At 41.7% G+C, this 115376-nt stretch overlaps 8 protein-coding genes and 1 non-coding gene across 10 annotated transcripts in view; 6 read left to right on the top strand and 3 right to left on the bottom strand.

Annotated features, from left to right (window-relative positions):
* zswim7 (zinc finger, SWIM-type containing 7) overlaps window positions 1–1821 on the bottom strand; it is a 9580-nt gene extending 7759 nt beyond the window's left edge. Inside the window, exon 1 of the mRNA XM_070982446.1 lies at window positions 1692–1821. Within this exon, the coding sequence (XP_070838547.1) occupies window positions 1692–1767 (76 nt within the window). The 5' untranslated portion in view covers window positions 1768–1821. The remainder of the gene's footprint in view (window positions 1–1691) is intronic.
* Window positions 1822–38337: 36516 nt separating this feature from the next.
* b3gat1b (beta-1,3-glucuronyltransferase 1 (glucuronosyltransferase P) b) lies at window positions 38338–62583 on the top strand. Its single transcript, XM_070982848.1, has 8 exons — window positions 38338–38812; window positions 51821–52084; window positions 56001–56105; window positions 57159–57301; window positions 57511–58022; window positions 58202–58498; window positions 58844–58949; window positions 59536–62583. The coding sequence occupies exons 4-7, from the start codon at window positions 57190–57192 to the stop codon at window positions 58928–58930; spliced, it is 1008 nt and encodes a 335-aa protein (XP_070838949.1). The 5' UTR covers window positions 38338–38812; window positions 51821–52084; window positions 56001–56105; window positions 57159–57189; the 3' UTR covers window positions 58931–58949; window positions 59536–62583.
* Window positions 61000–67937, bottom strand: LOC139344562 (beta-galactosidase-1-like protein 2). Its single transcript, XM_070982847.1, has 19 exons — window positions 67846–67937; window positions 67158–67343; window positions 66988–67056; window positions 66414–66509; window positions 66006–66114; window positions 65830–65922; window positions 65606–65687; window positions 65191–65255; window positions 65018–65102; window positions 64335–64472; window positions 64048–64128; window positions 63847–63956; window positions 63572–63718; window positions 62711–62782; window positions 62498–62576; window positions 62308–62395; window positions 62111–62222; window positions 61883–61999; window positions 61000–61288 (listed from the first exon to the last, which is right to left on the bottom strand). The coding sequence occupies exons 1-19, from the start codon at window positions 67935–67937 to the stop codon at window positions 61202–61204; spliced, it is 1908 nt and encodes a 635-aa protein (XP_070838948.1). The 3' UTR covers window positions 61000–61201.
* Window positions 67938–68298: 361 nt separating this feature from the next.
* On the top strand, window positions 68299–78149 carry ei24 (EI24 autophagy associated transmembrane protein). Its single transcript, XM_070983530.1, has 11 exons — window positions 68299–68417; window positions 69725–69861; window positions 71801–71946; window positions 72521–72581; window positions 72907–72973; window positions 73054–73178; window positions 73761–73880; window positions 75833–75944; window positions 76029–76140; window positions 76558–76632; window positions 76724–78149. The coding sequence occupies exons 2-11, from the start codon at window positions 69820–69822 to the stop codon at window positions 76884–76886; spliced, it is 1023 nt and encodes a 340-aa protein (XP_070839631.1). The 5' UTR covers window positions 68299–68417; window positions 69725–69819; the 3' UTR covers window positions 76887–78149.
* Window positions 78150–78707: 558 nt separating this feature from the next.
* stt3a (STT3 oligosaccharyltransferase complex catalytic subunit A) lies at window positions 78708–86585 on the top strand. Its single transcript, XM_070982441.1, has 18 exons — window positions 78708–78764; window positions 79581–79701; window positions 79801–79861; window positions 79958–80079; window positions 80306–80451; window positions 81108–81198; window positions 81287–81393; window positions 81478–81642; window positions 81856–82036; window positions 82142–82297; window positions 82440–82531; window positions 82755–82910; window positions 84444–84632; window positions 84785–84901; window positions 84977–85079; window positions 85607–85795; window positions 85906–86021; window positions 86200–86585. Exons 2-18 carry the CDS (start codon window positions 79614–79616, stop codon window positions 86236–86238), a joined length of 2118 nt encoding a protein of 705 aa, XP_070838542.1. The 5' UTR covers window positions 78708–78764; window positions 79581–79613; the 3' UTR covers window positions 86239–86585.
* Window positions 86586–86714: 129 nt separating this feature from the next.
* LOC139344347 (cytoskeleton-associated protein 2) lies at window positions 86715–90416 on the bottom strand. The gene is made up of 7 exons (XM_070982442.1): window positions 89692–90416; window positions 89104–89175; window positions 88409–88986; window positions 87989–88313; window positions 87835–87895; window positions 87363–87645; window positions 86715–87223 (listed from the first exon to the last, which is right to left on the bottom strand). Exons 2-7 carry the CDS (start codon window positions 89137–89139, stop codon window positions 86959–86961), a joined length of 1548 nt encoding a protein of 515 aa, XP_070838543.1. The 5' UTR covers window positions 89140–89175; window positions 89692–90416; the 3' UTR covers window positions 86715–86958.
* Window positions 90417–90815: 399 nt separating this feature from the next.
* thap12a (THAP domain containing 12a) lies at window positions 90816–95316 on the top strand. 2 transcript variants are annotated; one of them, XM_070983756.1, is made up of 5 exons: window positions 90816–91003; window positions 91913–92030; window positions 92305–92394; window positions 92843–92879; window positions 93021–95316. In XM_070983756.1, exons 1-5 carry the CDS (start codon window positions 90918–90920, stop codon window positions 94859–94861), a joined length of 2172 nt encoding a protein of 723 aa, XP_070839857.1. In that variant the 5' UTR covers window positions 90816–90917; the 3' UTR covers window positions 94862–95316. The 2 variants fall into 2 exon arrangements, with proteins under 2 accessions (XP_070839857.1, XP_070839858.1); XM_070983757.1 differs by lacking the exon at window positions 92305–92394 and having other exon boundaries at window positions 90846–91003; window positions 93021–95310.
* A 1176-nt stretch (window positions 95317–96492) lies between these two features.
* LOC139344536 (uncharacterized) lies at window positions 96493–109982 on the top strand. The gene is made up of 11 exons (XM_070982803.1): window positions 96493–96861; window positions 98591–98711; window positions 101013–101120; window positions 101224–101260; window positions 101402–103206; window positions 103313–103343; window positions 103775–105540; window positions 105659–105707; window positions 105836–107628; window positions 107729–107765; window positions 107871–109982. The coding sequence occupies exons 1-11, from the start codon at window positions 96767–96769 to the stop codon at window positions 109385–109387; spliced, it is 7359 nt and encodes a 2452-aa protein (XP_070838904.1). The 5' UTR covers window positions 96493–96766; the 3' UTR covers window positions 109388–109982.
* Window positions 99204–99285, top strand: trnal-uag (transfer RNA leucine (anticodon UAG)). The gene has a single exon. It is a non-coding gene; the product is annotated as a tRNA-Leu (tRNA).
* Window positions 109983–115376: the final 5394 nt, after the last annotated feature.

Raw genomic sequence — 115376 nt, forward strand, 5'->3', positions numbered from 1 at the left:
CTTTAAAACCGTCAAAACCAGACACTTCATTTCTCGTATACGTGTTTTGCTTGACTTTGTTTCTTAAAAGTTGCACATTTGTATGGTTTCATAGAAATTACTTGCACTACCTGCACCTACCTCATACTGTTTATACTGTCTGTACTTCATGCCACTTGTACTACTTACATGTATTTATATTTTTTGGATATCATGACTATTTGCACTCCTGGTTAGATGCTAAACTGCATTTTGTTGTCTCTGTGTTGCACTCTGACTGACGATGACAATAAAGTTGAATCTAATCTAAAAATGTGTATGGAGAACTGTGCCCAGACATGTGTGCCTGGTGTTTTCATTTAGTGGCGCATCATACCAATGTTACACTGCATTTTAATAGAAGCACAGTTATCTTGTGGGTGTAATTAATTGCTTCAGATACTATTAAGGTTTTATACAGACACACACGCACAAAAAAACTACTAGTAATATTTGCGAGCATAACAACAGCAGTCTAATGACTGATTCAAATAGAAAAAGAGAGTAACTGCTGAGGCGGCCTGGGGCAAGGTGCTGACCTGGTGTGTCGACTATTCAGACCTGCAGTACTGTGTGGTCCCTAAATGTGACTTCAATAGACAAATAAAGCAGCTTTTCCTGAAGCCAAAGCTAAAAACAGAAGTGTGTTCTTCAGCTTGGCAGATGAATCACAATCACTGACTGAGCAATGTTAGGATGTAGGCTTATTGGGAGGTAATCCTTTAAGGAAGCAATACACAAAATTCTGTTGTAGTTCTATTTTTTGGCATAACGCTCCTATATTTTATGTCCTGTCAGACAAAATCTGATCAGGGACAACTGTGTTATATATAACTAACATTATACACGTGTAATGTTATCTGTTGATTTGAGAGCCTGGTGATGAAGATGGATTAGAAGGTGAACTGTCAGTCTCATCATGTTGGACGTCCATAAAACTACCCATGAGCCTTTGTCACCAGCATCTAATAACATAAAGGGGGCTCAGTTCCATTTGAATGTCCCAGGTAGCCATTCCTGTTTGCCAGCATGCACAATAGTCTTCTGGAGCACAAGTGCCAGACATAAAAAAAATAATATGATGGATGAAATCCATTTAGCTGCTTCTGCTTTGGGGTCAGGGCTTACTGGGACACATGAACAGAACACAGCCACTGGTAATATTATCAGTACCTGAATTTTTTCAACCATGACAAGTCAAAATGTCTTATACCAGAACCCTAGAAAGGAACACCGAAATGGAAGAGCCATTATTGATGTGCTTCATGGCACCTATAGTTTCCCTGCAAAGTGACCACTGTGAAAAGGATTCATCTTTTCGGATGTGTCGGCCAATAGCAGTGCTGTCTACAGACTAATGTTAAAGTGTGTGACAGCAGCGCCTCCTACAGCCCACATTATAAACTACATTGTGAAACACTGGGACAACATTAAGTCAAAATGTACCAAACACTACATTAATGCTGCCGTGCAGCACAGTAACGACAGCTGCGTTTTAATTCACGGGAGAGAAAGGTTAACTAACCGTTCCAGACAAGTCTGCTCTGAAAGCCACTTTGTAACATTAACATGACGTTAACAACCGTTAGCTAGTAATGCTACAGCTAGTATTAACATTAAAACTGTCCAGGGACGATTATCACATGTATCTCCCTCTACCACTCTTATCTTACTTTGAGACGTTTCCTGGTATGTTTTTTGAATATCTCGGAAAAGTTGTTCGGCCACTGGAGGTAAGAATGACCGCATTTCTCAGACCGTTTTGATTCAGGAAGCCATCGATTCCGTGAGCCAATAAGGTACGACTAAAATTTATGACTTCCGGCTCGAGCGTTCGCGTCCTTCAAAACAAAAGTCCTGACAGAACTGAAGTCGTTGGGTTTGTTGTGAGACCAGCAAGTCCTAGAGAGATACGTGTATTCATAGCAACTTCGGAAAATGATGTCACTGCTCCTCCAGACATGGACATTTGAGCGGAACAGAGCCATAATTCATTTTATTAGCAACAACTGTGCTTTTACTCAAAATATCTGCTGTAAACAAACCTATAGCAGGCCTGACACTGGCACACCTAAATGGAAAGCAGCAAAGCCATGCTGTACACCTCAACAGCTCATTTTTCATATGGTTCTTGTTTAAATGTATAACTTGTTTAAATGTATAATGGAGATGTAGCAAAACCTGTATTTTACAATAATCATTTTTCTGCACGACAAAGGGCTCCAATGTGATTAGTTGCTTTCAATATGAATATGAATTTTGTGGCAGTTTAATGGTATTTCAGTTAACATCTCTGCTTTATTGAACCGCATTCATTTGAAGTTGCAGTTCCTGACACCATGATGTTATCACTATATATTGCATTAATTCAAAAATGAAAATGAACCTGTAGAGTTTTGGTACACCTGAAAGAGTGTAATGACCAAACACAGGTGATTGGGGATAATGTCAGTAATGGTTCTGCTGCACTAGCCAGCTTGCAGGAGCAATATGCAGCATTACAACTAAGTTTCCAGACCTCTACAAGGAAAACTGAGGAGGAATTGATAAATCAATGTCCAGACAGAGGAGTCAGAGAGACAAGCTGTCTTACTCTAACCTGATGCACCAGATTAATATAGGACTAAAAAGAAACCACAGTGAGGCAGAGATTATTGAAGCAGAGGTTTAAGCCCAGGCATAAACCTTTGTGACATGCTCAAGAAAGACCCCCCTCTTTCACAACTGTGCACCAGCTGCTAAATGCCACACAAGACAGTAATAAGTCTTCATAAAATTTCCTATTCAGGGAAATAGGGCTGAAAGAGAGACTGAATTTCATCGAGGGAGCCTGGCACAGATGAACAATACAGCCCTGAATTGTTCCAGAGGAAATTTCTATGAGCTGTTGGGACAGGACTTATTATTCAGGAGTGCAACAAGAGCTCATCAAAATTGTCAGATCCAGTCCTTCTATTTGTCCTTCCCTAAAGGAAGGGCAGAGTACCATCCTACTGAAAGAACAATCAATGAGATCTCAAACTCTTTATCTCTCCCTCTGGCGGCTTCTTGCTGTCAATGAGCTATGAACACTGCCCATTTCCTCTACACCTGAGTCAGAGAGGCATCAGATGATGTGTCTCTCTGGATTTCTTCCCTTTTCTATCACTAAATCCAGTTGGTGATTTGTTCATTGTTAACAGCAGGGATGGCACAGTGTGATCAGTGTAAGTTAATTTCTTCAGTCACATCACATGTTCCACTCCCAAGTTACACCAAACACCTAAAAGTAAAAAAAAAAAAAAAAAAAAAAAGTGTCTGAGTGCCTGAAATACTTTGTTCCAGAGGTGGTTTGGTCTGGGGGTGTATTTTCAGATCCACAGATGCCTCTGACTGATAAGAAAAATATAGAAATATTATTGGAATACTACAGGCAGCAGTGTGTGTCTATGATCCTCTCTCTTACATGACAGCATGTTGCTACTTGTCACTTTGATCATGAAGGTGACACTCTCAGTGTAGTAGAGCTTTTCTAGTATTTTGTTCAGAGGATATTATATATCGAAAGTAAAAATCGACAGAAGGGTGAGGCTGAGAGAAAACAACGTAATCACAAATCAGTTTACTGTTTCAGCACCACAGACAGCACCATGGATTTCTGAATCCACAGCACAGTTAGGCTACTGATATTTCAGAACCACAGGCGGTGCCTTACATTTTAACAAGCACAAATTGCAGCCATTGTGAATGGTAGTGTGGACAGGAGGTCCAGCACCGGAGTTCAGAGGAGCTGGTGGAGTAATGACACCAGATACCATTTCTCGGAAAGGTATGGTGTCCTGGCTGCACGGTGGCGCAGCAGATAGTGCGTGTGCTTCACAGCAAGAAGGTCGCCGGTTTGATTCCCGGGTCGGGCCTTTCTGTGTGAAGTTTGCATGTTCTTCCTCCCACAGACCAAAAACATGCTCATTGATAATTAGGTTGATTGGTGACTCTAAATTGCCCCTAGGTGAGTGTGAATGGTTGTGTGTATGTGCCCTGTGATTGGCTGGCAACCGGTCCAGGGTGTACCCCGCCTCCTGCCCGTTGACAGCCGAGATAGGCTCCGGCCCCCCCGTGACCCCAAAAGGGATAAGCGGCAGAGAAGATGGATGGATGGTATGGTGTCCTCTGGGGAGCTGAGCAGCCTTCTAAGGCTTCAAACTCAACATCCCTCATCTTCATGCTGGTGTTCACCTCCCACACCTGAAACAAAGAGGGAAATAAGAATCATAGATTTAACATATTTCCAGAAAAAATCAACAGTTGACCAAGTTTGCGTCTTTTCAGGACTGTGGTCTCAACCGTTTGAGAAAAGGTTTGACATCAGTGTCGTCAAAGTCCTTCGGTTCATACTCCCAGAGCCTTCAGACAGAAAGAAAACAAAAGCATCATCTTCAGTGTTGCCCTCTTCTTCATTACAGACAGGTTGGTGTAATGCTGGACTCTGTGTGTGTGTGTGTGTGTGTGTGTGTGTGTGTGTGTGTGTGTGTGTGTGTGTGTGTGTGTGTGTGTGTGTGAGAGAGAGTTGTGGGGACAAAAATCTGTTTACACAGTCACATTGTGGGGACTCATCTGCCTTATGGGGACAAAATGCAGGTCCTCCTTCAATAAACTCCATGATATTTTGTTGCTGTATATCAAACACACAACAGGTTTAACAATGAATTTTCCAAACATCTTTCAATACAACGAACAACTTGAGAGTACTCGAGCACAGTTGATCCTCCAGACACAAGTGAACAGAGTGTGTTCAGGTTGAAGAGCGTGTGGAGTCTGCAGAGAGTCCCATTGTTGAGTCTCAGGTATCAGCCTTCTAGAACTCTTCTCTATATGACCCACACACAGCAGGGAGTCAGTGTTCTATCTCCATGCAGATTCAGTCAAATGAACATGTTAGTCGCTTAGCAACAGCCAAAAGTATTATTCAATAGTCTCACTAAGATTAAGATCTATTTTACAGCTGACCTTTTCATACACCTCACAGTGATGGATGTGATAACTGAGGTCAATGCAGTCCACAGGCAGAGCATTCATAATCCACTGCAGGACATACTATAAATGAGAGAGAGTGAGAAAACTTAATGCTTTCCTTTAAAACGAAGCCCCAGAAAATTCCACAACATCTTAATAACATCTACTAAACCAATAGTAAATGTTCTCAGTTGCCTGAGACTGAAGCAGCTAAATGGAAATCAACTATCATTTGTTTTATTATTTACACCTGTACTTTTCTTACAGTGACAAGATGTCTGCTGTGAAAAACAACAATCACTTGCTTCATCTTTAGTTTTCTGCATCATTCTCTAAAGCGATAGTTGACATTTGTAGCCTATTATAAAGTCTCTATGGTGTACATTTTCTTTTGTTCGTTCTTTTTTCTTTTTTCTACAATGATGAGGATGTAGTTTGTGTTCCTACATTGTTGGTATGTCTTAGTGAAAACTGCCTGCCACTGTATAAAATATGTTTTTATCCATGATGGAGTCATGACGAGTAAGTACAGTGAGTAAACTAAAGAGTTGAGCAAAGTTTTTGTAAAATAAGATGCCTTCAGTTCAATAATCACATCAAATCAGTTATGTTAATGATTCCAGATGTGTTGTGTCCCAAAGTCCTTTCAGTCTTCATGTAACACAGCTATAACTAATATAGTTAATGATCAATTCATGTGTACTCTCAATCTGTGCCAAATATAGCAACAATATAGAGAGCAGGATAAAGCCTGTGGGCTGCACGGTGGCGCAGCAGGTAGTGCGCGCGCCTCACAGCAAGAAGGTCACAGGTTCGATTCCCGGGTCGGGCCTTTCTGTGTGAAGCTTGCATGTTCTTCCCGTGCATGCGGTTCTCTCCGGGCACAGACCAAAAACATGCTCATTAGGTTGATTGGTGACTCTAAATTGCCCCTAGGTGTGAGTGTGAGTGTGTGAATGGTGTGTGTATGTGCCCTGCGATCGGCTGGCGCCTCTCGCCCGTTGACAGCCGAGATAGGCTCCGGCTACACTTTTACTGAATGTTTTGTTTCTTCCTTTTTATTTGTCACTTATGTGCACTTAGGCTTCTTGCCAACAGATGGAGCTAAAGTAATGTGTTACTTGCTGTGGACGCATTAAACAATGAAAGGAAGTGGCGATCTGGATTTCTTTGTTGTGTATAATGAACAAAACAACGTGTGTCTATTTTCTGTTGTCATGGTTGCAGTTCTTTTTTATCAGTGTGATACTTCATAGCAAGTTTGGTCCCCTATGTTACAACAATAAGCATGAAATGGACTTTGTAGAACCTGATGTCCAGCTCAATTTGATATTAATAAGCCACTGCTGCTAAGGGCAGAGATTCAGCATGGATGACTTGTGAATTCAGTTGTGCATATTCAAAGTGTGAAATCTTCTCAGCACCTGCTGAAACAAATACCAGGCCCACTGGTGATGATCAAGTACTCTCTAATTTTATTTTTTAGAAATAATCATTAAAATCAGGACTATTTGAAAATGAGGATTTATTTGAAGTGAATAGTCGCATTTAGAATGAATTTTTGTATGCATGTAGAATTTAGGTCATTGAAAAAATTGCTACAAAATGTGTTTTGTTTGAACTGTGAAGCTGCCAAATATGAGAGCTCATTAATCACACCAATAATCAGTACAATCTGTGAGGTCTGCAACCAACCATGAGCTTACACAGCCTCATCACTAATAAATAAAAATGTTCAAATGTGCTCAAATGTTCCTTGAATCGCTGTAACAACACACAAAGAGAGGTTACAACCAAGAGTCCTTTCCTTCTCTCCACACATCCCATATTCGTGTCCAGTCAGTGACACATATCACTGTCTTCCATACAAACACACATGCACACATTCACAACCAATAAAAATGAAATGAAAGCAGTGAGCTGGACACTGGTGTTCTGCTGGGCTGTTAGGATCTAAGGATGTATCATCATATGCCACCAAAAGGTCTAGATCTGCATATCAGCTACATCTCAGGAGACACACGGAGCAATGATTAATAAGATTTAACCCTTTAGTCAGCATGATGAATTATTCAACATACTTCACCAAGTGCAGGATATTAGCTCAGTTTTCAGAATATTATTATTATATTAATGTTATTAGCCTGAGTTGGTTGCTCCCAAACCTGGTCTGCTGAATTAACAAACATAACTGGAGCATTGTTAGGTAATAAAAAAAAAAAACAACAACTGATAAATGAACAGTACAGTGAAGCTCACTGTACTCATTCACCCATTCACACACTGACATCAGGAGCAACTTGAAGTCAGTGTCTTCCTCATGGCCATGATCCTACATTTTCCCCTCACAGTCTGGTTTGCGCAACACAATTTCAGGTATTTCCTCCTGCTGTAATAAAGCCAACAATCCCAGTATGCAAAGCTGCATTGTCCTATGTCAACACTGAAATATAGACAGCACCATCATGACACTGGGAAATCCCTTTTCCCCTTTGTTTCCACTCTGTAACCTGCAGACTGGGAGCATTGATTACTGGCAAGAGTGGCAGCCTGCAGTACCCAGAGGGAGAGGGAGTTTACAGCACTGCCACACAAAGGTTGTTCTTTGGGATACGGTACATACACAACTTATATGCCCGTTAAAAGGGAGGCAACAGTGTCTGAACACTATTGCAAAGATGCAACCTACATATCTGAACCTGGTTTTAAATTATTCAAAGCAATGTCTCATAACTGTGTTGTGAAATGAATTAAAGATTAATTTACTCCCAAATGACAGAGAAAGTGCTTGTATTTAAATGCCTGCTCCAGTTTTGTGTGTTTGTGTGGTTCAAATCACGTCTCTCTGGTAGAGTTCAGACTGTTCTTGTTGCCAGTGGTTTCAAATCAAGTTCCCAGATGGTGGGAAAAGGTGTCCTGATTGGCCATCTTAGACATTTCATTGTCCACTTTTAGGCTACTGATACCACCTTTTTGATTAATTCAACCCTTAACTGCACACCTCTGGTATTTGAATTACCTTCAGTACTATTCAATTCATTCAGTTTGTGAAGTTTTTACAAGAATACAGACCCAGAGGCTAAAACTCAGACACAGAGGCAAGAGTGGATGAGAATTTAAGAAGTTTAATAGTTCTTTCCAGTAAAGTTAAGCAGACTGATTTGAGTGGTCCAATCATAAAAACAGATGACCGGGCCAAAGTGAGCAGCTCCGAGAGCAATCCAGATCCAGAAACTCAGGAGGCAGACAGACAGGGCACAGGGAGCAAAAGTCAGGCAGGCAGGCAGGCAGGCAGGCAGGCAGGCAGGCAGGCAGGCAGGCAGGCAGGCAGGCAGGCAGGCAGGCAGGCAGGCAGGCAGGCAGATAGATAGAGAAGGAGAAGGGACGCACAGGAGCACACTAGGCAGAAGGAAGGGGAAAAGGCAGATCCCAACACAATTAAACTCAGAATATTTATTTCTAACGATATTCTGGTGTCAAAATGTGGAAAATAAAAAACCATTGTTCCTCCAATGTTTTTCTCTAAAAAGCTTATTTGGTCCCTAGAAACATTTTTTACTCGTTGTGTGCATGTCTGATTCAAGAGATATCGAGAGATGTTGTGTTTTATATTCATATTGGTTTATATTAGCTTACTGTCACAGTAATGTGATGGTGCAGAAACTGAGTTCTAGGTCTAGTGCCAAGCAGTATTTACTTTCTTTACTTGCCTCTTATGAATCAGATAATTTAAAAGGAGTACAGGGTACTGGGGCTGTTGCTACAAGCCATCTGCTTCTTGCATAACCAAAGTGAGAGCTGTGTCTATATTCTTGGCAGAAAAAGCACTTTCAGTGGGTGCTGGCAGGGTTGCCCCTTAAGATCCTGTTCGTGACATTCATGGACAGGATCTCAAGGCACAGCCGGGGTGCAAAGAGTGTCCAGTTTGGGATCCTCAGAACTGTGTCTCTGCTTTCTGCAGATGACCAGCAGACCTTGGCTTCAACAGACTGTGATCTTCAGAATGCACTTTGGCAGTTTTCAGCCATGTTTGAAGTAGCCAGGATGAGAGTCAGCATCTCCAAGTCTGAGGCCATGGTTTAAGTCAGGGAGTTTAAGTATCTCGGTATGTTGTTCACAAGTAACTTTAAAAAGGATTGTGAGATGAACAGGCAGGCTGGTGTGACTTGTTGTACCGGACTGCTGTGGTGAAGAGGGAGCAGAGCCAGAAGGCAAAGCATTTGATTTACCAGTCGATCTACATTCCCACCCTCAACTATGGTCATGAGATGTGGGTACTGACAAAAGTATGAGATCACAGACACAGGTGGCCCAAAGGAAAAATCCTCCATAGGTGGGCTCAGCCTTAGAGATGAAGAAGAGTGTGGAGAAGAGCCACTGGTCCTCCACAGGAGCCAGCTGAGGTGGTTTGAGCATCTGATTAGAATGCTGCAACCCTTCCTTTGGATATTTTCTGGACATGTCCAACTGGGAAGAGACCCCTGAGTAGATCCAGATACAGTTTCTCATCTGGCCTGGGAGGTCTTCATGATCCCTGAGCTGGAAGATGCTGCAGGGGAGAGGGATGTCTGGGATACCCTGCTTACCCTGCTGCCACCGTGACCCGACACTGGACAAGAGGAAGAAAATGGATGTGTGAGAGAGAGAGAGAGACCTGGTATTTATCACACTGTGGGGACAAACATCTGTTTACACAGTCACATTGTGGGGACTCACCTGCCTTATGGGGACAAAATGCAGGTCCCCTTAATGTAAATCAATAAATTGTAGGGTGCAGACTGAGGTTAGAGTTACAGGTTAGGTAAGTATTAGGTACAGGGTTAGGAATAGGGGAATAGTGGTTATGGTTAGGGTTAGGGTAAGGCTCCAGGAAATGAATGTAAGTCTATGTAATGTCCCCACAAGTGATAAAAACACAACGTGTGTGTGTGTGTGTGTGTGTGTGTGTGTGTGTGTGTGTGTGTGTGTGTGTGTGTGTGTGTGTGTGTGTGTGTGTGTGTGTGTGTGTGTGTGTGTGTGATGAAGTATATAGTGTAAAGGGCTTAGTTAAATCTTAACTAACAGACTACGTTACTGTCTATGTTTTGTATCTATCTAAACTCCCTCAACAGCACTAACACTTCAAATAACACAGCATAAGAAAAGAGAAATAATGAGTCTGCGATCATTGCACCTGTCCAGATGAGACAGAAAGAGAAAAAGAAAAGTTACCCAGCTTGTTCAGTCAACGGTCAACTCTTACCAACAGCAATCATGCTTTCGCTGCAGGAGAGACAGGCCACAGCACAGAAATTACCTTCACAAGCCAATTAATGCATCAAACTCAGCCCCTGCTGCTGGAGACTTGGCAGGGCCATTACGGCTCCCCGTCCTTCCCCTTTTCTCATCTCCCTGTTTTGGATGAGGAACTGCCCCCTGGGCTTACATGTATTTCCTGCAGATCCAATTTCACCTGAGTGCAGCACTGTGTCAGTCACGCTGTCAAGGAAATGTCCTTCCCTCTCACTTCTTTTCTCTTATAATGAATCCATTCAATTTAGTCATGTTCTGGAGACTTGGGAGTAATGCGGTCCTTACAAGGTAAAATTAAAATATAGATTTGCATAAGGGGACAATACACAATGCTTTCCTACATGCAAAAATTAGAATGTGAGGAGATATGTGTTCAAGGGTGGTTATATGCAAATGTGAGGTTGGGAGCACTTTTATTGTAAAAAATAATAATAGTAAAATAAAAAAAATATATATTCATGTTATTCATGAAAAAGTCTTTTCTTCTTCTGCATCAAAGGCAGATTAACTCACTAGGCAATTGACACTCTGTATGATGTTTATCTATCTAAGGCAGCTCCTACACTTTACCACCTAAAGCTGTGGCAGGTGATAACGCAGATCACAGGTGCAAAGGCAAAAATACACAAGTGAGGATGGAAATTTAATAAAAATGTAAATTTCTCTCAAGAGTTGTAAGAAGCAATTTGAAGATCTGCAGAGCAACATTTGGATGATTAGATGGTATAAGGACACTGATTGGCTGCGTTGATTGTTTATTGAATGGAGGCAGCAGGTCTTAATATTGGGTTCATGAGCCATTAAACCCTGGTGTGTTCATTATGAGCATGTAATTGCATACCAACAGAGGCCCTGATAACATGGAGATGGATGGTTACACCAGTACAGCACTGACTTATATTACTGTAAGACAGTACAGCCATGCACTCAGAGAGACACTGTATTAGTTATACCAGCCCGTCAGAATCAAAGCCTGTGTTTATTAGACATGTGCTGGATTGTCGATAAGCTCTTTCATTCAATGCAAACTGTAATCCAAGATAAACAAGACACACAGTTTTGATTAGACCACAAACACAAGATAGCTGCACCATCATAAATGAGCAGCCATTGTTAAATTATGTAGAAACATCACACACTGGCACAAGCATTATGCAAATGTTAACAGAATAAATTAATGAGACAATTAATCAGAGTGGACTGGCATAGAAGTGAATGATATCACGAAATAACAATGCTTGAGAGTGGTAGCGCACGATTGCTTTCTCTCATTTTGTATTCATCTCAAGACACATACGGACCCACTTTTTCACACACTCAAAAGCATAATTCATAATCATCTCTCATACAAGTTCAGGCTGCCAAAATCATACTCTGTAGTTCACCATTTATGAAGCAATCAATTGCAGAGAAGTGTATATATTCAGGAGTTTGTTACCAGTAAAAATATAACAAAGTACTGAATCACTGGGTGGAGAGAGAAATTATGCTGTCATATAATTACCTTGTAAAGTCAGTGTCCCCATTACACTGATCAAACAAAAAGGTTAGATTTAAATGTCAGCTGAGAGGGCAGGGTGACACGCCATGCAGGGCTTGACACTGTTGCATATAGACAGTACAGTGAGTGTGTTAGCAGTGCTGAGGGTGAACGTTAGACAAACTCCTTTCTTGTTAAACTAACAAATTAAACCTGTCGCTCTCCATCCAGCTGCAGTGAACTGACATTTATAGAAGCTGTTACACCAGAGGACAAGATTTTCCCTCCTACAGTGTCACACTTTGAAAAATGTGTCTGAAAAGTAGGTTAGATTTGAAATTTGTATTCAAACCTAAGATGGTGCCTCTCTGAAAAAGAGTCCACAACCACGCTGGTGGTTTTGTGAGGCTGCAGGCACAGCGGTGCTTTGAGCTGAATGCTAACGTGCTCATAATACAATGCTGCCGTGCATGTTTAACAAGAATAATGTTTAACATGTTCACCATCTTAGTTTAGTGAATTAGCATACTAATCTGCTAATTAGCACCAAATGCAAAGCAATTCATTTTGCAGGTATTTAAACCAAAATTCAATACAAATCTAAGTTCAAATCTAGACAAAAGGTCAGAGGATTAGTAGGATCTGTTTTCTTGGTGGCATCAATGTTTGTACAAAATGTCATGGCAATAATTTTCAATAATTGTTGAAGTATTTCAGTCTGATTGACTGACACAGAGATATTGCCATCCCTGGAGGTACACCACCAGACATTGACGGAACAGTTCAACAGAGAGGAAGAAAAAAAAAAAAAAAATCCTACTGGAGCCTAAAGCTCATTCATTTAATTTGTTTAATTCTTACAAAAACTAAAGAGTAAAGACCACAAGTTATGGTTTTACATGGAGTTATCTGCATTTGAGGGACCGCTTGTCATTATTGTGAGGTTGCCAGACAACCAGTAAAGGCAACAATTACATTCAATTCATGAATTCATTGATGAGCTTTAAAGGTGCCGGTAGCCTGATATTTTTTACCTTTGGACAGAGCTAAACTAGACTGCTTCCAGGCTTCATGCTAGGCTACAATAACAGTCTCCTGACTCCAGCCTGATATTGAACAGATGAAAGTGGAATCAAGCTTATTAGCTAAGTCTCAGTAGGAACACGATTAAGTATGTTTTCCAAAATGACAAATTTTTCCTTTAAGATTATTAAAGCTCAGCTCTACACAGTCTATGTATGTTAGAACCGTCATGTGTTTAAAAGACATAAATAAAGAGCCTCTCCCCTAATGAGATGTTCTTTTGCTTTCCTTCTTATAAACAGAATACACAATTTAAGTAAAATACGTTTTCAATTATTCTAATTCTATCAAAATAATGAACTGATCCAGGTTAAGACAATCTCAGCTAATCTCACAAAGTAGATTGTAATGTAATTGTATTGAATATTAAGGGTGCTCTTACGTATTGTCCTTTGGGTATTACAGTCTGTCCATATAATGGTGACCTAATGAAGAACACCCATTTAATGCTGTTTGGAAGACAGTATTGCCTCCCAGGCCATTGGTAAAAGGTCAAATTACAGAGTCAAGCTTAGTATGGGTCTAAGGAAGAGAAAGAAAGAAATGTGATCAATTTGAAAGACCAACAAGGAATAACTACTTTAACAGTTTTACCGTTAGGCACAATGTGCAAATTGTAAATGAAGTCAATCATTCATTTTCCTCCCTCTTATTTATTAGTAGTCTTGTGTCGAGGGAGTGCTGGAACAGCTGTTCACATGCCATCTGGGAAAAGGAAGACTGGCTGGCGTACCATGACACATAATCACTCGCTGAGGTAAATGTAATTGACAAAGGGAGAGTGACAATTATTAACAGTCTCTGATTAATATATACATATACACACACATATGCATAAATGTATCAATGTGCTAAACACCATAATGGGTCACTTGGCTCTTTTCTGTTTACTACAACTGAATGCCAGCGTTGGTGCTGCGGACTCTGCTGTTACAGGTCCCAGTGAATCAAATATGAAAATGAGGAAATGTGTCCTTTCACTGTATGATTGAGCTGTCCTTCCTTGTCATGCAAGTGAGAAGTTGAGAGCCAATAATAATGTGACACCCACTCAGATGACTGCTTGCTGAATATGTATGAGATGCAAATTCAATGGGTAAGTTAAAAGAGGTTGAAATGTGTGTGTATTTCATGGCTGGACAAAGACCACTTTCAGCATTGTTTGGATATTCATGAGTCACATTAAAGTGCGCTGATTATTTATTTACATGATGGCATGTTGACTTTCAAGAGAGGCTGTGGGTGACTGTGGCGCAGGGGTCATCCACTGATTACATGCTGGACTGTTCACTTCCCACATATCCACATGTTGAAGTGTCCTTAGGTGAGACATTAGACCCCACCTACAAATGGTACAGTCTTGCAACCTGGAATGATAACACACTGCCATTCAGATGCGAGTGTGTGTATGGATAGGTGAAAGAGAGGCAAACTGTAAAATGTTTTGGTCCAGTATGTGTACCGTCTAAAACTTTCCACAATGAAGGAACATACATTTGTAAATGATGACTGTGGTGACAATGATTGAATTCGTTAATCTAAGTGTATGTAGACATGTATGTAGACTGGAAACACCAGTTTGAGACCAACTTGAGAGGCAATGCATGCATATACAATTTGTCAGCATCCAATGGTAGATAATGATGATTTTAACAACCACTTTATATTTGTTTCTTAAAGTTTGAATCTAAAACAACTCCAAAATATTTAGAATTGTCGGCAAGGTTGACAGCAGTCTTTTTTTTTTTTTAGAAAAGACATGACAAGTTTTACCAATGTTTAGGGGCAATGAGAAATATATTTGGCATCTATAAAAGTAGCAGACACTTCCTGTTTCTTAGCTCTACAAACATACAAAACAGCATCATCTGCATACCATTGTGTTCTGTGGATGATGTAACTCTTCCACCTTCACACTGACAGCATTAAATTTTGATTGTGGACTCACAATCAATTTCAAAAGTGGTTTTCAGCGTGGTTTTAATGATCTAATTGATTCTATAACCACTTTTATTTTGTCTGTATCTAGTTCTTATGCTTGTCATGCTTCAGTGCTTTTATCATCTTTTCCTTTCTAGTGATTCCCAATAGACGTTCCCTACTCCACTGCTTAAGACACTTACTACATGCAACTATTAGAACTGATTTTAAAGTTCCTTAATTTGTTCATAAAACTTTAAATGACCTTGCTCCTCCCTACATCAGATATTTTATTTCAATTTTATACTCCAGACAGATCACTAAGGTCATCCACCGCTTTTCTTTTAAATGTTCCGTATGTGTCCCATAAAAGTACCAGTGAGAAGAAAGGGACCATATGGCTTGTTATCAGCGCACAGTTCAAAAGCCAGCATTGGTAATGGTATGGGGGTGCATTAGTGCACATGGCATGGCCAACTTGCACATTTGTGAAGGCCCCATTAATGCCGAACCATATATACAGGTTTTGAAGCAGCATATGCTGCCAAGTAGACAACATCTACAGCATTGCTTGAAAATAAAAGAGACATTATGGAACATAAAATGCGACAAAGGAGACCTCAAACTGTTGAGCAGCTGAAACCAAACATCAAACAACAATGGGAAAACATTTCAAAATGACAGCAGTTGGTCTCCTCCACTCACAGAGCATTGTGAAAAGAAGAGGTGATGCAACAGAGGCTAAACATGACCCCATTCCATCCATCCATTTTCTATACCGCCTATCCCTTTCAGGGTTGTGGGGGGGCTGGAGCCTATCCCAGCTTCAACAGCCGAGAGGTGGGGTACACCCTGAACCAGTCGCCAGCCAATTGCAGGGCAACATGCAAAGACAGACAACCATTCACATTCACACCTAGGGGCAATTTAGAGTCACCAATCAACCTAATGAGCATGTTTTTGGTCTGTGGGAGGAAGCTGGAGTACCCGGAGAGAACCCACGCATGCACGGGAAGAACATGCAAACTTCACACAGAAAGGCCCCACCCGGGGATCGAGCCAGCAATCTTCATGCTGTGATCCATGCGGACTATCTGCTTGCGCCATCGTGCCGCCTGACCCCATTCCAGTCTTTTTAAAACATTTTGCTGGCATTAAATTCTAAATGAGGATATCATTTTCAAAAACAATGAAATTTCTCAGTTTCAACATTTGATATGTTGCAATTGTGCTATTTTCAATTAAATATGGGATTTCAATGTAGCAAATCACCACATTCATTTTCTATTTTACACAGTGTCCTGTCAGGCCCGAACTCAAAACAGGACTCAGGAGCAGAGAATGACAGTGAGCAGACTTTTATTGAGTCAAGACAACCTCTATGCAGAGCAAACAAAGGGGCTATGAAACCTGATCTATGAAAATACTCAACAACTCTAGAGAAAACAAAAAACACTCCAAAGGAGGAAAATATCTCAATCACGGATCTATAAAAATTATCAAACTCAAAATCACTCACAGAGAGGAAAATCAAAAGGCTACAAAACTTTAAACTAAAGTCTCTCCGAATGGAGAAAGAGCTAACAAAGAAACAGAAAGAACAGGACAGAAACAAAAAACTCTCCTAAAAGATGGAGGCTAGACTCACTACAACTATGAACTATATGAACTGAAAATCACTCCAAAGGGAGGCAAACCAAGAAAGCAAATTACTCAAAAGACTATAAATGCTAAACTAAACTACAGAAGTTACAACAAAAAATCACTCTGACGAGGAAACAAGACTTACAAATACAGACTGTGGCTGTGAGCTATGATGCAGGCTTTGGTGATCGGACATAAGACGAAACACTTCGGCACAGGACAAAGGGAGACGCAGACTATTTAAACACATGAGGGTAATGGGGAACAGGTGGACACAATCAGGAATCAGGGATGACGAACAGGTGACACAAGAGGAAGGGCAAGTGATCTGAAACGAGAGGAGAGTTAGACTTTCAAAATAAAACAGGAAATGACAAGACAATAACCCAAGACAGGACGACCTCACCGCAGTGTGACAGTACCCCCCCCCTAAGGGCCGACTCCTGACGGCCCAGGAAGTTCAGGATGGTCCCTGACAAAGTCGTCTATGAGGGACCGGTCCAGTATGAAGCGGGACGGGACCCACTGACGCTCCTCTGGGCCATAACCCTCCCAGTCAACCAGGTACTGCTTGCCCCGACCCCGGGTGCGCACTGCCAGCAACCTCTTGACCTTGTAGACAGGACCCCCGTCTATAACTTCCGGAGGAGGAGGGGGCGGGAGGGCCGGGACCATGGAACTGTCCTTGACTGGTTTGACCTGGCTTACGTGGAACGTGGGGTGGACACGGAGAGACCGGGGCAGACGCAGGCGAACTGCTGCAGGACCAATAACCTTAGTGATGGGGAATGGCCCCACGAAGCGTGGTGCCAATTTCCTCGAGGTGGTTCGGAGGTGAAGGTTCTTGGCTGAGAGCCACACTCTCTGGCCTGGCTGGTATGCAGGAGCGGGCCGTCTTCTCCGGTCCGCGGCCTTTTTGACCCGGTCTCCCTGGCGGATAAGGAGCTGCCGGGCGGCCGCCCAGATTCGTCGGCAACGGCGGATCATGGCATGGGCGGAGGGCACCGACACTTCAGGTTCCTGGTCCGCGAAGACAGGAGGCTCGTAACCATACGCACATTTGAAGGGTGAAAAACCTGTGGCTGAGGTGGGCAGGGAGTTGTGGGCATACTCGACCCAGACCAGGTGTTTGCTCCATGTTGAGGGGTTCTGGGACACCAAACATCGGAGGCCGGTTTCCAACTGCTGGTTGATGCGTTCGGTCTGGCCGTTGGCCTCCGGGTGATAGCCTGAGGTGAGACTAGCCGTGGCCCCGATGAGACGACAAAACTCCTTCCAGAAACGTGACAAACTGGGGCCCCCGGTCAGAAACAATGTCCCTAGGAAATCCGTGGACTCTGAAGACATGGTTAATCATAATCTCAGCCGTTTCTTTGGCTGTGGGCAATTTGGGCAAGGCTATGAATCTAGTCATTTTGGAAAATCTGTCTACCACCGTAAGAACCGTGGTGTTACCTTGGGAGACCGGGAGCCCCGTGACGAAGTCCATGGAGATTTCGGCCCATGGTCTGGAGGGGATGGGCAGCGGCTGAAGAAGTCCCATACGTGGCCTGGAGGACGTCTTATTCCTGGCACAGACCGAACAAGCCTCGACGTACTCCCGGACCTCCCGTTCCATGGATGACCACCAGAACCTCCGGGAGATGGCATACATGGTGCGCCGTACCCCCGGATGACAGGAAAGCAGCGAGGTGTGAGCCCAGTGGATCACCTGTGGGCGCAGCTCAGCCGGGACAAACAATCGATTCTCGGGACACCCACTAGGTGGCAGGCTCTCACCGTTTGCATGCTTAACCTCATTTTCTATCTGCCAAGTCACCGCTCCAACCACACAGGTCCGTGGAAGGATTGGCTCTGGTTCTTTGGCAACAGGCTCGGGGTCGTAGATTCGTGACAGGGCATCGGGCTTGACATTCTGGGACCCCGGCCTGTAAGAAAGAGAGAAGGAGAAGCGGTTAAAAAAGAGTCCCCACCTGGCCTGGCGAGAATTCAGTCTCTTGGCTTTACGTATGTATTCCAAGTTCTTATGGTCGGTCCAGACAATAAACGGATGTTCCGCCCCCTCAAGCCAGTGTCTCCACTCTTCCAAGGCCAGCTTGACCGCCAGCAGCTCCCGGTCGCCGACGTCATAGTTCCGCTCCGCCCTGGACAGGCGCCGTGAAAAGAAGGCGCAGGGATGCACCTTCCCGTCCTGTTCCGACCGCTGGGACAGGACTGCCCCAACCCCTTCATTGGAGGCGTCCACCTCGACCACAAACTGCCGCAGAGGATCAGGCATCGTGAGAATGGGAGCCGTGGTGAAGCGGGTCTTGAGGTGCTGAAAGGCTGCCTCTGCCTCCGGAGTCCAGAGGAATGGCTGCTTCGTGGAGGTGAGTGCATGGAGCGGAGCCGCTATAGCACTGAAGTGTCTGATAAACCGCCTGTAAAAGTTAGCAAAGCCGAGGAACTGCTGGACTTTTTTGCGGCTATCAGGCGTGGGCCACTTGGCCACAGCGCTCACTTTAGCCGGATCCATCTGCACCCTTCCAGGGGCTACAATGAAGCCCAGGAAGGAGACGGTGTCGGCATGAAACTCACTTTTTTCTGCTTTCACATAGAGCTTATTCTCCAACAACCGTTGGAGGACCTGGGATACATGGTTTCTGTGAGTTTCTAGATCTGGTGAGTAAATGAGAATGTCATCCAAATACACATACACAAACCGGTCTAAAAAATCCCGGAGCACCTCATTTATCATAGTCTGGAATACAGCTGGGGCATTAGTGAGACCGAAAGGCATGACTAAGTACTCGTAGTGGCCGCTAGGAGTATTAAATCCTGTTTTCCATTCATCCCCCTCTCTGATCCTGATTAAATGATAGGCATTGCGTAAATCTAGCTTGGTAAATACCTTAGCCTGCTGCAGCTGGTCGAAAACAGACGTCATCAGGGGCAGGGGATAGCGATTTTTGACGGTGATGGCGTTTAGGGGGCTGTAGTCGATGCAGGGCCTGAGAGATCCGTCCTTTTTCCCCACAAAAAAGAATCCGGCCCCAGCTGCTGACGAGGAAGGACGAATAAGCCCCGCCCTCAATGATGACTCTATGTAATCTTTCATGGCTGCTTTCTCTGGCCCGGAGATGGAGTACAACCGGCCCTTGGGTATGGGGGAGCCAGGAATCAAGTCTATGGCGCAGTCGTAGGGCCGGTGTGGAGGAAGTGACAAGGCCTTGCTTTTGTTAAAAACCTCTCGGAGGTGGTGGTAGCAGGAAGGCACGGAGCTCAGGTCGGAGGTTTCAGAGTCTGTGGCAGAGGTGACAGAGAAGTGATTAATAGCAGTCATGTTATTCCCCTGGACCGGAACCGGTTTGCGGTGGTCCACACAATCCTCCCCCCATCCCATAATAGCCCCTGTTATCCAGTTCACGTGGGGGTTGTGTTGACATAACCAAGGGTAGCCTAAAACCAGAGACTGAGAGGGTGAAGTAACCAAGTAAAAGGTCAGGAGTTCCCAATGCCCCTGGATCTGCAGATCCAGTGGTTCCGTGGCGTGAGTGATCAAAAACAGTTTTTTTCCGTTGAGAGCCCTGGCTTTGATGGGGCTGGCCAGGGGGTTCGATCTTAACCCCAATGTCTCCGCCAGCCCCCAGTCAATTAAGCTCTCATCAGCCCCAGAGTCTATGAGTGCCTCAATGTTCATAGTGATGGCATGGTGCGTTACCTTAACAGGCGTCAGGCTGCGCGGAGCGCGGTCCGTGGCTGGGGGTTGACTCACCTCCTGGATCTTTTTGGCCGGACAGGTAGCGACGAGGTGATTAGATTTGCCGCAGTAAAAGCAGCTGCCTTCCTGCTGGCGTCGTCGTCGCTCCTCCGGTGTCAGCCGTGTCCTGCCAAGCTGCATGGGCTCCTCTTCCCTGGTGGGGAAGGAGGGAAAACGGTGCTCAGGCGGTGAATCACGGAGAACTTGCCCCCCCGGGGCAGGAAAACACGGAGCCCTCTCCGACCTCGAACCACTGCTCCGCGGATGCCGGAGCTCACGAACCCGGTTGTCAGTCCGGATGGCAAGCGAGATGAGTGAATCCAGGTCCGCAGGCAAATCCAGGGGCAACAGCAGCTCCTGGATATGAGTCGCCAGCCCCTTCAGGAAGACATCGTACAGGGCGGTGTTATTCCACCCACTCTCCGCCGCCAGGGTGCGAAAGCGAATAGCATAGTCGCACACCGAGTCCCGGCCCTGTGTCACTCTGCTCAACTCCCTGGCCTTTTCCCTGTCAGTCGACACAGGATCGAAAGTCATCATGAGAGCAGTTTTGAAGTCTGTAAAAGAGGAGCAAAGCGGAGAGTCTCGAGCCCACTCAGCGGCGGCCCAAGCTTTGGCTCTCCCTGTCAGGTAGGAAATCATGAATGCAATTTTAGACTTGTCTGTGATGAATGCGTGCGGGAGCTGTTCAAAATGTATGGAACAATCAATAAGGAAAGCCCTGCATTGTCCTGGTTCCCCCGAGTATCGCTCCGGGGAAGCCAACTTGATTCCCATCCCGGCCACGCCCTGGGACGCGGCCGCAGCAGGAGCTGGGGGTTCCGGCGCCGCTGATGGTGGGGCTGTCTGCCGCAGGTGGTCCGTCAGCTCCCTCACCTGGGCCGAAAGCTGGCCAAGCTGACCCACCATCGCCGTCTGGAACTCCTCCTGACGAGAGATGCGGGCTTCCTGAGCCTGTAACGTGGCCGCCCACCGGCCAGCCTCTGCTGAGTCCATACTGGCCGAAGTGTACTGTCAGGCCCGAACTCAAAACAGGACTCAGGAGCAGAGAATGACAGTGAGCAGACTTTTATTGAGTCAAGACAACCTCTATGCAGAGCAAACAAAGGGGCTATGAAACCTGATCTATGAAAATACTCAACAACTCTAGAGAAAACAAAAAACACTCCAAAGGAGGAAAATATCTCAATCACGGATCTATAAAAATTATCAAACTCAAAATCACTCACAGAGAGGAAAATCAAAAGGCTACAAAACTTTAAACTAAAGTCTCTCCGAATGGAGAAAGAGCTAACAAAGAAACAGAAAGAACAGGACAGAAACAAAAAACTCTCCTAAAAGATGGAGGCTAGACTCACTACAACTATGAACTATATGAACTGAAAATCACTCCAAAGGGAGGCAAACCAAGAAAGCAAATTACTCAAAAGACTATAAATGCTAAACTAAACTACAGAAGTTACAACAAAAAATCACTCTGACGAGGAAACAAGACTTACAAATACAGACTGTGGCTGTGAGCTATGATGCAGGCTTTGGTGATCGGACATAAGACGAAACACTTCGGCACAGGACAAAGGGAGACGCAGACTATTTAAACACATGAGGGTAATGGGGAACAGGTGGACACAATCAGGAATCAGGGATGACGAACAGGTGACACAAGAGGAAGGGCAAGTGATCTGAAACGAGAGGAGAGTTAGACTTTCAAAATAAAACAGGAAATGACAAGACAATAACCCAAGACAGGACGACCTCACCGCAGTGTGACATGTCCCAACTATTTTGCAAGCATGGTTGTATTATAAATCTACATTCTATCAAATTTTGCCTTGATTGACTTTCTTGCCAAGAACTTAGTTGGCACAGTGGAAGAAAAACATGGGGCGTAATAGTGAGAAAAGTCACCAGTTTCTTATGTTTCAAAAACCTCCAATGGAAAAATTAAGTCAAACCAAAAGTCTTCACAAACACATGAACTGAAAGGTGCAGTGACATTAGATAGAGTGGATTATGCAGATTTTCTTGAGGAAATGTGAGAGTGCCTGCAGGTGCTTCGTGTGCAATGTGCAGGTGTTCACAGCACTTAATGACATTAACCACTCATCAACATTTCATCATTACGGTTTGTGGTTAAATAAAGCACTAAAATCCAAATTCTCAAAGCATGACAAAAGTTCATTGCAATAGACCTCATACATTTGATGGAGCTGCCTGATTAATTCAGCTGTTCAGCTCAGATGCTGTGTGCTGGGCTGTTTATTTATAGTAGAGGGTGACACTGGAGTGGATTGTCATTCCTGTCCCATCCCACACCCACAAAATACTCCTGTCCCCTCCCAATCCCATAAGAATGACTCCTGTTCCATTCTGTTTTTATGCTGTGCGTCATCAATCCACAGTCCACTCACATCATGCACTGGTCAGCAACCAGACACCATAAGACACAGGAGAGAACAAAAAATAATGGAAAAAAGACACCAGAATGAGTCGCATTGTGTTCAAAATACAGAAAATAGCATATATTGGTATTGTTCAAAAAAATTGACCTACTGTTAGCATTCCTGTTCTGCTCGCTTACACTGACTTTTTGTCCTGTCCTGTCCCAGTCACATCATGAACTGCGAAATTGACTCCCATCCTGTGGGAACCCTACAAGAATCCTGTGACCCATGTCAGCCTCTAATGGAAAGCGGGTCTAATGAATCTCCGGCTGTAATATGATAATGGATGTTATTGTGACTTTTTTCATTTTTGTTCTTTCTAATATGACATAAATGTATGAAGTACATTCCTTGACAAAAACAATAAATGTGCTAAAGAGACTCACAGCCACAGAGGGGAAATGTTTACATTTTGGGTGCAGGTGTAAATCTTAAAGGTCCAACTGAAATTAAATTGCATGTTTTTTAAACTGCTACACCAAAAATCTGCTCAACCACATGTCCTCTGTTCCCCCTGTCTTTGTTCATGTGTTGGAACACCAACCAAGTCTCCATCTATGTATACAGAGAACCTGTTTCCATACAGCCAGTAGATGCCTCATTTTAAAACATATTTGCATTCCAGTATAAGCAGACTCTGACTAACAGCCAGACTGCAGCCTGCTGCACAACAGCCATAGACAATTAACAACTACCCACATTAGCTTTCCTGCTGCCTTACTCTAACTTATAACCATGAACACAAGACTTGTCCTGCATCTTAGCTTGTTGACCAAGCTACCAAACATTCACTGGTGAAAAATGCAGTTAACACCAGTTTGCATGATAGATAGCTAATTTCCTGCTCAGCTGCAGCATGTTAAACAACATGGAAACTTTACAAAATGCTATTCACTGAAAACATTATTTAAGTCTTGGACACAGGACTGGTGCGGTCTTTACTCTTCAGTACCGAAGCTATCAACATAACCTGACCATAACTTGGCTACAGGGCAAGTTTGTTTAATGTGCCTTTCATTGTCCCTACAGTTAATTTCCCTGTTCATAACAACTTTACTGGGGGTGAATTTTTATTTAAGTCACTCTTAGAGCTTACAAGTTATGCATAATTATGGGCATGACCACTTTGAGTGACAGCATGGCGCTAGTTTTCAGCAACCAGGTTTCATTTGACGTGCCTTAGCTCCACCCACACCCCACCTCTTTGCAATAGTTTGGTAGGAGTTTGGTAGAGTTCTTCTGAAGCCACTGTCACTGAGCTTCACAATGGCTCTTCAGAAACCGACAGGTGATGTCACTGAGACTACGTCCATGCTTTATGCAGGCTACAGCTATATGGTCTTCTCCTTTCATGACATAAATGTATTTTGAACATGCTCCATGTCAGAATCGAAAAAAAAAAAAGATTGAGTCAGCACTTAAGACGTACAAGTCCATATGTGCTGTCACGACCCCGCCCCATTAGGTTGCTAGGCTGCCTGCTGTCTCTTTCCTTTTCTGCTACAGGTGCCCGGTAGGCAGGGTCATCATGAATGTTATTGGGAGCACCTGGGCCCGGTGTTCCCACTACTTAAGCCCACGCCTGACTGACTCCGGGGGGAGAAAGGAGAGAGGAGAAGGAGGCTCTACTCCCCAGAGCGGCGCTCCCCATGTTTTGCACTGTTGACTTTAGTTTGTTGCCTTAGTTGGTCATGTTAAGTTAAATAGTGATCATTTTGCTGTAACGTTTGTCACCCTTTGATTTATTTGTCGTGGCTTGGAGCCGGTCATGACAGTGCACACACACATTTGAACAATTCATTCATGTCCACATAGACAGTAGGACACAAATAATGGCTGTGCAGTAGAGTACATTTTCAAGATCACTGGCATAGGCCTCACAATACAAGACATAGAACAGTTCAACAACAGGGGTATAAGTAGTAGTCATATGACAGCTACCAATGAGAGCAGCACAGCGTTTTTGATGAATGTATAATTTTTGAGGGGTTTAATGCATGACTGGACTGGATCTGGGACTTTTATCATAAGTCATTCTTATTTTTGTGTGTGTGTGTGTGTGTGTGTGTGTGTGTGTGTGTGTGTGTGTGTGTGTGTGTGTGTGTGTGTGTGTGTGTGTGTGTGTGTGTGTTTTGCTCTCTCTGCCCTTGTTACAGGTTGCAGGACGGGAGGTGTGATTGGCTGGTGCTGCTCCTTAAGGGTGAGGTCAGTGGACCATCTCCCTCTCCTGCTTCTCCTTCCGCTTCCAAGAGAGGGCTGTGTCAGATGGTGTTGCTCTCGGTGGCCGAGATTGTGTGTTATTGTTCTTATTGTAAATACTATTAATATTATCCTAACGAGGTGAGTCGTATAGTAGCTGTAGGGGAGGGAAGCTGTTTAAGTTTACTTGATTTTTCTCCTGCTTTGGTTAGGGAGGATTAGAGTTTTGTAATTTATTTTATTTTACTTTGGACAGGTACGATTCAACAAAATAGAAGTCTTTTGTTTGTTATTTTGGCCATGCCCTCCCCGACGCCATTGCTACTAATAAATAAACCTTGTTAGACTGCAGAAAGTTGTGACCGGCCTTTCTTGGGAGCTGGGAGGAAGAGGGGAGCCCTTTTGTGTTGTGTCCTGGTTCCCCTAGTCTGGGGCATAACAATATATATACACCCCATTCCTCCTGTGAATGAATGACTTGAATCATTCACTCACTGAGTGTATCCCTGCGCAGTACCTATTTTATTTTGTTGTCAACAGCATTTCCAAAGTAAAATGTCACCACCTCGACACCCGTACTGGGTCTCTGTACTGTGTTCTGCTCTGAAATTCCTTGCTGTGACAGTCTTTAAATTACTATGACTGATCTCAAAAACGTCTTCTCCTGATCATATACAGGACCTGCCTTCTGAAACAATTCTCCCACCATAAACAAACAGAAAATTCATTTCCCACTGCTGTGCAGTGTAAGGTCAGTGGGATGGTACCAACCATACTTTGCTCCCTTAAGAAAAGCAAAATGGCATTGAAACACAGGCATGTTTTGCAAAATATTCTTTCTCTGAATAATGCATTGACATGCTGGGCCACAACACTACTGTTCAGCAAGGCCGCTTCCCCTGAATTGTGTACTTCTAAGGCATCATGTAACAACACCTGAACTCCCTCATTCAGGTTTATGCTCCCTCCTGTTCACTACACTCTGCCCAGGAACGGCACCTGGTGCTGCTGCCTCCAAAAACCCCTAAGTCTTGAGCTAGACTCCTTTCTTCTGTGGTTCCCAGGTGGTGGAACGAGTTACCAAACTCCATTCGTTCTGCAGAGTCTCTTGCGATCTTTAGAAAAAGACTAAAGACCAAGCTCTTTAAGCACCTTGTTCTTTGAAAAACAAACAAAAACAAAAAAAACTCTATCGACTCTATGCACTTTTTGCACTACTTCGTAGCATTGTCTTGTAGCACCTACTGTATGTCCAGTTGGACCAGAAAGTTGCGTTAGGGCACTTATTCTTGTTGCTCTCTCCTGTCTAGAACCTTACTTGTGTTGTATGAAAATCTCATATGTACGTCGCTTTGGATAAAAGCGTCTGCCAAATGACAAATTGTAATTGTAAATTGTAATTGTAAACATTCCGGCTATGCATGGAAAAAAAGAACTAGCCTGATGTCACTCAAGAACCTGAGGCAGGCAAGAAACACAAAGAGTCAGGCAGACAAGTCAGCAGCTGTACAGTCAAGCAAAACACAGAGACGTGAGACAACTGTTACCACTGTCCACGACAGACGATTCTGGGTTCAGAGCCGGGTTTAAATGCTGGAAAGCAGGTGGAAAATTGGCTGATTGGTCTCAGATGTGCTCAGGTGATGAGGAGGTGTGCGCAGATGGAGCCAATCCTGTCGTGGCATGGTTGAGGCAGATGAGGTTGAGGCAATTGTTGTGGTCTCTGTAGATAAAAGAGCTCAGCCTGTACCAGTTCTATATGGAAAGTGTCCTGAAACAACTTTTGTTGTGATTTGGCGCTATACAAATAAAATTGAATTGAATTGAAATTGTTGTGACTTGTGCGACCCACCCACATACAGGGAGAGACAGACAACACACATTGAGAAAAATGAGACAGAAACACAAGGAAAAGGGGAGGCATGCTGCTGATCAGTACAAGACTCTTGTCAATAACAGGTGTCCATCTGCTTTAAATGTAGGCAGTTTTTGTTGCAGCTAAGCAGTCAAGTGTTCCATCATGTAAACGTGTTTGACTTTTTATAACTGTAGAACAGAAATGACCACTTTTGTGGTGTGGGATAAATTGAACATTTTGAGGATGGAGGTAATGACACACACATTCAGACAGTCTCTCCTGGAAGGCATTCACTGTGCTGCATTGCAAACAGGAAAAGTGACAGAAAATGTTGTGTGGAAGGACTGAAAAAGAGAGCTTGAGAGAAAAGTTCAAAGTGCTTTCTTTCTCCTCTGCACACACACAGCCAATCACTGTATAAAGTTTGATTGATTGATAAAGATTGTCAGTTTCTCACTCCTTCTTCACTACATTTCAAAAGTTGTACTTTTCCTCTCTTTCATTTATTTGACGGCTTTAATTGCAAGTTACTTACTGCAGATTCAGATCAATAATACAAAATACAGTCAACACGTAAATGACAGGTTTTTACAGCTCACTGATAACAAGTAAACAGTAGAAATATTAATTAATATACAAAGTATTTGATTGTGGATGACATCACACTGAACGCTTGAGCCAGATCCAACATTTTTGCCTGACGAGCATGACATTTTTTGCTGGAGCCCTCTATATTCGCATCAATGGACTTGTCTCATTCAAATGAATGAGGGGCCTGTGTTTTTTCATGCAGTACTGATGTCAGTATGAATGTGGCCTTACAAAAATTGTTGGACACAGCCCCCCGATTTTGCCATCAAAAAGCATGTGAAGGGGATTTCAGACGCCGATCGACCATGTGACACAAAGTTCTTTCTGGTTCTTTTCTGTGCCAATGTGCACACATAGAGTTCACTTGTGCACTCATCATGTTATTAACACTGCCACAAGGAATTAACAGGATAATGTGCTGCTACTGCAGAACTTTCACCTCTTGTTAATGAACAGAAAATGACTTTCTGTGAAACATTTGAAAGTCCAGGCGTGATTTCTACCACAGTCAGGACTCGGATGAATCATTTTGACAGTGAGGCAGCATCACTGCCACATAGAAATGAGTCCCACACACCTAAACGCTTTTCCTCAGAGCCCAGCGCTCCCCCAGTTTGCTCCAAATGACAAAGTTATTTGTCAAGCGGACATGGCTGACAGTCCAATGGAGATGAATGGATCACATATGTGAAGCTTGCAAATAATCTGTTGCTCCCATACACGTGGAGATATGAGCTATGTTTTATTTGAAAGAAGGCAGTTCAGGAGACAGAGATTGGCTTTGTTTGAGCTCATATATTCTAAAGAACCTATAAGTCCCAATAGCAGAAGAAATTCAGTCTTCTGTTTATTTGACCATAGTCTAAGTAATAACTGTCATTTTCCACCTGTGTGATATCCTGAGGAGAAAAAAGGGGTAAAAATCATATCTGACACCTTCTATTTCTGTCTGTTGTCAAGCTAGTGATGTGAGGGTTGTCAGGAGAGCTTGTCCAGCACACATCTTCTTTCCCATTTGACTGATTATACTTCAGTTACAGCACGAAACAAGTCTGAGTGAGGACTGATATACGACATTTGAGATGTGTGTGTGTTTGTGGGATATATTTTACTCATGTTAAAAGAGGCTTAATGCATATGCCAACAGCATGAGAGCTGCAGTAAAAATATGATTGTTACGACATCAGAGCTCATAACAAAAATACTACAGATTGAATGATGCTGAGGAGTGTTACTGGATGACAATTACAGTGCAAGTTGCTAGGCTCAACAGCCTCAACCATTTCTAAGAAGCCCAATAAGAGACAGTCAGGGTGATGACTACCTGCTCCAGCAGGACGAAAACATCAACTTGATTTCTGAACCTCTTTTCACCATTGACAGCTGAGCCATTTACGAAACAGCAGGGGCTGGTAGGCCTGTCAGAAATAACCTGCTCCTCAGTGGCTGATTTCAAACCAACCTTCAAGTAAAATTGCCAGGAGCCTCTGAGGTTTCTAGAGTCTGTTTTGTGAATTTGGCCGATTAAGATTTATCTCAATTTCAGGTTGTGTTAAGTTTCTATTTATATTTTGTAATTTTGTGTAAGAAAATATAATGAATATTATCTCATTTCATGATGATGTGAAGGCTGAAAGTAGAAAACTGCAATCTTATCCTCCTTATTGAAATGCCCTGCAGCTGTGCACCACAATTTGTCATGGAAAAGGGTCTAGATGAAGGTGTTAACCTGGCTGATCTAATATACAGAATGCGCTGTGCTTAGAAGCTGTGCGAGCTGTCAAAGCATAATGATCACACCTCCCTTTTTGCTCGTATTCATAAATTATCAAGGCATAGTGATTTATTGCAGCCTGCCACAGTAGCACAAAGTGTGCTGCAGCACCCCCTGGAACAAATACTCTTCATGCAGATTAACATCTCACACAGTTACAGCACTAAGTGAACGTTTATGTGTAAACTGATGATTCCACAGTGATGACTGATTCGTCTCCTCTCGTGCCTGCAGAGTGATTAAAATGATCATACCGTGAAAATAAATTCAGTTTTTCTCTGTGAGTGACTTCCTGGACTGGCTCTGTATTGGATATTTAGACATATATTGAAGTGAATAAAAATGGCTTGAAAGAAAATATTGACATTCAGCTCTCATACTGACACAGGACTGCGTTAAAAGCAGTACAGTCCTAGCTCTTGGCAATAAAATGCTTTTTCTGTTCACGGCTTTGAACACAGGCACTGTTGTGAGCAAGCATGTCAACTAGACAACAGTGTCAATTTAGGCAGAGGAGGAGGTGGCACAGCGAGGGCTGGAATGACTGTGGGGGTTCTCAGGAGGTCGGGATGAGGAGTAACGCTCAGTTAATTACTGCCATTATTTCCCCGGTCGCCTCCTGAGATAAAGGTCTTCTTGCTCAGGCTCTCATTATTAAACACAAGGTTGTTTGTCTCCTTATGTTGTGGGAGGACGTGGAAATAAAGGCTGAGGGCTCTGATTTTAATGTGGCGCTTCTTCATTTTGGGCATGTGCATAAGTTTAGACAGTCAAGGAGCCAGATGACTTTAGAGAAACATTGCCAGGGTTTGTATGTTTTTGTTGTCTGGTAATAAACGGTGGCATGAGGCTTTTAAAGATGCTCTGCAAGCAGTTTTAAACCTCAGTGCACTGCTGACAAATTAATTGCAGTTTGTTAGAGTGAGTACTGTAAACAAATGAGACTACGACGAAGATAACTAACGCTACTTCGTTCTGTCCCTGCCACCATCCCTCCATCTGCTCCCTTGTGTTTGCTTTAAGGCCCAGCGTAAAGGATAAAATCAGCTTTTGATAGGAGCCAATCAACACCTGCGGTTCAAAGTAAGATTATATAACTTGAAATGCTGAAATTAGAGGGGTTGCGAAGGGATGTATTTCTCACTTACAAAGCAAAAATAAATCTGATTTGGTACATTAGAGCTCTCTCCCTAAATCCCTAAGCAATTCATATTGCATATGCATAATATGCCTCTTAAAATTTCTATGACAAAATTTTGCGGATGCCACCGTGTATCAGCAATTATATAATTGATCGTGTTTAGGATTTATTATTATTAAAATGCAATGTGTAGTATAATCTTTAAACATATATTTTCCTTTTCAAAAAGTATATGGACAACTGAACATGGACAGCAAGTTATGTAAGATCAGTTAAAGTAAACCACTGTTTCTTAAGGTGGATCTGTATGTTCTGTGTCGTAGCAGATTTAAGTATCATCCATCCTGTGGAGAGGGAATTGTTGGGCCTGATTTGAGTTTGAGGTTCATGCAGGTACCCTCACTCTAATCTGGAAAAGGTGGGATGAGAAATGTGAGGGATTGATGCAGGTCAATGTTTTATATAACCCAGAATCACAAATTCTAAATTTGCTCCTCAGGGATCTACTTTCTCTACATCGTACTGCATCCTCTATTGTTGCAGCTGTCATTGGAATAAAGAAAAATCTTAACAGGGATAAAAAGGAAGAAACAACAGAGGAGGGACCCCTCTATCAGGACAGCCAGACATGCAGTAGATGTCACATGTAAACATATATGAAGAATGCAGATCAGAGAGGGTGTCACATATCACTGCAATTCATATACATGCAGACTGACTCTAAATGCAGCCTGCTGACATTTGTTGCTGTCTCTCCTTTCTTCCAGTTTGTGCAGTTTTTCTCATTGCTGCTCCCTCTCACCCACAGTCTTTTCTTTTCATCTCTCCTATTTCGAACAATGGCCGCAGTTGCATTAATTTCCATTGTTGAATACTGACGAGTGAACTTAAATTATTTCCTCATCCATTTGCTATTTAAGCTGCTTAATCTTCTTCTTTTAAAATCTGCCCCGCTCCATTTGATTGCTGTAATACAGTGCAGAGTCTTCTTCAGCACAATTAGCGGTGAAATCCTTGAGCTAAGCATTTACTCCTCTTTCTGACAGTGTTTGTGATAAATGCCATTATGGGTTATGCATACTTTGTTAGCCTTCATACTCTGAACTTTCCAACACATTCATGCAGAATTTGGTCAACAGCAGATTTCATACACAAATGCTATATATTTGTTTGTACATAAGGAGTGTCCATTGGAAATAAGAATGCACCAAGTACCAACAAACAGTTTTTTCATCTCCAACTGCAAGATAGCTTCTGTCTTGTTTACCTGAGAAATGCAACTCTTTAATCCATGAAGCTGTGTGTAATTATGTGAAATGAAACTGTTATCCGTTTAATATATTACCATGTTTTATTGATTAATATGTCATCCTCTATAATCCAGCTATGAACATTAACAACATTAACACAGCATTAACAATTCTGCTTAGAGGCTTTGTTTGCTCATGTATGAGATTATGTTTCCTGAATCCAGTGTTACACAAGAACCATTATGATGGTTTATTCATGAGTGTATGAAAGGTAAACGCACTATATATCACAGTTCCACATTAAAGTGTCTAAAAAACACTGGAACTGTGTTATATCCTTTATTGAGTTGTGTAGTTACATATGTACATATACTATGTTCAAACCCTGAGGAATCCATAATTTGCTCAAGGTAACAGTGTGTTTTATTTGGTCGACTCCACTGACGACGCAGTAACTCCAGAGAGCAAGAAAGGAAGTCAGCAAATGTGGCTAAACGTAATATGAATAAAACATTCCATGAACATGGTTTCTGCATGTGTCACATCAGATACGTTTTCAGTGGCAACGATGGCTGTTTAACAGTGAAGACAACAACTCCTGTGATCCCACACTACTTGCGACATCATCAACTTTTTGTTTTCATTGTTTTGATTGAGGGACTCATACTGTATGTTTAAATGCATGCAAAGTTCCTCTGTCTACAGTAAAAAGGAAATTAAATTTGTGTTTACAGTGGTCCTCTATTACATTTCAGAGCACACATCAACTGACAGAAAGTAATATCAATGTGTGAAAACTTGTGCTATGCTTTATCCAAATGAATTATTAAAAGGCATATAAATGCATCCCATAGATGCTGTTTGCTGGGTCACTCGTTTTTAAGGACAGTATTATCCAATTTAGAGCTACAGTATGGTGTAATAGCAGTAGCAGCTTTATTAACCAAGCATCTATCATCCATCATCATTTTCCACGACAATAGTGCTGCTGAATTGCAGGTTATATTTATTTTAGAGCACCTCTGCATTTTGTTGAAACGGCAATCACTGTGAGGTTGATGTAACGGTTCATTTTCGGAAGTGTGACCAACACTTAGGATGGGATGTTAAAGGGAAAATAGTGTTGCAACAGTGAAAAACATCAAGTATCTCTGACCTTCAGGCAAGGGAGGGGCAAAACTCCTCTTGATAATTCTTCTTTTATGATCCCAATCAGTTCAACAGTGGTGCTATAATTCCAAAAACTTGAAATTTGATACACATACAACTCAATTTTCTTTACAAAGAAAAAAAAAAAACAAAACTCAGCTACCAGCAATGTGAGATGTAGAAAAAGGCCAACTGTGGAGAGAGTACATCTCTCAAATTTCCCTGTGCCTAAACATGAATACATAATATGATATAATATAAATACATAATATGTATTTGTTATGTTAGGATCTTAGCTAAGGATAGCTTGTAAATGCAGGTATACATGCACATACATTATCGTTTTTGTTATTTAACCTTCTCCTTACATTAACTCTGTGGCCAAATTGCAGTGAAGAGTTGCGAACACAGTCGCATAAAAGAGCTTAGCATGAGTATCTTTGAATAGAACTATATATATATATATATGAGTCTTCCTTTGTATTTTCACTACATTTTATCACACATATAAAATATAGTAAAAAAAAAAAAATCTAAATCACAGATTTAGAGTTTGTGATCCAGCATTTGAGAATAAAAGGCAGAGATGAATAGTAGGATGTCACCATGTCACCAGGAATCTGACTGACTAATTCTCGCGTGACACCTTGAGGGTTTTGTGTCAGAGGTCTTAACAGCTATTGGACTGATCACCATGATCTTTGAAATCACATCAAAATTTCAGCTTGGCCACTGTTTTGGTTTGTGAGTAAATACCTGTAATATCGGCATATTCATCAGTCTCAGCTGTACTTTGAAACAATTGAAGCACAGACACAATTGAAGCACTGTCCAGAGCATGCCAAACCAACAAGCCATGATATCGATCTTACCCTGAAGTTATGTTGGCCTTACAAAATGTCTGTATTACAGGTAGTCTACGGGCAACTGGAGATCTGATCTGGTGCTGTCCAAAAGCAGCCACGTTGGTGGTAAGGTCTGTGTTGTGGGAGAGTTATACTATGAAGCAGTGACCTCTGCAGCCTGCCTCCTCTGTTGCTCTGTATAGTGAAAGGGTAAATGTACATTTATGTGTGAAAATGTAAAAAGTCTAGAAAGGTCAGCACTATTCTGGTCACATCTGCCTTTGCACAAAATTGCCTCATGTAAGCAAAGGAAATAATGGTGCATACTCTGATGTTAAAGGTGTGTAAGACATGGCCAGAAGTTTAGTTTAAAGCATTTAAAAATGAAGTAACATTACCAACAGAATGTGAAAAAAGTCACAGTTCTGACGGCATGTCAAAGACGTATTGTGAAGTTAGCATGCTGCCCAGCTAGCTGTATAGCTGCGTAGATTCACCTTTTGACTTCTAGAACAATGGCAGATTTCAAAACTGTTTTGCTGATGGGCTATGGGGTAGATTAAAATATAATGTAACTATGCTAATATAAATAAGTTACAAATAGAAGAGGAAGGAAAGGGCAACCGCATACCACATACACTCAAATAAAATGCACTCATCACTTTGTTAAAGATCACACATTGTTTATGGAGCTGGGTCTATTTTTCTTCAATCAAATATTCATAATCGTCCCCAGTGAGGGCTTTGACAGGATTCTTACAAGACCCAAACACCATGACACGTCAATGTGGGCAAGACAGCCCTGCTGTTTGTTATTGAATAATGAAGCAGGGCCATTTGGTTCATTAATAATTCATAATATGATATAAAATAACCTTGGGCCAAGCCATGGCTTGTAACATAGAAGTACAGGAACCTCTGACTGTCAGCTGGAATGCCGGCTTGCTGTAGTGAACACACAGTAAAAGGCACATCTAATTGATACTGCCTATAGTTTGATTCACTTGAGTTTCCATTTATTAATGACAGTACCTTTTGTATGTGTATAATTACTCATCCAATTTAGTTTTCATCACTTTTTCATTTCTTCTTTAATTGAAGCATGTTTCCCGCAGAGGAACATTAAGAGTGCCAAGAAATGGCTTCAAGCACAATACCCACTTCACATCCTGTTTGTTTGAACACTTGGAGAGGTGTACTTTCTAACAGTACTTAATGTCTAACTCTAGTTAGCTCCAGGTAATTGCAAGATAGATTCTAGTATATGTATTGTGTGTTTTGTTATGTTTTCGCAGTGTCCCAGTTATCTATTGTCTATCACATGGAAATCTTACAGTATATCAGAAGCCTGGATATGCAACCTGGAGCATTCCAATGGAAACCATCATATTGCAGCATGTAAACACCTTATCCTGGTTTCTGAACACTCTTTGTTGGTACAGAACACAGTGGCTGAGATGGTGAGAAAAGACACACTGGCATGCATACAATCAGAAAACTGCATACTGTTATCATGTGAGCAGGTATATGAATGACCAGGTTTTTCATGTTCCATGTAAACGCCATGTCCTAAGTGTGATCAAAAACAGCACAAGATTAAAACACAGGATACTCATGTACATGTTAATGCACATTCAAGGTGAATTTAGCTCAGCCTCATCTGCCGTTACATACTCCTAAATAAATGTGTTTAATCAAATTACCACACAGTTAACCTGGGGTGAGGTAGCGATCCAGCAAAGACAGCAGTGTACAATGCACAGAGGGTTAGGGTTGGGGGTTAGTTGCTCATTTTTGCTCCCAGGCCCTCAATCAGGTTATCAGGCAACCATTAGCATAGCTAAACAGCAAGTGGAAAAAAGCTGCAAACCCAACATTATATTATCACCTTTATGGCGATACTGCCAACATGCAAGCATGCACCTACCTACAGATCCATCAAATACTGAGCAAGATTGGCCAACATTTGCTGGAAAACCAAGCTGCAAGACGAGAGTCAGGTGACAATGTTGGTTCATTGTGCATTCATCACTATGAGCAACGCCTGTCACATACATGGTTGTGTGATCTGTTGTTAATATGAAAATACTTATTGTAGCCATTTAATGTAGCCAAAGGTGATCAAGAATGTTGCTTTAATAAAACATGCCATAACCTCACACAGCCAGGCTAACGGCTAGCTTTGTTAGCAATAAATAACAGCTTATTTAACACCTCTTGAATACAAACTCACAATACAACAGAAGAAATAGCATGGTAGCTATAACATAATGCATGCAGAGACAATGCTTAAATACAAGCATGTAAAAAGTGGATTAAAGTCACTTGTCTATATTTGTCTATACACGTCAGTTGAGCAGCAACAGTTAAGGAGCTGTAGGTTTTCACAAACTGCTCTGTTGACAGTAAATCATTATCTGTGGTGTATGTAGGTAAAACAAATGTAGCAGGCGAAAAACACGGAAGGATACTTGTGTGCATGAAGAGTTTCTGTCAAAGTCACCTCTGTAAGTGAACCACACCTATAACTTGGATCTGTTTGTTATTCCACTGTTCATTTCACAACACAAAGACTGGAGAATCAGCCACAGAATACCAAGTGAGCTAGTTTGCTGGTTTGGGAAAGCCTTGCTTCAAGGTTCTTTGTGAAGGATGAATTAACACACATTGTTGGCTGCCCATTGAGACACCCAGAGACAAAATACCCGGTCATTCAGCTTCACTGAGCTTTTCTTTAAGCAACTTCCTTTGCCTTGTTCTCTCTCTGCAACTTTTACCATCATTGCTACAGTTTGTGTAAGCTGTTGTCTGGTAACAGCAGCAGTGACAAAGATGCTTTCCCATAAGGGACTTGTATCAGCAATGCAATAACTCGACTGTACTTAAAATAACCTATAAGCCAAACAGTGCATATTGAAAACACAATCATCTCTCAACAACAGCATTGCAGCTGACTGCCTGAATCATGGATCCATCTATCTGTGTGTCTTGCCTTCATCAAGCTTCCCAAGCTTCATCATATTTATGTACCTCTGTTTTTTGTTTTTTTTTTTATTTCTTTCCTTTGTTCCCAGTTCTCTGATGCACTAGCTGCAGGAAGGAGATTACTGTGCAGGGCTTTGCCCTAAATATTGCCTTCACCCTCTGGAGACCAACTTCCAGGAGATCTGGAAGTCTGTCAGAATGCTTACAGGGTCCCCAGGCGCTTTGACCTACTTGTTCCTCTCGCAAGGCAAACTGTGGAGACATACAGACGCAGAAAATAGTTCACAATTATAAAGCATCCAATCATCACCGCCAGCACTCGCATCAAAAAGAGCAAGTTCACTAAAATCGAGTTAAGACTACATTGGTGTACAACATGGTGCAGTTACCAAACCAACCCCTATAACCACAACTCCTGTTCTGCCTTCTTTTCAGGAATGAGTTAAAGGATTGTCTGACTCAAGTCCACAGCATTCTGGTCACATTTTGATAAAAAAATAACACCAAGACAACAAGATCTTCAACATCAGACCAGAGAGGGCTTTGTTGCTGTTTTGGCCAGGCAGTTAGTTAAAGTTTAAATCAAACATTTAGCCGATTCACATCACTGAAAAATAAATCAATGCCAATTAGAGTTTGAGCTGGGACATGATGCATTCAAGGCACTTGGAAAAACATGAAAATGCCTGCAGTTTCACTGTCTTTTTTCTCCACTGAAGTTTGCTGACTGCCATCCAGCCTTACTTACAAATTGCTGTGATTGGGGACAAAATTTAAAGGTCAAATTTCAAACTTTGAAAGGCCACAGCTGCTGCACCCTCAGGTCTAAATTTGATAAAGCTCGGAGGGATAATGCATCTTGTTACAGACTGGCTTGAGGGAGGCTTGCATTATAAAGAAAAAACATTATTTATTTACAGCACAACTGTGACCATACATAAAGTAAAGTAAGCACAATATTTGTATTCACTGATGTGCAATCTGCTAAATGACAGCATGTCATGACTTATCAACCTTTTCATTAGCAAGAATACAGAAACATAGCAACTATGGTGTTCCACTATAATGGACAAAGTGCTTAAGACATTCACTTAAAGAGAGGGTTCGAAATACTTGTAACCAGTGAATATACATCATTTCTTGATGTGCAGTAGAATAGTTCCACAGCAGTGAAGCGGAAAGATTTCAAAATATGATTGATGGCTTCAGGGGGGTTATTTCACTTCATCTCTTCTTGGCTGAGGTGCACAGTCTTATTTCAACCAACACTGTTTTACAACATTACAACATTAATAAATGCAGTGCCTCATAGAGTCTCCTAATGTGCACTACAGTGGTTTTACAGCTGTACAGTGAGGCACTTGGATTTTAACATTGTTTTTCAATTACGGAGGTGTCACATGATGCATAGCCACAAACCATTATTTAGTAAAGGTTAGGCGCAAGTTTGGTGGATTACCCTCAGTAGCTTAGCATTTCTTCTAAATGTCACACCTTTCAAAGAGGAAAAGTAGCACTTAATGGTTCCTCAGCGGTGATTTTTCACTGTCAAAAAATTTAATTGCATGCCACGTTTTGAAGGTGATTTTGTGCTTGTTTAAATCAATGTCTGTTCATTGTGCATGTTACATGCAGGCTATTGGGTATTCAGTCTCTTTCCACAACCTGCTTATCTTTCTTAGACGCACACCAGTAGTACACAACTGATGAAATGATGCTGCCTTTCCATGTCTTTCCTTGTCACCCTCTTGTACTCGTGTAGGCTGCTGAACCACTCTTGTAAATGCCAGTAACTTGTGTCAGAGAGGATGGGGGTTGGTCCTGCCCTCAAAGCAGAGACTCCCCCAGTCCCATATAAATACACTCACAGATGTCTTGCTTCAAGCTGTGTCTGCCTCTCTCTTTCTCCCTCTCTCACACTCCTACCGGAATCAGACAATCATTGGCATTAATACAAGCAGCAAGAAAGAGGAAGCCAAGGGTATTCATTTGGTGCAATGGGAAAGGGTCGGAGCTAAACAGAGGCAGCAAGGTAAAGTGGAATGAGACGAGAGACAGAGTGACAGTGAAAGGAGAGGAGAGAGACGGGAGGAGATAGAATAGAGGGAGGGAGGGTTTAAGTGCCAAATAAGCTGCCCTCTCTTCTCCCACATCTCAGTCTGTGAGCACTGGAGCACAGCGTGAGCTCTGGAGTGCATTCTCAACATGCACACCTGTAAGCCCTATTCATTCATTCACGAATGCAGCGTTCATCTATGAATGACAGCGACACCGTTGAGACGTTAACAGCAGCAAAGAGTGTTTTAAATCTGTCTTGATGAGATCATTTGAGCTCGGAGGCAGAGGCAGCGGAGGAGAAGGCGACATGCAGAGAAGTGGATGCTGAGCGGTTCCGGTCTACAGTTAAGGTCTGAACCTTTTCCCTCCTTTGATCTGTCAGCCTTTTAAAATTTGCAGTGTGGACAGACAGGACATGCTTTCTGACTGTTTATGGATGTTTTCTCTCCTGCTTTGCTGGGTCTACTAGCATAGTGTTGTTGAATAAGACAAGCAACAATAGAGATGAGTTTATCAAACCCTCTGCCATCATCTGGCTGAATCACACAGAACTTTCATGTTGATAGAAATTTTCACAACACTGTTGAGTATAATGGTTGCTTCAGATTAGCGTGCAGCTTTGCTCAGGATCTTTATTTATGTCTTTGTTCTTCTGCTGTTTCACATCTACTCGCAGCATGAAATCTCATCTAATTGGTGTAATACTGTCATTACAGTAACATCGAACATCTGTAAAGACTGATACCTTAATATGGTCTGTGTTTTATGAAGTCACTGTCAAACTTTAGTTTGCTGAGAGGAAACTTGTCATCATTGGCTCTGCTCAGCACTAATAAAATGTAAATCTTTTAATTAGACTTTGGATGATCTTCAAGAGGTCAGCAAGCTGCCAAAGTGTCTGGCGTGAACTGCACATTATCTAACACGTCTTTCTCAAAACACTGGCACTTATGGAGACACAGATCAGTACACATATATATAATTCTATAATTATGAATGATATATATTCACTTCTTAGCATCAATTATTGCTACAAAAGTCTAGATTTTATACAGAAGCAGTGATTAAGAAAGAGCAGAATAGAATAGAATGTTATTGTCTCAGCATTAAAGCAAGTTGCACATTAAAAACAATAAACATTAAAAAAGAAAGAAACTACAGATCACAGACCGTCAACAGTAAACCAATTATACACAAGCAAATGAGATGAGATCTCCCAAGATTAGCTATTCTAGTGATGTTGCTTCAACCCTGCACAAATGTAAATTAGAGTATTTTTGCTTACAAATGAACTGCAAATCAACTCTTATCAAGAATACTAGTGAAATAGAAGCTATACAAAATGTGGCCAGAGTGATGTATTACTCACTTTGCACTTTTGTAAATTGAGTTTTACATCCTCAAAGTTTATTCAGACCTAAACAGCAGTATGAATTGCTACTTTAACTGCTTCCCTGGTTTGCAGTTTAATTTAGTGTAAAGCTGTGTTGGTCTGAATGATCAGCATAGCCAAATCCTGTGGTTTAATGTTTAACTCTTTACTGCTATCTAAATACTCCTTGAATCTCACTGTTCACTTACACAGTCACACATGAGTTAGAAATGTGGACCAAAACAAAAAACAAAAAACAAAAAAACAAACATACCCAAACTACTCCCAGACTGGACCAGAGTCCCTGTAAGTTGCTTTTTTTTCTCTTCAAAATGTCTTAATTACAAGTGTGACACACACTGTGCAGATGCTTTTCACACTTTATGAAACTACAAGCAATTTAGAAAGGGAGAAATCCTGAGCATCTTTCTCGTGCAGAGTGGCACACATAAATGAGAAAACAGACTGCTGTCTGTTCCTTGTATAAAATATGATCGTGTGCTGCAGTCATCTCAGTGTTCATCAGTGGATTAGCAGCAAGTCTAATAATTTAACTTTCAAATGTGCTTTTCACTTGCTGTTCAATTTAAAAAAAAATGCTCATAAATGGTTCATTGAAATAGTTTGATCTAGCATTAAGATGTGTTTGGAAACTCATCAGAGCGCTATTTCAGGGAGCATTTGATATCCTTCCCAACAGTTTTGATTCTGCATCAGTTCCTGTGTAAGCTATAGCGAACACATCTCAGCAGAATTAAGAGTAGCTTAGAAGGCTATTCAAGAGAAAATCATTACTGGCTTTGAACTAGCTCTGCAGGCTTGCCATTTTTTTATCTGCATACTCCACTGTGCTCTTGATGTACATTACAGAAAAGTGCCTTTGAGTCAGATTGTTTGAGGTTGTTTTTGCCCACTTGAAAGCTGGTTCAGATCAGAGGCAAATTCTCACTTCAAGCAGGGGGAATGCTGCATGAGCAGATCAATACACAGAACAGGTCCTTGCAAAACCAGCACTATCATCCTACGAAGCACGATGCAGACTCCTCTTAAGTTCCCACTGAACTGGAATCTTTCATGCTCGATGAAGGCTACAATCAGGGATGTGCAGACTATAGTCTAACAGGAACAGTATCATCAGTGCTAACTGTGGAAGTACTCTCTGTGTAATAACTGACAGACAGATAGATTTTCTATGTAACTGAGTATTCAGTCGACAGAGAAGCAAGGATTTGGCTATCAAGTAGTTGGGGATGTACTGCAATGATGTGCTGTGCTGTGCTGTCAGGCAAAGTACTCAAACTGTTTGATTCCTGTTAATGGCAAGCTAACAGTCTCAACAACTATTGCTATACTAGAGGTGGATTGCCATGAATGTCATTCATATGTCCCTCCTGCCATCATCAAGTCAAAATTCAATTTGTACAATATTTTGATTAAGGACCAGATACACACAAAACTAAAGGCGTTCTCATGCTGTTTAGTGCTAATTAGTGAATGTTGCCATACTAACACGCTAAACTAAGATGGTGAACGTACCTGTTAAGAGTGTTAGCATACAAATGCTAGTATTTACACTGTTAGCAGGTGTTCAAGTTGAAAACAGTGCAATTCAGTGAGTCTGGTTTGTGTAACAGATCCAGAAGTTTGAAGGCTCATCATATTTTACAAAATATTTTGCAGATTGAAGCCAATCGAGGCCACTGAAGTGGCTTAAACTAATTTTCTTAACATTTCTTTGTAACGTGTCTTGCTGTCAGTCACAGAAACTGTTTGCCAGCATAACTGGTATGTGCAACATAAAATCAGTCTACTGTGCAGCTTGAACCATATGATTATCAGACGCTCATCCATCCATATTAGTTGCTCTTAGCTTACTTGTATAATGTCCTGTTAAAAGTGAATGTCACTCATAGAGCAGAAAGTATAAGTTTAGCTAAATCTGTCAGATCTATACAAGCAGCCAGAAGATGGTATAATTCACTGAGCATGAAGGTACTTTATATGTTAGCAGCTTCTGTGCTCTCATCATATGACTCCTATCTTGTCAGTTACTCTAATGGTACACTAGAATTCGTGCTGCATTTTCCACCTGCAAGGGAAATAAAAATGTCCTGCCTGGCTGTGACTCAGCCTCACCAAATACCGAGGAGATGAAGATACAGTATGTCCCACAGCAGATTCTTGATGAGGTTCACACTCTTCTCAAAGTGAGACAGACATTGGACCTCTGGCTGAATGCGAGAGAATGTTGTGTCTACAGCAAACAGCATGAGTGAGGATTACGTTTTGGCATTTGAGGAAGGAGCTTGCACTATTACTTCATTGCCCCAAGAGCACACAGCAGGTGCAGTCATAGAACAGCAACCGTTCATTGACGCCAGCAAAAGTCCTGAGAGAAGCAAAATCAGCAGCCAGGCACTAAAGCTGTGAGATCTTAATGTAAAAAAAAAAAAATAAATAAAAAAAATCAGCTTAATAATAAATTAAAATTTTAGTCTAATTGGCAGAAATGACATTGTAGTGTGAGCTTACACTCTTGATCGCCTACAGGACGTGTTCAGGCAGTTGACTAAGTTGGTGTCTTGGTATAAGGTTTAATACAGATAACTGATCATATAAAGTCCAGAGGCATCACACTTTTCTCGTGTTTTGCATCGGTTTACTCGTTCACTCTGCAGACTCCCACACAACCTTCCAAAAAAACTTTTGCTGTGCTTGTTTGATTAACTTCATCATGTCCAAAGGGAAAGTGATTTGCAGTGTAGGCACCAAAAAATACATACAAAAATGAATACCAAAAGTTACATCAGAGACAGTCTGTACTGTACATGACAGCCACAGCAGTGGGAACATCACAAAACAGAGCAAAGGAACGAAGAGCAGGAAAGATTTCAGATTTAATAGCGACCTCCTCACCAAACAGAAACAATAGAAGCATTTTTGAGCCAAATTCAGCCATACAGGCTTATTTTCAGCTACACTCCCTTTTATTTATAACCAATTTATTAATTACATATATATATACACACACACACACACACACACACACACACACACACACACACACACACACACACCTGAATACCAGATTTCCCGCTGCAACAAATTAACACAGAACATGGAATTAATGTCAATAGGTCTTTTGTCTTGTTTCAAATAATTTTTAGACACACATCAGCACCCACATTGAGTGGGATTCTGCCTCCAGCAGCTGTGGACATCTGCCACGTCAATCTGTTTGAGAGGAATGAACAAGCAAAAACAAAAAAGCATCCTCCATCAGTATTGTGGACGACGGAAAGAGAAAGAGCAGCTGTGTGTGTTTCTTTGGCTTAATGGCTGGACTATTTAAAACTTACTGCACTACTTTCAAAGTTTCTCCCCCTGAGACAAACATTTTCAACCACTGGGAAACTATTTAACATGTCGTGTGTGTGTGGGTTTCGATGTGAGTGTTTATGTAATCAGGATTGGTGGTGCAGGTTGTATATAATGGAAGCTGCTCTGCTCGCTTGTATTATAATTGAATTGAATGCACTTTTTGATTGTGGTTGTGATTGCATATGATGTTGCTTTATGGGATGGTGTTGAATGAAGTTTTATTTGTGTGGGGCAGCACAAAACCTTCAATCAGTGAAATGTGATTGAAATCTAATTTATTCACATTTAACAAGGAGGTTGTGTGCAGATGAACGTATGCATTTCACCTATTTCTTTTCACTTTTCCAATCACTGTAAAGCCTGCAAATCTATGTATAACACTAGTCCTTTAACTAAGTTAATGCAAAGTCAAAACACAAAACTTACAATCCTGATTCAAAAAAAAAGTTGGGAGGCTGTGAAAACAGCACAGAGACGATATATTTAATGTTTGACCTCATCAGCTTCATTGATTTTTGTTAATACCTGCTGATTCTGTATTTGATGCAGCAACACATTTCAAAGAAATTGGGACAGGAGCAACTAAAGACTGGGAAAGATGTGGAATGCTCCAAAAACACCTGTTTGGGACATTCCACAGGTAAACAGGTTCGTTGGTAACAGGTGATAGCATGATGATTGGGTATGAAAGGAGCATCCTGAAAAGGCTCAGACGTTCACCACGTTGTGAATGCATGATTGGATATTACTACATGGTTTTGGGAACATTTTACTACAGTCAGTATACACTTCATTGGCAAATAATTGGATTCTGTTTTTATTTCATGTTGCAGTGTCCAAACTTTTTTTAATTGGGGTTGTACAAAAAAAATTATATAAGTTAAGTATAAGTTTTCATACCACCACTGCATTGATCTCCTGCTCGTGATTATGACCACATTTCTTTCAAATGTAGAAACACAATATTCTGATGTTACTTCAAGGCAAAAGATTAACTGTGACAACTTACACAGAATTGTTGTTTCTCACTTTGCTCAAGATAATAATTGGATTAAGCTAATTACATGCCCAGCAGAATATTACACTTGCTGTGCTCAGCAATAGTGTGAACACTGTGATTTTTGATGGCGCTGATTGTCATTTGCCTCTGGCTGCTGATTTGAATTCTATTACAGGAACACTGCAACCACAACATGGTCATATAAGCGTCTTCACATAATTATTAGTTTGATTATGGTCATATTTATTGAACTGATATGAATTTTGATGAATGTTGATTGCCTCAAGGGAAACAAACACATCATTATTTACTCCATCAACAAATGTAGTATGCAAAATAGCAAGAAAATGGGAATATTAACTGAGGGAACAGTTTCATTAAATTATTCTCAAACTCCTAGTGCATGCAGTAATTAGATTATAGTGTGCGCATAACCAAAGCCAGATAATGATGATGGGTGCAGACAGTATCCATGGTGATTTTGGAGAGTATATTGGCTCACTTTTTGTTTCTGAACAGTTACTAAAATTTGAAATCAGAGATGTGAGTTTGACAAAAAGACTTTTACATTTATTGAACTAATCTCCAGTGCAGCAGTGTTAGAAAATGTTTATGGACGTCACTATTACAGCACGATTCTCATCTGAGAGCATGATGTGAAAAGCTTGCAAAGTGCAAATTTTACCATGAAATAGCTTTGGCAAGGAAAGTGGATTTTATTATTGTAAGATGGGAGTCCTCATGCATGAAGAGAGTCATGCAGTTCGCTGTGACACATCTTTTTATTCCTCACCTGCTTATTATGAATGTCAGTGAGCTGAATTTGATTTGTTCTCATGATTGTACTGGCCGGGGTAACGAGGCTGTTCAGGTTCTTTCTCTGAGCAAAGGGGAAGTTTCAAAACCAGACCACAATCTAAACAAACATTTCACTCAAATCATTGTATGAATCACTGTCAGATATCGTGTTTTATTGAGACGAGACTGTACTTCCAGGCTGCCACAGTATGCAAGGATGTGAGAATATAATTAGTGAAAGTGTTACATTGTCATCTTTCATCATTTTCTCTCTCTTCGACTCTGAGGTGTAACATGCAAACCTGTCCTGGTTGTGTTCAGAAAGCAAAACCAAGACACAAAGTAAATCCATTACCAACCACCAATCTGTCCCCACAAGTCACATTTGAATATTATTCAAATGAGACTTTCTCCATCAGTATCAGTGGGCTGGAGCTTTGGATTGAGGAGGAGCAGCAGTGTGTGTTTCTTCAACTAAATGAGCCATTCTGATGATGACTAGACTACTTAAAACTTACTGCACTACTTTCAAAGTTTCTCCCCTCTGGGACAAACATTCTCAACAACTGAAAAATGAGTAAACATGTTAATGTGTGTGTGTGTTTTGAATGTGTGTGTTTTTGTAATCAGGATTGGCGGTGTGCAATAGAATAGGGCTGTGTATAATGGAAGCTGTTCCGCTGTGCGCATTATAGTTGAGTCAAGGCCACGCATTCACTTCAACTGTATATGTGGCTGGATCTATATGAGATTGCTTTGAAGGTTTTCTTACTTGTGTGAGGGTGCACAATATTTTCAATCAGTGAAATGCGATTGAAAGCTCATTTATTCAAATTTAAAACAGGTGCAAACAGGAATATATACATTTTACCTGTAGTTTCCCTTCTCCAATTGCTTTCAAGTCTGTATTTCTGTCTGTACCTTAGGATGATGTAAGGGATAATGCCCAATGAGGTGCCCATTAACTGAATTAATGGGCTATCTGGAGAAGAAGAAGAAGAAGAAGAAGAAGAAGAAGAAGAAGAAGAAGAAGAAGAAGAAGAAGAAGAAGAAGAATCGGAGGGACAAGCCCCTTTATTGGTCACACAACACATCTACATGCACACACACGCACTGGTGAAATTTTTCCTCCGCCTTTAACCCATCCTGGTCGTCCTTCCTCTGCGGGAGACCAGGAGCGGTGGGCTGCCATCCGACGGGCACCCGGGGACCCAGTTCTCTTTCATCACCATTGGTCAGGTGCTGATCTTCTTGCATGTTTTTAGTGGGAGTATTTTTATGGAGGATACCCCAGGTGAGCACGGGGAGAACATGCAAACTCCACACAGAAAGGCCCTTTTTCCTCCAGCAGCATGCACCGAAGGCATGGTGGAGGACACGCCACCAGCGCCCACAGCGGGATTCAAACCGGGACCTTCTAGCTGTGAGGCGACAGTGTTACCACTTGTGACACCGTATCACCAGAGGCTGGAATCATCACACATGCAGTGGAAGATATTTCAAGGCTGTTCAGCTCGGGCTGGCTGTATCAATGCATGCTGTTCACGGTCAAGAGTACTTTTAACCTTAACCCTGACAACTTGCACAAAATTGATGTTTCTCACTTTGATCATGAGAACAAAAAATTACAGTTAGAGTACAAGAAGACCTTAATTGCAAATTCAAACTGTGCTCTAAGTGGAAACATTTTCCCTGTCTGAGCTGTGAAATGCATTGTTGGCACAGTGCTAACCGGTGCTCATTTACACTTTGACTGAAACGTTAGACTTCACACCGTCTGTACTTGTAAACATCTTCACAGTAGAAAGCTGTAATTACGTACACCCACGTATCAAATGATTTAACTGTTTCTCCCTCACTTTACTTGATAACTCAGTTTCTATGAAAGACATTCTTTTAAATCTATTTCTCACTTATTATGGCAGTTTGACTGTGCTTTACCTATATTTTGTACATAAGCAATAGTGTTAACACCAAATATCCCATTTCCTGACATCTTAATTTTTAAGTTTAATTTTTTTAATAAATTTAGTAAATTTATGTTTACATGTCACTGCTGAGTGCATGATGACAGCTGATAATGAATTAAAATAGATGCATACTGGAGTATACTCTTGACAAATGAGAACATGCTGGGAATACAAGCTTATCTTATTATTTGTGTGTGTGTGTGTGTGTGTGTGTGTGTGTGTGTGTGTGTGTGTGTGTGTGTGTGTGTGTGTGTGTGTGTGTGTGTGTGTGTGTCAGGGGGTACAGAGAGGAGGGGCCTGTAGCACAAGTCTATAAAATGAATTCATCATCATAGTCGAACTGAAATCAGCTTGATGTCGCTGCACCAGATTAGTTAAAGATGGATTGTGTAAGATTTCTAAGTATCTTTATGTTTGGTGTTAATGTCAGTCATCAGATTGCCTTGATGCCATCAATAGGTCATTAACTCCACAGTGCTTGTGCTTCCTTGTTGTTCCTTTACCTTAACATCATTATTCCTTATGGGAAAGAGAGGATGCTGTGCAGTCTGACAAAGCTGCCTCAGAACAGGGAAGGCTTCCAAATATGGATCCCTCTCCCTCTGTGAGCATTTAATCGACAAGTTAATTCAATAATTATTATTATTCATTATTACATGAGAAAATGGCCAACATATTTGTACTGTTGAGTGATATGTGAGAGGAATATTGCGTTCTGCTGGAAGCCAGACAACAATATAGAGCGCTTACTGTACTCACAGGATGCAGTTCTTACCCTCAACACTAAGAGCAGAAACGTGGTCCACGCAAGTACAGGAAATCTAATGACAACGCCAAGGTCCGCTCGATTGTGGGTTTGGGTTAGCTGTCAATTAGCATCAAATGATTTTTTTTTGTTTTGCTCATGCACTAACATGGAGGGGGTGGGATTTATGACCTATACTGCCCCCAGGGGGTGATCGAGATGTGAGATGAGATCATGTTATCTTTATCTCTTTATATGCAGCTATTGACATGGACTGTGCTTCTGTCCTAAATATCCATGTAAAACCATTTTAGCAGCTTGGCTTGCTCAGCAACTACTGGATGGACTGCCATGGGATTTGATACAAACATTCATGGTCCCCGGAGGATGAAGCCTACTCACTCTGGTGATCCTCTTACTTTACCATCAGATTGAAGATTCTCTAACTTTTGGTATTGTACCATCATCTTTGATTTCTGATCAAATTCCTGCTCCACCCAACCTCCCAAATAACACTGATAACAAGTTCCAAAAGCAGCACTTATTATAGCATGTTGTATCAAGCGAGATGTGTATCTATACAATACTATGCCAGTGTGAGAGATAACACTGCAGAGATAGAGCTGTTGCAGTGAAAAGGCACTAATTATCACCCAGATGATTTTCAAAGGGCCCACCACACTGGAAAATACAAGAGTTATGCTTCACAGTGTTTTCATTATATACATCAATATTGCCACTGCCAGCTTGGGAAGCTATTAATTTAATGTGAATTTTAATGATTTGCATTTTAATAGCACACCTACACTTCTTTCTGAATGTGACACCTTTGAAACTGCATCAGCATCTCATTAATCACCCATCTGTCAAACACTAAATGGCATTTCTCTGAGCCTCAGCACATAAACCGATGCTGGCAGAATATTGATGGAAGTGATTGAATAACAGAAAAGTAAAAGCACGAAGAGAACTATCAGGAGATAATTCTTTCATTGGTAAAATGATAATATAGATATCCCACTTTTTTCATTTTGAGTCCAAACATCTGGATTCTTTCTTTTAAAATTTGTCCTTATCAACAAATATATTGCTATATTTTTTCCTCTGTAGTGTCGTGCGTGGACAAGGCAGCATAACGACTATTAGAACTGATTCCCGTCAGGTCTATTGCAGGTGTTGGGTTTCTGGTGGATACAAAGACACCAGTCGGAGAGGAGGTGTTGAGCTGAGAGCAGTGATTCTATTACAATGAACCTGTTTACATGCACACATTATTTCAATAACGCTGCAGATCATAATGCCTCTAATACTCGTGGTCATAAAAGGCTGTTTATATACACCATCTTATTCTGCTCCCTCAGAACATATGCATGAATAAACAGCACATTTCTTGAGGAAAATAAGTTTGACTCATACAGTGAAAACCTGAACAAAGTGATCAGGTTCATACATATTCAAAAAGTCTTGGACTTGAAAGATGACTGATTTGAATGATTTGTTTCTGGGATAATGATAGCACATCACAGTGTTTGCATTCAAAGGAAGAAAGTAGAGATCGAGGCTGGGAGGAGGCAGATGTTGACGTAAAAGGATCAATACCGTACTCTGGGACCCCTTAGGAAGAAGCTGATTTTTATCCCATTTCAGCTACAAGCCAAATAACTTTTTAAATACATGCATGTGATAATTCAGCATATTGATTATTCTGTTTAGTAGAAGGCTGCAGCTCCACCGCGGACTGAACTGTCAGAGATGTTTGTGGATACAAAGAGAAAGCAACAAGATGTATCAATACTCAATCAGAAAGCCATTCGTTGTCATTACTAAGATAAAAAAAAAATTGCTTTCTCCTTTGAGTGACACACTTTAAACTAATTAAGAAAGTAAATCATAATTTCATTTATATAACATCATGCAGAGCAGCCCTTGAAAAATACGGAAAAAGTCAACTTAAGAAATGCACTCAGCTGATTGAATAGGGGGACATCCTTCAAAAACCAGTCTTTGTTTTGTTTGTGTGTGTGTGTGTGTGTGTGTGTGTGTGTGTGTGTGTGTGTGTGTGTGTGTGTGTGTGTGTGTGTGTGTGTGTTTGTTTGTTTGTTTGTTTGTTTGTTTGTTTGTTTGTTCACAATATAGCCAACAGGTTTTGGTTGGATGACCAAAGTCTACTGAGAGACTTCAAAGCTCTGCAGCTTGGCAGTTAACCAGAACCAAAGAGGAGAGAGCACATTTGTCCAGTTTTAACTGCTCTGCACTGACTTCCTGTAACATTTAGAACCAATTTTAAAGCCCTCCCCCTTATAAACAAAGCCCTTGATGGGCTAGAACCTCAGATTTTTATTTACTGTTGTTATGGAGTGGGTTTTATCCTCCATCTTATTTTCGATTCATTTTCTATTCTTGTTTTTACATTCATGCTGTCTTTTTATGTGCACTTGCTGCATGTGATTTATTTGTTGTAAAGCACTTTGAGCTGCATTTTTTGTATGAAAGGTCCTATAGAAATAAATGAATGATAATAATAATAGTGTCCTCTCAGTGGTGTAAGGATTTAGTAGCTCAGAAATGTATGCAGGAGCTAAGCCTTATAGTGCCTCATAAGTGATTAAAAGAATCTTAAAATCAGTGCTGAGCATCATTGGCAGCCACTGCAGCGAGGCAGACAGCCAGGATAATATAAGAGTGATATGAGATCTACAGCCAGACCTCGTGTCGAGCCGAGCTGCTGCATTTTGTTCAAGCTGAGGACGTGTCTGGGCAGTTTGACTGAGGCAAAGGAAAAGGGCATTGCAGAAGTCAAGACTGGGAAAAATAGAGGTGTGAATGATGAGTTCTAAATCAAAAGCTGATCATATATTTGCAGTATTTCTGGCCTGAAAAAAACAACAAAAGATTAAGCATTAGCATGTTAAAATTAGCGAACAACAAGTACCACACATGGAGAAACTGTCTGCATTCATATGGAGATGTATATTTATAGAGATTAGCTGAAATGTGGCGTTGTTGTCCAGTTTGAAAGTCATGTTTTCCAATTTTGTTTGTCAGACAAAAGCCAAGGAATACCAATATTGCCCCTTTGCTAGTCTTGTACTCACACTATATAAACATAAATTAGTATCTACAGTATTACTGCAGTTCTTTAACTAGTCAAACTAGATACAAACACAGTGTACAGATCCCTCTAGCTAATATTGGACTTTATGTAGATAGAATTGCTAACAATGGTGGTTTTGCTGCTGTTGTCAGTAGCGTGTTGACACATCTGTAGGTCTTTTCACCATGTGATCGTCTGTCAAAAATTCACAATATCTGTGATTCAGAAATTAGGAAAATCAGACGCTCTGAAGATATGATGAGAATGCAGCATAACACATTATTTTCCTGCAGTGATGAGTCATGTCTGACATGGGAAACATCTATTTGCTACCCTGAGCATGCCTTGATACTGGTGAACAAATAAACATGTCTGTGAATGTAATACAGTACTTCTGATTTCAACTAATCTCATCTTCCACAGGCTTGAGGGGTCATAGTTAGTCATCTAAACCACCTGCTATAAGCAACATCATTTACAGCCACTGCACTTTGTCACATGCCAAAATATAACTATCTTCCTTAATTACTGATATGAGCTGTACTGCATTTCACACTGCTGCCTCCTCTCCATCTGTGGGGTTCTTTATACCAGCAGAATATTTTTACCCTATCCCATTATTAGACTTTTCAAGCAGAGGCGTCCATTCAGAATGTACTCCTTTCATATGCCTGTCAGGAAATGAAAGCAAATGAATAGAAATGCCCTTACTGTCTGGCTAGAGGACCATGTGACGAGAGCGGTTTATGCCTCAGATAAACAACCCCCATGTTATGCATGGTTCTCTCAGTTTTTCAAGTCCAGAATCATCCCTGAGTAAGAATTCCATCTGTGGGGCTGTGACATTTTTCATGTGATTTATTCTATTGTCCCGAGTCCTCCGGCCATGGCTGCCCCTCCACCCCGTCCCCTTGCCATCAGCTTTGACAATCCCAGCCTTTGTTTTTGCAATGAGAAGCAGCATTCTTCCAGAGGGATGACCTCCTCTGTCTCTACAGGGGCTGGCACTGAGGACGCGACCCTGCCTGAGGATTGGATAGCACCCGCTGGATGCTGTGAACGAAATCCACTGGTTGTCACCCCAACTCTGCTGCTCATATGTGCACCAAACACGCTCTCCTGCTCCAGGAAGAGAACCTGATGGATCCCTCTGTTCATCAAAGCTGACACATCAAGGCCTAGCCACATTATCAGCACCTTCATCATTAACACAGCGCAACAGGATTAGTCTCTGTGACGAAAGTGGATCATCACTCATTTGTGTAAGTACACATCTCTTACACTTTATTATTTTCATTTTATTTTTGAAATAGCATTGTATTGTAGTTCATTCAATTGACAGTCAATGGTGAATTAGATCATTGTTAACAATGGGGAAAGAAACAACATTCCCTATATGTGGCACACCAGAACACAAAACTTGAACAGAACCTGAAGGCAAGAAGCTGAGACCAAGGGTACCAAAGTGAAAAAATAGTTCAGAGGCTCGTTCCTAAAATCCCACAGGACCTGAATATTAGAATTCCAAACCAGGCACACACCAAGGCTCCAAGCTCGACTTTTACATTTCGAACCAGTTGAAAGGGACAGTGCAAACATCAGAACATCAAACACCAGGAACGGTAAGACATCAGATTACCTGCAGCTGCAGTCATATTACAGACACATGCACAGGTCATCATTAGGATTTAAGGGATTAATAACAGTTGGCTGGATTCAGATGGCAGTAATGAGGATTTAACGTTCCTGATAATCTCCCTCTGTGGTGAATTTATTCGCAGCTAAAATTATATTTCTATCCCTAATGATGCTTTTAAACTTGCTGCAAAACGAGCACAAGAATGTAATTCTTATTGCTGCTTGTGACTCGGTCCGCCACCTGCCTGGAGGGCTGGAGGATGTGCATGGAACTGCTTTGCTTTATTGAGGGTTTTCCCTGGATACAGTTTGCAGTGTTAAGGCCAGGGCTAACACTTTGGAGGTTGAACACCCACAGTAAAAAAAATTCGAAGGTTTGGTCATTAGTGTTGTGAGTCATCATGACTGAAGCTATCTATCTGGATCCTATACTAAAGGCTTATCTGTCTTTTGTTCTGCACAGTGATCTCCAGGCTTGTTACTCTTGAAATAGAGCATCTCTCATCAGCCTGCCTTCAGTTTGTATCTGTCTCATAGCCCTTAGCAGCCCCTGCCATTTCACTGTCATTAGCACAGATAACATTAGTATGGATTTTCCAGCTGTGACAAGATTTAAAAGACACGTCTCAAGATGTTTGATACCCAGAGAGACCTATTTATAGATTTCATGGGCTGTGCCATACATTTTAAACACAGTAAGAAAGTTTTCGATCTTTTTAAGTGCTGAGTGAGGCTGGCACCGTCTTCCATTCGTCCTCCTTCCACTCCCGGCTCTTTGATCCAGTCAAGGTCTATCCTTAATGAGCATTGGATTGGAATCATTAGGTTTGTGATGTAAACAGATGAGTCTGTTTCCAGCACTGCAGCTTTTCTGCCAGGTCCATAAGCGTACCTGTGCAGATTGCGGGCTGTTTGGTCATTTCTTAGCATGCCATTAAAAATACTGTTTGTCTTGAAGAAAGCAGCTTTGGGGACCACAATCACAGCGTTGTGCACAAACAGATAAAAGTTGACAGTGTTGTCACAGTTAAATATTTAATGTCAAGTAAATGTATGGAGGTCAGGTTCATTTAAGGGGATTATTCCTCCGTCTGGGTGTGAAGGCTGTTGATTGGTGTTTTGACAGGCAACACTTGCTTTGGCTTCACGGTTCAGTGCTTGCATGCAGTGAAATTGTTATTTACGGCCGGGTTACCACAGCAGAATGCTTTACAATGTGATCCATCAAAGCCAATTAATTCACTATCAAATATAAGACATACATACAATTGTGAAATTCTTGTTATTAATTTTAATGCTATATCCTCTAGATAATTCAACTCATTATCCAGTCATTGTTATTCCTCTAACTTTCTGAGATAAAAATCAATCTCAGCATTACATTTGTATGCTGGAGTTCCAGTTTTTGTATGCTGACTCATCTACCCCCTGCAGAGGTCAATAACAAGTGGGCAGGCCCTCTTTTGTTCAGTGATGTGCGTGGACGCAGGCTTGTCACCCTCCTCCCTGGAGGAGGACGTGTGGCTCAGCCTCAGAGCAAGGCCTAAGACCCACGTTTGTTCAGCTCCATCCATCCCAGAGCCTTGGGTGCAGGTTACGAACAGTTGGCCACTGCCTCCAACCGCTCCTGCAGGAGGCTCTCAAGCTTAAGAATAAATTTTAAATTCTAGAAAACTCGATGTCTCCATCTTCCCTGGTGCATCCTAATCTGGCAAGCTGTCCTTCGTTCTCATTTTCATCATCAGCTTCCATAAACCTGCTAGCAAATCCCTCCACTAACCAATCCGTTGTATCCAGGAGTGAAGCACTCCTCATCATCTACTGGTAACCAACCCGGATCCCAGGCACGGCATCAGGATTTCAATTTTGGGTGGACCACAGTTACTTTGGGTGGGCCTCTTAATTATAAAAGTTAACACTGTTTTCAACTGGTAGTCTCACAAACAAAACAAAACTGACTGGTATCATGCTGTTGAGGACGACTAGTACGTCTAACTGATTATGACATGATACCAAAAGAAAATTTCATCAATCTCAGTCTTAATTTTGGGACTTTTGGCCCACTCCACAAAGTTGTCTCACGCAACAACACTAGTCACTGCGTGAAGTCATGTCATTGCTTTCCACCAGATGTCCAGACAGCTGCTGCTGGTTGCACTGCAGGATGTGAATTACAGATTTTCAGTGTAGGACCCACACTGAAAATCTCTAATCCAGTCAGGTCATTGACTAAAACCATGTACCTTCAGGACAAAAAGCTCACTGAATTTGATTGACAGGGATAATTGTGTCTCACTGCAGCACATCTCGGCAGCCTAGTTTGTGGTTTCACAAAGTACCTCTACCAAAAAAGTTTTGTTCTTGTTTGTTTGTCAGTTTGTGTCTCTTCACTAGCAGGATATTTTAGAGACTACTTAGCAGATTGGTGTTACTTTTAACAGCTGGAAATTGATGAGAAGAAACCACCTTTTGCTCATTTCTCCTGAACTGTGTGATGTAGACACACTTTGTTTTGCCTGGACTCCTTGGTCCAACACATCTATCAAAATATGCCTGATTTGACTGAGCCCCAACAAGAAGTATCATTTATTTCATTCACTGGTTGCCCAATTCTTATTTGTCATATATTGCCATTGTTTCATCAGAATCTGTGTATATGTAGGTGAAAGTCCGTCATGCCACTGTTTTTTTCTTCCCCTCACATTCGATTCCGCTGTGGTTCTTTTCAGCCATGACACAACTAACCCTAAAATGAGGATGCAAAATGCTGAGGAGGTGGAGAGCGAGTCATTGCTTCTCAACATGATGTGCATAAATAATTACCTTGTCTATATCAATGACATGCTGTTCAAACATAACCCTATTAAACCTTTGCTGATGTGTTAATTAGCTGGCAGAACCTTTGATCTCAGACTAGAGTTGATCCTTTTTAATCAAGGATTAATTATGTGTAAACACTTGTGATTAACCAGCAGATGATTTGTCTCATGAACAGCCTCCTGTCGAGAAAAGAAACAAAAGCACACAGAGTGGTTGAAGGTCCTCTGGACTCCAGGAAACAGACAACCAAATGGATAATCAGAGAGTGAAGCATGAACATAAACACACATGTATGTTGTGTGATATCTCTACTCTCTGCGATTCTTTTTCCAAGCTTCATCTGCACAGTAGCTTGTATGGCTCGAGCAAATATCAGATGAACCAGGTAAAGACCCCCTGGCTCTAATTTGCCTGAAACACGGATGGCCTTTGGTAATGAGTCATACCAAAAGCACACAAATAATGCAAATGACAGTGCTGCAGATGCTTCCACGTTATGTACATATAAAACATTTGCTTTGTTCTGCATGTCCACAGAGACCCAATTGTACTATTAGTGTCCTACTTATTCCAATAAGTATTCCAATCAAAGACTAAGCATGACTAAGCAAATCAACAGATTTCACAACAGAAAATATTGTTCCATATCTGCATTACTATCCTGAGATGCATGACAGGCTGTCAGATCATAATAATCATCTACATGTTTTCTCTCTACAGGGATAATTGACTGGACTTAACCACTGATACACACAGTCTCCTCTTCTCCAGGCCTCTTTATACAGAGCCTACAGCATCAGTCATGTGTGTTGGCTATAAACATAGGTGAGATAATACGGTTTTGCATTTATATTTTATATTGCACTAATATCCATTAGTATAATGTGCACAACACTAATTCCATCCTTTGAGAATGTGTGGTATATAACTACAAAGAGCACGTAGACTGACTTAGCTTTATCAGGGTACTTTAAGGTTAAACTGAACCTACAAAAAAATAAATCCATAATGTCTTTGTCTGTGTCAACTGTTTACAGGCAGGGACGGGCTTGACCCTTTCAGCTACACTCTATCCCTTCTCAAATCATTAGCTCAAATGTTCTCTGTAGTACACCAGCATGCTTTCAAATGAGACAAAAAGAAAGCTTGGAGCATTTTCTGACCTATTTTCTGTTGTGCGGCAGTTCCAGCAGGCTGAGACTGTTTCTTAACACAATGCCTCCTTCCTTGTAGTTTGTGCCTTGCAGCTACAGTATGTTGCTGTTCAATAGAGAGCCACCTTCTATGGACTAAAAAATGCAATTCAAATGTAGTAATGTGCCATCAGATTGGGAAACTCAGTCAACCAGCTCATCCATTCACAATAAAGACAGTATGCTAAATATAACTCTAAAAGCAGTGGATGTTTCCTTTAGAAATGATAACTCTAAATGGTCTGGTGTAAGACATTTTGATCATATCTGTCTGCCTGACCACTAAGACAGCAAAAATAATTTTTAACGCAATTATACAGCACTCTAGAAGAATTACAAAATTGGAGTCAGTTCCCTTAATATATAAATAATAAATGAAATGATTGAAGATTTGACTTATGTAATTTAATAAATTATGAAAAATCCAAAATGTTAAAAAAAAAATCAATTTAAAAAAACCTGTAATTGGATATGACAGACTATGTATTATAATAATTACAGAGATGTAACTTGATTTAAAGCATTTAAAACAGCATTTCCAAAAAAACACTGTTTTGTTAGCTTGTTCTCTTCAGTGAGATGTAGAGATGGTCACCGGAGAAGCTGTGACACCTCTTTTCACACCTCTCTGCTTCTTATGATTATGAACCACATCATATCATATCATGTGTTATATGCCGTGCAGGTAGTGACATGACTCAGGTCTGACCCTGGAGATGCCGAAGAGACGAGACATTGTCGCCATTGTGTTGATCGTCTTGCCTTGGACACTGCTCATCACTGTTTGGCACCAGAGCACCATCACTCCTCTGCTTGCTACTCGAAAGGGTGAGGGTTAAAATCATGGAGCCGGCGCTGATCACTTTACATTGGGAATATTTTTTCTGTTCATCTCCATCATTGCGGTATTTAACTGAGATGTTTGTGTTACTAACAGCCTGCATCTGTGTCAGCTTGTTGTCCACAATGTATCATGTAGGCCTCATGTAGTGATAGCACACAGAGGCTCATTGTGTTTTTGTTCCGTCCTGGCTTAGATGACAGACATGATGGTCGCTCCAACTCCAGGAATACTTTTGCTTTCAAGGAGTCCTGTTCAATTCAGAACCGGGACATCGTGGAGGTGGTGCGCACTGAGTATGTCTACAGCCGGCCTCCGCCCTGGTCTGACATCCTGCCCACCATCCATGTCATCACTCCCACCTACAGCAGGCCGGTGCAGAAGGCAGAGCTGACACGTCTGGCTAACACCTTGCTGCACGTGCCCAACCTGCACTGGATCCTGGTGGAGGACTCCCCAAGGAGGACAACTCTGGTCAGCCGTCTCCTTCAGGAGACGGGTCTTAACTACACCCACCTCAATGTGGAGACGCCTAGGAACTATAAAGTACGCGGGGACACACGAGACCCCAGGATACCTCGGGGTACCATACAGAGGAACCTGGCCCTGCGGTGGCTCCGGGAGACCTTCCACATTAACAGCAGCCAGCCTGGGATAGTCTACTTTGCAGATGATGACAACACATACAGTCTGGAGCTGTTTGAGGAGGTAAGATATATTGCAAAGCAAAATCAAACATGACATAGAGCTGAAGAGTTCAGTGTCTTCTGCTCCTCCTCCTCATCACAGACTTCTTACTTGTGTTATGTGTCTTTAGCTAGATCTATAATTTTTTATGGAATGACTTATGATAGTGACTTCTGTCTCTGTCTGTTTTCAATGACCAGATGCGTTCCACCAAAAAGGTGTCAGTGTGGCCCGTGGCCTTTGTGGGTGGCCTTCGGTATGAGTCCCCTAAAGTAAACACCTTAGGGAAGGTGTACGGCTGGAAGACCGTATTCGACCCACACCGGCCCTTTGCCATCGACATGGCTGGGTTTGCAGTGAACCTGCGCCTCATTCTGTCTAAACCTCAGGCTTATTTCAAGTTACGTGGGGTGAAGGGAGGTTATCAGGAGAGCAGTTTATTAAAGGAGCTGGTCACTCTCAGCGACTTGGAACCTAAAGCTGCTAATTGCACTAAGGTAGGAAAAGGAGGCTGTCTGCATGTTTGAAATGTTGGCCAACCTCTGTGACTTGGCAATAAAACAAGCTGCTTCTGTAAATGCTGCTAGTGGAAGACGATGTGTGTTGAGATCCTTTTCTGTCATAATAATTTGTTCTTAAAGTCAGTAAACTGTCAGCTTACAGCAAATTCTTTATGCTTACAGCTCATTTAAATTATGCCACATTCTGCCTCTAGACATTGTGTAGCAGGTATGATGTAGTATATTGCTAATGCATAGCATGGCGAGCCAAAATGTCTGTTTTAGTGTTTCATCACATTGACTGTATTTCTGCTCATCTCATCCCTTTCTTCTTACCCGCAGGTATTAGTATGGCACACACGGACAGAGAAGCCTGTGCTGGTAAATGAGGGCAAGAAAGGATTTACAGACTCTAATGTGGAGATATGACATACTTCAGCTGACACAGGTAATAGAAGAGATTTGGAAATGCAAATTACTGTATTTCCACCCAGTGATTATTTTGGGGAATGGACCAAAGGGAAGCATCTTAGCTCATATGTGCACCATGAGGTACGGACCCTACTTGAAATAGATGTCTTACCTTTATATAATGTGTTTAAAGGATTGCCTCCAGCAGATTTTCTTATGAAAACCGAAGCACTTTTGCTTTGGTTATCACAAGCATGTTAATCCACACTAGTGATGAGGCTAGCTATGTTAATCTGTGGGTTGGATCACCACTTTGGTCCAAATTGAAATAACTACTTCATGGATTACTGTGGACTTAAGTACAGACATTCATGGTCCCCAGATGACTTTGGTGACCACTTGAACTTTCACCACCATGAAGTTGACATTTTGTGTTTTAGTAAAATATTTCAGTAACTGTTGGATGGATTTGGAACATGTATCTATGGTGCCCAGAGGGTGAATCTTAATGATTTGAGTGATCCCTGAATTTTCATCTACTGCCACCAGCAGGTCAAAGTTTCACATAGCAAGACAAATACAGTACTGCTAACGTGCACCTTGTTTCCTTGTCTGTTTTCCAGGGGAGCCATTTCTCCATGGGATTCTATTTGGATTCATGTAAGCCTCACAGCTCCTTAAAGCAATAGCCAGCGTCAAAGATATTATCACAGCAGAGTAGCTGTACTTCATCACAGCTTAGAAAAGGAGGCACACCTGTCCACCCCAGGAGGCAGCACAAGCCATGTGCGTGAACTGACCACAGAGTATCAAAGCACAACTACACAAAAACAAGCCGGCCTGTTCTGCTCGGAGCACTGGCTGATGCGAGACACTGGTAGGAGACGCCAAAAGGAGCTTGTCCACTGAGGTCTCCTTGAAGAGCTGAGACAAAGGATGTTACGCGATTTAAACTGCAGGAAGAGATGGCACGGCAAGCAATAAAGAGCCCTCTGAGCGCAGACAACACCAGCCAACCATCCAATTAGCATTAACTTGGACCCTTTTGTTCTGAAGCAAGCTGGCTGTCGGGCACAGGGCTGCACAGAGGAATAAAAGGGGTCCTTGTCTTAAGTGAGTCAGCACTGACTGACAGACTGCACTGAGGGGATCTGAGCCCTCCCCACTTGTACTGTAAAACACTGAGCTTTTTAGATATCACCCTGAACCCAGCACTAATTAGGAGTCCTGTTACTCCTCAACACACATTCACACATGCTTAGCTGTCGCACTGCACATGATGAGCACACTCACGCACGGCTCACAACAACACGGAGCAATGATTTACTTCAGTGTAACAGCAATGTCCTCTCTTACTGTTATTTACTCCAGGCTCTTGTTTATTCTGATGTGCTGTACTGTATTTAAGAGAAGATATGCTATTCCTAGACACCTGACTTCACAGGCTTCTTCATAAGCTCATTAAGTCCTCATTGAATGAACTGAGGGTTTCTCAGCAGAATTATTTATTGTTTCAGAGTAACGTACCATTGACTGGTTAGTTGTGAGCTATGCTTGCGAGAGTCAATGGGATATGAGGTCATTACTCTAAAAATTGGATGTGCATCCTTTCAAATAGCTGTATTACACAATCTAATTATTCCCACCATGGATGGCTGGCTTGCGAGTGATGATTTCATACTCCATTGACTTGCAGTGGCACTGCTTAAAAATGTTCTCAGACTCTGTGACTGTTTAAAGTTTGGTCACTTATCAATGTGACAGGCATCTGAAACCTTTAATATAAGGGTCTGATTTTGCTACAATGCTGCTTATGTTTCATTTGCTCAGATTGCCCCATAAACCTGTTTTTTGTTTTACAGGATAAGATATATCTACTTCAATAACTGCATTCTGCAGAATATTCACACAAGCAATACAAATATAACAACAATATCAAATATAACTGCCATCCCCATACAGAAATGATTACTCTTTAACTGGAAACCCATGGGTAAGAGGATATACTTGGTAATTCTACTCTATGTGTAAAGAGTTACTGTAACTAAAAGTACTGTATGTAGATAGCTATAAACTGCTCCCATGCAAACATGTCTCTCTGTTGTTGACATCGGTCTGTGTGTATGTGCACGTAGATTTTAAGGTATTATATGAGACAATGACCATGACATTAACATTGATATCCCTAAATTTGAAGGTTCAAAGTGATGTAATGAGCACTTTGTTAATCTTTGTCAAAAGACCCATTTTTACACAAAAAAACAAAGCCCAGAGAGGCGGTGATGTCAGTCACTGGATGTCTGCTGCCATGCCAAGATCAGGCATATCCTCAAAGTGGACCTTGTAGTCACCCTCCTGCTCCTCGAACACAATGACCTTATTCATTTCAAGAGGAAAAAGTGAGAGACAAAGAAGAGAGAGTTAGAGCATTGAGACTTGATGGCTTGTTGTAAAAACTCAATCTTTCAAGTCCATTATAATGCAAAGAAAAATCCTTTAAAAGAATTGTTTTGGGGACTGTGCTTATTTCTTTTCCCTATCGAGAGTGAGTTGAGAAGATCGATACCACTCTCATGTCTGTACATTAAAAATGAAGCCAGCAGCCACTTGGCTTAGCTTAGCATCAAGACTGGAAATAGGGGGGAACAGCTCATCTGGCTCGGCCCAATAGTAAAAGAAGTTAACGATGAGGGGGATAGTCGTGTACCAAACTTTATCTTGGCTGGTCGCAGTGAGCATGAGCACGAAACAAACGACATATAACATGTTAATGGGTGTGCTTTAATTTTGTTAGTACAAACACTGCTGTTTCCCCATTCCCAGGCTTTATGCAAGGTTAAGCTAACAGTAGCTGAGTGTACAGATATGATCTTCCTATCTATATCGCAGCAAGAATGCAAATAAGCATACAGTATTTATAAAAATGTCTAACTATGCCCATAACAAATGGTGGTTTGTGTACAGCTATACCTGGTTGATTCCACTGTTGAGAAAGGGACCGGGGAGGTAGAGAGTCTGCTGGGGGCCAATTGACCAGTAACGGCCCAAATTCAGCCCATTGATAAACACAACACCTTTTTCCCAGCCCTGTGGACCCAGAGATAATTTAACGGCTTCATAATGTATGCATGAATTCCTTCTCATATGAACACATGCACAAACATGCACACAGCATATCAATTATGTTTCATTTCTTACTGGAAGCTTCACAAATGTGTCACTCGGATATCCGTATACAAACAGCCTCCCCATGAAGAATCCAGGGAAGCTGGGAGTTTCAGGGAGAGTTTTCCAAGGTGCCTGATAAAGACTGAAAGAAGGCATCCACTTCAAACACACTATTACAGCAAAATGAAAGTGATATGCAATGCTTTAGATTCAATAAAGGTACAAACCTATCAATAAAGCTGGGTTTCATATCCAGGCTGTATATTGTAAAATCCCGCAAGGGAATATTGTTTAATAAAATGTCTCCCACAAGGCCTGCAAGAATACAAATCAAAATTGACTTGAACGCTACCCACTGAGTGCTTGAGTGATTTAATAGCAGGCACAGCAATGAACTGCATATTGTCTGCCAATCACCTTTATGTTGTTTGTCAAGGTCCCTCCCCTGATGAACTCGTCCACAGTTTTCCACCAATAAACTTAAGGTACGCCGTCCCTGTAGAGAGTCATTGCTTGTATGACTTTTGCACGTTTTGACTACCACACAACCAACACTTCAGCGTCCATCACATCTAACTATGAATGATGTTTATTGGACATTTGTCTTCATTGTTCAACTTGATGCCATACCTTACCATCAGGAACTGCCAACTCCTGGCTCCGGTGTTTGAAAAGGCCAATGTAACTTCTGTCTACAAACACCTAGGAAGAAAAACATCACTGTCAAATAAACCATAGTACATCACACAGAAATTCTGCTTCACTTGAAAGAAACATCTCAAAGATGTCTTTGCCAACTATCACCACAGTCGTCACCTCTACACCACTTTCATGTGTCATACTTTGGGTATACCAACAACATTAGGTGACCACTGTGTGACTGACATTAAAGGAACAGTTCAACATTTTGGGAAACACACTTATTTGCTTTCTTGCTGAGAGTTAGATGAGAAGATTGACACCATTTTCATATTTGTCAATTAAATTGGAAACTAAAGCCAGGAAACAGCCAGTCTGATTTTGCCCGATGGAAACAAGACCTGACCACCAGCACCTCTATTGCTCACTAATAATTATCAGTTTTATATCTGATGTCTCACGCTGACAAGTAGTCTGCGGGAAATCAGTGCAGCTAGCCAAGAAATTATCAGGAACATAACTCACATAAAAATCTTCTTTTTTTTTTTTTGTGCGGATTAAACACATAAGATATAGTATAATTAGCAAGCTAACAAGCTGCTGGCAGGCACATTTATTCCCTTTTGGACAGAGCCAAGCTAGCTTCATATTCTGTGCACAGTTGTATTGATTTTCTTGTTTTTGATTAACTCGCAGCAAGAAAGCATTATTTCCAAAAATGTCAAACTTTTCCTTTAAGTTCAGCTTCAGTGACAACATACATATCAAGAAACATAATGACTGGAATAGGTTAATAAAAGGAAGCCACATCCATACTGCTTAAGGTCAGAATGATGGGCCATCATGACTCACTCGGGCACGGTCTCTGACGTTGTCTCCAGACTTCAATAATCCTCCACTGGTGATGGTAGTCTCATACAGTGTGTATCCATAGGACTGGCCGTTCCTGTTGTTCACAGGTAGATTCTCCATGTTTACTGGCTTTGCTGACTTAAATGGCTGCAGAAAAGTTTAAACATGAAATGAACTGACCTCCTTGACTGAAAAGTAAAAAAAAAAAAAAAAAAAAAAAAGAAATAAAAAATCATTACACATATCAGCAACAAATAATCTTACATAAAACATACTCCCTCAGTGAAGCTCAAAGCATCCCATAAGGACAAGTGTTGGTACATGATAGCTGCTTCATAAGCCTCCCTGTAATGCAGGGCTGGCATGTCAGGGAAACTGTCTCCTCCTGTACAGACAGGTCAAACACAAGATCAGGCAAAGAGGTCGGTCAAGCATTCACTAACTTGATTCTCATTTTAACTATGTGTTTAACTTACTGCTGTGGCGAGAAAGTAAATCCCTAAGGAGATGGTACTTTGGAGTGTACTCCCCAGCTTCAGACAAGGGAGCGTCATAATCTGTCAAACATGGCAATGTGACATAGATTAACTATCATGTGCTGCCACCTGCTGGTTGTTCAGGTCAGTGCTGTTCTGTAGACAGCAATGAACATATTCTCCAGCCGTGACACTGCATTGCCTCATTAGAATAAAATCTTTGTAAATTTGCATCTGTGACATGGCTAGTTTGTTTATGATAGAGCAGGTGACACAGAGGAACCAACCATAGCTGGGGACCAACGCTTTGTAGGAAGGATCAGCGAGTGCTCCACTCATGAAGCCAAAAGTGGAGCCTCCATGGAACATGTAGAGGTTGACAGACATGCCTCGCCTCAGAATTTCTCTCACGGTGGACACCATATCTGACAAGAAGTGTAACATGTTGACTGTACACAAACTGACTTAAAAACGTAGAAGTCCCTGCAGCAAGTCAAGTCACAGAAACCTCTTTGACCCTCTGCTCACCTCTTTAAAAAAACAAAACAAAACAGACTGTTCTGACCTTCACATGCACATTTGCATTACATTGTTTGCATCTAGCTGGTGTTCCTTATGCAAAAAACAAAGCGGTAGGAAGATAAACAGAAAACGCACCATGGAGAATTTGTTTATCGCATAAATGTGACTTGAGATAAAATATTTTGACTCCGCTTTATCAATGTGTGTTTATCAAGACTGATACCAGTATTTTTTAAGCAAACAACAGAGTTTTTTGTGCCAAAAATGGCTTAAAACAAAATACAAAATGCTGTTTAATCCAAGATTTGTCTTTATCTTGGGCTGAATTGCACAGTATGAGCCTACACTCAGTCCTGGGATGGCCCAGGCTAATAAAGAATAAAAGTATTGATAGAAAGGTCCCTTTTTCATCTGTAAAGCCACCAACAACAAGGAGAAGCATCCTTACCCTCTGGGGGAAGCACATGGTGGACATCACCCCATACATCATACCAGCCAGTCCAGTAGTCCATCACCAGGGTGGGGCTGTTGGGCTGACAAACAACACAGAAAAAATCCCATAGGATTGCATGAACCCACAGTGACAGACAGTGAAATGATGTGCAAAGATGAGATACACACCTGGATAGTATTCAGATCCTGGATGTTTCTCTGATTTAACTTCTGTAGCTTCACTGATCTGATTGCTGCAAGATATAAAATCACAAAGCAAGCTGTATGTGTGACCTGGTATTTATCATGTTGTGGGGACAAAAATCTGTTTACACAGTCACATTGTGGGGACTCACCTGCCTTATGGGGACGAAATGCAGGACCCCTTAAGTCAGTAAGTCAGTAAATTTTATGGTGAAGACTGAGGATAGGGTTACGGTTTAGGTAAGGCTAGGTTAGGTACAGGCTTAGGAATAGGCAAATAGTGGTTATGGTTAGGGTTAGGGTAAGGCTCCAGGAAATGAATGTAAGTCTATGTAATGTCCCCACAAGTGATAAAAACACAACATGTGTGTGTGCGAGCGCGTGCATTAATGTACTGTACCTCCATCTACACCCCCTGACTTTAATGTGTTGTGGCTGTCTGATGTGAGCAAGAGCTCACTTATTCCTCTGGACTGTAAAGCCTTTAAATAAAACAGAATGTCACAACAGAAGTTACAAACATCATCAGATTGATCCATTCTATTAAAATCAATCTCGATTTGTGCATGTGTGTTTTAATACAGGGTAAAGGTGACATTTTAATAAACAAGCATATCACATCACCTCTTTAATGAAAAGCATGTAACTGTCATCCTTTGCAAAGGATCCATACTCGTTTTCGACCTGCACTGCAATAATGGGGCCCCCTTTCTTGAACTGAAAAACATAAACAAATTTTAAAGAATACAACTTAAATGAACTGGAGACAAACTTTCCAGTTTTAGTGATGAAAAAATAACCTGTAGTGGAACCACTTTTGGTATAAGTTTGTCAAAAAAAGTATTGACAGCCTGAGTAAAGCCTGGGTATGTTGTCCTCAGTCTCATGTTACCATCGCTGAGGAGCCAGCTGCAAAGAGACAGAAGAGTCAGAGCTCAAGAACAATGGAAGCACAGTAAATGTAACATAGTGGACAAAACTTGACACACTGGGCAAGTCTTCTCTTACGGCAAGACTTTTTCACCCAGACTTCACTCAATTCATTTATTCAGGAGCATTAACTAGTCAGCTTGTTGAACAAATCATTGGACAGGCTTTGGGTATAAATCTACATCCTATTTTCATACATTCAAAGAAAATTGGGATTTCTATTAGCAAAACTACATATTTTTCCTTAAATTGTAATATGCAAAGAATACTAGTACTACCTTGGCAGTCCTCCTAAGTCCAGCTCAGAGGAAATGTAGGGCCCTGGACGTAAAATCACCCACAACCCCAGTTCAGCAGCAAGATGGATATAAGCTCTGAAACCCAGATAGGAAGACAATCAATAAGAATTTACTATCACAAAAAACAAGTTTAGGCCTCCCATGATACCCAATATTTCGTTGTGTGAGGAGTGTGAAATCAGCTTGGCAACAACAAAAACAACAACAGGCTAAGGCGTCACATCCCTCTTCACCCATCACTGCTGTGTTGTTAATTGCTTGTTAAGTTGCTGTTGTTGGGGAGATGCCGCTGTTGTCCGACGGGGCCTCTCAGTCTCACTGGGACTTAAATGATGAGGAGAAAAGGAGTGTATTCTTAACACGAGAGCGGTTCATATAGTTGGAACAACTAAATAGGTGGCGCAAGCGTTTTCATTTTTTATGGACATTTTTAAGCTGCGTGTTTGCTTTAATGAGAGCATGGACTCCTCTCCCATAAGCAACAAACTGCACGGTGATTAAACATAAGCGAGTTTTTATATTCAGGTCAGGGAAGAGTGACACTGCTTCTTACTCTAAATCCAGCTGTGAGTAGAAGTTGAAAAGCCCTCTCTCTGGCTGGTGCAGACTCCATGGCACGTACCTGCAAGGATCCAGGATGTTCTCTGTTAACATTCAACCAGTGGCCAGTATTGAGAAACAAAATACAACCTACTATGGTGTATGGTGTATATATTTCCCTACGTAGTGAGGGTGTTGATGCCACAGGCCTTCATTTTCATCAGGCGGTCCCTCCAGTAGGCCCTGGGCACACGGAAGTAGTGGATGGATCCCCCGAGGATGTGGAAGGGCTGTCCCTCCAGGGTGAACTGAGACGAGTTGGCACTCAGGCCCACCTTCCTGCTCATTCTCCATCCCCCTGCTGGTGTCCTGGAAGAGGAACTGCCGCTTATTTGTGTCACACTCCCATAATACAGCACATAGACTATTGTGCTTGAATAGATCGCATGACATGCTTGATAGGAATTTGCAGACGTCTTGTATTGGCAAACACAACCATAAAGAAGTAGCGAGATGCTTAGAGACAAGACTTCAGCAGATGAGATTTAGCACTTCATATTAACCTTTTAAAATGTTATGTCAACTTTTTTCACTCTACAGTTTCCCATAACATTCTTAATGCTGTAGTTAAAGTCGATCTTCATTCTTTCCAGCAAAAAAAAAAAGTCTTCAATGAATTAAAGTGATACTTCGATAACTGGTTCACTAAGAAGCTGTATCTAATATCATGGTATAAAAAATGACGTCATACAGTAATGTGTCTGTGACAGTTTATAATAACAAAGTAATAAACTACTACATTAGTTACAGGTAGCCTCAAAGTACCTCTAACGGAAACATAATGAAAACTAACACTAAGAAATGAACTTACCCGAGATATCTGTACAGGATGAAGCCAACAATGCACAGGCAGATAAGTGCATACTTCTTTTTGTGCGCATTTCTTATCCTCCAGACAACCATCGATAGGATGTGAGATGCCTTCCAGTGACATAGGCAGTAATCCAGTTCAGTTTACAACATCTGAGAACAGATGAGCGCATGACGCTGGCGTGAGCAATTTACCGCCTCGTGGGAGTGTCCGTACACAGCCATGGAAATCTCTCACACCTCAGGGTGTGCCGATGTGTCTGTATCACTGTTCTTTGCTGAAAAAACAAACAAACAAACAAACAACAACAAAAAAATACAATTTTAAAATATTGATTTATTAAAACAAACTTGAACAGTCAACATTTTTAATTTGAAGCCATCAAAAGGGATGCTCCTCGCACTTCATCCTACAAGAAACTACACTTCCCATGATCCTTAGCAGTCGGAGCTTGCGCAATATGTTTTCCACGGCCCAGGGTTCTGGTGGTGTCTGTTTGGTGTTGTTGTCACATTAAGGGGGTAAAAGAAAGAATTAACGAAGTTAATATAACCCTGAGCCTGTCGCATGAGGTAAGGAAGATCCGGCGGGTCACTGTGTGCTCTGTCTCCGACTTAACACGCGTGTTGAGATGTTGACTTGACGAAATACACAACAGTTAAATTAGTTGTTGAGCGTTAATAGTTCTAGCTAGCTAGCTACACAGACAGACAAGCTAACAGAGCACCAAACAAACCAACGAAAGTCAAAGATTGTGAGACCAGAGGTATCATGCTGACCACACTAGCTACACAATGAGGGTCTCCACGCATGAAACTGTTCAGAGTTTTCTGCAGGCCAGACAGAGCCAGTTTACCCTCACTAACGCTACGCTATCACCTATATGAGCTAACCCACTGAGTCAGCCTGCTACCGTGAACTTACACAAACAGAATCACTGAAAGACGCTGCCTGAATCTACGTTTCATTGTCACCCTGTTACTAAAGTTATGTTATTGACAGAGACTCGGTCATTTGAGAATAACTTGTGATGTTTGCAGTAAACGTGACCATACGTGCAAATTCATTGGTTTGTTTTAAAGAAGTCGGACAATAGAAGCATAATTGAACACTGGCGTTGGTTTTCCTAATTTCAGTTTCACTTAATAGGTTAATAGGCGAAGTTGCCGACATCAGATCCTGGTAGACCCACCCGCAGTTTGTGTCCTGTTTTCTTTTTCGTGTAACGACATCACACTTACTGAATGTTAAATGACCACACATATATCTCCCAGTATCGTTTCCAGTAACATTACAAAGGAAAGACCTGCTATTAATACAAATACAAACATTTTAGAGAGAAATCACAAAATTAGCATAACATTTTTTATCAAATGTGGTGGATGAACGAGGTGGGTTTTTTTTCTCTTTAAACAAAGTTAGATCAGATGTGAATCTGCACAAAATGGCTACCAAATTTAATTAATATGATAATTACATTCCAAAGCCTGGAAAAAGTGCTAAATAGCTGTTTGTTATTGAACAGCCTCAAGGCCAGAAGTTTTTGCCATGTTTGTGTTAACTGTCATTGTTTTTGAAGTCAAATAACAGCGATGTCTTGCAGGAAAGTTTGAGGTATAGATATATATACACATGAAAAACTGGCAGATTCATAAATGCCAAGATCTAAAGCACTAAAGTTATGAATATGCTCAGTTCTACTAATGTTGCTGAACAGGGCTGACATGGGTGAGAAAATTGGGTAGACGAAGTCAATGTTATATTGCAAATTCATTACAGAACTGGTTTCCACCGACTACATTATTGTAAATTTCTAGAAGGACTCCCACCTGCTAGCTCTTGTAATCACTTTGTTTCCTTGGTTTTTGGGTTGTGGCAGGTTACTGGGTGAGCCCCTCCCTGCCATGAGAGCTGACCACCAGGTCACCACCCCCCCCTCCTTCTGCAGTTGATGGATCTGCAGCTGGTCCAGAGATGACAGACAGCGTCAGGGCGTTCCTCCGCAATGTTGCGACGGTCAGCAGACACGCGCACACAGTACTCACACAAAAGCTATAACACAAGGCACGAGGGTGTAGTTCATTGACGGTGAAGCGAATCCATGCTTTCAAACTAATGCACGCATTCTGCCTTATTTTGAAATGGCAGAGACATAATCTCACTGGCAACTTCATTAGGTACACTTACATTGAAAGGTGTTAGGATGCTGTGTGAAATGTTGCAAATCTTTTTCAACCCATATTCAACTGAAAACAGTACACAGAACATTCCACAGGTAAACAGGTTGATTGGTAACAGGTGATAGGATCATGATTGTGTATGAAAGGGGCATCCTGGAAAGGCTCAGTCGTTCACAAGCAAGGATGGAGCGAAGTTCACCTCTAGTCAGGAACAGCTCACAAAAAAATGACCATCCAGACTGTTACCAGTGCAAAGTTCAAAGCCAGCACCTGTGATGGTATAGAGTGTGTTAGTGCCCATGCAGGGGTAACATGCACATCTGTGAAGGCACCATTAATGTTGAAAGGGACATCTCTGCTTATGCCACCAGGCTAAAGCCAAGCCACATTCTGGATGCGTTACAGCAGCGTGGCTTTGTAGTAAAAGAGTGTGCGTACGAGACTGGCCTGCCTGCAGCCCAGAACTGTCCGCCATTGAAAATGTGTGGCACATCATGAAGCACAGAACACAACAAACTGCTGAGCAACTAAAGTCGTATTTCAAGTATCCTCAGTTCCCAAAACAACGTGATGTAACACAGTCAAACATGCATCAGCGTTCTCTGGAACACAGACATCAAATTCAGGATGAGTGTATACTTCCACAAAATCAATAAAGTTTATCCATTTGAACATGAAATATGTTGTCTTTGTACTGTATTCAACTGAATATAAGCCAAAAAAAAAAAAACATTCAGAATGCAAATCTTTGCATTCTGTTTTTATTTACTTTTTACACAGCAACTTTTTTTGCAATCGGGACTGTATGTAAAAGAGGATGACAAAATATTACAGACACCTTTCAGCATAATGCAGTCACCCACTGTGAGCTGTTTTTGTGTACTTTTGTTCTGAGCATGGTTGAACTTCATTTTCTGTTTATTACCTTGAAGTTTCTCATTTTGTATCATCAGCTTGATTGTGAGCTGGCTGTACTCCAAAGATAATGTTTGTCTCTGGAATAATCTAAAGTAAATAAGAGGAGATGTTAGTCTTTGTGTCTGTATGCAATGTTTATTTCCAGCAGCAGCCTCTAGTTGGTTAGTTCAGAATAACTTCAGCATTGTTGTTGCTCTAGCTTGTAGCAGCTAGCTGGGTAAACCTGGTGACAGAGACTTTATCAAATAAAAAGGGTCACTGTGATCTAAAAAGTGGCAGGAAAAAAGCTTCATTGTGGAAAATGCCATAATGAAATAAAAACAGATTTTAGAAAAAATGCCATTTTGAAATAATAATGTCTCTTGCCAAATAAAAAGGCTGTCCTATTAAAGTCTGTTATTATGGAAATAAAGAAGATGAAATAACATTTCATCATTTGGAACTTTTTTGAATTTTAATAATTTCCTAAATATTTTCACAATTTATTGTTTTGTTCATATATTTTACACAACTTGTTCATGTTATTATTTATTTCACAATAATGTATTTAATACTGAACACCTCCGGGCTCCACGCCATCCATCTAACAGTATATAATAGCTCTTGATCAATAATAGGTCAGTCAGCTTGATTCAAATTTGGATGTCATCCAGCCTCCATTATTCACCTCTGATATGATGGCGTAACATAGCTGGTGTTTTTTCTTTTCTGCCTTGCCTTCATGCCTTCAAATACCTGTATAATTCTTGTGTTCAAGTCTAATTCTTGTGTTCAAGAAGCATTTACTGAGACATTTCAAAGCTCCATTACAGTTTGAAACAAACGCCTTATGTGTATTCTTGCTCTGGGTTCTCCAGGGGATCAAGGACTCCATATTGGGGATTGGGACAATCTCCAAGCTGGACGCCCGCATCCAGCAGAAAAGGGAAGAGCAGCGGAGGAGAAGGGCCAGTGGGGCCCTGGCACAGAGACGGGCACAGAGTGAGGAGCGCAAACCGGACAAGTAGGCCAGACAAAAAGCTGCATGTTTCACTGGCAATACTGCTGATGTTCAGATATGCTCACAGATATTTTTATGAGTCTGCTTTATTGCTATTCTGAAAAAGCTGGGAATGGAACGCCTCCTGACATGATCCTCTTGGTTGAACCTCCTGTGCACCCCCTATGCTGTGCATTTCCCACACGCTCCACCAAGCAGATGGCTATATTCACCTTAAGAACAGAGATGCTTAGGTTTTCCTTAGTTAGAGCTGAAGTCATGTCAGCATGCAATGCAGCTCTTGGCTCAGTTGACCAAGAAGTGGTTGCAAATTGTTCTGTATTCACATGACACTCTTAATAATGAAAATAACTTTAGAAATTAGTAAATAACATGTTGATCTCTGCGGCTCTAATATCCCGTCTTTTAAAAGGAGCTGCTCCTGTTCCAAACTTTCACTCTGCAAACACAGACATGTTAATAGCATCCATGAGTTTGTCTGACTGGTTAAGTAAGAAAAGTAAATTTAAAGTGAAACCAAACTGTCTTTTATTTTTCACCAATGGCATATGTTGTCATTATTTCTTTTCTCTCTCAGTGAACCCAAAGTAGCCAGCAGGATTTTTCAGTGCTGTGCCTGGAATGGAGGAGTGTTCTGGGTAAGATCACTCACACACCACCTACACTTTACAGCTGCAAGTTTTGACTTTCCATGACAGTAATGCTTCTGGATGGCTGCTTTTTAGCCACGTGTTGTCCCAAACTCATCTTTTAGCTCCGGGACAATTTTGGGAAGTCCTTCTTGCTGATGTCAGTTTAAGTAGTGGTCTCTCAGATAACCAGCTCTCATACATCCATGTTCTGTCTGATTGTGTATTTTTTGACGTTGATCCTTTAAATATCCAGCCAAATACCAGATTTTGAAAACCATTTTGTGCAAGGAAGCATGAGTTGAAGAGTAACGGGAGCATTTTCTCCCTCCAGCTCAGTCTGTTTCTCTTCTACCGGGTGTTTATCCCTCTGCTGCAGACTCTCACAGCAAAAATCATCGGTATGTATGGCTGCTAATGAATCTGGGCCAGGTTCTCTGATTTATGGTAGGAAGCAGTCAACAAGCTGTTTTTGCTCCAGGTGACCCCTCCCTCCATGGCAGTGTGTGGTCCTGGTTAGAGTTCATCCTGACCTCCGTTTTCAGCGCTCTTTGGGTTCTCCCTCTCTTCGTCCTCAGCAAGATCGTCAACGCCATCTGGTTCCAGGTTAGGCCCAGCTTTGTTAGGCTGTAGTGATCTGATGACAGAACTGGTGGCCTTTTTAAAATCTACACATAGATCTCATTACACAGTCTGTCAGCCTGTAGATACAGATTACTTTTTATTCAGTAGTGAGTTGAAGTGAAGTCACACCACTCAACCGGACTCCTGTGACTTCAGCTGTAAAAGCCTGATGAAGCTGCTGATGAAAACAAGCTTTCACCCATGAGGCATCACTGGAGGGCTTTCATTATGGAGCATCTGCATGCTCACAACAGCATACACAGAAGTGATTGAATTAGCGTCAAATTCTAACTTGTTGCCTGAAGCAAGTTTTAGGAAAACTATTCAGGACTTTTCTTAGCGCTTTTATGTGAGAAGGTCAGGACATCGTAGTACTAAATACAGGAGCTATTAAAATCCAGTTATTGAAGTCATTTCATTACACAGAAACAAAGTTTCCTCTTGTCATCTCATATTGCCATCACAAAGAAAAGAAAGAAATTGTCTTCTAAATCTTGGTGTTGCTCTGCTGCTCTTTGATTACACAGACGCAGACAGATGTGAGTGTTTTATTCTCTGTTACAGGACATAGCTGACCTAGCATTTGAAGTGTCTGGATGTAAAGCGCAGCCGTTCCCCAGCGTCAGTAAGATCATCGCTGACATGCTCTTTAACCTTCTCCTCCAGGCACTCTTCCTCATTCAGGTACATTTTTACAGACCCTTAAGTTTTGGTTTTCTTCATTTAAAAATAATGTTCCTGTCTGTGTTTCTCTGTATCAGTACTCTAAAATGACACTGTAGCGAATATACTCAGAACTCCTGTATCTCAGTCACAAAGCCGTGCCATCTTTAAACCACGTGCAAAGATGCCAAACTGCACTTTGCACAACGAGTTTGGTCATCCACTATGGCCGCTTTCAGCATGTCCAGTAGGCATCAGGCAAGCACTTTAACTGTTATGGCGCATTTCCATTACACAGTTCCAGCTCTACTCGACTCGGTTCTACTCTACTCTACTTGGTTTGGTTGAGTTTCCATTACTATTGAGTAATTCATTGTACCTCCTCAACGTAGGCGGGGTCGTCATACCACGGCTGCGCGAAACTGCCATGACGTCAATGTGTACGCAACGCAAACAGAGCCGACAAACAATGGAGGACATCGAGGCGATGTTGTATTTGCTGCTCGGTTTGTGGCTTTTTGTCACACACAAACCCAGAAAAGTCTGGACCTCGTCGACGGACCACGGTGATATTTTACGAGCAGCCATTTCCCTCGAGTGAGAATAAAGAATAAAGTCAGCGGTTGCTGTTGTCCGGCGTTACAATGGAGGGGGTGGGATTGTTTCCCGGTGTTGGACATCGCAGACCAGTGACGACACTCTCCGGCCAATCAGTGGCCGACAGGCTGTTGACGTCACACATATAGTATCGCTTCTACTCGCTTGGAACCTCGCCAGAGCAGGTACTAAAAATAGTATCGGGTACCAGGTACTAATGGAAACACAAAACAACCGGGTAGAGTTGAGTCGAGCCGCGCTAGTGGAAATGTGGCATTAGACTCTTGAGTCAATTCAGAGATTGTACAAAATGTAAAAAAAAGCCTTTTGTGTCACACTTTATGGAGCTGTTTTTACGCTTCCATGCCAGCGACAGCCGTGGCTGGAGGCATTATGTTTTCAGGTTGCCTGTCCTATGTCCGTCCCATTCTAGTGAACACTTTCAGGGAATCTCTTCAAATCTGGCACAAGTGTTCACTTGGACTCAAGGATTAACTGATTCAATTTTATCAATCCCCATGCCCGTCCCATCCAGAATTAATACGTTAACCATGACAAAATTTCACACAAATGTCTGTTCAAGAATGGACTGATAACACTTTGGTGGTCAAAGGTCACTGTGACCACACAAAACACATATTTTGCCATAACTCAAAAATTCATGTGCTTATTATGAAAAAATTCCACACGAATGTCTCATAGGATAAACTGATTATGTGACTTTTTGTCCATTATTCAGCACCATAACTCAAGAACAGAAAGGGGCATTGTGACCATATTTCACAATCGATCAGATACTGAATTGGTGACACTAATCTTGACTGGTGAAGCTGTGCTGATTGTACAGATGTTCTGTACTGCCAAGTTGAAGATGTGTGTGAAGCATCCACGTTTTACAGGTTGTAGCTTCTTTGCACCAGCATCCATATTTGAGTCATTGTAGTCCACCGCAAGCTGACTGGTTCTGCTGATGTTGAGCTTCAGGTGATTGTCGTTGCACCATGTGATGAAGCTCTCTGTCAGTCCTTTGTACTCCTCTGGAAAAATCGTCTCTAAGTGAAGACAGCATGTTTCTCACTAGAAATTATTCAATGGCATCATAAGTCACTATAGAGGTAACTTCCATTTCAGTAAAAAAGAGGCCTTTTATTGAATTCCTTCAGAGTCTTCACTGCACATATGAGTCTGGACAGACATAAACTGGTTGGTGGAGGCATACAGTCGTGAGGTGGTGACTCTAGTTTTCAGTTTCATAAACTTTTAAAAAGGTCTGTTGTTACCTATGAGGACGTTTTTTTTGAACTACAGTCTGATCTGCAGTAATCTCTCAATTTCTCTCCTCGTTGAATATAATTGTGTTGTGTATTTTTTTTTAGGGTATGATTGTTAGTCTCTTCCCCATTGATGCCATTGGACAGATGGTTAGCCTCCTCCACATGTCTCTACTCTACTCCTTGTACTGCTTTGAGTATCGCTGGTTCAATCATGGTGAGATGCTCGCATTACATTCTTCTCCTAAAATAAATGATCTGGACTGACTGGAGAGCTCAGAACTGCTAATGTTTGTTTCAGGCATTGAGATGCACCAGCGGCTGTCTAATATCGAGAGAAACTGGCCGTACTACTTTGGCTTTGGTTTGCCCATGGCTCTGCTGACTGCCCTGCCCTCCTCATACATCATTAGGTAAGACTTCTAAGAAGAAATCAGTTGTGGTGTTTTTGTTGTGTGTCTGTGCCTTTAGTAAGAAAACCAAATGGTGAAAGAGGCAGACTTTTCCTGAAACTGGTAACAGCATATGTAACAAAATAACCTATGCTCAAATGTTAATGAAATGTCAATTTATGACCTGTGGGATTGTAAAAAACAGAACAAAAATACCTAAGAATAAAGTAACTAAATAACTAAAAAAGAATCACTAACATCCTCCAGAGTCACATCCTGTCTCAAGACAAAAAGTTTTTTCTGCCTGAAAATAGTCCTGAAATCCATGAAAATATGTGTCATCATGTACAGAAGACAGACCTCATGGTCTCTGTGGGCTGAGTTCTCATTCACTGCATTTACTGTATGCTTTGTTTTTGTTTTTTCTTTTCTACACAGTGGCTGCTTGTTCTCCATCCTCTTCCCTCTATTCATCATCAGCGCGAATGAGGCCAAGACGCCAACAAAGCTGTAGTGAGTCTGAAATGAAGACGACCACGTTTCTTAAAAAGTTTTTTTGTGACACACGAGTCGCTGCTCACATTTGTCTCTTCCACTCTTTCAGCCACTTCCAGCTGCGTCTCTTCTCGTTGGTTGTGCTGATCAGCAACAAGCTTTTCCACAAGACTGTCCACCTGCAGTCCTCCCTGACGTCATCCACCTCCTCAGAGAGGCTGTCGTCCCCCCACACCTCCCCGACCCGCCAGAGACCTCTGCCCAGCCAGTGATGGAGCCGCTTGAAGGAGAGAGGAAAGCAGTGGATGATGGCTTCACTCGATGTGATTTCCCTTACTGAAGATGATAAATGGTTTAGCTCAAAGGGTTTACATGTTTTTATCTAATCTCTGGCCCTTTGCTTCTTCGATTGCAGCACCCACCAAACAAGTTTTCAGTGTGACACAAAAATCGACTGCCCTTTGCCTCACACTCAAAACACATTATGTACTCAGCTCTTCACTTGTTTTCTTTTGTGAACTTTCTGTCTTTTTTTTGTATAATGTGCCATTTGAGTGACTCCCCTTTAATAAATTACAGCACAAGAAATCATGTAGTTTTAATGTTTGAGCAAACGTGTGACTAAAGAAGGATTTTTTTAACTTTGAAGGGGATTGTTTGTGTTCAGAAGCAATGCACATGTCGTGTTTTACCTACTCTACATGTTTTCTTGATGTTGCAAGTTCCATTCCTTCCTCACAGATTGAATGCTTTCTTGCACATGGATATGTGTCTCTGTCAAATGATGGCTTCCAAACAGTTCCAGGAATAACCTTGTACAGTTAAAAAGGGAGGTTTTTTTATCCTGTAAGAGCTTTGTTTTTAGTAAAATATACAAATCAGTTCCAGAGCTGCTATAAAAAGGTTTAGTGACCTTAAGTAATGGAAAAGAAATAACAAAGTCACTCTTGTTGTGTATTGACTAAAGGTTTTCTTGGTGTCTCACCCCACATTAAAATCTCACTCCACTGTCTGATGAAATGTACATGTTGCAAATCACGAGCTGACACCAGCAAAGGAAAAGCGGCCTAAGCATTTTCAGTCTGTGTGAATTTAGTAGGTGATAGGTGAGATGACACTGCCAAACTGCTGCATCTGTTTTATTTATTTCACGTCACCCACTGCAATGCTAAGCTCTGTAATAAAGGAAGGAGTCACGTAGTTCAAGTCTTTATATCTCAATTCAATGGGTGATCATCCTCGTTTGCCCCAGAGAGCAGAAGCAAAAACAGATCACTGGCTGTTTGTTTTTTGTGCTGTGTATATGATGTTAATGCTGTAAATCCTGAATGTCCAACCAGAGGCCCACCACCATGCAGCGACCCAGTCACCAACCTTTCTCTCACACATCAGAGCTCATGGCCATGGGGAGGGCTGTGATTTTGAAACAGTGTGCAATTATTGTAAGAAGAGCGTAGTGTTTGTGCAGACTGATATATGTGAGTGAGGTTTTGTAAAAGTAATGTCTAATTTCAATAAAATTGGTCAGTATTCAATATTTTTCATCGCTGTGTTCAGGGTTTTGCTGCACGGTGTTGATCAAGTAGAGTTGGTTTGAGACCTCACAGCATAGAGAAGCTTTTAAAACACAAAAGCACAGACTCATGTTTCAATCGAAGAGTGGAGTGGATGTGGAAAGTTGTTGTATAGTCATCCCTGATTTCAAATAAATGTATGCCCCCCAATACAATGATAGAGCAGGGTTAAAAGAAGTAGATATTGTGGGTGTGCAATCCACTCAAGGAAGTCTTGTATGTTGAGGAGCATTAAACAGGTGTCCTGAATGAAAACGGTTAAGACAGCGTACTTTATATCCCCATACATACCTTCAGTATACTGTTCTCTTGGTTATAAATGATTGACTTGTCTTGAGAGTTTTGCACCAGTAGGGGGCGACATGTTGCCTTTCCTAACTAAGGACACGTCACTACACTACAGCGGCAAGGAAGGGAAACAAATTTGATTGAAAGCACAAGAACCAATCAGATTTATGTGAGATTGCCGTTGACTGAATTTTAACCAATAAACGTGCCCCATGGCGTGGTTGGGGCGGGATTAGTTCACGGTGAAGGTTGTCTGTGAATAGTGTATGAGTAACAGGAGCGGAGCGGGTAAGTCTTAATGAACATCAAATATTAGACCTGTTAGCTCATTTAGGAGCACCAATTTTTATTTTGGGACTTCGTCGTTTTGCCATTTGTGAAGAAGTCTGTGATGTTTTCAAAATAATTCAGAATAGAGGCGCTGTTCATTATACAGCAGCTAGCAGGTTAGCCTCGCTAGCTACTCACACACTTTTAACTGGATGGAAGCAGCATCAATACTAGCCGGCCTGATGCTGACTAGCTACAAGATTCTGTCTAATCTGTAACAATGCTTGCATTCATTTTAAATATGCATATGATGCGTGATAATAGCGAGTTCACTCATATTAGCTGATGTTCATATCCTTGCACTGGGTTGGTTAACTGTCAGTGCTCACAATGATAGTAATGTCAGTACTCGCTCTGATAGTAGTACCTTGAAAGTTAGCATTAATTAGAGCTCTGTTGAGCTTCATGGTTTGTGTTCTGGGTTTGGAAAAACGTGCAAACTCTGACGGAGACGGGCACGAATCCCTGCAGAAGTTTTCCATCGTGGGTGCTTCCTGGTTCCTGAGGCCACATCTTACTGCGTGGCCTTATCTGGTTGGGCTGGACATGGAGGTCGACTCTTAACAGTTGGAAGACTTTGATTTTTTTTTTTTTTCTTTTAGTGTCTGGCTTGCTTCCAACGTGTTCTTGAAAAGATTTTCTTATTTTGCAGGATTCTTGTTCAGTATCCCCCCCCCCCCCCCAAAAAAAACTTATGTTAGGTCATTAAGGGCTTTTCTCCACAGTCCTCCTCTGTACCTCTGAGTCTCACTTTGTTTGTCTTCCTCCCATCAGGTAGTACGGTGAGCTGTCCCTAACCTCGCCAACATGACCAAGCTGGGCTTCCTGCGTTTGTCCTATGAGAAACAGGACACGCTGCTGAAGCTGCTCATCCTGTCTATGGCTGCTGTCCTCTGTGAGTCCTCTTTTTTTTTTTCTCCGCTCAGCAGCTTCGCCTCCGTAATGCTAAAAACAAATGTAACGCATTGATACATGTGCTCTTCCTTCTCTCCAGCATTCTCCACCAGACTCTTTTCCGTCTTGAGGTTTGAAAGTGTCATCCATGAGTTTGATCCGTAAGTGCTTCTTCTGTCAAGGTTATTTCCAAGCGTTGTTCATAGTTTTTCCTCCATAAACTAGTGTCTCAGCTTCACTTTCATCTCATTCGTCAGGTACTTCAACTACCGTACGACCCGCTTCCTGGCAGAAGAAGGATTTTATAAGTTTCATAACTGGTTTGACGACAGGGCATGGTATCCTCTGGGGAGGATCATTGGTGGCACCATTTATCCAGGTAGGGTTCAGAAAAAATGACTGGAGGGCAGCACAAGTAGATGACTGAGGGCTGATAAATTTTGTTCCGAGTTGTTTTAATTTCCAAGTAGAGCAGTTCAGGTGTTGTCTAAGGTTCAGAAGAGAAAAGTCAATGTACTTCACGTACACAGACTGCCTTTATTGGCACTAATACAAAACATACTTGAACACATCTCGTCTTGTCTCCCTCTCTTCTCTCTCACTAGGACTGATGATCACCTCTGCCGTCCTGTACCACGTCTTACACTTTTTCCACATCACCATTGACATCCGTAATGTCTGTGTCTTCCTGGCTCCCCTGTTCTCCTCCTTCACTGCCATAGTGACCTACCACTTCACTAAGGAGTTGAAGGTAAAACACATGTATAGGATACACAACCAGCTATGATATGTAAGGTTATAAACTCTTAATAAAACGTAAACCTGTTTTTCCTTTTAAGGGACACTCCAGCAATTAAACTTTGCACTTTAATTACATTAAGGGACTCATAAGGGTCAGAAAAAAATCATCCACATCTAAACAGCAGAGGCAGAGAGATCCCTCATTTTTATCCCTTGTACATGATAAGATAACCCTTTATTGATCCCATAACGGAGAAATTCGAGTGTTGTATAATATGGGTTGAGCTCCAAAAACACTGATCCCTACAATTAGTGTAATGTAATTCAGTCATGTCTTTAGTTAGTCTGCCTGGTAAAAGACTCCTTCAAACACTTCTTCTGTTTAAATATGTCTTGAGTCTCAAAACCAATCTGAGATTATCTGAGATTATCTGAGATAACCCTGATGACATCATCAGAGTTACTTTCTCAGACATAATGCTCCTTTCAGAGCCACAGAAGACATTGTACAAGCGATTTCACAGGTTGACTAGTCATCCTTTTGACATGTAAACATTTCAGTGGAGTGCCTCCTTAGAAGTATGTGCATGAGTTTGATTGATGTGATGATTTCAACAAATATAAATGTACACCCTTTTACCACTAAATAGTTTTTCGTCTGTGTAGGATGCAGGTGCTGGGCTCCTGGCTGCTGCCATGATTGCAGTGGTGCCTGGTTACATATCTCGTTCTGTTGCTGGCTCCTATGATAATGAAGGTACACATCTGACGTGCATAACAATGTTATTTAAAGAGAATATCACTAAAAGATTGTGAGTGAAATCCCTCTGTGCTGTCTTACTCAGGTATCGCCATCTTCTGCATGCTGTTGACATATTACATGTGGATTAAGGCTGTCAAAACGGGGTCAGTGTACTGGTCGTCCATATGCGCACTGGCATACTTCTACATGGTGAGGAGATCTAACAAAGTACATGTTTTACAGAATTAATTCAGAGTTTACAGAGGTCCTGATAAGATGTTTGTGTGTGTCTAGGTTTCCTCCTGGGGTGGCTACGTGTTCCTGATCAACCTTATCCCCCTCCACGTCCTGGTTCTGATGCTCACAGGCCGATTCTCTCATCGCATCTATGTGGCTTACTGCACAGTTTACTGCCTGGGCACCATCCTCTCCATGCAGATCTCTTTTGTTGGCTTCCAGGTAAGATGAAAATGAACCGTATTATGTCATATGAGTTGCTCTGATGGGTTACAGGACAGAGAAGTGTCCAGAAAAGAAAAGAAAAAAACTTGCCTGAATTATCATTGTCAAAATATCATCTAGTCCAAAAAAGATACAAAAGTCAGTGTCTTGTGATCGGGAAAAGAGGTTTCACTCTTTTTCACTCCCTGTCTCTCCTCTCTCACATACTAGCCGGTGCAGTCATCAGAGCACATGGCAGCCTTCGGTATGTTTGGCTTGTGCCAGATTCATGCCTTCGTGGACTACCTGCGCAGCAAACTCAATGCCCAGCAATTTGAGGTGCTGTTCAAGAGTGTCATCTCTCTGGTGGGCTTCATCCTGCTGTCTGTGGGCGCTGTCCTCATGCTGACTGGTAAGAGGGACTAGGTGCACCAGTAGATATACTGGAAAAAGCCTTCCTTCACCTTGACGTTCTTTTGCTTTGGACCATGACTGACCAAATGTATGTGTCCCCCAGGTAAGATCTCTCCATGGACTGGTCGTTTCTACTCCCTGCTGGACCCCTCCTATGCCAAAAACAACATTCCCATCATCGCCTCTGTCTCTGAGCACCAGCCCACAACCTGGTCCTCGTACTACTTTGACCTCCAGCTGCTTGTCTTCATGTTCCCAGGCGAGTGTACACTCAGCAGAAACACACAGAGTAACAAGAGATTTATACTATGGCATCACTCTGTCCTCCATGCAAAGAAACACACAGCTCATTGTAAGCTTGCTGAGTTTTTGACTGACCGTTACCTTCCCTTTTCTTATAGTTGGTCTTTACTACTGTTTCAACAACCTGTCGGATGCCAGGATCTTCATCATCATGTATGGTGTCACCAGCATGTATTTCTCAGCTGTCATGGTACGTCCTGTATAGCATTTGACGTACATTTCAAAGGACTTTCCAGGAAGCTGTTGATTTGTTTGCTTCTGGAGTTTGTCACATTTCAAGTGTCACCAGTAGATGGCACTTTCACACCATTACACATAAATGAAGTAAATGGAAAAACATATTTAAAAAGTGAACGTGCACATACTCCATACATCACATGGGTTAATGTACTGCTCCCTTGTTGCCTCCTCAGGTGCGTCTGATGCTGGTTCTGGCTCCAGTCATGTGCATCCTGTCAGGCATCGGTGTGTCCCAGGTGCTAACCACTTACATGAAGAACTTGGATGTCAGCCGGCCAGACAAGAAGAGCAAGAAGCAGCAGGACTCCACCTACCCCATCAAAAATGAGGTAGGTCTGACAGACTGGTTCAGGGTGCTGTTGTAGCTGTTAGAGGGTAGTGCCATCTACTGTCTGTTGACATTTTGTATACTATGTCAACACTTTGACCTGAAACAACATTAGATTCAAACTGGTTAACCCTCATCATTTTAACCCACTACTGGCAGGAAGCATGATAATAACAGTATTGCAATAATAGACTGTATAATAGAAGCGGACATAGCTACCCTGACATCACCACTGATTGTGGACTGCTGGCATTATGGCCATTGCCATCTTGTTTGTTTGGAGCCAGAGGTGCCCATATTTGGATGCCCATGGAGCTGGGGAGGAGTGAGGGGTGGAACCAGAACCCAAGCACAACTTAGATGGAAGAGACTTGTTAATCACAAGCTAGCCACACTCTAAAGCGCACCCAGCTTTACTGTCTGTTTCATGCTAAATGGGACCATCATTTAGAAAATGAACATCCTGCTGTATTGAAGAAGACTTGAAGCTGGCGATTTAGACTATAAACTCATTAGGAAATAGTTTACTGAGGTAATAAACAAAGTGAGGAGTAGGCAGAGGTAGAGCTCTCTGTAAGTGCCACCAGCTGGCCAAACAGCTGTTGACTCATTTAAGTCCAGCCGGTTACTTTCCTATATTTAAGTTTTGATTGTTAGAAAATTGTTTGATCAAGAAATTGTGATTCACTATTCATGAGCGTTTTACCGCCACCTGCCTCGGCTTCACAGCACAGTGGGCTGGCATTGTCGCCTCACAGCAGGACGGTCCTGTGGTTTGATTTGATCTTATCTATTTTGTTATTACAGCAGAGCCATCTGTAAAACACACTAAAACAGGCCTGGCTCATTTGAGGAAAATGTAGGCTATGCTTCAGCCTCACACTGTAATTTACTGTTTGAAATGTCTTGAATACTGTTGTATTTTTTTGCCTTTGACCAATTAGGCAAACTCATGTTGGGTAATAATTTAACACCAATACATATGCTAGGTATGACATGGGATTAAAAACATGCCCCCCTTGTTTATTTTCTTTGAACAAGAGTGCCCTCAGACCCCCCTAGCTGGTTATTTTTCCCTTCAGACTGGCTTCTCCATATTCTTGTGGAAAGCCCTGAGTAGGGTCATTCTCTCATAGACCTCTTCTATACAATCAGACTTCTTTTTGCAACCAGTAAGTCACCAACTGTTGGCCATTTGAAAGAATGCAGCTTTAAGGCACTTCTGCATTGGCTTCACATTTCAGACCCTGAAGCTACGTTCAGTTCTGTTACCTCGACCTTTTTTTTTTTTTTTTAATTTATTTTTTTACTAGGTTCCAGCTATACATATCATGATGAGATGGCCAACAACACTGGGCCACGGTTCGAAGTCAGGAGTTGATAATTCAAAGTATATATGTCCCTTGAAAAATAAATAAGCCAAGAGTTTTTCTGAAATCCTCTTTTATTTCAGTTTTCAGAATAAAAGCACACTGGTGGTCCCACAGACAGGAGATTAAAATCTGATGACATCCTGTGCTGCATGTTCTTACAGGTCGCCAGTGGGATGATTCTAGTTATGGCCTTCTTCCTCATTACATACACCTTCCACTCTACCTGGGTGACCAGCGAAGCCTACTCCTCTCCCTCAATTGTCTTGTCGGCCCGTGGAGGTGATGGTAGCCGCATCATTTTTGATGACTTCAGAGAGGCCTACTACTGGCTCCGCCACAACACCCCTGAGGTCAGTTATACCCAAAGAAATAAAGAATAATTAAATCACTGAAGACTTTTCAACTAGGATTTTGAATGAAGTGAATCATAGGCTGATTGTTATTTACTCATTAGTTTACCAAGCTTCTGCACAGTTTCTGGAGTTTTATTTTGTGTTTCCAGGATGCCAAGGTCATGTCATGGTGGGATTATGGTTATCAGATAACGGCCATGGCGAATCGAACCATTCTAGTGGACAACAACACGTGGAATAACACACACATCTCCAGAGTTGGACAGGTGAGCTGGGTAACCTTGGGGGTGATCATGTTTATTAAGTGCTGCTTGTTGACTGGGCTGTTGTTTGTTCTGTAGGCCATGGCATCCACAGAAGAGAGGGCCTATGAGATTATGAGGGAGCTGGACGTCAGTTATGTCCTGGTCATCTTTGGGGGACTGACGGGCTATTCTTCAGATGGTGCGTACCAACTATCAGTAGATCAGAGAGTCGGCGTGGCTGCTCGACTTAAACATGCACATCAACAGACACATTCCCACTACAGACCGGCGTTTTACGCAGTTGGATGTAATAGGCTTGGTTTTAATAGTCTCTTTGCTAAGGTTAAGGTTGGCTGTTTGAATGTTTCCACACACCCTCATGTGTAATTGCAGTTGTAATAACTCTTCTACGCTGAATAGTTTAATAGAGAAAACTACTGTTTGGTATGCCTCCCCCTCATTCTTAAGTTGACTGAGTATTAAGCTGTCAAACAGGTATTTTTAACATTTTTGGAGTTGTATTTCATTGAATTTGCTGCACTAGCAAGTATTTAGCTCACACATTCACTGCATGAAGTAACTGCATTGCCAGTTCATCAAACTGTTCCTGTGTTATTGAGTGCCTTTGTCCATGAATATTACAGAAAAGTGAAGCCAAACACAAGACACAGTATTGTAGAAGGCATTTTTAGCACCACTTCTCTAATGTATCTGTCTGCATCACAGACATCAATAAGTTTCTGTGGATGGTCCGTATTGGGGGAAGCACAGACACGGGCAAACACATCAAGGAGCACGACTACTATACTCCCACTGGAGAGTTCAGAGTGGACCGCGAGGGCTCACCCGTCCTGCTCAACTGTCTCATGTACAAGATGTGCTACTACCGCTTCGGCCAGGTCTACACAGAGGCCAGTGAGTAACTCCACAGCCCGCCTGTCGTCACGCCTAACCTGCTCGCTGGTCTTCCTTTTTGAACTACAGCCTTCTGCTCTGTCGTAACATCTTAATGATCTCCCCTGCAGAGCGCCCACCTGGTTATGACCGAGTGAGGAACGCCGAGATTGGTAACAAAGACTTTGAGCTGGATGTGTTGGAGGAGGCCTACACAACAGAGCACTGGCTGGTTAGGATATACAAGGTGAAATGACTGGCTTTTTCTTTACCCTGTTGTTTGAAATATTGTATCAGATCTTCTGTAACACTTCATTTGGAGAAATCAAAGTTTTGTAGATGTGACAGATTGAGGGTAATTGGAACAACAAAGGGTCAATTTCATTTAAGACATTTCTAACCAAGTCTTGTGTTTCATCCTTTAGGTGAAAGATCTGGACAACCGGGGTCTTTCAAGGACATAAAACCTTCCGAAAGCAGTGAAAACAGCCTTTTAGCGCAAAGCACTGAACACCTTCCCCTGTGGTCTGCAGATGAGTGGGAAAAGAATACTTTTTATACTTTTGTTTGGGGGAAGAAAATTGCATCCAAGAGATTTCTTTCTTTTTTTTGTGGATGATTCTTTTTTTTTTTTTTTATTTTGTCATAATGAAATGTCTCATCTGGGATCAGAGGGAGCTGGTGTCAAAACGTCCAGTCTGATGTCAGGAGTGTTATTCGCCACGGAGCAGTCAAAAGAAAGTAGCGTTCATTTAAGAGCGCTTTGGATTTTTACAATGTGGTCAATTAAAGTGGGAGTAAATGTGATAAAGGAGTGGTCTTGTCTTTTTTCCTCCCCTCATAAAATGGATTGAAATAATTGAGACAGTTGATGTGGGAAAGAATTTGCAACTTCCTTACATTTAAGAGGTTGTCTGTTAGAATGAAGTCACACTAGATTCCAGAATCTTAGATGATTTTATTGTAGTGCATTTGGCATTACACATCGTCCTTTACTTTATAAACAGAATAAACAGATGTTTCCACCCCAAAACGATAAAACAGCTTATAAGACAATTAAAATTCTTTACAAACATTCAGATTAGTGAAGTCGTTTTTAAAGTAACAATATAAAGTGTCTGTTAGCTCCAGTCCTGTAACTTTCTAGAGTTGTATTTTTTTAAACAGCACACATACACAGCCCCTCAAAGTCTAGGCTTGTCGGGCAGATCTTCCAGAAGTGCAGGGTTTTTTCTGTAGATGTAGGCGTTGGGATCGTCGTCCAGCTTGACCAGCTCAGCCAATGATGACACGCAGGGATCGTGGTCGAGCAGCATCATCGGCAGGTGGGTTGATTGGCGCTGGATGCGGCAAGAACGACGCACTGGTGTCAGAAACTTAAGATCTTTGATGTTGCTCTTTCTCCTGGGTGCACTGGAGCTGACATCATCTTCAATTGTCTTCTTGACACTGAACATGGGATATTTGAAGGTAAAACTACTGTATCACAAGTGAAAATAAATGACTGTGGCTATTCATAGCTTAATATTCAGTTATTGAAAGGATTAGACAAAATTTTAGTTTTGCATATGAAAGCCGATGGACTCACCTTTGCAAGTAAGGGGTGGTCTTCACGTTGTACTTCACTACTGAAGCATCTTCCCTCTGTGTAGTGGTTTCCACACACTCATCATCACTTTCAACTTCCTTATCTTCCATCTCCACCTCCTGGTCATCGCTCTCTTCTCCTTCATCCTTCACTTGCTCAACCTTCGGCTGCTCACTAACATCCTCAGGCATTTCATCCTTCAGCTCCTCTTTCTTACATTCATCCTGTGGCTTGCTGTCTTCCACTTCAACATCACTGCGCACATCTGTCACCTGTGAAAGTTCTAGTGGAAACAAAAACAACATGAATGTGGGTGTGAGTGGACATCTGTACAGAGTGCAGTCAGAAGAACTATCATCTTTCTACCACAAATGAGCAGATCAATTATTTTTTTAAGACCTGATCTAATCCCACTGAATCTATCAAATGCACCTCTGTACTAATCATAGTGAAGAAACACAGGTGAACTTACTGTCGTTGCATTTTGATGGCGTTGCCATGGCCTCCAAAGCATCACACAGGTTCACAACAATCTGTGAAAATGAAAACCAAGAAGAGAACATGGTGTATTGCTGTGGAAGGGCATGTTTATAAAACAGCAGCAGAAACTCTGTTTGTTTCCTTACGTCATCCACTCTGTCCTGTTGGTCAACAAGCAGATCTGGATCAGAGTTATCGAGCAGGTCTAGGGTGGTGTTCATGATCACTGGAGTTTGGCTGTGTGTTGGTAACTCTGCTGTCTGGGTATCCATACAGGGAGCAGCACAGTCTGGCTTGTGTGCTTTCAGACTGGGTTCGGGTTCAGGTTCAGGCTTGCACTGTGCAGCAGACCGTGATTTGAGACCAGCGTCAAGTTTTGCAGAGACTTTGGTTTTTGGAGGTACCGCTGTAGTCATGGCTGGTCTCTTGAAAGTCTTGCCCTTGGAAGCAAGCCACTCTGCCAGTTTAGCTCTGCGGAGGGAACACAAAAACATTTTCAAGCATTTCTGATATACACTGACCCCAAGGCAAAACGTGTGTGTGTGCATATATGAGAAAAGTGTTACCTTCTCTCCTCAGCAGTCTCTGTGGTAAGTCTGTACTGGCTGAGGGTGCTTGAGACAGGGGGTTTGTTCACCTTCTTGTCTGTCACTCGTACCGCAGGTCCAACCCTTTGCCTCTCTGTTTTTGGTATTGATGGTTTTGGATCTGCCTTCAGCACAGCGGTACCTGACTTCCAAATGGATCCAATTTTTGACTGGACAATCCTGCCTTTGTACATGCCGGGAGCAGATTTTGATGGTGGCACCACAGCTGGTCGCTTTGGAGCCACTGCAGCTATTTTTCTGTCTTTCACAGCTTGTTCAGAGAGGAGGGCCCGGCTTTGTGTTGGTTGTTGTTTGACAACCGCAGCAGCAGCAACAGTAGCCCCTCTCCGTTCTCTCTGCACAGTCTTTACCTGTTTGGGAGCCTCACCAGACTTCAACCTTGTGTCTGGTTGTTTGGCCTTGGCTTTAAGAGGACCATTTTTTGCTCCTATTTCCTCTTTTTTGTTGCTTTTCAGTTGGAAGGGAACAGCAGACGTTGTAGCACTTTTGATGACGGACTTGCTTCCATATGTTGGCTGAGCATTTTCCTTATTTCCCTAATACAATAAAAGCAATAAGAACGTAAGGTAGACTGATTAAGGCTACAAGCTGACTACAATTGAGTGAAAAGTCAACGCAACAAGTATTTCATATGAATAAATATGTTCACTTACTTTGTTGCGGCTCCGTTTTGAAACTGCGACGTCCATAGTGAAGAGTCAACCAGGTTCAATCAATCGATTTCTCTGCAAGATCAATAAGCAATACATACACGAGCATAGTTGTTTTAAATAATGCGTGTCGTTAATTTACATCATCTAGTATGCTGGGATTACACTTGGTATAATCTGGGAGCAAATCTATATTTCGCCTAACAGCCACAGATTAAGCGTTAAACTGCATGACGCTGCTTTTACGTTAAAATTTCACTGCATGTATTAGCAATTTTCATGTTATTTTCTTGTACGTTTTGAGAAATAACATCTGCAAGTACAATAACACCTACTCTTTATCTACTTTCGTGTGATATTTGCATATATTAAATAGTTTGGCACGTTATGTTTATCAAAAAGCAAGCATTAGCACGCATTGTGATCAAGCCCACCATTAACGTTAACATGAGGGATACAAACAAATAAACGTTAAAGCGCGACAAGACGTTGGTTGTGTATTCGGTCAGAACTTCTGTACTGGTGTGCTGACTGTGCTCATGTCTGTACTCTCGTTAAAAAAAGTAAAAGAAAAAATAAGCCTCAACTTACCTTGTTGTCTTACTGTATAATACAAGGAGCAAATCCCTCCAAAGCAACACAACACGTCGTTTGTCTTTCTGAGAAAAAAACCTTTTGATTTGACTTGGCGCTTCTGTGCTGCAATTGGCCAAGCTAGTATCGCGAGAGAACAAAAGAACCAATGGAGTGTCTCAAAACTAAGAGCGAGAATTGAAGAAGACTGGTTCCATTCTGTCATCGCTCTAGTTTTCGTCCCTTCAGTTTGAATGTTTGAACCCAAATAGGATTCCATTAATACCGGTCCATGAAAACAGCTACACGCCCAACGCATGACAGCCACTGTAAAAACAGTGAGTCAGTATTAAGAAAGCAGCTGTGACTTCCAGTAACCTCACCAGAGAGATGAGGTTAACAAAATCAACGAAATGGCTACGTTTAATACACAATTATTAAACACAATTACTTTCACAAAACATCGCATATTTACATGACGTTGCTGTAATGTAGCTATAACTGTACAAATGACTCATGCACACCTCCACTGTCATACAAGATGTGGTCTGTGTCATCGCCACAGAATTAAATCTTGACATCAGCACTTAAGAGAAATCCTAAGTGATGATGGTAAAGAGGAAGCACAAAAATAAGCAGTTTGATAAAACTTTACAAAACGCACAACATGACAATATTTTAAAATATCGATGATGTGAACATGTTTTGATAAGGCCATAGAGTGTGTTCAACCGCTAGGCTTTGAAAAGGCTGCTGAGGATTATGGGAAAATAGCAAAGCGCGCGATTTCATGCACGTTGGTAAATACATCAAGCTAAAAAAAAAAAAACAACCAAGCGAATTTGCCTTCAAAATAAAATCGAAATTACAGTTAAAAAAGAAAAGCATAAGGCTAGAATAATTTCCCTGTAGACTTTAGGAACAAGTGTGCTAGAATAAAGCAAACAAGAGGAATCCTCTGGAGTTGTCAGGTAGCTTATATTTTAATGTATGTGTTTATGACATTTAACTTTATAATGTAACATGGTGTAGCTGGCATATGCGTTTTGATAAAAAGCAAGTGTGTTCGCATCAGACAGTTTTATTCTAGTTACGCAAACGCATTGTACTTTATTTTGAAAGTAAAAAACGGAAGTTTGCTTGCGGACAAAGGTGACTTGACAGCTAACTGGCATTAGCATCATAGTTTGCTAGCCTCAAAAGGATTTCGCCGCAAAAAAACGGGTTTATGATATAAACTTACCATGCAGAATCGCTGCGCTGTGTCGAACTGTACCAGTAACATATCCGACCCACAGCCACTCTTCAGGTTTCCACATGACCCAGAAAGGTAAGTAACGCTAACACGGATGGTAAAGCCAACAGGAAGCTCTCAAGCTAACTTACCCACAACAGTTTTGTTTCTCTCTCATTTCTCATTGTTTTAAATGCTCGAAGGCGAGCATTTAAAACAAGCATAACTTTGTTTGAGTTGTCATAGTTTTGTTTCATAAACTGGTAATTTCTGTATTTCGCCCTGTGGCACTTCCTTTAATAAACCTGTTGCAAAATATAAAAAGCTAACTGTTGTTTACTTCATACAAATTCAATTCAGAAGTTTGACAGATTGTTGTTTGCTTTATGCTAAAGACATATAGACCAAGAACATCATGAGACGTTAGCCACTTATATGTTTTGGCAAAGCCTGTGTTACAAAATCCAACTCGATGGAAGGCGTGTAATAAGTAAATGAATATTTCCAACATCTGCAGCAGATCCAGAGCCGGAAGGACAAACCTCTGATCTTTAATACAGCAGATATTTTGGCATGGCATTAACGATCACTGCATTCCATTTAGCCGAACTTGTTCCAGGGTCCATGAGATAGAACTGAGCCATCAGTGTCCTAAAGAGTAACATAACATTCATTTGTAAGCTGCTGGAACTGCTGCTCCACATTACAACTTGTGCAGCTGTCAGCAGGAGGTGTACCAGATCTTGCTGTTCTCCCTTAAAGAAGCATCATTGCTGCTAATCTCTGCTAATAAGATTGTTTTATACATTTCATGTTCTTGTTTGTGATGTATTGTTCACCATTAGAGTCTCAGTCATTGGTGAAAGTAATTACAGATTGAAGACGTGCATCATGGTGTGGATAGGTTATTCAGCTGATATAGCACTGAATCATTATTGAACCTCAACACCAAAACGTGTATTGATTTTTAAACTTGGTTTTATTTTGGTTAATGTCTCCTTTCAGGTGTAAGAAATGGGTTGAAAAATGCCAGAGGCAAGATCTCACAGACAAGTCACCAGACCAGTTGTACAGATACTACAGGCTCTGTGGGAAACATTTCGAAGCATCTTCGATCCATAGTGTAAGTTATGTTTTCAAGGTTGCACATGATTTTGGATCAAATTACAGAGGGCAAGCACTGTGAGAGTTTACTTTTAATGTAACTATCAGTCTTAATGTAGAATATAAAAAGTGTAGCCCCACGTATTATTTCACTAAATATTCAATAGATACAATATATTGTGTAGTGTTTTAGGTTATAATGCTAATTCAACATAAGTCATATTTTGGGTTCAGCCTTCATATGTGCTGTATAATGAACTTTTTTGGCTTGACTTTCTCTTCCGGACACTCAGAGTGCAGTGTTGAAGGATGATGCTGTACCAACTATCTTTGATGTGCCAAGCCAGCCTCAAAATGGGCAGGTGAAGCGCAGTAAAGAGACGGTGGGTAAAGGTCTTCAAGGTCCAGTGTGTAGGATTTAGTGGCATCTAGTGGTGAGGTTGCAGGTTGCAACCAACAGAAGAGCCCTCATCTCACCCTCCCTTTCTAAGCATGTAGGGGAACCTATGGTGGTTGCAAAAAACATGAAAGGTGCTCTCTAGAGCCACTGTTTGGTTTGTTCGCTCAGGGCTACTGTAGAAAGCTCCCTCGGTAGATATAGCACACTCATTCCAAGTGAATGAAAATGCAGTGATTCTTATTTTCAGGTGGTGATACTCTAATGAAAACATACTTCTGAATATTATAATCAATTTTTGTTAATAGCAATAAAAATAATAATAATAATAATCCTACATGCTGGTCCTTTAATTATTTTAAATGGGGATAGATAATTTGTGTGATTTGATTTTTGTAGTTTTATATAATTGCATTTCTATTTTGTTTTTGTAGGCCAAAGATGATAAAACAGAAAGTAAGGGGAGAAAAAGTAAGTTCAAGATCAATACACCCACCCACACACACTTTTATTATTTGACAATGGAATAAATGACTCCCACATCCACATTTGTCACAAGATGAGTGTTTGATTTGGTTCCTGTCTTGCAACTGTTTCTGTTTCCCTGTTTAGAAATGAAGAAGGCTCCAGCAGAGACGACTAAGGAAGATGTCCAGGCACTCCCAGAGGAGGAAGAGTACAAAGAGTATCTTAAGTCATTGTTTGAAGTTCTTATACTGCTGGGAGAGCAAAGCATTCCACTGACAGGGCCTGGTGGCAATAAAGAGGATGGCCTTGGGTTAAGCAACTTTCAGGCATTGTTAGAACATCGCATGAATTGTGGAGATGAAGTCCTGAAGAAGAGGTACGAGGTGAATAAGGAGTGCTGCTCCACAGCTCAGCTCAGTCAGTTTATTGAGGTGCTGGAGAAATGCATCCACGGTAAGCTGCTGGAGGAAGTTAAACAAAATGGCTTTTTCTCATTACTTACTGATGATTTGGTGAAGATCTCAGGGGAATGGTACATCCCCGTCTTTCTCCGATATGTGGACCAGTCTAACTGCCAGCGGGAGAGGTTTGTTGGATTCTTGTCCTTTGAAGGAGACGGAGATGTCCTGGCAGAGAAACTTCTGTCTGAAATGATTGACAAATGGGGTTTGGATATGGAACAGTGTAGAGGTCTAGCCCACTCCTACTCTGGGACTCATTTTAGTAAAATAAAAACATTTGCTGCCAAGCTAATGGAGAGGTACCCAATGGCAGTGCTTACGCTAAGATCTACTCATACATTGAACGTGTCACTGGCAAATGGTATGGCATTGTCAGGGGTTCAGCTTGTCATGTCAACCTTTAAGAAGATTGAGTCCTTCTTCAGTCAGTCCTCTTTACTGCAGCTGGAGCTGGAGCACGCCATTTCAATTTTCTACCCAGACAAAGAGGATAAAGCCAAGGAACTGAAAGAGATCTGTCAAACCGGCTGGACAGGACGGCATGATGCGTTTGAGGTGGCAGTGGAAATCCTAGAAGCATTACTACTCTGTGTGGACAGCGTGCATGACAACGAGGACATGAGGTGGAATGATCAAGTCACACACAGCGCCTTAGAGATTTCAAAAGCACTAGCTGATTTTGAGTTTGTCATGGCGTTGGTCGTGCTCAAAAACACTATGACGCTGACACGAGCATTCGGGAAGAATGTGCAAGGGAAAGCAACAGATGCCCACTTTGCTGCAACCAGTTTAAAAGCCGTACTGCACTCCCTGAAGGAAGTGTCCGACAACATCGACGTGTATCACGAGTTCTGGAACGATGAGGCCGTCAACCTAGCCGCTGCAATGGAGATCCCAGTTAAGGTTCCTCGCTCATTCTTGAGAAAGCATCAGTCACAATCTGGAAACATTCAGCCAGAGAGTTACTACAAGGAGCACCTGTCTGTTCCCGTGGTGACGCATGTCATCAAAGAACTAAATGAGCTGTTCTGTGAAGAGCACCTGAAGGCTCTGAGATGTCTGTCCCTGGTCCCTGCTGTCATAGAGCAGCATAAGTCTACTGAACCCGAGGAAGAGAGTGTGCACGTGTTTAAAAATGACATCCCCAATGCGGGAACCCTCTCTGCCGAGCTGCACTGTTGGTGGGTTAAATGGAGCAAAAAGGGCAAAGGCGAGGTTTTGCCCTCCAGTCTCCATGAAACACTGCAGCTGGCTGATGTGAAGTTCTTCCCTAACATGCTTGCAGCTCTGAGGCTGCTCAGCATCCTGCCCACCTTGGCTCTGGAGGACAGCTGTGATTTAGCATACAAACGTTTCCAGATGTACATGGAGAACACGCCTGACAAATTCAAATCCAAAGGTCTCGCTCTTTTGAGCATAAACTATGATGTTGGGTATGATCTGGATGCAGTCGTGGATGCCTACATGAAGACATACCCAGACAAGGAGGAGGTGTCTTCGCAAGGAAATGATGATGGACAATGATCGACGGCTTTGTTAATGACAAACTGTGTTAACCTGATAAAATATCTCCTCCTTTTGTTTACTTTCTTTTTATCTAGCTCTCACACTGAAGTAGCATATTTTGTTATAAACTGTAGAAAGTAAATGACCAATAAACTGGACTGCAAAGTGTTACTGAGTGATAGATACCAGACATGAATTTTGTTTTTCTTATGCCTGTCCTTCACGCTGTTTTTGCATTGTGTTTTGGGGAGTCATTATTGACCCCTGTAAACTTCCCAGGGTGGATATGAGTCCTGAGCCAAGTCCATTCCTTTACTCCATTGTTGAAATAAGATGCATTGCTAATTTTATGAGTGTTTTTACTGTCACCTGTCACCCAATGTTCTGCTGGCATTTAATAACTGGATGAGGAGAAACTTCCATGGTTTGTTTATTTCTGTCTCAAATAAAGCAGAGTTTTCCTTCCAAGCCAGATTTAAAGTTCAATTTGAGTTGTTTTCAGGTAAATGGTGAGTTAGACATCAGGATTAAGCAGGGTGAAGATTAAAGTCTCCTTCTATAAATAAGGTCTCTAGTTCTTAGCTACACTCATGCCCATCTTGCACTTCAGATATTATGCCTGTCATGAATGGGGTATCTGCTTGTGACTAAACAGCTGAGTCATCGTCTGCTGTCAGACTCAAATTTCCACTATAGTGTTTGGTGTTAATGAAATCTGACTTGATTGAAAATGAAAACCATTTGGCCCAACCTCTAGAAGAAGGGAGCTGTTACCATCTGTTCTTTTGCTTCCATTTAATGAATTGCAACAGAGGCAATCTTATTCAAACATATGATGCACATGATTATACCCATATGAATGACACAAAGTAGCAACATGAAACATTTTAAATGATCATAGCAGGAAAAGCGCAGCTCTGAATAACACTGATGATTGTCTATGCATCGTTTAGGCGTCCCAGTTCCAGGACCTTGAGCCACTGTGTTACCAGTAAATGTATTTCTATATAGGAAAGTTTTATTTTAAAAAGAAATCTTCAATTACATTTACTTAGTTTACTTAAGTGCAGTGTATTCATTGTTCGTTTCTGCCAAGATATATGACAGCATAATAATTTAAGGGCTGACACAAAACTTGACAAAAAGGCAGTGTAAGGTGGGATTCAGGATATGACCAGAGAGACTTAAATAGTCTTAAACAAAAGAATAGGTCGGGTGTGCGTTCAGGGTGTACAGACGGCGAACATCTTTCAAAGTGAGGAGAAGAGGAAATTGCCAATCTAAATCAGAGAGTCTCAAGCCAAAGCGAGATAAACACCGCAGTTTAGGATTAGAACGGAGCTGTCAGTTACATGTTTCAATGTTTATCAAAGACTTCTGTGTAATGTCAGGTATAATGTAAGCAATGAACACTGATCGAGAGTCTTAGAAATAATAAATAAATTAAACATACATAAATAAAAGTATATGTTGTAATACGGACACGAGACAAAACTGGAACAAACGGCTGTCGGGAGCCCTCGTGTTTTCTGAGGCACGCGCCTGGGTTGGTCGCTTAGTTTCAGGAAGTGAATTATCTTGACAGTGAAACTCTTTGGGTAGGCCTGTGGGTTCCATTCTGCCCTCTGCTGGTTAACACTGCGTATTGCACAGTCCAGTTCCTCGTTGGTGGGATAACACGCTTTCGGCGACTCTTGGCTCACCACGCAACATCAACTTTTGAAAGCATGGAATTAGTAGGTTCTTAGTTTGCCAAAGAAACATTAAGCGAAAGTAACATTGAAACTGAACTGTGACGGTTGCAGATTTTGTCTAAGGCATGACTCTGTAGACTCTCCTGCAGGTTTTGTCACAGTAGGCTTGCCAGCTTGCAACCGCCAGCTAAGCTAGCTAACTTGCTAGCGAGCTACATTGCAGTCCAAAATGACTGACTGCTGCGCCGCAACGAACTGTGATTACCAGCAAGGGGAATCCGAAAACTCCACTCCACTTTTCAGCTTTCCTCTGGACCCAGAGCGGTAAGAGTCGTGCTTATTTAATTGAGGTGTGGGTTAAAAATGAGCCACTTAGCATGCAAAATGAATGTGTTAGCTATCCACTGTTAGCACTGGCGTTAGCTTAACATCATGTTGGCTAACAGTGACACAACTCTGTCGAAAATGGCGCAGACTAACGTTACTCTTGAAAGAAAAGTCCGTGTGAAATACACTCCGTCCACTCATCCAGGCTCGGAGAGCGACACTAACGCGTAACAACGGCTCTGTCGCTTTAGCTTATGTCTCCAGTCATTCCGCAAACCGAGGGAAACCATAGTTTAAAACTTTTTGTGCTGTAATTTAAATCGCCATCGGTACACGACACCTACCGTCTCGATCGTGTGGTAACGTTAGTAGGCTCAGCAAATTAAACACCCATGAATAATTCTGCGATATTGTACCTATTGTTTACCAAACTGTGCTAATTACACAGACGTTTTGCTGTAAGGTCACAGAACATTTGGAACAATATAACTTGAAACTTAAATTGAACGCTGCGTAACGTTAGTTTGAACAGGTGATGTCCTGATGAATAAAGTGCAGTCTAGCGCCTCCTTTTATCCCGCTGTTACCGCTTGACTTCCGCTGTTTGTGTTTTTGTTTTTTCCAATTTCAGATTCTTGTAATATTGCGCAATATTAGGACTGTTGCCTTGAACGTAACCACCGTAATTTAATGACAGATCGCGTTGATCGGGCTGTGTCACAGAAGAAGAAGACTAATGGATTCTCAAAAGACTTCATGTCCTGCCCTGCGATGATCCTTCCCGTCCTTAAGCACCGTGTGCTCGTATTTTAACTGGCACCCAGTTAATCTTATGTTGAATTGAGAGAAGTAAATCTCATTTGCCTGTGGGGCAATCAGTCCACCCATAAATCAGTGGAGAGAGAGGCAGGCAGGCTTTAGTCAGCAATCACTCACAACTTTGTTCCCTGTTTTTTTCATCAGTTACCAGCACTGAGGCAGGGTTGAGTAATAAATGCAGTTGACCAAAACACAGTTGTATCAGCAGGTGTGCAGAATTCATGTGTTGCAGCTTGCAGACGTGACCTGTAGTGTAGCGGCACGGTGCACATGCAGGAAGCATCAGACCACACAACAACATCGCTCACAGACCGAGCGGTGTGCATGGATGGTGTGTTTGACTAAAATGTGTTACATCTCGCATTCACCAAGAGATGAAGTCTTTCAACATGGCAACTGGCAGTTCTAAAGTTGATTCAGTTGCCACCTGAATAGCCTATGCTGTGGTGAGGACCATGTCTGTCATCTGCACTTGTTATAACAACATAGACATGTTTTTCACACAGTCAGTATGCTGAACTCTGAGATAAGAAAAGGATGTCACCTTGTAAGAATTATTGATTAAATATTGGCTCTGTTTGCTTTTTGATGTTCTTGTGCGTCTGCTGGATCATAACCTGACTAACTAGATGAAGCAAATAGCGTAGCTCAAGCAGTCCTGTCATTGCTGTCCGTCCTGTGCCATGTAGACTATGATGGCATTTTACTAATAGAAAGCGTCTCCATGTTAAACTGCTGCATCACAATGAACCGTGTTGAAACTGTTTCACAAACCTTTGAGGGCACATTCCTGTTTGTTGAGTTGTTATTTAATATATTTACACTACAGAAGATTAATGTGCAGAAGTGTTTTGCTCTGTGGTTGTGACCCCAACAATTTATGCTATTTTCCTCTTGTATTTTTCAGCTGCAAACAATGGCTGAACAACTGTTGTCGTCAAGATTTGGCATCAGAGTCTCCTGAGCAGTTGCACATGCTGTACAGACTTTGTGCAAAGCACTTTGAGCCCTCTATGATCTCTCATCAGGTAAGAAGCTAAACTGTTGCCCATTATTATTAGAAATGCATCAGTGTCATCACTCTGATAAAGCCTCGTGAATGCAACACATGCTACGCAATACATCAAACAACACAGAGTTGTATCAAAAAATGAAAAAGGAGACAGCTTTTGCTTTACCTGTTTCACCTGAGGGAACTGCGGTGGATGCCAATGATAGTTGGACAGTCAAACTGAACTTAGTGCATTAATCCGCTCAATAATAAGAGAGGACATAAACAAAGCAAATGTCAGTCCAAGTCCAACAGAAGCAGTGTAAAGACAAACTGGTTGATGTGGAGCTGACGCTGAGGTCAGTGAGGTGGATAAAGGAAAGGTTAGAAATTTTCAGCTGTAGATTCAGTATCAGAGTATTCGACCTCGACAGAGATGTGGAAGGAGACATCCTTTAGGCTTCATGACATCATTCTTCAAGGACGTATGTAAGTGAGGATTCAAAGGTTGCGTGTTTCATTCTTAGCAGGTAGTGTGGCCGAGTGGTCTAAGGCGCTGGATTTAGGCTCCAGTCTCTATGGAGGCGTGGGTTCAAATCCCACCACTGCCAGCTTTATGCTGCGTTTCGTTGTCTCTGTGTTGCACTCTAACGATGACAATAAAGTTGAATCTAATCTAAAAACCTTCCTTGTCGACCTGTAGTGGATATTGTGCACAGAGTGGGACCTGCTGCAAAATCTAGCTCAATAAGAGCTTCTGAAGAATGTTTAATTTACAGCAGCTTTAGAGTTAAGATACATCGCTACTGATATATGGGTTTAGTAGAATATGATAATGTTAAGATATACCACTGTTGTAATGAGAACAAACTACTCTTCATGTTCAAAACCAAAGTTTGATCACAAGCTATAACAAAAGTAGAGTGGCAGTGTGTCTGAAACAAACGATGGAGAAAGGTCTGAGGCAACAGATGGTGTGACACCTACCGTAGTGTCGCCACAACTGCCAGATGCAACCATTGGAGATTTGTAATAGAATGTTTTGTGTAGTATAGTACGTTATAGTTCAACTTTTCCTATAGATGTATGCAAATGAAAAAGTGTTTTGTACAGTACAATCTGTTTTATTTGTAGTGAAATATATTGACCAGTGAAATGGTGTTATAACTGTTGTACCTGTACATCCTGTGTTCGCCTAACTGTAGGACTTAGTGGCATCTGGTGGTTCCAAGTATGTAGGAGGACCTGTGGTGGCTGCTAAACATGTGAAAGGAGCTCTCTACAGCCACTGTTTGGTTTGTCTGTTCTGGGCTACTGTAGAAAAATGGCGGTCCAACACTCTATGGGTGTGGACTCCATATTAGAGGACCTGCTCCTTCATATGAGCAAATAATCAGTGATTCTTATTTTCAGGTGATTATACGCTAATGAAATCAGACTTGTGAATATTAAAAATAGTAAATTCCAGAAGGTTTGGTGTGTTTTATGCATGTTAATATGATTTGAGATTTATATTTTTAAGATTATACAGTACAAGAATATGCTGACAGGATGTTTTTCCAGTCAGCCTTTAGTGATTACCTTCATGTAGAGGGCAACAAATTGTAAACTGAATGCCTATCCAACAAACAAATTTCCAAATAGTCAAATATTACGACCCAGCCCGACAGCAAAGTTAACAAAAATGGGGCACTTATTCATCTTGTTTTGTGCCCACATTTAGTGGCGCATAATATCAAGAACAGACTTAATCTGCCGAGGCTCCAGTTCAAGAGACAATATAATTAACTTTTTACAGAGACCCAGCAGTTCCTCCTTGAGGAGAGCAAACTTTTCTATGTATGTCAGTTTTTTTAGCTGCAGACAGATAAACACACACACACACACACACACACACACACACACACACACACACACACACACACACACACACACACACACACACACACACACACACACACGACCGAACGCTCAGTCTCAGTTAGTTCAACATACAGTATTATACAGAGCACATCAAGACTGGGATTCTCTCCCAAATCATATGACGTGAAATCGTGTGAGATTTGTTTTGGTGTTTTTGTTATTTAACATGGGTCAGATGTTTTTTTATTTACCTCAGACGTGCATTACGATGTGTTGTTAGTGTATTGTGATGAGTCCTGTGAATGGGGATTTTTCTCTTGTCACAGTGTGAACTGTTAACCCCAGGAAGCTAATGGGGATCTTAATAGACTAACAAATGAATATGGTGTGAACTTATCAGTGGGAAATCCCCTATTTCAGGTTTAATATTAAGGATCAGCATAGAAGGTTGATCTACTGCTTTTTTGTTTTTCAGAGCGCCTCCAGTTGTGTCTTAAGGGAAGATGCTGTTCCAACAATATTTGACTTTACAATGCCTACAAATAATCAATCAGCCTGCAACAGGAAACGAGCAAGAGATCCTGTAAGTATATCACTCAGTGGTTAAATAACTCTACTTAGCTTTTTTCATCAGACATTAAAACTCTAAAAGTGCGAATCAGTAATTGTCCTTTCCATCTACCTAGTCGGAAGAGGAACCTACTTCTGTGAAGAAAACAAAAGGTACAGTTCCAGGTTCAGTTCATTCAAGAATGAATTGATCCTGTTGGGTTTTAGTCTGTGTTAAAATGTGTTAGCTCTTGGTTTAGGTATTCACTGATTGAATCATGTCAACTTTTCAATCGTTTTTTTCGTCTCCCTCAGAAAACACAACAGCAGCAGCAGAAGTCCCTGAAGGGATGAGAGAAACATGTGGAGAGAACAGTGCATTACCTGAACTGCAAAAAGATAACCAAACCCAAGAGGATATAGCCAGCTCCAAAGCAAAAGAGACTCTGAAAGTCTACTTCAAGGAGATCCTGGCACTGACTGGATTCAGCATCAATGGCGCAAACATCAACACTGATGAGCCGATCGGAGGTGCAAGAGGTCAGCAGGCTCTAAATCGTATTTGTGTAGAGAAAATTGACAAGAAAGAAATCCTCCAGTTCAGTGAAGACCTTATGCGGGAGGAGATCCAAAACAGCCTCAGATTGGCGCGATTCTTCTCCATTCTGCTTCAGGATGTGACAAATATAGAGGGAAAGGAGCAGATCCCAGTTTTCATCAGGTCTGTCACAGTAGATGGGTTCCCGCAAAAGCACCTCATTGGGTTCTTACCATGTGACATGGATGCAGAGAATCTGTTTTACATGCTTCTCTCAGAGTTGCGAAACAAATGGGGGCTGAGGATGGAGCACTGCAGAGGACTGACTTATCTGGTTACGGGCAGTATATGTCAGAAAATGCGAGACCTTACCTGCAGGATTCTGCAAGAGTTCCCACAAGTAGTTCTGTCTCCGAGTGACCCATATGCCTTCAACATATGGATTATTCGCTGCATGCCTGTGCCCTCCATTCAGAGTGTTGCAAACACTGTAGAGGAGGTAGCCTTGTTACTCAGGAGAACACCAGAGCTGTGCAAAAGATTGGAGGGAAATATCCAGATGACATACGGGCATGTGAAAGGGGAAGCCGACAGGATCAAGGCAGCTGTCGGTGAGAATTGGGAATATGGCACTGATGCCTTCCAGACCATGTTAGATATTCTGGAGCCATTCCTGAACTGCATCAATGAGATGATTTCAAAGGTAGATGAAGATACTGCTGAGCAGATGGCCAAGCTCAAGCCAATTTTGAAGAATTTCAATTTCATCATCACACTTGTTGTTCTGAAGAACACCCTCTGTTGTGTGAGCATACTCAACTCGAGTCTCAGGGGAATAATTAGCATCAGCAGTACCTTGCAGTACACAATTTCCAATGCCTTAAAGCTGGTAAGCAAATACCAACAGGAGCTTGCAATATTCCACAGGAAATGGTTTTCCGATGCAGTTGGCAGAGCAAAGAAGCTGGGAGTGGAGGTCAGTAAACCAGAGATGGACCAAGGAAACACAACTGAAACACCACTGGATGACTTTTACAGAGAAACTCTGAGCCGGCCTATCTTGCAGTATCTTGTTGCAGAGGTGAAGAGAGTATTCAGTACAGAGATGGTGAGGATTCTCCGATGGCTGTCATTAGTGCCATCTTACATGGCTGACCATAATTTCAGCATTCGCAGGGATAAAGTAGCAGACGCCAACTTGAACAACCTCGCAAGGCCTGACACATTCTACGAAGAGCTTGGATCTTGGGAAGTGAAATGGAGGCATGCAAGCAAGCGCAGGATCCTACCAACCACAGTGTTTGCTACACTCAAGATTCCCGATATTGGGTTTTACCCGAATGTGCAGAGCTTGCTGAGGGTGTTGGGCACTGTTCCATGTGTAAACGCAGAGGCAGATGTGTATGGCCAATACCACATGGTACTAGAGCGATGCCACTCCTACCTGAGAGCGACACCAGAGGACCAAAGACAGTGCAGAATGGCATATGTCTACGTGAACCAAGATGTGCACTTCAATGTCGAACAAATGGTGGAATCATATGTCCAGAAGCATCCAGACATCCTACAGTTGCTGCAAATTGTGAGTAGATTTTCATAAGCAGGGTACTGTTGGAATTTCATTGCCTTCTTTTGTGATAGAGCAACTATTTTACCTGAAATTACATTATACCCTCTGTGTTTCGCAGGATGATGACACAAAGGAGAAGCCTCCCCAAGGTGAGATGACTTTTAAATTATTTATTTACTGTTTGAGCACATTGCAATTTTGGTTAATGACATGACTACTATATATATATATATATATATATATATATATATATATATATATATATATATATATATATATATATATATATATATATATATATATATATATATATATATTTATTTATTTATTTTTATTTGTTTTTTTTTCTCCATAAATCCACAATATACAATTTAAGGGCATGTTGTTCTGGAAATAGAGCTATTGACACAAAGATGGGCAGCATAAACAATGATGACTATATTTGAATGTCAGATTTAAGTGGAAATAATTTGGGCAAGTTGAATATTTTTGTTATACTGCAATCTTCAATATGCACTCTTGCTTATTTGCAGTTTTAACTAATCTCAGTTTACAAGATTATTCCCATCTCTCATTTCAGTGGCATCCCATGGGAACCATGCTGAGAAGGACACTGAAGAAGAATTACAGCTCATAAACCTAGAGATGGATGCTGAAAGGCTTGTGGAGATGAAGTGTGCGGAGACTGATAGAGAAGCTCTTAAATCTGCTTTGCAGACTGCAGTGATGGCTGCATATAGCAGCCAAAGTAAGCAACATACTGACACTTCAGCTCAGGATGGAGAGGTTGAGTATGTGACCAAGTCTGAAATGAAAGAAGTTCTCACTGTGTGCGAGAATGCTGTGAGGGAGGGAATCCTCATGGAAGTGGGGAGTTCATTCTTTTCCCTGTTCATTGACTGTGTAGTGAAGTTTGGGGAGAAAGACTATCTTCCACTTTTCCTTAGGTTTGTGGACAGTTTTGATGTCATGCGATTGGAGTTGATGGGATTCCTTGAGGCAGACCTGGATTGTGATGCCATGGTGCACCGTCTCCTGGAAATAGTAACAGTTGAGTGGGGTCTTGATTTGAATAACTGCAGAGGTCAAGCATACCTGGGCTCTGGTGATGTTTCCTACAAGCTCAAAGCCTTTGCGTGCAAAGTCCAGGAGAAGTATCCTCTTGCTATAAGCACACACTGCTCTTCCTACTCTTTCAACACATGGTGGTCAAAATCCATCCCAGTGCCTGCTATTAAGAGAGCCCTGGATACATTTGAAGAGGTTTTGATGTTTTTTGGCAGCAGCGCAACTCTACAAAAACAGCTAGACCATGTAATAGCCTTTGGTCTGAGAGAGAGCTATGAAAAGGTCCAAGAGTTGCAGGGGAAGTTCTGTGCCCTTTGGCAAGAGAAGCATGATTCTTATGAGGCGTTTGTGCAGATGCTGGAGCCCCTGGTTGAATGTCTCGAGAAAATCAAAAACAACCCGCAGAGATGGAAAGCCTTTGTGTCTGAACAAGCTGGGGCGCTCCTACGTAAGGTCATGGAATTTGATTTCATCATTGCTATGGTGGTCTTGAAGAATGCATCTTCCTTTACCAGAGAGCTGAGTGCAGGTCTCCAGAAGGACCACTTCAGTGCTGCATCTCAACTTTGCCAAATCAGCGGTATTGTGGCCACTCTGAACAGAGTAAAAACAAATATGAAGGTGTTTCACCAGAACTGGTTTGATGAGGCCTGTGCAATGGCGCAGAGTCTACGAGTGCAGATTGAAGTGCCTGAAAACGCTTTGCCAAGAGACGGTATGATAAAGCCAGTCGGTTTTTACAAAGATGGCTTAAGTGTTCCCCTTGTCGATAACCTCATCAATGCCGTGAAGGATCACTTTTCAGAGGACCACAAAGAAGCTCTCAACTTCCTCTCCCTCGTTCCATGCTCAGTCACAGTGAGTTACATGTTTGAGAGCTTGAAGTCAAAGCCCCCTCTCTACAGCAGGGATCTTCCTGATGCTGACAACTTCTTCACAGAGCTGTGCTGTTGGAGAGTAACTTGGAAGACCAAAGTTGCATCTGTGACCATACCAAGCTCAATATTTCACACATTACGTCTGCCGCTCATGCAGTATTTTGGAAACATCAATGCGCTGCTGAGGATTATGTCTGTGCTACCCAGCACAGCACTGGAGGACTGTGGTGTTGTAATGCGCCACAAAAAGTTCCAAGATTACCTGAGAAATACAAATCCCAAAGACAGGTCCCCATGCTTGGCTATGCTGCAGGTGGGCACGGACTTCAGTAGAGACCTGGACCACATGGTGACTCAGTGTTTGAAGGTGACTCCACAAGCCTTGGAGGGTATCTGTCTGGTAAGCGCTTGTTTTCTTTAGTTGAAATGACTGTTATGTGTCTGTCTTATTTTGTTGTCTATATTTTATTAATTGTGTGAATGTTGAACTAATTTTATTGATTGTGATATATTCACAGGACAAGGAGTCCAAAAGTTTCACCAGGAATGCTGAAAATAACATGGAAGGTATGTTTGAATCATAAATAATATATAAATGAATCATAACATAACTCATGTCCATACCAAGTTGCCATAATGTCAGTGTTTATCTTAACCACTGTTGTTTTGTCTGCTTTTTCCCCTCATGTATTCAGTTGATTGTGACAAAGAGGAAGCTTTAGAGCCTAGCATTCAGCAGTCTCCTGACAAGACTGAGGACCAAGACATGAAACCAGCAGATGAGAATGGGCATGCAGGAGATAACCGTCGAAGCATGGCAACGGCATTCAGACTGGCTGCACTACTGGGGAAGAAGAATAGCAGTCTGTCTGACCTAGGAGAAGAGGACAGAGAGTGTTTCATCCAGGAGCTCAGCATGTGCCACTGGTATGGAAGTCAGAGCAAGTGCATGCCTTGTGTAGGTGATGATGAAATGGTGAACCTCCTCATAAATGGAATCAGAGATGTCATACTCAAGGAAATACAGGAATCGACATTCTTCTCACTAATCACAGACAAACCTGTGAAAATTGCTGACAAGACACACCTACCTGTTTTTGTCAGGTATGTTGGAGAATCTGCTCCAAAAGTGGAGCTCATGGGTTTCTTACCATTTGATGAAAACTGTCATGTTGACACACAAGCAAATAACCTGGCGAGGATTCTCACTGAAGACTGGGGTTTACCAATGTCTCAGTGTCGTGGACAAGCATTCATGCACTTGGGCTCGGGTTACCAAAGCGTGAAGAAAATGTCTTTGGATTTCCTGAAGAGCTATCCTCTCTCTGTGGTAACACCCAGCGAGTCTTGCGGCCTTGCCCACTGGCTGGCAGGAAGTGTGCCATGTCCTTCAGTAGCAAAAATGCTGCACATCACAGAAGATCTGTTGCTGTTCTTCGATGAATCTCCTGGTCTGGAGGGACAGTTAGCACAGGCTGTTGATGGGCTTCTGAGTATGCCAAGAGAGGCCCTGGAAGAAATGCCAGAAACATGCTGCTCGAGGTGGAAAAAGAGAGAGGACTTCTTTGACATACTCGCTGACACATTAGAGGGCATTCTCAGCTGTCTAGATGCTGTTAGCTCTAGTGCCATAGGTTCCAAATCAATGCATGCACAAGTTCTCTCTACTGCTCTAAGAAATATGGATTTCATTGTCACCCTTGTGATTTTGAAGAATGCCTGCGCTCCTCTTCGTAACTGTAGCACTGTCTTCCGCTGCGGAAACCCTGCTGATATTCTCTGTGAAGTGGAAAAAATCCCCTCGATCATAGAGACTCTTATCAAAATGTCTGAAAATGTGAGCACTGTTCACTCCACATGGTTTGAGCAGGCGTTCCAGCTAGCGACCAAGGTAGCTCCTGAACAAGTGTGCTTCTCGGAGGAGGCTGACAGCTATGAGTCTCCAGAGATATATTACAGAGAAAATCTGAGTGTTCCTCTCCTCAGAAGTCTTGTTGATGAAATGAAATACAGCTTCTCAGACAGCCACTTGAAAGCCTTGTCAGTTCTGTCATTGCTGCCCTCCTGCAATCCTATTCTGTCAGAGTCCACGGACAAGCCATTCAGCCTCTACCTTTCAGATCTTCCTGAGCCTGAAGCAGCCGAGCAGGAAATCAACATTTGGGCCTCTGTCTGGAGAGAGAAATACCAGGATGTTGCTCCTCCAACATCCATTGCTGAAACACTTGCCCATCCTGAGTCAAAGAACCACCCAACTGTTACCTTACTGCTCAGGCTAGTAGCTGTCCTGCCTAGTGTCAGTATGGAGTGCGACCTGATGAAGACCACTCTGAATTCCATGAGGGATCTATTAAAAAGCACAGTCTGCAAAGGCAGCAGGATGGATTATGTGATGCTCCTATCTCACTGTACAACTCTACAGAGACTGCCAGAGGTCATTGAGAAGTGTATGGAGGTTGATCCAGAGAGCAGTCCATGTCTATCGCAGGTAAATTTACAATAGTTTAAAAATAGTTCTTCATTTAACCATGTTGTAAACTTGCAGCATTTTTACTGCCATTCTAATCAGTGCCATATATGTTTTTTAGGTGATGGGAACTTTACGGAGACTTAAGTTGGACAGTGGTAAGTGCATTCATTGCATTTTACTAAAAATATCACCTTGATATGTTTGTCAATGGATAGTTTGTTATGTGTGGCATTAACATTTCTTTTTATTCTTTAAATCAGGACGCAGTGAAGTAAAACCAGCAACACTAACAGAATTGCATGGCTCCGATGTAGCAGAGGCGAAATTGGCAGATAATGACATGATGCTGGAGGTCACTCAAGGACCAAGAAAAGCTGTGTCTTTCTATGAGCCACAATTGCGGGAACAAATCCTCAAGGAACTTTGGGACTCTCAGTTTTTCACAGTTATAACTGAGCAAGCTGTTGAAATTGATGGTGAGCTCTATGTGCCGTTGTGCATCAGGTACTTAAACAAAGAGGACATCCAGTGTGAGGAAACTTTGGCTTTCATCCCTTTTGGTGAAGACCCCGTTGTCCTTGCAGATGCTATTGAGACTGCCTTGTCTGAGAAATGGGGGCTCAACATGGAGTATTGTAGGGGACAGGCCTTGTTGAGTGTTGGTAAAGTAGGAGCTCAGATGAGGGCTGTGAGTTTAGCTATAGCTCAGAAATACCCCCAGGCTGTAAGAACTGTCAGCTCTGCTTTGTCTCTAAACGTATGGCTGGCTAGATCCTCTCCTTCTGAAGAAGCGGCAGAGGGGGCCGTTCTCATAGGTAAAATATTACATTGGCTCACAGAGGATGCAGAACACCAGAACAAACTGGAGGACATGATCATTCACGTGTTCCAGCACGATGAGGCAAAGGGCAATGAGCTGAGAGACAGACTCATCAGAAACTGGGAGAAGAGTCATGACATGCACGAGGTGATGGTAGAGATATTAGAAGCGGTCATGCTCTGTTTGAATGAGCTCAAAGGGGAGGGAAGTACTGCAAACCAGCAGCAAGCATCACAATTCTTTGATGCGATTAGAAACTTTGAGTTCATCCTGTCGACTGTGGTGCAGAAAAACATGTTGACTGTAACAAAAAAGCTGAGTCAGTCTCTTCAGGGTAAACCCTTAGATATGTTACTCGCTGTGAATAACTTAACTGATCTCAAAGCATCCCTCAGTAAACTGAAGAGTGATATTGACACCCATCACAAGGCCTGGTTTGAGGAAGCTGTCGCACTAGCTTCCAAACTCCATGTAACAATGTTGCATTCAGTGCTTCAAGAGCCATTGAGTGAGTTTTACAAAGAATCTGTAAGCGTGAAAGTTGTAGAGCACTCAATAGCAGAAATGGACGACCTCTTTACAGAAAAGGTATTGGATACCTTGAGGTGTCTGGAGATTGTGCCTTACGCAATGTCCAAAGTGGAAACCAGCATTCTTAGTGGTCTTGTGTTCCGCCTGTACAAGGAGGACTTGCCAGATCAGGGGTCTCTTCACTCTGAGATGAAGTTGTGGAAGGAGAAATGGTTGGATCCCCTGGCAGGCTATCTCCCAACTACTGTGCTCGATACACTCAAGACGTCACAGATAAGAAGTTTTAGTAACATTGAAACTCTCCTCAGACTCCAGGTCATCTTGCCGTTTTCAAGGAGGGAGAGCAACTTCAGGCAGGGAAAAAGAAGCTTACAGGAGTTCATACAGCAGGAAAAGCGATCCCTCACTGAGCTCCATCTTCTGTAAGTTGCAGGTCTTCCGTCAGGGCTAGCAGATTTGAGTAATGCGCTGGAGATGTCACCGTCACCATACTTAAGAACTATTGTCTCAACCCTAATTGAGGTCCCAAGTTCTGAATATTTCTGTGTACATTATTGATCTAAATTCTTTGAGATTTCCTTTTGTTGTTATCCTGCAAAAAACGCTGTTGTTTTGTTTTTTACTCTGTAGTTTGTACAGTTGTACTACCCAATGGGACCAACGTCTTGGCAAAATCACAAACAAGAAAGGAATGCTCCACTGACGGTTATCAATGCTTGTGTGCCTTGATGCAAAACTAATAATTCACCCCATGTATCATGATAATACAGATTTTGAAAATGTCCCATTGGCGTTGACTGACTTCTGTATAGCTGTCATGAATTCATCATAATGATTAAATTGCACCGATACCTTTCCTGGGCACAAATAGAAATGGTTAGTTCCATCATGTCTTCTGATGATTTGCCATGTTTCCTGTCTCTTTGCAGGAATGAATTTGCTGTAAACGTATCTTTGAAAGAATGTTTCCTTAATAGGAAAATCTTCATATATATTTGTCAAAAAAGTAATAAAAAGCTCCAAAAAGATGTTTTGGCCTTTCTGTCTCTTTTTTCCCCGCTCGTGAGTCGTCGAGTGTGGTCACGTCTGTAAGGGAACACAAGATGGCGCAGTGAGGCTGTATTAAGCTTCAGAGGACATTACAGTCTGGTAAGAAGTGGCACTTAAAATAGTTGAATATAGCTGTAAGGTGTAGCATCAGATATATTTTTTGAAATGTTGAAACAGGACACCTGCATAGCGGTATTTACAATTAAGTCCAGGTGATTATTAGCCTGTGTTAGCTAGTAGCTGCTAGGTAGTACAACTATTAGCCAAGTAGTTTTTACGTTGCTGCTTGTATTGTTACTTAGGTAACTGTCAAGATGACCCATGTACTTTCTGTTTGAACAGTGAAAGATGGACATTTTTACCTTAGTTTTTCAAGGTGTCATAGTTATCACGGTAAGTGTCTTCGTGCTACAGGCTGCCAGTGTTAATGATTGCTGAGTGACAGCAGGCAGGTCACCGTCTAGTTCAGGTCATGATGGTTCAAAATGTCTCAAATATTTCGTTCACTGATCAACATGGATGTGGATTTAGAGGGAGGCTTTTGAAGGTCACACAACCACTGCATTATCTCTAGATACCTGATCAATGTTTATTTTACAAAAAAAAAAGTGTTGTCCTGGAAGTGTAACGTCTGCAGTGCTGGGTATGTGAGGTTGTATTTGCCAGTGATGCAAATCATCGCTTTCGGCCCGCATTGTTACCATTGTAGTTAGGTTAATATGTAATTTCTGAGAACAAATGTATTCTGTGGGTCTGTTGGAGGACAGTGTGCCTTTCTTGTCAATTATTTGCAATGAATTCCAATCTGGTGTATCAGAGTTTATAAGAGGAACAATTAGAAAAGGAAGGAACTGTAGCTGCTCGTATGTGTGGCTTCATTTAAGACAAGGTGTTAGTGTTTAAATAGGACCTATATAACTGCTGGCCTGTAGCGTTCCCCCAAGTGTTAAACCAAATTTAAAAACACCTGTAATAAATGGCCTGATTTAAAAATGTACAGCTTTGTATTACACAGTATTTGAATCTCAGTCCTGGTTCATTCCAGTGTTCTTCAGTGTGAATCTGTACTGACACAATACCTCAGGGCTTATTTAAGTGAGTCACTTTAAGTTCAAGTCATGATTCCAGGTTAAATGAGGATGATCAGATTTATTTTTTGAATTGTTTTATGTTGACAAAGTGCCTTTGTAATTTATACAGTAAAATATATTAAATTTCCAACAGGTTTCATGAAAAGAAAGCCTGTACGTTACTGTCAAAACTCTACCATATATGTACATTTTGGGTTTGTTGACATGAAGCCAGCTTATCTTTAACACTGATAACCCCACTGAGTGCACTTTTTAAAGAGACATGTATTCTTCCTGTGAATTGTAACAGCAGATGCCTCCCTGACAAAGCTCTGATTGTCGGTGCTCAGCTCAGTGTGAAAGGAGCATCTCCGTGTCCCCGCTCAGCTGCTGAGCAAACGGATCTGTCTCCGCTCCGCTGTGGGCCGCCAGCCGCACTGTTCGCAGGCCTCACTGTCCACATGTGCAGCACAGAAGCATTGTCTCATACACTCTCTGCCAAGAGAGATATATGTCCTACAAGCTGTGTCTTATTTATTTGCACTTTGGATGTGAAGGGGACATTGTTACGGTTTAAGTCTCAGGTGTAGCCTGTGTGTTTGAGCATGACGAACATATCCTCCATTTTTAAGCAAAACAAGGTATTGCCGTAATTGACCCGTGCTCCAGGTTTCCTGCTGGAAGTCAAGGTTCTGCACTGATGTAAGACCCGTGGCACTTTGTAATCATGTCCATACACAGCCAGGATTTAACTACACTCTGGAGGGGAAGACAGAGGGCTTAAGTGGATTTTATTTCAAGGTTCCCTTTCAGGGAAAATTGGCAGCACAGGCCAGAATTCAGATCTTTCTACTACTACCGGCAAAACGTTTGGTTTTAATTACTGTCATCTTGTTGATTGTAGTCTTAAAGAACACTTAATTTTTACGTGCCATTGTACAGCTAAAGGATTTTAAATTCTAAGTGAAGTGTGAATTGTCCTTGAGTATGTTTAACCAATACTGGGGCGTATAAGAGATAATCCAATCATGAGGCAGTGAATAAAATTTATTTAATTACTGCTCATAGGTTTTACTTGATTGTCTGAAATGACTCCTGACAAAACAGTGCTCAGTACCTTTCTTGGACCTGTGCAGAAGCGTAGAACTGCTCAGGATTTCAAATATTTAAGAATCCTTAAAGAAGTAAGCTTTAATCATTTATAAGGATGCTCTGGGGCTCTCACACCTCTGTCAGAGTAATGGTATATGTTCACAATTTATCTATTTATTTTTTTTAGAGGCCTGCAGCCTGGCTTGTGCCTGTCCTTACAGTTCCTCCATTGCTCTTCAGCTTTATGTTTGCTTGGAGGTGCGAGCAGAGAGACGTCTGTAAATGAATGGAGCGCCCCAGACTCTGCTTAAGTCATCACTCCACCCACATGGTTCACCTCAGCCCCCTCTGCCCTCAACACCTTTTGCTTCTCTCCAGCAACACCTCTTCAGACACAGCGATATGGCTTCATACAGTATGATAAAGGACCTGTGCTGTCGCCTTTGACGCTGGAAGAAATGTCTCTTTTTATAGGGAAAATACACCCAAAAATATAATTCCCACATGTTACGTTTTAAACGATGTACGCTCAGTTTTAATTCATGTCTTGGGCCAGATGAACAGCAAAGAGACAGACTGTAGTGATGATGTCATGACACTAATCCTACAGCTACTCCTTAGACAGTAAATAATACAACAAATCCCAGACACTTTAATGGATTCTGGACACATCTTCTAATTCACAATGGCAAGTGCTGCTCGACATTCAAGTATTACTTACTTGGATGGAAAGAAGTGTTTCCAGGAGTTTCCACTTCCCAATTGATTCAGCGATTCATTCTGTGTCAATGAAACATCCAAATCCTGTCACCTGATGAAATCAACAAATTAGTGTCTTTATCTTCCCATTTCCAACTTGGTCTGTGTCAAAATGGCTTAATCACTGGGGTAGAAAAATAAAGTAAAACATCTGCTTCGGGGTGGACTTTCCCTTTAAAATGTGTTTGGTTGTTGGAGCTGGTTTTCGTGCATTGAATGGACTCATTTAACTCCGATTTATGATGCTCTGATGATATGACAGGACTGTAATGTGTTGGTTGTATGATGAGTGGTTTTGTTACTGGAATTCACTCCTCTCTTGGCTGGTTAACCCATAGTGCCGGAAACTTGTATACCCTCAGCTCAAAGCAGAACTGCATGGTGATTTTGTTTTTCGGGAGTGATCCTCCAGTGCCGGTAAACTCCTGGGCAGTGCATTTGCCACAGGCTTCTTGAACACACAGCTCATGGTGTAGGTGTATGGCGTCCTGGAGGACCACATGACGTGTTCAAAAGTGCCACCCATCTGTCACTTGAAAGAGCTCTGCCCTCAAAGCACAATAGAGACAGAGGTTGTAAACAAATGGTGTACAAAAGATGTGGGTCCCGTCAGACGGATTGGATGGAGCTTGTTGTTTCTGTGGCGATCCCCGCTGTGAGGGACACCAGAGGGTGATGGGATCTTCACATGGCTGATCCGAAGCTGTCACTGTCCCTCTGCAAGTGTGATCTGACAGGTTTCACCCTTTAGGAATACTGCTGATAACACATGATGTTCTTGTTATTTGTCAATAATCAGCTGGCAGCGGAGCCTTGCACCCTTCAGTGTTTGGTTGGAGATAAGAGGCAAAATGAAAAGTAACCGTCACGGATATGGTTCGCTGAGTGTTTCCATTTGAAAAGTCCCTTTTAAGTTCTTGCTTTATTGTATTTATGATGGCTGTTAATCATCTCCTGCTTTTAATTTTGATTGGAAAATTATTCACGGTCAAACGGGTTCAGCTGGTAATAGAAGACATGCAGAGCTGAACGCACTCATCAGAGAGTTGAACCTCTATTAGTTTATCATTGTGGTTTACATATTTCAGTCATTTTATCAGAAAATTGACAAAATAGATGGGATTAGATTTAAAAATTAAAATATGGTCGTGTGCCTATGTGAATCTTTTTTCCATTGTGTGATGAGGGTTTGGCATTAAAACTATGTTAAGAATATCTCCATTGTTTTTTCCCCTTTTATATCATCTTGAAACATTTATAACAGCAACAAAAAAATTCAAATAACATGAAACTGCTTCTTTTGCCAGCTAAGTTACAGATACATTTGCACTGCTCACTGGAGCCCAGTTTGTTTTTATGCGTGTCCTGATGGGAGCATGGGAGTATATTCCAGGGGCATAATGGTAACTCTGCACCCATTCACACTCTGATCCTCCTGGGTGAAAGTTGAGTGTCCTTACTCCCCCCACAGTGAGCCTCCAGATTTGTGATATTGGCTCAATCCTCTTGAGATTTGAAGGACAATGGCTCAGTGCTGTGAGCCTGCGGCCTCATGCCTCTCTGACATTAATGCTGTTTTCAGCCAGCGCTGGTCTAACTCCATTCTTCATTCAGTCGATTTAGAAATTGCATATTTTTCATTTGAACATTTTTACAACACCAGAATTGCAACATACAATTTGCACACATAGTTCCTTTTAACCAAAGGTAAATAAATTACAGTTTCTGTTCCTGTGCACTTTGCGTTTCTGGTGTTGAAAATATTTCATCGGGGTTATGGTATCCCGTAATCTTAAGGTATTCGTTTACTGATTGAAATGCATTTGAAAAAAAAATTTCCTGCTCAGGCTCAAACCACATCTGGGTTAAATGATAGTGTGTTATTAAAAAAAAAAGCAAGGATTTTTGTCTGTAATCCCACCATGTCAAAATCTGATTATAGTGACAGTTAAAAAGGACAATATAACTGTAACATTATCTCCGTAAAGCTGGTTTTGATCGTGCGTGTGGAATATCTCTCACAATTCATCTCCGATTCCGCTGTTGTGTGACATGAGTTATTTCATTATCATGAACTCCAGCAGCTCGCTTATCCCCCTCTGTCTCCCTCAGAAGGTGTCTTTCGCCTCTGTGTTGCTTGGCAGGTGAGCTGTGAAGATCAAGGGGCTGCGTGTTGATCCTAGCTCAGGAATGGAGAGCCTGAGTGTAAAAAGTTTCTCTGTAGATGAGCCCGGTCCTGCTAGAAGCTCCGCAACTCCCACACACACTCCGGCCTGTGCCCATTCACAGTTGACTGCCATATAAGACACATAGAGTGTCTCTGGAACCAGGATCACAGCCCCGCTGTACATAAGGTACATGCATATGGGGCTATGTACTCTGTGGAAAAGGTTGCTGTGGACCCTGTTTGGCCAACAGATTTAGACACAAGATCCGGGTGTTCC

Source organism: Chaetodon trifascialis, chromosome 16, assembly GCF_039877785.1.
Source record: "Chaetodon trifascialis isolate fChaTrf1 chromosome 16, fChaTrf1.hap1, whole genome shotgun sequence".
Lineage (NCBI taxonomy): Eukaryota > Metazoa > Chordata > Actinopteri > Chaetodontiformes > Chaetodontidae > Chaetodon > Chaetodon trifascialis.

Excerpts from the sequence above, each read along its gene's own strand:
- b3gat1b (XM_070982848.1), top strand. The coding sequence starts at position 57,190 with ATGCCGAAGAGACGAGACATTGTCGCCATTGTGTTGATCGTCTTGCCT. Across the intron at positions 58,023-58,201 it reads GTCTGGAGCTGTTTGAGGAG|ATGCGTTCCACCAAAAAGGT; the intron begins GTAAGATATATT and ends TTCAATGACCAG. Across the intron at positions 58,499-58,843 it reads AAGCTGCTAATTGCACTAAG|GTATTAGTATGGCACACACG; the intron begins GTAGGAAAAGGA and ends TCTTACCCGCAG.
- LOC139344562 (XM_070982847.1), bottom strand. The coding sequence starts at position 67,937 with ATGGTTGTCTGGAGGATAAGAAATGCGCACAAAAAGAAGTATGCACTT. Across the intron at positions 62,783-63,571 it reads ACGTCAGAGACCGTGCCCGA|GTGTTTGTAGACAGAAGTTA; the intron begins GTGAGTCATGAT and ends TTTTCTTCCTAG. Across the intron at positions 62,223-62,307 it reads AAACCCAGCTTTATTGATAG|TCTTTATCAGGCACCTTGGA; the intron begins GTTTGTACCTTT and ends GCCTTCTTTCAG.
- ei24 (XM_070983530.1), top strand. The coding sequence starts at position 69,820 with ATGACAGACAGCGTCAGGGCGTTCCTCCGCAATGTTGCGACG. Across the intron at positions 71,947-72,520 it reads GAGGAGCGCAAACCGGACAA|TGAACCCAAAGTAGCCAGCA; the intron begins GTAGGCCAGACA and ends TTTCTCTCTCAG. Across the intron at positions 75,945-76,028 it reads GTATCGCTGGTTCAATCATG|GCATTGAGATGCACCAGCGG; the intron begins GTGAGATGCTCG and ends TGTTTGTTTCAG.
- stt3a (XM_070982441.1), top strand. The coding sequence starts at position 79,614 with ATGACCAAGCTGGGCTTCCTGCGTTTGTCCTATGAGAAACAGGACACG. Across the intron at positions 82,298-82,439 it reads GCTTGTCTTCATGTTCCCAG|TTGGTCTTTACTACTGTTTC; the intron begins GCGAGTGTACAC and ends CTTTTCTTATAG. Across the intron at positions 86,022-86,199 it reads GGCTGGTTAGGATATACAAG|GTGAAAGATCTGGACAACCG; the intron begins GTGAAATGACTG and ends TTCATCCTTTAG.
- LOC139344347 (XM_070982442.1), bottom strand. The coding sequence starts at position 89,139 with ATGGACGTCGCAGTTTCAAAACGGAGCCGCAACAAA. Across the intron at positions 87,646-87,834 it reads GCCATCAAAATGCAACGACA|AACTTTCACAGGTGACAGAT; the intron begins GTAAGTTCACCT and ends TGTTTCCACTAG. Across the intron at positions 87,224-87,362 it reads ACCACCCCTTACTTGCAAAG|TGTCAAGAAGACAATTGAAG; the intron begins GTGAGTCCATCG and ends TCCCATGTTCAG.
- thap12a (XM_070983756.1), top strand. The coding sequence starts at position 90,918 with ATGCAGAATCGCTGCGCTGTGTCGAACTGTACCAGTAACATATCCGAC. Across the intron at positions 92,395-92,842 it reads TGAAGCGCAGTAAAGAGACG|GCCAAAGATGATAAAACAGA; the intron begins GTGGGTAAAGGT and ends TTGTTTTTGTAG. Across the intron at positions 92,880-93,020 it reads AGAAAGTAAGGGGAGAAAAA|AAATGAAGAAGGCTCCAGCA; the intron begins GTAAGTTCAAGA and ends TTCCCTGTTTAG.
- LOC139344536 (XM_070982803.1), top strand. The coding sequence starts at position 96,767 with ATGACTGACTGCTGCGCCGCAACGAACTGTGATTACCAGCAAGGGGAA. Across the intron at positions 103,344-103,774 it reads AAAGGAGAAGCCTCCCCAAG|TGGCATCCCATGGGAACCAT; the intron begins GTGAGATGACTT and ends CTCTCATTTCAG. Across the intron at positions 105,708-105,835 it reads TGCTGAAAATAACATGGAAG|TTGATTGTGACAAAGAGGAA; the intron begins GTATGTTTGAAT and ends TCATGTATTCAG.